General features: G+C 39.8%; 6 protein-coding genes across 8 annotated transcripts; 4 read left to right on the forward strand and 2 right to left on the reverse strand.

The window, feature by feature from the left end:
• Positions 1-5,962: 5,962 nt before the first annotated feature.
• Positions 5,963-17,403, forward strand: LOC125881696 (delta-type opioid receptor-like). Its single transcript, XM_049564978.1, has 4 exons — positions 5,963-6,123; positions 6,432-6,678; positions 13,216-13,568; positions 13,898-17,403. Exons 2-4 carry the CDS (start codon positions 6,434-6,436, stop codon positions 14,425-14,427), a joined length of 1,128 nt encoding a protein of 375 aa, XP_049420935.1. The 5' UTR covers positions 5,963-6,123; positions 6,432-6,433; the 3' UTR covers positions 14,428-17,403.
• A 1,724-nt stretch (positions 17,404-19,127) lies between these two features.
• chmp5b (charged multivesicular body protein 5b) lies at positions 19,128-24,457 on the forward strand. The gene is made up of 8 exons (XM_049564981.1): positions 19,128-19,287; positions 19,930-20,034; positions 21,957-22,003; positions 22,158-22,251; positions 22,330-22,401; positions 23,602-23,710; positions 23,908-24,023; positions 24,117-24,457. The coding sequence occupies exons 1-8, from the start codon at positions 19,219-19,221 to the stop codon at positions 24,165-24,167; spliced, it is 663 nt and encodes a 220-aa protein (XP_049420938.1). The 5' UTR covers positions 19,128-19,218; the 3' UTR covers positions 24,168-24,457.
• A 14-nt stretch (positions 24,458-24,471) lies between these two features.
• fastkd3 (FAST kinase domains 3) lies at positions 24,472-28,969 on the reverse strand. Its single transcript, XM_049564982.1, has 7 exons — positions 28,845-28,969; positions 27,034-28,527; positions 26,747-26,832; positions 25,554-25,728; positions 25,397-25,466; positions 25,132-25,246; positions 24,472-24,713 (listed from the first exon to the last, which is right to left on the reverse strand). Exons 2-7 carry the CDS (start codon positions 28,496-28,498, stop codon positions 24,615-24,617), a joined length of 2,010 nt encoding a protein of 669 aa, XP_049420939.1. The 5' UTR covers positions 28,499-28,527; positions 28,845-28,969; the 3' UTR covers positions 24,472-24,614.
• Positions 28,970-35,047: 6,078 nt separating this feature from the next.
• Positions 35,048-39,056, reverse strand: myl12.1 (myosin, light chain 12, genome duplicate 1). Its single transcript, XM_049565022.1, has 4 exons — positions 38,955-39,056; positions 37,302-37,503; positions 36,903-37,064; positions 35,048-35,606 (listed from the first exon to the last, which is right to left on the reverse strand). The coding sequence occupies exons 2-4, from the start codon at positions 37,483-37,485 to the stop codon at positions 35,434-35,436; spliced, it is 519 nt and encodes a 172-aa protein (XP_049420979.1). The 5' UTR covers positions 37,486-37,503; positions 38,955-39,056; the 3' UTR covers positions 35,048-35,433.
• Positions 39,057-46,682: 7,626 nt separating this feature from the next.
• myom1b (myomesin 1b) lies at positions 46,683-88,822 on the forward strand. 3 transcript variants are annotated; one of them, XM_049564837.1, is made up of 37 exons: positions 47,398-47,564; positions 52,743-52,877; positions 53,002-53,176; positions 55,786-55,943; positions 56,134-56,226; positions 57,966-58,054; positions 58,344-58,385; positions 60,380-60,541; positions 61,289-61,450; positions 63,879-64,020; positions 64,305-64,504; positions 64,821-64,874; positions 65,600-65,724; positions 65,815-65,998; positions 66,090-66,264; positions 66,360-66,481; positions 72,776-72,972; positions 73,082-73,208; positions 75,177-75,361; positions 75,448-75,562; positions 75,642-75,798; positions 79,018-79,124; positions 79,216-79,260; positions 79,352-79,488; positions 79,585-79,729; positions 80,923-80,982; positions 81,941-82,008; positions 82,105-82,218; positions 83,881-83,937; positions 84,148-84,235; positions 84,326-84,364; positions 84,461-84,566; positions 84,869-85,032; positions 85,267-85,303; positions 85,504-85,526; positions 86,029-86,084; positions 86,771-88,822. In XM_049564837.1, exons 1-37 carry the CDS (start codon positions 47,413-47,415, stop codon positions 87,029-87,031), a joined length of 4,458 nt encoding a protein of 1,485 aa, XP_049420794.1. In that variant the 5' UTR covers positions 47,398-47,412; the 3' UTR covers positions 87,032-88,822. The 3 variants fall into 3 exon arrangements, with proteins under 3 accessions (XP_049420796.1, XP_049420794.1, XP_049420795.1); XM_049564838.1 differs by lacking the exon at positions 83,881-83,937; XM_049564839.1 differs by lacking the exons at positions 47,398-47,564; positions 52,743-52,877; positions 53,002-53,176 and adding an exon at positions 46,683-46,840.
• A 6,971-nt stretch (positions 88,823-95,793) lies between these two features.
• Positions 95,794-118,152, forward strand: LOC125882044 (phosphatidate phosphatase LPIN2-like). The gene is made up of 20 exons (XM_049565658.1): positions 95,794-95,885; positions 104,949-105,149; positions 106,246-106,341; positions 107,012-107,307; positions 107,384-107,500; positions 107,668-107,794; positions 107,973-108,441; positions 109,487-109,586; positions 109,833-110,020; positions 111,377-111,470; positions 112,144-112,213; positions 112,315-112,398; positions 112,570-112,643; positions 113,146-113,302; positions 113,588-113,736; positions 114,816-114,902; positions 115,013-115,165; positions 116,200-116,314; positions 116,492-116,595; positions 116,695-118,152. Exons 2-20 carry the CDS (start codon positions 104,958-104,960, stop codon positions 116,837-116,839), a joined length of 2,817 nt encoding a protein of 938 aa, XP_049421615.1. The 5' UTR covers positions 95,794-95,885; positions 104,949-104,957; the 3' UTR covers positions 116,840-118,152.
• The last annotated feature ends 1,389 nt before the right edge of the window (positions 118,153-119,541 follow it).

The following is a 119,541-nucleotide window of genomic DNA, read 5'->3' on the forward strand; positions in this document are numbered from 1 at the left end:
CTGCTGACACAATACCCAATAGAGCCATACATTGTTTCCTGGGGTTTATAGATTTGCTTTTATCCCAACAGTTCAGGGAGACATGGGCTGGGTACCAGGAGTGGTGCAATGAAAATGTGAAATGATCCAAGTGTGAAAGTGTCTAATCAAAATGGCAGTGGGTGAAATAAATAAGAAGGTGTTTATGTTAAGTAAATCATTCAGTTCTCCATGGGAAAAAGAGTTTTTCTCAATCTTTGACGGGGTGGGCATGTTGTATATTTCCAGGAATAACTTGTGTTGTAATGTTTACTCTGTTAAAAATAAGCTGTTATTAAAATTTGAAGAAAAATGTTTCAACAACATTTTGCCAATGCCAAAACAGAATGTATGAGTTGGATGATGGGAAGTGGAAAGTGAGTCCCATTTTCTTACATACTGTACAGATTATGATGACTTAGGAGAGTTAATGTTCCATGAAATGGCTCGTTAAACCCCTGACATATTCTGCTGCTCAAATGACCAAAAGCTAGAACGGCTGTTTAATTTTAATGTGTTTAAGTTTGAGACTTTGGTTGCAAAAGCCTGGAAAAGAAGACAAAACAGATTTACTTATTACTTATTCTGATTTTTCACTGCAACACAGTCACTGTCTCCATGAGTGAGTCATGAGCACTGTTTTCCTCAATGATGATCTGATTATATAGGATGCACGCTGGGCTCTGGGTCTGGCATGTTCTAATTTTATGATGTCTTGTAAGCTCATATGGCCTGGGCATCTTTTTTGCATGACACAATAATAAAAAATAATTCATTCATTCTTAAAGGGATAATTCAAATTTTTGAAGTGGGGTTGTATGAGGTACATACCCATCAACAGTATATTATGTACAGCAGATGTCAGGCCACAAACCCCCAGTTTGGAGAAGCAGACTGGAGTCCAACATGGAAGCTAAGCAGTCTACTGCTGTGGAGGGGTCAGCAACAAAACATATTCTAACCATCTAAAAAAAAATCCCACCTAAAAAACATCAATATCAGTTTAAGTGTACGCTATATTTAGTGTAAGCTGTTTGATGTATTGTTAGACGGTATGACTTGCTGCAGTAGACAGAGCTATAGTATATTTCAGTGTAATGTTGGAGAGGTTGTTAAACATGTTAGGTTACTTTGTTCCAGTATATTTTGACCTTTGTGAATCTTTATATTGGTCCTTTGCAGCTACCGCATGTGACACAAGAACAGAAAGTGAAGGATTCACCAAAGTCACAAATTTACTGACTACTCAACTGATCCAAGCAGCAATAGACCAGCAACTCCCATTTATTTTCAGCGAACTAAAATTAATGTTTTTGTCAATGGAGTCTGGTGGCTTTGACGAGAGCATAGAACTGAAGATGTTTTCGGCTTCCATGTTGTAATAGGCTGTCCGACGGAAAGGTCAAGTGATGACAATACTCTCAGTATAGCATACACTAAGACTGACATTGAGGAGCTTCTGTGTTGCACTCCAGCCGGCTTCTCCAAACTGGGGGGGCGTGCCGACTGCTAACCACTGTATGTAGATATGTAAATGGATAAGTAACCCATACAACCCAACTGCGAAAAATCCAAACTATCTCCCTAAAAGACTATTTGGGGATTTAGGAGCTATAGCATGATGCACTGCCAACACCATTTACACTTATAAAGTCTGTAAAAAATTCATTATATTTAAGCATATTTTATAGCTGGAGTCTGTGAAAGAAGAAATATACGCTATGAGAACCTGTTAACAAGCAGTTCTCATAAAGTTACATGAAGAGTCATTGAGCTAGTGTAGAAGGACTCAAGACACAACATTATAAGACTGGCTGGAGACAGATGCAGCTCACACATTTGTGCTATCTGCCATTTAACACACTTCGCTGACTATCATAATACGTTCACTAACAGCCTGTGGTGCCAGTATTGCAGGATGGAGAACTGTTTACTGGCATTCACACTGCAGGAGGAGAAGAAGAGAGCTCAATACATCAGGCTGGGTGTGGGGTGAGGGTCTCCAGAGTTTAAAGCAACATTGTTTGATGGGTATATAGAAAGATTTTTCTATGCATGCTTTAATAAAAAATGTATGTGTCTCCTCAGATCTTGCTCAGTCTGTATTTTTTAACACTCGCTAAAGCAAAAAATAATAACTGTTTGCTCTGTAAAAGATCAAAAGTAGAAATACTTTAAGATCTAAGGCTGAAGTGTATCAACTCATGAAATTATGGGTCATCCTCTTTGCTGATTGGGTGGTTTGAACTCTGCCTGAGGTGGCCCTTGATCATATATCATCCCCCTCTGCTGTCCCTCCGGACTGTGCCCACTGAAGCAGAAGTGCCCTGAAATGTGCAGCGCTGTGTCCACAGAAAGTGGTTATGACCCCAGAGCTGCCAGATTCATCTCTCCTGCCTTTCTTCCCCTATGCCTCACCCTCACCTCCCCCCGAGTCTGCTTTAATGCTGAGAGAAACTGAGTAAATTGGCCAAATTCCTGTAGAGTTTGCAGCGGAAAAAAATCTTTATGCCTCCAGAGAAATGCTGACATGAATATAGATTTTGGACGTCATGTGAGGACAAATACATTACATCAGTGCTGTTTTACTGTGGTTAATCATTTTTTTTAAATGTCTCAATATGCAAATCAGAAATGTCTTGGTTAATGATGAATAGTTTTTACTCCACTGTGACATGAGATTGTAAGATGCTGGGTGCCTCCCTGCAAGTTATTGCTCTGTCATCTCATATTTGGGCGAAGGTTGGATGTTAAATGTGTGTGTGTGTGTGTGTGTGTGTGTGTGTGTGTGTGTGTGTGTGTGTGTGTGTGTGTGTGTGTGTGTGTGTGTGTGTGTGTGTGCGCACGCGCGTGTGTACTTGTACTTGCTACATAGTGAGGACCGAAACATGTTTTTAATCAACTGAGTGAGGACATTTGTGGAAAGTAAGGACATTTTGGTTGGTCCTCACTTCTTCAAATGCCTGTTTGAGGGTTAGAGGTCCACTTTGTAGGATTTAGGTTGAATAATTTTTAATATAACTAAATAAATCGTTGTCTAATGCCGATGCTTGGGCAGTGATTTCTGGCGTCAGACACCGATATACAGGAGAGGTGGAGGCTGGGTTCTAACAACTAACAACTACTGACGGTCACCTGGGAGGCCAGTGTTCGCTTCCTGTATGATTGTAAAGCCAAACCCTGATCTTTTTTCCTGAACTCAACCACGTGCATGTGTTGGCTAAACATAACCACATGTGTTTGTTGTTGAAGGAAAAAATGTCAAATAGCAGTCTTGTACCAACATAGTGCATTTATTTTGAAAGAGCCTGTACGCAAACTGTGCACTTCCTGTAAAAACAAAAGTGTATCTTGAAAACAGACAATGCATGCAACAGGCTGAATTGACATGATGTCCCAGAACATCAACAACCAATGGACCCAGAGTACATTGCACATAATATGTTGATGTGGAAAGTCCACGACCAAACATTGATATGTGAGAATGTGTTGAAATAAAAAAAACATTCATTTATTTAATTATCATTTATTTAAAAATGCAAATCCAACATATATTATACATATTATATGTTGATTGATTGATATCATCTCCCATTTCTTTCTCCTGCAACAAAAGGGGTGTTTGGAAACTGTCAGCATCACTGTCAACAAGGTCAGAGAGAAGAAAATGTGAGGAGACGAAGGTGGTGAAAATTAAGTCGAAGTCAGCCAAAGGGTAATATAAGGTCACCCTGCAGGCAGGGAGAGAAGGAGAGGAAGCAGCCAGGCTCTGTGCTGAGCTCTCTGTCCTTCAAGCAGGAAGCTTCTCTGGTTGGAAAATACAGTGTGGAGAGTCAGTGATCCATCAAGCTGGTCCATTTTTCTGCTTGAGACATGCATGGCTTGTGCCATTGCACAGATGGTGTGGTCCAGGCGTTAGCAGCTGATGAGGTTTTTGGGGGGGTGGGCTTGGTCAGGCTTGGGCTCAGTGTTTTATGTGGTGATATTGGATGGGTTGGGTTCAGACTTCAGTTCATGCGTTGGGTTGGTTTGGGTTGTAATATTTTCAGCCCATTGAGAACTCTAGCATCACCTGAAAATAAGAATTGTGTTTGTGGTTTGTAAGTCAAGCACAGCAGAGCCCCATGAGTCCAATTCACCACATCCTACAACCAAGGCTAAGATCCAGGGGTGAAAGCTACTAATAAATTGGCCATAATCCTATGAGAAAAATGAGTGGAAAACGGTCAATACAAACCTCAGTGAACTCCTGTGGGGAGTTTACTAAGCTGAGGGGAACTGCATTGAAGAAACTGGAAAGAATGGGAGAGTTGATCTACAGCGACTGAGCTGAGCACTTTACAGCTGTGAAGGAAAAAAAACCACCCATCCCAACAAATACCATAAGACATCAGGAAATAGAGTGCCTGGTCAAACAGAGAAGGCAGTTGAAGAAGGAGTGAAGGAAAGCCTCAGAGGAAGAGAAGCAGGGAATAAACTTACTGCGGGCAGAAATCAAGAACCTGCCAACATCTTTGAGGAGAGCAGAGAATTGGAGACAGAGGCATAGAAAGAAGGACCAGACAATGAAACTTCTTCAAAGATCTGTTCACAAAGGAGAGAAGTGGCAAACTCTAAAAATGAAGGTGGGATCTCAAGGCTTACCTTAAGGCAATCCATGCTGACAGCCGGCCTTTCATCTGATATGCCAACAATACACTTCCCAGAACAACAGCTAGATGTCTGCCCTCCCAAGTGGAGTCAAGTGGGAAGTATTGTGTGTCAGGCAAGGGCTGCATCCTCTCCTGGGCCTATCAGAGTCCCATACAGGCTTATAAAAATGTACCAGATGTACTTTGTTTTCTGTGGACACTGACACAGGTGGTGGAGTAGAAAAAAGCAATACCAAAAGCTTGGTGTTCTAATCCCAAAGGAAAAGGACTCTACTGACATCAGCTAATTTAGCCACACAAACCTCTTGAATGTTGAAGGCAAAATTTTCTTCAGCGTTGTGGCTCACAGGCTGAGTGTCTACCTAGCTAAGAACCACTACATTGGTACATCAGTTCGGAAGGCAGGGATCTCTTGCTCTTTCTGGGTGTCTGGAGCTTTATATGGCATCAAATCCACACAACCAAAAAGGATGGAAGAGATATCCGAGTTGAGCTCTTAGACCTTGCCAATACCTTTGGCTCAGTTCCTGACATTTCCGTTGTCATCTTCAATTTGGCATGTGTTTTTCATTTTTGCGGAGTGTTTAGCAGCGTATGTGTTGTGAAATTGATGAATGTGTTTTCTGAATTTGGGAGTGTTTTCTTAATGTGCGTGTGTTGTGTGGATTTGCGGGTGTTGTGGAGTTTGCGTGTGTTGTGACCTCTCTTGGCCACCATAATATTCAGTATTTTTACCGTTTTTAGCCACCTGGTTCATTTGTGTTGGTGAGGAAGAGCCCTCTGTGAATGATTTTGCTCCTGGTAAAAGCCCCTGAACAATGAACACTGACCGAATTCTTACAGGGAGAAGTTTTAGCTGGTTGCAGTCTGTGATTTTCACCACTAGATGCCACTAAATCCCCCTAAATCTTACACACTGCTCCTTTAAAAATGTGCTAAAATATTTATACCACACTAAAACACACTGTGGGTTAGGGTAGTGGTTAAAAATAATAAAGTGCTATAAGTTTAAATGAATAATCGTGAAATCACTGAAAACGCAATTTAAAAGGACACACTAGGTTAGTAAATTAAAATGAGGGAAGGAGCTTATTAAGTTTATGTTAAGGTTAGGGTAAGGGACTTGATAATGCACCATGTCAATAAGGGTTCTCAAAAGACTGAAGTACAACAACGTGTGTGTGTGTGTGTGTGTGTGTGTGTGTGTGTGTGTGTGTGTGTGTGTGTGTGTGTGTGTGTGTTGAGTCTAGCCTGATTGCGCGCGCCGCCTCTCCATCAGTGCGTGTGCACGAGTGTCCGCAAAGCCACTGCTGCTCCTCTCCAGGCGCGCAGTGCCATCCACAAACTTTGATGAGCTGTAACCTTCACCGAGGGAACAAAACAACCCGGGCTGAATAACATTTTAATAAAATATATTTTCACAGGCTGTGTCCGCTAATTCGGATCCATCAAGGTGAGTAAACTGCGAGCTTCAAATTACGGTCAAGTGTTGACGTTGTTTACTGAAAAGAGCGCCTGCGAGTTTATTTCTGACCGTTTTGCATGATCTACAAGTGGCTCAAAGTCAGTCCTGCAAGGCTGTAATTGTTTTGCAGAAACGTGATGATGTTTTTTAATATATATAATTTTAATCAGTGGGTGCGTTTTTCTGGCTCAGTCGCACCTTATGTGCCCACCTCATTACATCGCAGATTGTCATATGAGACCATGTATTCACTTTAAAGTCTTATTTTGAAGCTTTCTCTTAACAAACTGGTGTAGATATGGAAAGCACTCCGGTGGAAATATTCAAAGACGACAATAAGTGCCTCTCCACGCTGCTGGAGGACTGTCCGCTGAATTCTTCAGCCTGGATGTCCGGATACTCCGAGAGCCGCAATGTGACCCACGATGATAGCTGGGAGCCGGAGGGCATGTCTCCCATCATCCCCATCATCACTGCAGTCTACTCCGTGGTGTTTGTGGTCGGCTTGCTGGGCAACTGCCTCGTCATGTATGTGATCATCAGGTAAGGTCGTTTTAAGGATGTCAAGATAAAAAATCCATATTAAAATCATGGGGTCCCTGAAATATACGTTAAGTCTTTAAAGTAACACAGTATGAATGTTATTGATTTAAAGTTGCAGTTTTCTGCAAATTTTATTAAAGACAGTTAAAGTAATCTCTCTTTTTCCACATCCAAGGAAGCTTAATTATGTCATCTGTTTTTGGAAATACAGAAAACAGCAGAGGTGCAGCCAGAAGAATGTGCTCCTTCACAGTCACTGTAAATGTTATTACTTGTGGAGATGGCACTGGCAACAACCCTTGGGCTTTCACAGTGACCTCAAGGCCATCTGGTCTATATCATAAGTTTCCTTAGTGCTCTGTAATGGCAAGTCCATTGCTCTAAAGCTCACGTATACAGCTCATCCAAAGAGTTGGCATGTGATGTGCTGAATGGTTGGGTCAATAGGGGAGAACGGGGCTGGTTGTCACACTTCTTACTTCGATTTGAATCCCTCAAAAACTGTGTCCTTGATAGATTCCTTACTGTGTTTAATGGAAGCCTGAAGTGTCAGGAGAGGAGTGGCCTTACTCTGAATACACATATTCTGTTTGAAAGATATGAGCTGTGAAATATGACTTGTGCACTTGTGGCAGCCATCTCCAGTGTGGAGTTGGTGGTAACACACTGTGGGGTTGGTTGTTTCTGCGTTATTTTAATGGGGAAAAATTAAAAACAAATGGATACAACCTTAAAAATGAATTTCAATAGTTTCATTTTGTTGAAAATTTTCATTGAAATGGAACACCCTAACAAATCTGTTGTATTGAGAGAACATCAACAGGAAAAATCATTACTATAAGTGCATTTTATATCCTTATGGAACAATATAAAGAACAATCAAAACATCCTTCTCTAACCTCACATATTGACGTTTGTTCATGGACTTTCCAAGTCCACATAAGACATGCAAGGCACCCTGGGTGTGTTGGTTGTTGATGTTCTGGGACACCGTTTCAAAACACACCTCCGGTTTCACAGGAAATTTAACATTTACGTACAGTCTCTTTCAAAACACACTACGTCAGTACATCAATGCAAATTGATGTTTTCTTTCCTACAACAACTAACACACATGGCTGGGTTTAGGCAACAAAAGCATGTGGTTAGGTTTAGGAAAAAAGAACAGGGTTTGGCTTTATAATCTTAAGGGACATGAACACCGCTCACCGTTGTTGGACCGATCCACCACCATTCCCACCCGACTTGGACTTTTGCTGCCTTAACTTCCGTTCTTGTCCCACCCCTGATGCTGCCAAGCACCTTTAAACTACACCAGCGACTGGCTGTGTATCAAGCTGATGTTAAAGGCTGGCTTTTTTTGTCAGTGTCTGAAGCCGCAAGTCACTGACCAAGCGCCGGATTTTGACGACTTTGGAGTGAGACCGGGTTGGAACAATACATGTGACAGCTGACCCGTGAAAAAAATGTGACAAGCATCCCCAACAGGGATTTTGTGCAAGTGACTACACTAACAACCAAATGTTGTAGCCTGGCTAAACAAGGCTATCTAACCTATAGCCCACTTCACCATTTTTACTTTGTCATTGTTTTATTATAAACTCATTGTATAAAAGGCTAGAAAGTGTTCATCCGTGCAAACCCAGCCTCCATCATTCATTCCTCTAACCCCCTTCTTGAAAAGGTCGGTGTTGCGGTAGTTGTGCCTGTCCAAACACTTGTTGATATCCAAGTCTTTCATAATGTTTAAAAGTAGGTGTTGTTTCATCTTTCGATCAGATATGTTATTATTTTTTTTGGGCATGCATCTGCAGCCTTGTAAACTCTTGGTGCATTGGTTTGTGTACAATGATCCATGACAACGCACAGAGCCGACTGTAAACAGGCAGGAGGCCATTTGTCACAAAATGCGGTAAAAACCGCAGATGAGTCGCATATTCAGAATGTACTGGACACATGCCCAAATAATGCCATTAAAACCAGAATAATACCGACATATCTCACGTCATAATCAGAAAATGCTAGAAATGGAATGTGGCCTAATTTGGAAAATTCAAGTGGAATATGTGTTTACAAGACCTGCATCAAATTCAGAATACTGTCATATTCAGAATAATATGGGAATGTTAGTGTACATGTAAACATGCCCAGTCTCAAGTGTCTTACCCCTGAAATGACCCCAATTCTGAAAATTTCAGTAGCAACATTTCTTAACAGTGCTCTCTAGGAAGTGAGATCTAATGAATGTGACAACCAACCCTGTTCTTCCTATGAGTATTGCAGAGAGACTGAACTGAACTGAAGTTATTTTGACGAAGAAAGAGTTAAGATTAATGCTGTCATTTCTAATTCAACGTTAATGTGTAAAAAATGGCAACATTGATTCTCCCTCCTTCAAAAGTGGCCTGTTTTATGAATCTAATAACCCTGAGGCCGCCAAAATATAATAACAATATTGTGTAAATCTCTCCCAGTCTGTTGGACATGATATTAATCATAGTTGAGACCAGTGGTGCTTTATCAAAGCTGATAGCCTGCTTGCACCTCATTGGCCGTTATTTATGGTGTGTGAGAGCCAATAAATCCTCTTTGATGTAATGTGCGATGCAGCGAATGCTACGGCTCGCAGACAACAATTACCTCAAATCAGATTGACTGCGATGCCTGTCGGTAGAAGCCAATTTCATCACTGCAGTTACAGAAAAGACTGTACGTTGTACTGTTTAGTTGGATTCAGCTGCAGTAAAAAGCTGTTTTGTGTTGATTTAGTGCAAACAAACATCCAAAATTACCCTCATCCAAACCCTCACTAAGTCAGCATAGGTAACATTTTAGATGTTGAGCTACAAGCTGTTAATGAAAGTATCTGACATGGCAGTGTGCCCTTTATGGCTGTAAATGGTTCATACTATTAAAGCTGCAGTAATCAATGCTTTTATATTAACAGTGGATCAAATGACTACATGTAATGTGAAAAGGGTCGCTCCTGGTATTGAACCCACAGATTATAATCACCTGGCTCTGCAGTTCTCCTCAGCTCTACAGTGCATTGTAACATCTTTCAGCTCACTGTTTCGATTTATGTTCTGATTTACTTTCATGGCTCTCATCACTGTTGTTTCCAGTCACAGCTGGCAGCTGTGGTCAGTGAAAAATCTCAAATAAAACCAATGTGTGCTACCTGGCCAACACCAAACAACAGACAACAAGTTAGAAAACAAGCTAGCAAGTAGTTGGTGAAAATAGTGGAGAATGTAGCAGCTAAAGTGCCAGATATTCCCCTCAGGAGGTGATTAAGACCAAAAAAAATGTGCCAAAGGAGAGTGAATACTGGACTGTCTTTAAGCAGGTAGACATAAACATACATGAATGCTTGAGTCTCCTGGATAAACAACTGTTTGCAAACATGTTATAATATGTCAGGGTTTTATTTACAGCTTGTTGTGCTGCCCCCAAGTGGCCAAAAAATCAATAAATGCATGTTTAAAGGAATAGTTCAACTTTGGGGTAGCAGTAGCCTCATATTTAACCTACAGACTCTCAGCAAGAAAGTGAATGAGTATACTTCCTCTGATGTAGAATCATCCCTTTAAAGGGACAGTTAACCCAAAACCAAATATTCGTATGTTTCCTCTTACCTGTACTTCTATTTAACACTCTAGATTGTTTCGTTTTGCCGTAGAGACGTCTGTCTTCTCTCCAGTATAATGGAACTAGATGGCACTCAGCTTGTGGTGCTCAAAATGCCCCAAAAAAATGTATTTGAAAAACCGAACAGCAATGTCTCTGAAGAAATAATGACCTGGTTACTCAAGATAATCCACAGACCATGCTGTGAACAGTTTAATGTAGGAATTATGTTCTTTCCACTGAAACACACCCGCCAGCCAAATCACTGCGCAGAAGGAAGCATGTTCACTAGCTCCTAGCTAACATTACAGCTCAGCCAAGGACACTGCCATTAATGTTTACATCTTGTGCTATCACAAGCACGAGCATTTCCTCTTTGTGGCACTGTAAACACCACAAGCAGAGTGCTATCTAGTTCCATTATATTGGAGAGAAGACAGACATCTCTATAGCTGATATCTCCAACACTCAACAGTCACTTAAACACTCTAGACTGATACATATCCCTGCGGGTAAAAGGAAAAATATGCATTTTTGATTAGAGGAAAACTGCCCCTTTAAGGCTTTCATGTAAAAGAATCTGTTACATCACCAGCCCTGCAGCATTGTCACGTACAGCTTTATCCAAGGAATTTAGGTTTGATTTTGAGTGAGTGCTCTGTGTGATAACTTAATATCATATGAGTCTGTTGTCATTTTAAAAAATGGATTACTTCCTGTGAGCCATGGCAGTGATGAAGGTCTAGTTACTTAAACATTGCAATATATACAGTACAGGCCAAAAGTTTGGACACACCTTCTCATTCAATGCGTTTTCTTTATTTTCATGACTATTTACATTGTAGATTCTGACTGAAGCCATCAAAACTATGAATGAACACATGTGGAGTTATGTACTTAACAAAAAAAGGTGAAATAACTGAAAACATGTTTTATATTCTAGTTTCTTCAAAATAGCCACCCTTTGCTCTGATTACTGCTTTGCACACTCTTGGCATTCTCTCCATGAGCTTCAAGAGGTAGTCACCTGAAATGGTTTTCCAACAGTCTTGAAGGAGTTCCCAGAGGTGTTTAGCACTTGTTGGCCCCTTTGCCTTCACTCTGCGGTCCAGCTCACCCCAAACCATCTCGATTGGGTTCAGGTCCGGTGACTGTGGAGGCCAGGTCATCTGCCGCAGCACTCCATCACTCTCCTTCTTGGTCAAATAGCCCTTACACAGCCTGGAGGTGTGTTTGGGGTCATTGTCCTGTTGAAAAATAAATGATCATCCAACTAAACGCAAACTGGATGGGATGGCATGTCGCTGCAGGATGCTGTGGTAGCCATGCTGGTTCAGTGTGCCTTCAATTTTGAATAAATCCCCAACAGTGTCACCAGCAAAACACCCCCACACCATCACACCTCCTCCTCCATGCTTCACAGTAGGAACCAGGCATGTGGAATCCATCCGTTCACCTTTTCTGCGTCTCACAAAGACACAGCGGTTGGAACCAAAGATCTCAAATTTGGACTCATCAGACCAAAGCACAGATTTCCACTGGTCTAATGTCCATTCCTTGTGTTTCTTGGCCCAAACAAATCTCTTCTGCTTGTTGCCTCTCCTTAGCAGTGGTTTCCTAGCAGCTATTTGACCATGAAGGCCTGATTCGCGCAGTCTCCTCTTAACAGTTGTTCTAGAGATGGGTCTGCTGCTAGAACTCTGTGTGGCATTCATCTGGTCTCTGATCTGAGCTGCTGTTAACTTGCGAATTCTGAGGCTGGTGACTCGGATGAACTTAACCTCAGAAGCAGAGGTGACTCTTGGTCTTCCTTTCCTGGGTCGGTCCTCATGTGTGCCAGTTTCCTTGTAGCGCTTGATGGTTTTTGCGACTCCACTTGGGGACACATTTAAAGTTTTTGCAATTTTCCGGACTGACTGACCTTCATTTCTTAAAGTAATGATGGCCACTCGTTTTTCTTTAGTTAGCTGATTGGTTCTTGCCATAATATGAATTTTAACAGTTGTCCAATAGGGCTGTCGGCTGTGTATTAACCTGACTTCTGTACAACACAACTGATGGTCCCAACCCCATTGATAAAGCAAGAAATTCCACTAATTAACCCTGATAAGGCACACCTGTGAAGTGGAAACCATTTCAGGTGACTACCTCTTGAAGCTCATGGAGAGAATGCCAAGAGTGTGCAAAGCAGTAATCAGAGCAAAGGGTGGCTATTTTGAAGAAACTAGAATATAAAACATGTTTTCAGTTATTTCACCTTTTTGTTAAGTACATAACTCCACATGTGTTCATTCATAGTTTTGATGCCTTCAGTGAGAATCTACAATGTAAATAGTCATGAAAATAAAGAAAACGCATTGAATGAGAAGGTGTGTCCAAACTTTTGGCCTGTACTGTATATATTTTTTTGCAAGTTAGACAGTGTGGGGGAGTTTGTCTGGAAAATGTGTCCTACTCGTCCCTCTCCTATGCACCTGTTGTGAAAGAGATGGATCCTTTTGTTCTTATATTGCCCAGTCACCATGAATCACATAGGCAGCTCTGAAGAATCTCATTTTAATACCAATGCTTCATTACAACTTGTAGGCACCGCTACTGGTAAATAATTAAAACTTTAAATTGAATTTTGCTTTGATGCTATTATAATTTAATGAAGGGAAAACAAGTTGACTACACATGGCCTGCAATCAGCACCATACTATACATAACAATGAAGTGTGAGTCAGAAAAATTACATTACAGATTCAAGGAAGCGTTGTGGACTAATAGTCAATGTTTAATTCATAATGAGCCAAGACGAAAGCTCTTCCAAAGAGCCAGCCAAGCAATATGAGCGGTTGATTAGCTTTGGTCATCTCTCTCCTCCTCGCTATTACAGGACAACCTTGTGTTCTACATGTTTAACAGGTACACAAAGATGAAGACAGCCACCAACATTTACATTTTCAACTTGGCGCTCGCCGATGCCCTCGTCACCACTACTATGCCCTTCCAGAGCACGGACTACCTGTTGAATACCTGGCCCTTTGGTGAGGTGGTCTGCAAGGTGTTCATCTCCATCGACTACTACAACATGTTCACCAGCATCTTCACTCTCACCATGATGAGTGTGGATCGCTACGTGGCGGTGTGCCACCCGGTAAAAGCCCTGGACTTCCGCACTCCGATCAAAGCCAAGATGATCAACGTGTGCATCTGGATTCTGTCGTCGGCCGCGGGGATACCTGCTTTTATCCTGGGTGGCACCCAGACAAAGAGTGGTGAGGAAATACTTTCACCATCCCTGAATGAAGTTGAAAAGTTTCAGATGATTCTTTAAGTACGGGAGACTCTTAAAGTGCATGCCGATAATATTTTAAGAGCAGAAATATAATCTATTATCTGTCAGTGCAGAGCTTTCCATTAGCCACACATCATGCATCATCCTCCCTGAATACAGATGATGTCAGTTCAGAGCAAAATGTTCCCTTTTGATTAGCTGATCCACAGCAGCTTGTTAAATTAATAGCAGAAGGGCACAGAGGGGAATTTTATTTATCATAAAGTGCACTTCATCACTTAATTCACATCTTCTTCCTCTCTCCTGCAGACATAACTGAGTGTGCCTTACAGTTCCCAGAGCCGTACGTGTACTGGGACACATTGATGAAGATATGCGTGTTTGTCTTTGCCTTTGTCGTGCCTGTGCTCATCATCACCGTGTGCTACTCCCTCATGGTCCTGAGGCTGAAGAGCGTCCGCATGTTGTCCGGGTCGCGGGAAAAAGACCGCAACTTGCGGCGGATCACGCGGCTGGTGGTGGTCGTGGTAGCTGTGTTTGTGGTCTGCTGGACACCCATTCACATTTTCATCCTTGTCAAGGCGCTCGTAAGCATACCGGAAACCACCGCCATCATGGCTGCCTACTTCTTCTGCGTGGCTCTGGGCTACACAAACAGTAGCCTGAACCCTGTCCTGTATGCCTTTCTGGATGAGAACTTCAAACGCTGCTTCAAAGACTTCTGCCTCACGGCCAGACTGAAGGGGGAGAAGGTGTCAGGGAGTAAGAAGAACGCCAGCAGTGTGAGGGAGGCTGCTGTTCCCCTGGAGAACCCAGATGGGACTAGAAAGCCGGCATGACTAGCAGTGGAACTGTCATCAATTTCCCACATTGGAAAAGAAGACTCCCATGATCTGGGCCTAACGCACGTCACATCCACAATGTAGTTTTGACTCTAGTACAGAATTTATTTTCATTCTAACTTGGGGTATAGCCAGTGCCAACATTGATATGATTTCATTTCAGAGATCAGATGAAAGTGTCACATTATAAACTGTATTCCTCTCTGATTCATATTTTTTCCTCATGGCAGATTGTGTAGAGCAAATGTAATTAAAGTTTGTCTTTAACAGTAACCGGACACTGTCCAGTTACAGAGTATATTACTAAGAATGAAAAACCTCATTGATAATATCACAGTAGGTGATTTCAGGGGGGATGAAGGGGGATGTCATTCCCGTTGTTAGCACAATGATTATTTTGGATCATGGATGTATAAAGAGAACTTGATGCAGCATTGGAGGCAGGCCCTGTTCGTTCCTGTGCAAGTTGCTCAGTGGCACATGCAGCCAAGTTAGCTCAACTTCCTGGGTGTAAAATCACCTGGATCTTTCACATGATCGGGCCCATAGAGCAAGCAGACCAGAGACTTAGGGCCAAGTCGTAGTTGCCACGCACACAGTTTGTACAGTACAGCTGATGGTCTGTGTCAGCCCCCAGCAGTAAACCAGACAGCTGAGAGGTGAGCTTATCTTTCTACTGCAAACACTGGGTGAAAGTGAAAGTAAGAAGATGCTGCTGGGAGTGAATGCCAAATATTTAACTTTAAACTGACTTTACAGTGGTGCAGCTACTGCAGCTGCCTTGACCGCCATGTTTTGGACTGGACTGGAGTTTGGAACAAGAGATTGGAGCATGCCCGGTCAGTGCGCTTGCTATGCATACAGTCCATGCAGTCACAAAAAATGGGCTGCATGCCTACCTCCGTGCAGGCTCCATTCAGATGCAGACATGGGTAGATGATGCACATGGACTAAAACAAACCCTTGCAGGATGCGGAACTATGAATTGGCCATTTTTGTGACCATGCAGACGTTAGGCATGACAAGGGCGTCGACTGCACGTGCTCCAATTTTCTTGCTCCACACTCCAGTTCAGTCCAAAACACTGCTATCAAGCCAGCCATGGCACGCTGTCTCACCACCGTGAAGTTAATTTCAAATTGGATATTCAATGGACATTTATTTTAGACATCTTCTCGCATCTTCTTAGTTTCACTTTCACCCGATGTCGACAGTAAGTGGACAGTTACCTCACCTCCCAGCCCTCCTGTTTCCTACTGAGGGCTGACGGAAACGTCAGTTGCACTATGAATAGAACCCTTTTGCTTGTCCGTGTTACTGCGGCTATCTTTTGGCATTCAATGCGGACAGTATGTGCAAGCCTTTCCAGCCTAGGCCAAGTGGCTAACCTCCAGCATAATTTGAAATGGGATAAAATGATTTGATCGTGCTGCTCTTCAAGACTTTAGGCTTGTTATCAGACCGAAAGGATCAAATCCCCACAGTGAAACGAGTCATTTCTCGGGTTGTGATGTTCAAAAAACCTTATCCACCGATTTATAGACATCTCTTTCCAAAAAATCTTTTGGGGCTCAATGGCATCACTTGATGAACCCAGATGTTGTAGTTACACAGTTTGGCCACAATGTGAAATTAGCTCAAAGTCTGGTGCACTTCCTGGGGGCCTGCCCTTTGCATGGGTCATGTGTGATGGGATTTCGTCTGTCTGTGCACATCCAACATTTTCTCACTAGACGTTTAGGGAGAAACCTGTATGCAGTATAAAAGATCCAAATGTTACTTTTTCATGATTCTGCATTGACTCATGTCCATGGCACCGTCAGTGCGGAAAGCATAACTGAGGCTTAAGTGTGCTGTGTTTCGATAAATCCATGGCGCTTAAGTAGCTGACGGATTTGTAATTTGAGTCCCGCCCTTCTGTCAGTCTCATCTTGAATCTATAATTTTCACTAAACTATATAGCTTACATCAGTGTTTTTATGTTTGTTAATGCTTTCTGCAATTTTGTTTATCCATGTCACTTCTTCCCTATAATTCTCTATAACCAAATGTGCCTTTAACAGTCCAGGATAACTCACGTTTGTAGCAGCAGAAAATGATTTCAGTAATGATTACAGAATGGGGTCAAACAGCACTTCATACATAATATTTCTTTTATACAGTCAACATGTCGTGGTAGCTGCATGAATCACTGACAGCAGATATGTGCCATACTCCTTTTCACCTCTGTGAAGAGTTTGAATCATGCTGATTGACCACAATGTGAAAGACCTGACTCATGCTGGACTTTGAAGTCACTGGGAGGTAAACAAACAAGTTTATCGATTAGAAAAGTAAAAAATCCTGGACTTGAATGTGCTTTTAAAATTTGACAGAGGGCTCTCTATCAGCTTTGACTCTGGAGTTGTGTCCAGTTTGATAAGTTGTTCAATTCATGGTAATCACATGTGCTTTGTGTGGCGTTTACCATGATACATGTCGTCTTATTGAAACACTCATGCTGTTACTGTAGAGAAATGTTCTATTAGTGCAATCTGAAAACATAAATACCTGTGGAAACAAATTGTGCACATGTTTAAATACAGTTTATTCTGTCAACTGTACAGTATTATAGTATGTATACAATATATTATTTAAAAATAACTTTGCACAGAAATCATTGAAATATACTGTATTTGTAGCATGTCGATCATTGCTATGATAGTATAATGCAACATAGGCAGCCTGTATGCTTGATGGACTGTGCTGTTATTTTGAATGTACTGCAAATAGGCTCTATATTATATAAACATATGACCATATATGATATTAACTTGTCTATCTCATCAGAGGTTTGCTAATATTTCAATAATTTAGTAATACATCCATTTTCATAATCATGCCGTTTCATGCTCATGGCCCTAAACCAGAGCTTTTTGGGTCTGGGAAACTTTTTATTTTTCAATAACAAATCTCTATGTATATAAATAAAGCACTGACATTCTGTTTCTTGATAAAACAATAAGAGACATGAATCTGAGAAACTACACTGTGACCAAGACATTGTTTTCTTCTCCGCCTCTTTGTTTACTGTTTGAATCTGCTGCTGCTGCTGTATATTGGCTTTGTCTGCTGTCAACGGAACAGCAGACGTATTGATCGAAACATCCTGTGTGTGAAGCGCTAACTATTAAAGCAAGTTCAACAAATCCACATCGATTCTCTTCTCTTGCAGTGACAAGCACAACTTGTTGCCAGTTTTTCATTTGTTAAATTCTCTGCAGTGTCAGATCATGACACTCTGCTGCCAGAAATGTCATTATTTCTGAGTATTTTATTTTGAAATAAAACACGGTCCCACACAGTGGCTTATTTTAAATCACAGTCTGATACATGAAGAGCAGTTTTAGTTTTTCAGGATGAGCGTTTTAGTGGGAGGACAGGAGTCCTCTGCAGGTGTAAATGCCAGCAGCTCCCTCCAGAGGACAGAATATGTAATTACTAAAATATATGTGATGTGGTTAGAAAAATAAACAATTATCAGTAGTTTCACACACATAACTTAATATTAGCAGGAGGTTCACTGCAGGCATCTACAATAGCACAGACGTTAGTTTGTGGCAGGTTGTCAGTCTGAGGAGAACATGGACTGATTAACCTGCCATTACATTAATGAACCATTTCCCCTCCTTTCTTTGCACTGTGTATTATTAGAATAACATTTAAGCACATTATCAGAAACAGTGAAGGTTTTAAATGAAGAGTGTAAGTGTAAGGCCTTTATCATGTCAGCGCTTTATCCCCATACCCCAAAGTACACACCTGGGCACCCCTGGGGGTCTGCAGGTTTGAGCTGCCTGCTTTGCCCAACTGATAAAATTTGGATATAAATTATATTTGATAAATATTACATTATTAAACGTTAGATGAAGAATAAAATAGAAAAAAACTTAGGGATTGTTTGACCTCTGTTAGGTATTTATTATCATTTGCAACATTTTGGACTTTAAAATCAGAACACTGATCTAGCCTATATAATGAGTAAGATAGCCACCCTAAAGCTATTTTTTAAATATTAAAACACACCAACCTAAGAGTTATTTTTATGATTTTGATTGACTTTTTTTTTTTTTTTACTTTACTTGTCATTTCATTTCTTTGTGTTATTTAACTTGTTTTACCTATATTTTGTGTTGTGGTTGTTCACTGTTTCCTGCTGTGACATACTACCTGCACTATGTCCAGCTCATACATGTATATATGTACAGTAAAAATCATCTCATTATTAGGCTATTGATGATAAGTTTAATGCAGTGTGTATCTTTGCCTGTATATGTAGTTAAGCTACTTATAAAGTACTTTATCTCAATCTATGTTTCCAGAAGTATAACATATTAATTAATTTAGGAAAACAGATTTGGACATTGAAAGCCCACGTCTAATATTGCGTTATTATAGTTACTATTTCTGATTAATCTTTAGATATATTTCAATATTATGTAGGCTACATGTCATGTTTTGTTGATTACTGTTTGCTAAGAAAAAAAAGGAAAATATTAAATATTTTTTTTAAAAAAAGTATTGTAAGGTAAGGGACATTAATGGGATTACAAAAACAGATTAAAAAAAGAGGATACAAACACTAAACCCAGCAGAGCTGTTTGTAGGGCGCGGCTGAGTGCTTAGCAATCACGTGACCCCTCTGGCGTCACCTCAGCCATTTCCGGGTGTTTTCTCTCAGCTGGACGGTGACAGCGAGCTAACGCAGCTTTCTCGAAGTGTTGAAGCCTTAACTTTATTTTTGCCGAAATGAACAGAATATTTGGAAGAGGAAAACCCAAAGGTCCACCGCCGAACCTTACCGACTGCATAGGAACCGTGAGTATAATCCCGAAATAACTTTTTGAACACTGTCTCGAACAAAATAAACAAAGATGGAGCCCTTCTCGGCTGGGGCAGCTAACTGCTAGCTAACTTTATGAGCAGAAACTAGGCCAGCGTTTGCCATATTTAACTGGCATGTTGTCGAAACTACTAGTTAAAAGTTGTTAAATTACTGAAAGCAGACAGATTAATATCACTAAACGTTTTACCTATCACAGTGTATGTATAGTATTGGTCGATAAACAAAGTTTATAAACTAAACAATGGGTGTATGTGTTGACGTAATGAATCAGCATTATGTAATTTTAAGTAGGAATTTGAACCATTTCACTGGCACACACCAGAAACCATGTCGCTCTCTTAGTGGAATGGCTGACATCAACCAGTTAAACAGGTTATGTGTCTGGGCAGAGCTATTGTTAGCTAACTGAGGTGGAGGAAGAAACAGATGACATGGTTAATGGTACATAATTAGTCTCAATTAAACTACTGTGTATCTGTGCCGAAGGAAAAGCCCTTTAAGCAATTCATCAGTTAGTTAAAAGTGGTTGTATTTATTCTAAAAGTCCTCTTTTAAGATTATCCCACTGTTAATGATCAAAAGCTGATGTCACTGTCTCTGTTTTTAATTTGAAGGTTGATTCTCGGGCAGACTCTGTTGAGAAGAAGATTGCCAAATTAGATGCTGAACTTATGAAGTACAAGGACCAGATGAAAAAGATGAGAGATGGGCCCTCAAAGGTGAGATTTACTGTCCAGCTCACAAACACAGCATGTTGGACACAGCATCAGCAGTCATGTCACTGTGGTAGATAATGAAATGTTATAGTTGTGAGTTTGGGATGGTGTGTGGGACCTTCATTAACATTTTGTACATCCTTCAGCACAATAAGTCTTTATTATGAAGCCAGTGGATGGAATACAAACATTGCAACTTTTTTTTAAAATTTCTTTTTAATATTCAGAGAGGTGGGCCCTCAAATATGGGGTTTATTGTACAGTTTTACTGGAAAACAAAGAAAGGAATGGGCTCTTTGCTTGAAACCCTTTTAGGATGCAACAAGCCAGGACCAAGTTCAACTCACATACAACCCTGATTCCATAAAAAGTTGAAACACTCAGGATTCCCACTGTCATGGAAAACCTGGAAAAATGATGGAATTTCACAGTCACATTTTTCAGGCCTTGAAAATTTATGGAATGAATAAAAATCACATAACATTTTAGAAGAGTCATGGAATTTTGGTGTGTTTAATGAAATTATTACAGGAATCTTATGTGTAACATAACCACAAATTTATTTTCTGTAGCTGTCGACATAAAGTTGCTCTGATATGTGGTGATGTGTGACATTTTGTGTACCATCACGTATGTTTTTTTAGTTTCTTCCCACGTTCCCTCTCTGTCTTCATGTTTGCCAGCAAGCTGAAATTATTTTTGATTAGAGTTTGAATCTGAAATGTTTGAAAAATGCCCAGCAAATGGGGCAAGAAAATGTTTTTTTTTTTATCATGGGTTCTTAAAAAGTTATGGAAAAGCTTTGAAGTTCTGTCAGTGAAAATGGGTGAGAATCCTGGACACACTACACTATACAGAAAACCAGAAAGCAAATCAAATTGCAAGCAAACTACACGGATAAAGAAAGTGTAACATTTCCGTACATAGAATTTATGTGCAATAACATGAAATGACACTGCAAAAAAGTACAGAACACACAAATTGATATTTAGTTTAATACTTGGAGAAGCCTTTGTTTATAATGCTAGCTTCAAGACACTTCCTGTGTGAAGAAACTAATGTCTCACAGTGTTCAGTTGGGATTTGGCCCATTCTTCCACGCAGTCTATAAATCTTGAAGATTTTGGGGGCCACTTGTGAATCTTGAGAAAGAATTTCATTCTTAAAACTTCGACAGTGAGTGTCTTCAGTTTCAAACACTTAATGAGTGATGTTAATAGAAAAGGTGATGTAACACAGTGATGAACTTTTTTTGAATGTGTTGCAGACATCCAGTTCAGAATGAGTGTGTAATTACAAAAAACAAAAAAAGTTAATTAGTTTGAACATTGCATTATATTTTTATTTCTGGTTTACACAGTGACCCACCATTTTTGGAATCAAAGTTGAACATAGTATAAAATGAGCATTCACAAAACTTTCTTCATACATTTGTCTTTTTATTATAACACACACATGCTGAAGAAGGTAGAGCCAGAAATGTTGGTGTCAGTGTACTGTCAGCTGTTCAGAAGAAAAATGTACAAAGCAAAATTGTGAGTTTTCATCTGATACTACTATGCTGTAGAATACAGAGGTTTGGCACAAGATTACTGAATACGTATCTTCTCATTATTCCAGCAATATGATATCCTTCAGGATCATGAGACATGATACCAAAATTACACAGTTTCAAATGCCTTACTGCAGGAAGTGTACACACATTTTCTACAGAACTCTTTTTTTATTCAATAAAAGAAGGCAGAGTTCTCACATGTTAAATGCAGCTGCACCAAAATATTGCCAGCACTTTGATTTAAATCAGAAACTATGTGATCAAAGAAGTAAAAGTACACTCATCATATACTTGTGTCCAGGTAATGCTTTGTATTGATCATCAGTTGATATAATTTGTTGAGTGTTGTCAATTTTTTTTCATTTACCAGAACATGGTCAAGCAAAAGGCTATGAGAGTTCTGAAGCAGAAGAGAATGTAAGTCCTTTTATTCCCCAAACTCAGAGTGTTAATTGTCTTTAAACATGTCATATTAACCTTAAAAGCTTTACATGTTTTCCTCATTAACCAGAGGTATTCTCTTTGTCAACTGCTATAAAGTCTCACTTCATTTTATCATTATATCTTGCAGGTACGAGAGCCAGAAAGATAACCTCATGCAGCAGTCTTTCAACATGGAACAAGCAAACTACACAATCCAGACCCTTAAAGACACTAAAACCACCGTAAGATGTGAAATAATCTACCAGAACAATGACGGAGGAAAACAGGGCTTTCTGCTAACATTTGCTTTTTCCTTTTAGGTTGATGCCATGAAAGTTGGCCTTAAAGACATGAAGAAAGCCTACAAGCATGTGAAGATTGATCAGATTGAGGTATTTGTTTTTTGACCTTGTATTTACTTCACTAGGAGGTTCGTAGTAGCCATCTGATGTCAGCTATACTAAGTTAATAGATGTCACCAGATTGGATAATGGCACAGTAAATCATTGTGTATATATATTTAAAGATATCACATCCTTAGTCCCCTCCTAATGTGGCTTTTACACAAAGTATTATCGTGCGCTCTTGTATACTGGGACAGAAGGTACCCAACACTGTTGGAAGCTCACAACCAGAACATTTTCTTAGCAATTAAGTTACTGTTGAAGATAATACAGTGGTTTAGTTATGAGCTTGGGACAGTGTGTGGGACGTTCATTAAAGGGACAGTTCACCCCCAAATCAAAACTACATATTTTCCCTCTTACCTGTAGTGCTGTTTATCAGTCTAGATTGTTTTGGTGTGCGTTGCAGAGTGTTGGAGATATCGACCGTAGAGATGTCTGCCTTCTCTTGAATATAATGGAACTAGATGGCACTCAGCTTGTGGTGCTCCTAAAACATACATTTGAATAGCTCAACATTTTCAGGAGTCACAACCTGGTTACTCAAGATAATCCACAGACCTTGTTGTGAGCAGTTTCATGTAGAAACTATTTTCTTTCTACTAAATAAAACTCACCAGCCGAATCACTGCACAGAAGTAAGCGTGTTTGCTAGCTCCTAGCTAACATTACAGCTCAGCCGAGGACACCACCATTAATGTTTACATCTTGTGCTGTCACAAGCATTAGTTTCTCATCCATGAGTAGATGCACACTTCCTTCTACTTGGTGATTCGGTTGTTGGGTGTAGTTCAGTATAAAGAGTATAAAGTTCCTACATTACTTTTCTCACAACAAGGTCTGTGGATTATCTGGAAGAACAAGGTCATGATTTCTAGAAAAGAGACATTACTGTTGAGTTTTTCAAATATATTTTCAGCGCTTTGAGCACCACAAGCTGAGTGCCATCTAGTTCCATTATATTCAAGAGTAGGCAGACATCTCTACGACCAATATCTCCAACACTCTACATCTCACAATCAACAATCAAGACTGACAAAAAGCACTACAAGTGAGAGGAAAAATGTTTTTTTGATTTTGGGGTGAACTGTCCCTTTAACCTCCTGTACAGCATTTAGCAAAATCCAAGTCTTTGTTTCAGAGCAGATTGATGAAATGCAAACATTTAAACTCCCTTTTAATATCCAGGATCTTCAAGATGACCTTGCAGACATGATGGAGGATGCCAATGACATCCAGGAGGCGCTGGGAAGAAGCTATGGCACGCCTGAAGTTGATGATGCTGACTTGGAAGCAGGTCAGTAACATACCTGTATGCCAGGATATTATTTTTTTGATATCATATTTAGTATAATGCTGAGACCACAGCTGCAGGGGCACAGGTAGCAATCACAGTGTACAGCTTACAAAGAGGTAATACTGTTTGTGACAACATGCACTTATGATTAATTGCTCTTTATCCATAAAAATCAAACAAATATGGTGTGTCCACAGAGCTAGATGCTTTGGGAGATGAGCTGCTCATGGATGACGACAGCTCCTACCTGGATGAAGCTTCATCTGCTCCTGCCATCCCAGAAGGCATGCCTGGCGACAAGTCCGTCAACAGGGTAGGACTCAGGGTTTTTTTTGCAGTTTCATACAAGTTTTGTCATTAGTTTAAAGAGCTTTTTCATTAATGGGTGTCTTTCTTTTTGTTTCAGGATGGCGTCCTTGTGGACGAGTTTGGCCTTCCTCAGATTCCTGCTACATAAAAGGAGCAATCGTAACACTCGAGCTAGTTTACATGTATCATAGCCTTTTTTTGTATTTATCCGACTGACACTCCCAGCCTTAGAGTGCAGCAGTTAAAACCAAAGCATCTTCTGTCCAATGAATGATAATGACAAATCAGGCATCTTTAATTCAAAGTTGTGATTATTATTCTATCATCATATGTATCTGAGGTGACTGTTGGAATTGGGACTCTTTTAACTTTGTACAGTTTCTGCAGCGTTTGTTGCCATGAACAAAATAAATTATATTTTTCAAACAACACATAAAAGTCAGTCGAAGTCATTATTTATATAAAAGTCACTTTATTTTCAAGTTAAATATGCAAACCTACATAATAACTTAAAAAATATATTTTTATTTACATTTAATCGGAAAAAAAATAAAGATTTATTTCTGACAAAGAAGGCTCAACATCCACAGCATCATCACCAGCTCAGCCTGTAGGTGAGAGGGAAGATTTTTTGGTGCAGATACTCCACCACGCTGGTCTTGTCTTGCAGTTTTTCAAATTCATAGTAGGGAATCTAGCGAAAAGAAAACAAATACATATTCCATCATGTCATTAAACCAAACAACTGAACAAGTTAACAGAAAAACTAAATGGGAAAAACAATCAGATGGTGCGGGGATAATGTACTTTATTTACCATTTAGCAGAAACCATTTGGCAGGAAATTCCCAAAGAACAGAAATTGCGGACTCTACAGCATTTAAGAGGAAGGGCCAGTATCGGTCAGCTGCGATATCATATTGCAACTGACAGGCATTTACTGTTTACTGTGATGTTACTAACTTACTAGTAATTTCCTGGCCTTCCTCACAATATGCATGGACACAAGCAGGTTGCAGTATTTTCTCCATCATGTTATAAACCCTCCAGATGAATATAAATGTTTTAAAAAATAACCATTGTTCCCCTTTAAAGTAAGGACGAAGGTCTTACCTGAACAACTTCATATCCCAGGAGCCTCAAGTGTCGCTGCTTGATGGCTTCTTTTCCAAGTAGCTGCCTCGTGTTTGTAGTGAACCTCCTTTGTCCGTCAATACAAAGAGCTATCCTGCAACACACATCAAACGACACCATGCTCTGCGTTTAAAGCTGTTGCTGAATCACATGATCGCTGAAAGATTCCCTTCAGAGAGATTTTACATTTAGTGAAGCAAAAATCTTAAGAGCAGAAACCTTGTTTACACAAACAACAATTTACCTTTTGTATACTTCATCAATATGACTGGCGGGCAGCACATACCCGTCTTCATCAAGTTTTATCTCCACATCTACAAGAACAAAAAGATTTTTAAGCCAATGTTGGGCAGATTACAGGAAGTATTTAGGAGATATATAGCTGTTTACGTGTGTATTACCGAGTGTGTAGCAGTACGGTGTCAGAACTTTGGATCCAAAGTATGAACGAGCCCCGAGCAAATCCACCAGTCCATTTTTAACAGAGTTGTACAGGTGTGCGTCCACTGGCGTCTCCAGGGAGGGTCCAGACATGAGGAAAGACTTGACACGGTACTTGGGGAGGAGCTTAGGACCCTGAGGAGACGACAGAAGGTGCAAAGGAGCACAAATACATTCATAATGTGCATCAAAGCTATTTTAGTTGGAATACATTGTTCTGATTTCTCACAAACTGACCAAAAACAAAGACATTTCCAGGAAAGCCACACTGGAACCTGATGTTCAAGATCCGTTTTGGTGTCAGCCTTCAGAATAAACGCACAGTTGCATCCCTACCAAACCACGTTGTAGATGTACTTAATCCAAAATGAGTGCTTCAAGACACAATGTCTTTTAATTTTTGCATCTGCAAATTATCCATTTACACACCTGAACCGCAGAACCCCACAGGGTTAATGTCTTTCTTAGAGCCTGTACAGGTTTTATCACAGATAACTGGAGCGCACTGACTGGACCTCACATACTGACGTCATGTGAAGTAACAGGGTGTGTATTCAGGTTTCTGACTGTGCATTATTCCTTTGTCACTCTGTTGGGCAGGCCTCATTGCCGACATATCTAACTGTTGACATACGGGGATCCCATGCAGTATCACAAAGAATGGAAAATTATTTTTGTTTCCAGACTACTGCCCCTACTGTTTTCTAAATTCTAAAACTCTAAAATAATTTGATCAGACAAGCATTTTTTCATGAATGCACACTCCTACACAGAAATGCCTGTACGCCCGAACGTCACAGCCTGTAACAGCTCTGCCCTGAGAGCCTTATACTGAACCAAATCCACACCTCTGTAACCAGATTCATTTGAAAGGAAATTTGGCATTATCTCCAAATTGCATGTATGCATAGCATCAGAAATAATCAAATATTAAGCCTGTCTGAACATTATGCAGTGATGTCATAAAGAATTTAAATATTTAACCTTTTGTCAACTCATTTTTGGTTCTTATTTATAAGTGAGACAAAAATATTGGGAGAACAATAATTTTATTTATCTGAAATAATATGAGTAGAGGTAGCCCCGGTAAGTTTACTTCCTCTCTGGGCTGAGATGTTTGACAGCAGTCTGGAAAATGGAATTATTATTTTACCTGATAGGACGGACACTCCAACTTCAAAGTCAAGTAGAGCTGGGTCAGCTGTGCCAGGACGATCCGGTCCGTCCCTGTGTCCTGCTCTGGAACACAGTCAATATGAGTTTATATTTTAGTCAACTGTATCTGTACAGCCTGATATCACAATCTCAAGAAAAGCAGCAGATAGACATGCATTATAAGTTGTGTGTACAGAAACACACAAAACAATACATGTGACAATATCAACATCAGACAGTGTTGAAAGGTCGTTCATGTTGCAGGTCTCTGACAGGATGTCTTACCTTGCAGTTGCTGGAGGAAGTAACTGCTGAAAACCTTGGAGACAAAATTTACAGGGAACCTCTCCACCAGCGTGCAGGAGTGGAGCAGATTAAGCAGTGTTCGGGGCTGGAAGTGTGAAAAGCGAGTGCGCAGGATGGTTTCAACTTTCCTGAATACCTCACCAGCGTTGGGAGGAAGGTAGCTGAGCTTTCCGAGCGCCATGATCTGCCTGGTCACCTGGCTGGTGCTGTAGTCGTCTGCTCGGTACACAAAGCTCTCTGCAACAGCATCAAAGACAGTTGGGGACAGAATGCTTCTCCGGGCAAAGAACTGTGCCACCTTGGTAACTGTCTCTGGGTGGGAGGTGAAGGCTATTGTGGGCACATACCTCTCCATCGCCTGCACAAAGTAATGATCACTGTGACCAAAGTGCATTAGGGCCCCGAGAACAACAGTGAGCTCCTCATCGGTGAAGTGAGGTACATGTCGTACAGCCTGCTTACACAGATTGATGACAAGAGGCATGGCGTGTGTCTGGTTTAGGGTCATGAGAGCACTGAGTACTCCACTAACAGCAGGAGGATCCATGCTGGAGGTGACTGTCACGGCATGTGTGTGCATGGCGTTCAGCAGGTCCTGATATTTTCCATCTTCACTAATGCCACCTTGCAGCAACCTATAAGCAGCAATGAGATCTGCGAGGCTCCACTGGGCAGGCTCCTGCTTCTGCATTTGCTCCATCACCTGCTCCAGCATCACACAGTCAGGACCCTCTATAGCCAGCATCGCCTGACCCAGAGTACACAGCTGCCCTATGCTCATCTGTCCTCTGTCTAACCTCTCCTGGCTCTCAGACACCAGCCGCACCATAAGCGTGCTCCAAGGATCCAAGAAGAGGCGAGTGCAAGCCAGGAGAGCTGATACTAGTCCGGCATCCGTCAGTCGCCCAGAGTCCTGCTCCAGCTGGAAGCACAGAGCTCTGATCGTGTCCTTCTCCAGCACTGCAGGATTCTTCAGAGAGTTCCCCTCCTGCTCCAGGTCGGCCACACGGTTAAGAGCTGCTGCAGCCATAGTGTCGGACAAGATCTCCACTGAGCGCAGCAGGGCGAAGACCTGCCGGGATGAGGAGCAGCTCCCAAGACGCTGCTGGAAAGCCTCCTCTTCTGCAGCTGTGGGTAGGTGCAGCTGGGTCAGACGGAACCGGGGGCCTGAGTCTCTGTGGAGTCCTACAGAGCTGCTAGCGACGTAGATCGGCTCCTTCACGATGGTGGTCAGGCTCCTTGTACCGCAGTCCGACTGGAGCTTCTGGCAGCCCTGCCTCCGGGTGCAGCCGCCTGCTGAGGTACAACGGCAGGCTACACATACGGATTGACCTTTACTGCAGGTGCTCAGGAGCCTGGTGGAGCAGACAGGTCCAACAAGAGGGTAACGTTGAATCCCGAACTGCCCCAGCAGCGGAAACTTTCGGATCATGTTCAGAGCCATGACCCTGCACCTGGACTCCTCAGACCCAGCTGAAACAAAGAAAAATAAAAACTTAACAAACAAGTAATTGCTACATTAGAATCTACATTAGAAAACAAAAGCAGAAGCAATGACAGTCCTCAGTCATCACATTCATAAGTCTTCTGTTTACTGACGTTAACGTTACCCAACCTTGGGGTTGCTGTTAGCTAGCGTTAGCTAACCCGTTACTTAAGGTTAGCTGCTAGCTTACCGGCTAGCATAGAAGAGTCGCACTGCTCTGGTAAACGTGTTTTAAGACGGACACTTTGGCTCATAGCGATAAATAAACAACAAACGAAAGGGTGAAACCAGCAAAAATTCATACCTGGACATTCCGATGGAGGCACGAGGTCACAGCGGAGCTGTTGTCCTGTGGTGACCTAACGTGGTTCCGTAAGGATTGTGAGACGTTCAGGGAAATTCGGTAGTTTCGAAAGTAATATGACCCATCCCAGTGGTACGAGCTATTTATGCTCGGAATTATATATATGTTAAATATATATGACAGAATATATGTGACAGAAATATATCAGAAAAACCAAGCAACGTAATGCGTCCACGCTTTTATGTCGTTTTATTAACCTCGTCAACTTTGATGGCTGTTATCGTAATGCGCTTCCCATGTAAAAGCTGTCTTTAACGACAACATCTGAAGGAAGCACCATGACGCTTGAAACTTGTATTCAGTCACGAGAGGACGTCATAAACCATTTACAGTTAAAACTGAGTAATCCAACTCTAGAAGTTTTCCTCAGGTCAAATGGCCGATAGACTTGTCATTGAAAAATTAAAAATAAAAATGTTATAGTGTAGCATGCCATCAAAAACTTTGATGAAAAATGTAATAAGATAAGTCATACCATAATATGCCCTTAAAATCTCACAAAAAAGCCATAGTACAATATATCAAAACATGTCATAAAGATATTAGTAGAAACTCATAGTATAATATGCCTTCAGATGTCACTTGTTATAATGTTTTGTTTTTATGGGATACTATATTATGACTTAGTATATCATCTTATGGCATACTGACTTTTTCTTTTTAATGTTATTTTTTTGTGGCATATCATTATATAACAATTTTTATGTCATATATTTTACGACATATTATATTCTGCAATGTTTTTATATGACATACTATTCTATGATTATTTTAATGGCATTTTTTATGATACAGTATGCCATAAAATATCAAATGTCAAATATAATATGCCATATCAGCTCATTGAAAAAGTCATGAACATATCATAGTAAAGTACGCACAAAAATGTCATAAAAAGGTCATAGTGTTGTGCCATGAAAATATAATTTAAAAATCATAGGAATATGCCATCAAAAAGTAATTAAACAGGTCATTGATAAGCGTGACCTAAAAAAGGTATTTTGAAAGTTCCAGAAATCTCATAAAAACATAGAAGATCACTTTTATTGCATAATGTATGTCACAGAAATGTAATGAAAAAAGGCCTTATTTATTATGCAATAAAACGCGATTAAAAAAGGTCATAGTATAGTATACAATAAAATAATGGTATTAAAACAATTATGATATGTCATAAAAAGTTCACAAGTAATTTTTGTTGCATACATTTGCAAAAAAATGTTTAAAAAAGGTTGTATTCTATGCAACAAAAAATGCCATAAAACCCTGATAGTATAGAATGTCATAAAAATGTAAAGACAAAAATATAATGGTGTACTGTGTCATAAAAATATGGGAAAAAAAGTCATAGTAGAGTATGTCATAAATTTGTTTTATAAATTTTGGTATTATATGCAAAAAAAAGTCATAAAAAACTCAGAGTATAGTATGTAATAGAAATGTCAAAAAACTTGTAGATAGTATAGTGTGTCATAAGCATGTAAAGAAAAAAAGCCATGGTATACTATTATAAAAATGCAATAAAAAATAAAGTCAGAGTATACTATGCCATAAAATTGTCATTTAAAAAGTCTTAGTATAGCGTACAGAAAATTGTAACAAAAACGTCGTGTGTTGTGTTGTTGCTGTGTGTAATTTTCCTGTCTTCAGTGTCCTGGTTTCTGGCTGATTGAAGATTGAAGAAGCTCGCCACTGTCTCCAGGTCATCTTTGGTAGCCTACTTCTCCATGGCACCACGTCAGATTATTTTTGAAGTTTGTTTGCATTTCTGTATGGTTCATTTTTGCATGATTCTGGTTAAACTGGCATGTTCTTTTCCTGCTAGCATCTCTTGTCAGTTTTGGTACTTGCTACATGTGTTACAGTTCATCCTTTGTTAAATTAAATTCCATTCTTTAAACTTCATGTGTGCTTCCATTATTTGTTATGGTTTCAGAGCTAGGCCAAAGCATAGAATGCATGCAATACCATAAATACGATATTAAAAAAGTCATTGTAATGTCATAACAATTTTTAAAGTCATAGTATAGTATCTTACTTTACTTTAAGTCACAATATAGTATGGTAGTATTTATTTGAAGTCATAGTATAGTATGTCATGTTTTTTGTCATAGTATAGTATGTCATATTTTTTGTCATAGTATAGTATATTCTTTTGTGATAGTATTGTATGCCATATTTTTTTTTAACATCATAGCATAATATGCCATATTTTCTTTAAGTCATAATATAGTATGTCATGTTTTTTGTCATTGTATAGTATGTCATATTTTTTTGTTTAGTATGTCATATTTTTTTGTCATAGTATAGTATGTCATATTTTTTTGTCATAGTATAGTATATTCTTTTGTGATAGTATTGTATGCCATATTTTTTTTTAACATCATAGCATAATATGCCATATTTTCTTTAAGTCATAGTATAGTATACCATATTTTTTTGTCATAGTATAGTATGTCATATTTTTTGTCATAGTGTAGTATGCCATAATTTTTTTAACATCATAACATAGTATGCCATATTTTCTTTAAATCATAGTATAGTATGTCATATTTTTTTGTCATAGTATAGTATGCCATAACTTCTTTTAACATCATAGTAAAGTATGTCATGTTTTTTGTCATAGTATAGTATGTCATATTTTTTGTCATAGTGTAGTATGCCATAACTTCTTTTAACATCATAGTATAGTATGTCATATTTTTTGTCATAGTGTAGTATGCCATAACTTCTTTTAACATCATAGTATAGTATGTCATGTTTTTGTCATAGTATAGTATGTCATTTTTTTGTCATAGTGTAGTATGCCATAACTTCTTTTAACATCATAGTATAGTATGTCATATTTTTTTGTCATAGTGTAGTATGCCATAACTTCTTTTAACATCATAGTATAGTATGTCATGTTTTTGTCATAGTATAGTATGTCATTTTTTTTGTCATAGTGTAGTATGCCATAACTTCTTTTAACATCATAGTATAGTATGTCATTTTTTTGTCATAGTGTAGTATGCCATAACTTCTTTTAACATCATAGTATAGTATGTCATATTTTTTGTCATAGTGTAGTATGCCATAACTTCTTTTAACATCATAGTATAGTATGTCATATTTTTTGTCATAGTGTAGTATGCCATAACTTCTTTTAACATCATAGTATAGTATGTCATATTTTTTGTCATAGTGTAGTATGCCATAACTTCTTTTAACATCATAGTATAGTATGTCATATTTTTTGTCATAGTGTAGTATGCCATAACTTCTTTTAACATCATAGTATAGTATGTCATATTTTTTTGTCATAGTATAGTATGCCATAACTTCTTTTAACATCATAGTATAGTATGTCATTTTTTTGTCATAGTGTAGTATGCCATAACTTCTTTTAACATCATAGTATAGTATGTCATATTTTTTGTCATACTGTAGTATGCCATAACTTCTTTTAACATCATAGTATAGTATGTCATATTTTTTGTCATAGTGTAGTATGCCATAACTTCTTTTAACATCATAGTATAGTATGTCATGTTTTTTGTCATAGTATAGTATGTCATATTTTTTTGTCATAGTGTAGTATGCCATAACTTCTTTTAACATCATAGTATAGTATGTCATATTTTTTGTCATAGTGTAGTATGCCATAACTTCTTTTAACATCATAGTATAGTATGTCATGTTTTTGTCATAGTATAGTATGTCATATTTTTTGTCATAGTGTAGTATGCCATAACTTCTTTTAACATCATAGTATAGTATGTCATGTTTTTGTCATAGTATAGTATGTCATTTTTTTTGTCATAGTGTAGTATGCCATAACTTCTTGTAACATCATAGTATAGTATGTCATATTTTTTGTCATAGTGTAGTATGCCATAACTTCTTGTAACATCATAGTATAGTATGTCATATTTTTTGTCATAGTGTAGTATGCCATAACTTCTTTTAACATCATAGTATAGTATGTCATATTTTTTGTCATGCCATGACTTCTTTTAACATCATAGTATAGTATGTCATATTTATATATATATATATATATTTTTTTTTTTGTCATAGTGTAGTATGCCATAACTTCTTTTAACATCATAGTATAGTATGTCATTTTTTTTGTCATAGTGTAGTATGCCATAACTTCTTGTAACATCATAGTATAGTATGTCATATTTTTTGTCATAGTGTAGTATGCCATAACTTCTTTTAACATCATAGTATAGTATGTCATATTTTTTGTCATGCCATGACTTCTTTTAACATCATAGTATAGTATGTCATATTTTTATATATATATATATATATATATATATTTTGTCATAGTGTAGTATGCCATAACTTCTTTTAACATCATAGTATAGTATGTCATATTTTTTGTCATAGTGTAGTATGCCATAACTTCTTTTGACATCATAGTATAGTATATCATATTTTTATATATATATATATTTTTTTGTCATAGTGTAGTATGCCATAACTTCTTTTAACATCATAGTATAGTATGTCATATTTTTTTGTCATATTTTTTGTCATGCCATAACTTCTTTTAACATCATAGTATAGTATGTCATATTTTTTGTCATAGTGTAGTATGTCATGTTTTTTGTCATAGTGTAGTATGCCATAACTTCTTTTAACATCATAGTATAGTATGTCATATTTTTTTTAATCATGGTATAGTATGTCATATTTTTTTGTCATAGTGTAGCATGCCATAACTTCTTTTAACATCATAGTATAGTATGTCATATTTTTTGTCATAGTGTAGTATGCCATAACTTCTTTTAACATCATAGTATAGTATGTCATATTTTTTGTCATAGCGTAGTATGCCATAACTTCTTTTAACATCATAGTATAGTATGTCATATTTTTTGTCATAGTGTAGTATGCCATAACTTCTTTTAACATAGTATAGTATGTCATATTTTTTTGTCATAGTATAGTATGTCATAATTGTTTTTAAGTCATAGTATAGTATGTCATAAAAATGTAAAAAAGAAAGTCATAGTATAGTATGTCATAACTTTTCAGTCATTGTATAGTTTATTGTATTTTTTAAGTCACTGTGTATTTCATAAAAAAAAGTTTAAAGTATGTCATACAAATGTTTTTGTCATAGTGTGCCATTTTTAATCATAGTATGTAAAAAAAATGTAAAAAAGATAAAGTCATAGGCCTAATATAGTGTCATCAAAATCATAGCAGAGCGTGTCAAAAAATGCTTTTAAAAGGTATTGTACAGTACTTTATAAAAATGAAATAGTCATACTGTAGCATAGTATGTCAAAAAATGTAAAATGAAAAAAAAAATACTACGTCATAAAAATATTTTTAAAAAGTCATGGTGTGGTATGTCATAAGAATGTTGTTTAAAAAGTCATCATATAGTATACATAAAAATATATAGTGTTAGCACAGTATGTCATACAACCCCAAAATGTGTAGAGCCCCTTGCCTAGTTGGTTTACATTTGACCAGTTTTTATGATCTATAAACCTAAATAATTCATACCAGTATACTTGTAACATAATCTTTTTCACTTTCCATTATAAGTAGAATTATTACAACTTAACCCAGTAGCCTTATTTAGCCTGTACTTTCATTGTGCAGTGTCTAATGACCGTCCACTATAGGGCACTGCCAATATCTTCACCAGACTCATCCTCTCTAACTTAGGATACACATTTTTTCATTCAACAGTCTAAGATGTGAGCTTTGTACTGCTGTTTAATCACCTGACTTGATACAATCATAGGATGGGATTACCTTTATCATGGTTGTCTATTACTGTAGCTCAGTCTTCACATCTTGTCAGTTTTTTTATCACTTAGAACCACACCCATTACAGCAGAAATATGTCACCTATTGTACACTGGTGATCATGTTATTTGGGCAGTGTCTGTTGATAGGGTTGAATTGAATTGAGCTAAAAAAAAAAAAAATGCACCCTAGTTTTTCAGTGTAAGCTGTGTTCATTTGACCTTAACAGAAAGAATTCAGCTGGAGCTAGTCGGCACACGTCAGATGAATTCAGTCAGGAGGGGGAGTCAACTTGTCAATACTTGACAAGCATCCTAGAACTGAAGATGGTGCATAAGCATTTTAGTTACGTCACAGGAAAAATAAAGACAAAGTAATGCAACACGTATTTCAGTTGTCATTTATGGAAGAGAAACAGTCAAAGTACAACTTGATAGAGGGCTTTATTTAAAAAGTTTATATTATAAAATGTAAAAATTCAGCTAAACCCGATCGCGTGAATTGCAAAGACTTATCCCTTAGAGCTTCCAAGGTATTGCCACTTCACATCTTTATATGACAGGAAAAACGTTTACAACATTAGAATTTTTTTCTTCTCATTAGAGATGAGTGCATTTGGCAATACTGGAAGGTCACAACCAACAAGAGTGGATTAGTTATTGCTTTGGTTTGTTTAAAATGGGGTTTATTCTGGAGAGTTGAGACATGCAGCTCGGTGATCTAGCTGACGGAAGAGGCCAAGAGGGTGGAGAGGGATATGCTGGTATGGCTCTTAATCGTCCTTGTCCTTGGCACCGTGCTTTAGGATGCGTGTGAACTCCACGTAGTTGAAGTTGCTTTTCTTGTCGATGGGGGCCTCTCTGAAGAGCTCGTCCACCTCCTCATCTGTAAACCGGTCACCCATTGTTGTGAGCAGCTCTCTGAGGTAATCTTCCTGGATGAAACCTGAGGGAGAAAACAGACAAATCAGATAAGAAGGCCAAGACAGGGCGTCGGTGCCTTAGTGGTAGAGCAGGCGCCCCATGTACAAGGTTGTTGCCGCAGTAGCCCGGGTTCGACTCCAGCCTGTGGCCTTTTGCTGCATGTCTCTCCCTCTTTCACACTTCACTATCCTATCAATTAAAGGCAGAAATATGCCCTAAAAATATCTTTAAAAAAAAAAAAAAAAAAAAGAAGGCTAAGACAGCCTGAAACAGCATCAAAATCATCTGGAAATTTTCCCTTTGCTTGCAATGACAGCATAACCCTTTATAGGGACCGTTTCTTGTTACAAAGCTAGACTAGCAAATGTATTTCTAAATAAAACTCCTTTTAAACAACGTGCTTTACTCAGAGTGCAGATTTCTACTAGGTGTGTCTGGGGGCATGTGGGTGGAGAACAAGAGGTGCAGGGGAGGCTGTGTGTCCAGCATGTGTGCATGACAGTAGGGGAGTGACTCTCAGTCAGCATACCTTCCTGCTCCCTTACAGTCAAGATGCCAGTGACGTTAAAAAAAAAAAACAACACCTGGGATTTATTCATGTCGCAACTTGCCCGATCAGCAGATGTTCTGGTTAAAAATGTGACCAAACAAAGGCCAAAATATGGCCTGCAACAGACTAGGTAGGGTTTTGGCATATAGTAACAAATGTGCATACAATATATTGGTCTGATCGGTCCAGCTAAGGAAAAACGGGAACAATGCATAATTTCATATTGTCAAGTGGACTAAGTGAAAACTAGACCTCTGCACCTCCTCTTGGCTCCATTTTCAGGCTTGTGATGAGAGTTTGCCAATTACAGATCATTTCAGAGAAAAGGAGTTCCTATTAGCTGTTGTACAATTGCACATGCACATTTATGTTCATTGATGAAAGCATGATTCAATGGATGAGAATCCTGCAGAGAAAGTTGCTATTCCATCAATACCAACAACTGCCTGCACTGCAAAACAATGCTCAAAAAGGAGGAGACTTCTCAAAAAGAGAGTCTGACAATAAACAAAACGTATTATTTCTGCAAGGCGTTACAGGAACAGTTTAGCCTTGTGCTAACAATAGCTATGTTTACAAACTCTGCCATTTATTATTCCCTTTTCCAGATTTCTGCTGCAGCTTTAAAACCACGTTCCCTTTTGAATGTGATGTCATCTTTGCATCAAAAAGCTTCACAGCTGAGAGGAATATTATCACCCATTTTACTAATGCAAACTAGGATTTATTGGAGTCTATCATAAGCAAAGCAATTACAGTCAGACTAACCTGTTCCCTCCTCATCAAAGCAAGCAAACGCATTTCTGATCACATCCTCAGGGTCTGTGCCATTGAGTTTCTCTCCAAACATGGTGAGGAACATGGTGAAGTTAATGGGTCCAGGAGCTTCCATCATCATGGCCTCCAGGTACTCATCTGTTGGATTTTTCCCTATATAAAGACAGACACATCACACTTAGTTTGAAGGGCTTCAACAACAGAAGTAGGAGTGACAATAACACCTGATTAGAGCTTAAATATGTTTGCTTGTTGAACTAGTTTTCAAACAGCAAACAGTGTAGGTGCACACCCACACGAGTTAAGTGCAGAACTACTCACAGCTTCTTATAAACAAGTTGGTTAAGTTCATCCTAAACTAAAAACTTACTCAGAGACTCCCCTACTCACCCAATGAGGCCAGCATGTCATGAAGATCCTCTTTGTCCACAAACCCATCACGGTTCTGGTCAATCATGTTGAAAGCCTCTTTGAACTCCTGGATCTGAGACTGGTCAAACATGGCGAAGACATTGGAAGTCGCGCGCTGAGGGCGCTTCTTCGTGGTCTTTCCCTTTGCTTTTTTGCTGGACATGTTGACTGTTTTTCTTACCTGTAGAAATAAAGAAATAAAAACATACACACACAGCTAGATTATAACTCTAGCGGCCAGGAGCTCAGTCCTTTAAACAAACAATCAAATGTCAGTGCAAACACGCCGCAACAGTGGGAACAGAGGAAAAAATCAAAGGTAGAGTGGATCATGCCGTTACTCAAAATAAGATGTCGTCATTTGTGCTCACCACTCGGTAGCTGGGTATTTAAATTCCCTGGCAGTGAATCCCCAGTGTGGTGTCCCTCACTGGGCTATAAATGGAAATGTTCCTCATCTTTCTAGGTTGATCAGCTCACTGCCTTCACCGAGGCCAGGAGAACTGCTGATGTGAGGACACATGCCCTAATCAGGCAATGTCTTCATCCTACATTCTTTGTGTTGACAGATAACTAATGTTTTTACTGCTGGATGTTGATGGAAAATGGTACCTGGGCTGTGTAAAGCTAGGTCTTGTATTGAAACATGTAAATATGGTGATGTAACTACATATTATCTATGAGACTGATAATTATAATAGCTCCATAAAGGTTCAGTCATACAAGTTTAAACGTTTTGAATAAGGGCTGCAACATCTATCAATTGAAATGTCTATTGTTTTTATTCTTAATCGTTTGGTGTATAGAGGGCCCGTCACAAATTCCCAATGTGACACATTCAAATTGCTTTTTTGTTCCACCAGTAACCAAAAGGAAAAAGCTAAATATACAATTTACAATGGAAAGAAAAGCCACAAATTCTCACACCTGAGATGCTAACAACAAATAATTGTTTTGCTTAAAAACAGACTTGATGTCACTCTTCTGAGTTATAAGTACTCAAAATGCAAATGTCTTCCAAAGCACCAATTATCAAGTATAAAACAAAAGTCAAAATATTGTCAGAAGACTTCAACAACATAAATAGCTCACGTTGTAGTGACGTTTGGTTTCTTTTGCGTTGCGCACTTTGCAAACTGAACGAACCAACAGTTGACTTCAAATAAAACCATCTTATCCTCATGTTAATTTGTTCTAGGACCTGATCTAATCACAACTCATAGCGCAATCATAAGTACGTAACGTTACTGAACCGTTTGCGGCCTAGCTTGAGCCACATACTCAGTGCATACAGCTGTGAACGTTAAAGTTAGCAGTCTACAAACACCGAGCCGGTGCGGGAGGTACCCAGGGTTTTCAATTTATAAAGCTAACAATTAACTTCGCACGTCTAAAATACCCATTTATTAGCAACAAATTTGGTTGTAGCTATCGAGGCATTAGCCGCGCAGCTAACATTTGGCTGTTTTCGATGCAGCCAGCGGAAGAAGCAAAACGGCACGATAGCATGTTATTTAAACATAGCGTACACCTTAAATTTTATCAAGAGTCGTGTGGTATCCTGTTAGCGAAGCATTTAAAAAAAGTAGCTAACGTGATATACAGACACATTACATCAAAACGCAGTCTTACCTGACAACAACCCGAGACTTGTCAGCTAGCCCGATGCTGCTCTTTTTCTCAACCACCGCCCTTCACTTCCTGATATGATGAGAACATTAGGAACAAACCAACTGAGGAAAATAGGGGGGATTATTAAGTACTGAAGTATTATTATCTAATGAAAAACAATTTATACGTTGTTTCGGTCTGAATAATACAATTAATTTATAACTCACTAAAATGTATTCGAAACAGTTCCTAATATTACATTATTCGAGGTAATAAAATATATTATGTACTTTCACACCCCCCCCGCGGAGTGAATGTAACTTCCACAAACACTCCCCTGTCTGCGTTGACATTCCTGGATATGCCCTTTTAAGGAGAGAAAGACTTCATCGTCCTTTGTGCATGGGAAGTTTAAATCATCCCTGTGGGAAAAACAGTGGGCGTTACTATCAATAAGGCTAACACATCAGGAAATTGATATATAGCATCATGCTATATTTTTTGTTATTTTATATAATACGCAGTCAGATAATGCAAATAATGGATCATTATTCCCCACTGAGTTAATACTGTTTGTAAGGGACAATACTAGTCAAGTTTATTGCTTTTACTCTATTCTGGTCATTTTGATGAGCCATATACCTTCATGTACATCTCAGCTAAGTGTTTTCTGTGCTCTTGTAGCATATGGCAATGTTCTTAGCCTGTTTATGGTGTTTGTGTTGTATTTATTGCTATAAAAATGTTCATATGTTGCCTACTCAGCCAGGTTTCCCTTAGTTAAAACTATTTTTACCGCAATGGGATTTAAACTGGATTACACAAGGTAAAAGAAAACAAAAATAAAAGGAAGTTCACACACAAAAGCCAAAACAACAAAGGAAAAAATGTTGATAGGGTATGGATAATAATAGATAGTGACTGCCCAGTGTGTGTCAGACAACAGTTGGTACCCCCTGGTCATTGCTGTAAAGGGAGGCTTAGAGCTGCACGGCTTCAAAAGCAAGATTCAGATCTGTTGAGTCACAGGTTAAAACAAGTCACCACTGTCTTTTTTGTACAGTTACCATATCACTTTCAAAGGTGATAACAAAATGGTTGACCATGTGCCATGAGTCAATCATGAGCTATATGTTGCAACCAAACAAGCCACCAGTCTAGAGCTGTATGTCCTACAGAAATCATGACTAGTGTTGATTACGGTAACCATGGTTGAATGATTGAAAAATCGTTTTAAAGGAACAGCGTGTGAGATTTAGGGGGATTTAGCGGCATCTAGTGGTGAGGACAGCAGATTGCAACCAGCTGAAACTACTCCTGGTTAAGGGTAGACTCACAAGTCAGTCTTTAGACGCTTTGTTTAACTAAAGACTGATGACTTTCTCCCTGATTTTGTGTTTAGATGGGCGGATACAATTTCAGAGTTTAAAAAAACTCCCTACGTTGCAGAACCAATAGTAAATCTGCAGGGTGGTCCTTCAGTGGCTCGCTGAACTCTTGTGCTCGTAAACATAATCCGACTAGAAACACGTGTAGCGGTACAAAATGGCTCAAGTCATTTCCACAATCCTGTGGACTGAGCACAAGTTTGATAAAACGGAGTTAAATCTCTCGGCATCCATTTTCAAGCTCTTTGTGTGTTTGTTTCCTTGCAGACGAGAAAAGGGGGAGCACACATTTCCAGGAGGGTGTGTCCCTTTCAAAAATGCAAGAGGCGTTGCTTTGTTGCCAGCCGTTTTCGCTGGTGTGTTAAACACACTTTAGAAAGGAGTATCCCCAGACAATCAGAAGCCGGAGATCTCTGACTGTCTGGTGGCGAGACTAGGTTAAGGGTCATTTATGCTCAACATCTGATATATAAAGACAGACGGAGCCTTCTGTCCATAATCGCTTAAGGTGCTCACAGACTCGGGCGTACTATAAGCGGAGCGGACTCGCGAGGAATGTCCACAGTCATTCGGGCTTCCATAGTCCAGTGCACTTCCGCGTTGTTGTTTCCTGTAAAAGTGTCAGTGAAACACTACATTACCCACAATTCTTGCGCATTGTTTACACTCTGTCATGGCATCCTTGCCAGTGTACAGGCGATCTCTTTCCAAGAGTTGTTGCTCTGTTGAAAGTCCTTGTATCCTCTCCGTGACGTGTCGTACAGGTGTGGGTACTTTCGCACCTTGTCTGCCAGTCTCTCCTCAAAGCTCGCTCCATCATCAGACGCTCTGCTCTGTTCCACCACGCGATGGCAGCAAATACGAAATGCAGATCGGTGTCACATTTATTGGAGGTCGATGTGAATATACATGATGAGCAGTCTTTTGTGTGACACTGGTGCACAGAGCGGAGTCCGCGCGGTCGTAAAATTTGAGCTTTGCGCGCACAGAGCTTGCGGACGTCCGCTTTTAGTCCGGGCGGACCTCCGCGGAGTCCGCTCCGTGTACGTTCCGCCGGAGTATGTTCGGGCCTTTATAGACGAAAGGGAGCCGTACCACTGGAGATTGTGGGGGCACTGTAGTGTATTTCAACCTAGGCACAACCATAGGAGACGACAAACTAATTTAAAAAATGGCAGAAAATAATGAAACAGTAGTATAGTGCATAGAATTCTCCCTCCACATGCCATGACGTATTTAATGGCCTCAGACATCTGCATCTGCCTCGCTGCCTCCTTTTAAAGGTAGGCTACAATATTATGACCTCCTCCACCATTACCTCATCTGTTGCTGTGTGAACCTTTTGACTCCACCCTCTGGCCATCTATTGGCTGTATTTATGCTATCATAAAGGATGCATGGAAGTGTGAGGACAGTGATGTTGACAATGTTTGAAACAGACATCTCCAGTTCCATAGGTAAAGGGTGTATAGGGTGTAGTCCCTTAGCCCTTCAGTGTTCATTGTTCAGGAGATTTTTACTGGGAGCCGAATTATCCGAAGAGGTCTCTTCCTCTCCAAAACAAATGGACCAGGTGATTAAAACCAGTAAAAACACCAAATGAAGCAGTTTCCCATTGAAAATAATCAGTGTTTTTCTGACACTTTTATCACACAGGGGCTGCTAACTACGGTGGTCAATGTGAAAATGTGAATGGCCCAATTTAGAGACAGTGCTGTCTGTTCTGGGCTACTGAAGAAACATGGACATGGACCAGGAACCAGTCCCTTGGAAGATATAAATGACTCATTCTAAGGTATTGAAAACACAACAGTTCTTATTTTTGGGTATTAATACATCAAGAAAACATCCATTATATTCCATTTCTGCCAATATATCACCCTACATCCTACACACTAAACTATTAAATAGCGGTAACAAGGTTTCAGATCTCACTGTAGGTTGTCTGGTCTTTCAAATGTGCAGGCACAAACTAAACACCCTGTACTACTATGTTGTATTAAGCTGATTTAAATCAAAGTTTCCCAAACAGCACACCAGGATTAGTAAAGGTCTATCAAATGGAACAGCTTGCATATTCAGGTCTATTCATATCTGGGGTCTCACTAATTTGATATCAAACTGGAAACCTATTCATGGAAGCTCTGCTGGGTTAAAGTTACACCAAATGAAGTTGACACAAATATTATGTTCTCACTCTAAACCACTAGAGGGTGCCAGCTTCATATAAAACCTTACCTTTGCTCAGTGATATTGATATCTCAGTTTCTTGAGGTCATTAATAGTTTGTTTCAGCATGTTACCCAATCCAGCGTGAGAGCTTATTTAATTTGTCCATGTCCAGAACTGTTATCTTAAACGTTCAAGTAGCTTCAGTGTGTGGGAGCCATACTAGGCAGAACACAAAAATACCCCTAAAAGATCCCATGAGACATACATAGAGTTGGAATTTCCTGGACAGCTGAATCCAGTGATATAGTGCTAACATGTGATTCATTACAGCAGGATCCACTTGGAGAATCAAACAAGTGGGGAATGCACAACATATTAGAAACACCTTTTAATGTAATGCTGTCAAATACAACTTCACCTCTATCTCTTCTATGACCTCAGAGTGACCAAATAGTTAAATCAGCACCTTTCTTAAGTGTCAACAAAACTGAATTGCATTCGATTACACAGATTTACTCACTGTAATAAACCATTTTAGATCTAAGGTGATAAAATTCACTGCTGACAACGCTCAAACACTATCGCTAAAACAGATTTATGTGACACATGATACTCTTTAAATGCCATAGGGTACAATGGGATGAAGTCATTAGGTGACTGTGTTATCATCTCGTTCCTGTGAAGATATACACTTGAGTTTTTCTATTAAACTGGAGAGTTTCAAGGAAAAGACTTTCCTACATGAGCTGTGAGTGACAGTTGTTTAGTAATGGGGTTTATAGTCAGATTAGGTTAAAGCCCATGGATGTGTGTGATATCTGCAGAGAGGCTATTCTTTGATGCTCAGTCATAGGCCATTCTCTAATCCTGGGGGGTGCTGCCTTCCTTTAGGTGTCCGACAAGATAGGCTACTAATACTTAGACTTTATGATATAAATATAGCCTATATAATTTACTGTCATGTGTAGGCTATATTATTGTTGCACAGTATACTGTAACACGCTCAGTGTCACTTTCACTTGCCTTGGAGGGGTATATTTCCACAGGCTAACTTCTCGGGAAGGAAAAATGGGTCTAGAAACCCTTTATTTACTCATGCTCAACCTCCAAAATGATAGTTTGTACTTTTATTACTCACCTTGGATTTGTGTAGAAACTCAAATAATGGAGAAAACTAGTGTGTATGGTCAAGTTTGTGTTTGAACTCTGCTCCAGGATTCCTTTGAAATCTCACCTCCCATCTCATTCATTGGCCAGAAAGTGACAGGCATGGCTTGCACTGGCTTGTTAATTGTGTGTGCACAAGACTGTTTCTGCTGAAGTGTTAAATAGTAAGGTTTAAGGTTTAAGTTACTTGGGAAGTACTGAGCATACGAGTGGATAAATGAGACTTGGATTATGCTGCACCGGTTGTGAGAGATTGTAAACTGATGTTTTGATGTAGTTTTGCTGTGGCTCCCTTTAACTCCAATTTATCCGGAATTTTCTGTTTTTTGGATTCTTCGTTCACCATGGAGATAGATATGTGAGAAAAAATATGTTTTCTTCACAGATTCATCATGACACAGGGTGAGTAACTGATATACAAATAGCCATTTTGTGTCTGATGTATTCCTTTAATGCTCAATTGACCCTTTGCCAAGTCCCGGGCCCAGACGCAGACTGGCCAATTATAACGTAGCATCGGGCTGGCTCAGACCAGGGTCCGACAACAACACAACTGTGCTCCATTGACTCTAATGCAATCGTTTCAGATTTCCTTCATTTTCAGGCTGGTTTTGTGGATTTGGAGCTAAATGCTGTGCCTGGGGCACGTCGTGTATTAATGATACTCGTTACCTGGAGAGGTTGGAAAAAGATATACATTGAGTGTAGGGTTAGCTAGCTACTGAAGATATAGCCTACTGAATGTATACACATGCTGCTTTTGCTTTTTAATGATTATAACAGTGAAAAAAAGACCAACCCTGCTGTACAGGAACCAGTGAAGGGAAGCAGGGAAACTTTGCTGATATTCAACCAGCTGTGTGTCATCATAGTGTGTGCAGAAGAACAGTGTTTGACTATCCCCTGAGCTCTCTCCCCGTCTGGCGGTGGGGGTTTGCATGCTTAAACCAAACACTGTTCATCTGCACACACTGCGATGCCACACAGCTGGTTCAATATCAGCAAAGTTTCCCTTTATATTCATTGTCTTGTGTGGCGATCAGCAGTGATGTGGTGGTTGACTTTTACACTGTGATCTGTAGCCTATAGTTGGGCTTCAGCTTCTAACTATCTTTGTCTTTTTAACCTGTTGTTGCTGCTGAGTCAGTTTGACATCCTGGATATATCCTTCAAACACAGACCGTAGACCCCTCTGTCTGCTTCTCTCTAGAATCATTGTTTCATTTCAAATATCAATTCCACTGTGATTTCTTTATGCTAAATATGAAGCTACAGTCAGCAATCTGTTAGCTTAGCTTAGCTTAGCCTAAAGACTAGAAACAGGGGAACAGCCAGCCTAACTCTGCCCAAAGGTGAACTGAATGAAAATGAATTATAAGATGTGAACTTAACATAAGTAGTGTTAGCAGGTAGATTTTGTCACTTTTAGACAGACAGGCTAGCTGTTTTCCCATGTTTCCATTCTTTATGCTACGCTAAGTTAACCAACTGCTAACTATAGATTCATATTCACCTTACAAACTTGAGAGTGGTATCAATCTTCTCATCAAACTTCTGTTAATAAAGTGAATAAGCATATTTGAGTAACAGAGTAAAAATACAGTTGAACTACACACTTAGTGCTGTTTTCACTTGTGATTTGCAAAAAACACATATATACATCACAAAATGCATCACAGTAATTTCAAAAAGGTGCAATGAAATCAGACATTTTGTGTTGCATTTTTATGTGCATTTTGTGTTGTGTTTTATGTATGAAAAGCACTATATAAATAAAGTTTTATTTGATGATTTGATTTGCAACAATCCCAAAAATCAGCCCACGAAATCCCGGTGGGACTGACTAAAGGCTTAAGAGTCAACTGGACACCCTTAGTTAATCATTGTGGTTCAAAGCAGTCATGTTGACAAATAATTTAGTAGCTTGTGACATATTACATTACACTTGTAGAACATATCCCATATTCATTAGACAGCATGCAGTGTTATGACCCTGCTCAATGTATTGTATTGTTCTCCTCAGTGTTGATCTCTTATAATAGGTTTACACTTCAGATTGCTGCCATAAAATTTGAGGTATGTTGTCCTGCTGACTGTTGTGTCATGTGGGACAGTGTGAGGGCCAAAAAGGACGAATGTTCAACACAAAAGCCACGGAGGTGTTCATTGATGTGTTATTTTTGCAATGGAAACTTATCAGGTGTTTGTGTTGGAGTCAATATCCAGAACAATGTCCAAACATCTGTGGCAGCCAAATTAAATCTGCCTGTCAAATAGTCTCAAGCAAACTTTATTAAAACAGGAAGGTCCTTTCTGTACAGGTTAACTTTGATAAATTCATGTACTGTCATTAGGAGTGTGTTTTATCAACAGCCTCTGAGTGTTAGGGATTTATTCAACTTTTTCTTTTAGTAGCTGTTTATGAGCAGAGATGACAAGAGGGGACATCTGTGTACTTTCACAGATGAAAGTGAGAGCTAAAGAGAGAGTAACTGGCATTTGTTGCATGACAAGCAAGTAACAATGGCAAAGCTAAAGTTAGTAACAGCTGAGACTGCTGTGGTAAAATAGTCAAGACAAAAGCTGCTGGAGATTAACCAGCGATGGCATACTGAGTGCTAAAAGCCAGCAAGAGCTTCAAGTCAATGATAATAATTTTTAAAAAGTAGTTAAATCTATGACTTAGTTCCATTAAAGCACACAAAAGTAAAAACAGAAAGACATACTGTACTTAAGAAATATGTCCATTTGCTATTTAGTACAGTGCATACCACACATACAGAGGCGTATATTTCATACATACAGTATAACAGATGGATACAAGAGGCAAAAGTTCTTATAAGAAATGAAAGAATATGGCAGTAAAATACAAAAGTTAGCCTATGTTTACCTGCATATCAGGCAGTAATGCTCATTGGGAGAGACCAGCACCCATAAATATGTTGCCCTGCGGGAGGTGACTGGCCCCCCACACCCTGTTCTCAGCTATATTTATCTCCACCCTCACCATAAAAGGCTGTGACTGCTGCTTGGACACTCTGGCAAGGGCCAATATTATTTTTGTTGTGTGGAAACTGCAGCCCTGTGCGCACCTACCTGTAGGTTGGCTGGGATATCGAGCTTTAAGTTGCCGTTGGATCTTTTCCTTTAAAGCTTGGAGTCTGAGGCTTTTTGTCCGGGGTAAGTGGCAACAGTTGTGTAGGGATAAGATGCGATAAGCCAGGTGGTGGTTGTTGCATTTGTCTGTCTATGCATGCAGAGAAAGTGCCTGAGAGTCTGTAATGTATATCGTGTCTTGCCAGCTGATGTTGCAGGTTTGAATTAGCAGGTTTCTTGATGATTTAAAGTCTTTTTTCTGTTGTTTTCTTATTTGAAAAAAAGAAAATGTAATGCAATTTTGGAATGTAACTACTGGAATATTACTTCTTTTAGCATCACAGGGACTACATAATTTACCAAAATATATAGTTTTAGTACAGTTGATTTTTTTCCACCTTGAGAGCTAGATTAACTGTCCATGTTCAGTAAAGAACATGTTGAAGTAAATAAAAGCATGGCCAGTGTGTTAATGCAGCGAAATACTGATTGCAACAAAAGTCTGTCATGTTTTAAATTCACTGAAAGTCATTATGTGCCTACAGTGTATTATAACAGTCAATCCACCTGCTCTTGAACACTAACTGACCACACAGACAAACAGATAGGCAGCAAGAACCTCAGAAACTCTGAGCTCGTACTGGGAGGCCTGCAGTATGTCTGGATCTATACCGTTCTACCAGAAGCACCATCGCCACTATGACCGTGGCTACAGAAGCAAGGAGACAGAGTCTAAACTCAGCCAGTACCAGGCCAGCAGCAGATATACTGCTAGCAGCAGCACTTCCGCCACCAGCGGGAGCAGGGGGTAAGGAGGAGGAAGAGGATCATACCTCCATCAAGCTGCTTCCTTGTCACAGGGAGCTCAGCTTAAAAACCAATGGTCAGAATAAATGCTGGCATTTTATGTTTATGCAAACCACAGATATTGTCAGATTTGTATGTTTTATATGTAGCAGATATGTTGAAACTTTACATTTCAATTTTCAATTGTATGTTGTAACAATGCTGTAATTTACATATGTTTAGGTTTAGGTCCAAAAGTACTTGGTTAAATTCCCTGGATTTGTCACCACAAACATGGCTGGAAATGTCCTGACATTTCATTAAAAATACCCACTTTTGTTGCCACAGACATGCCTGGGAGTGTCCTAACATCTCATTAAAAATACCTGGTATTGTTGCCACAAACACAGCTGGAAATGTCCAAACCTGTTGCTAAAAATACCTTGTTTTGTTACCACAAACTGGGCTAGAAATGTCTTGGCGTCTGGATAAGAAACACTTGGTTTCTTTGCCACAAACATGGCCGAAAATGTCCAAACCCGCCATTAAAAATACCCAATTTTGTCACCACAAATGTGACTGGAAATGTCCCACCCTGTTGTTAAAAATACCTAGTTTTGTCGCCACAGGGCTCAGAATGTCTTGGCGTCTTGTTGAAAAAACAACGGTTTTGTTGCCGCAAATGTGGCTGGCAGTGTCCCAATGTGTGGTATAAAATATCTGGTTTGGTCTGCACAAACAAGGCTGGAAATGTCCCAGCATGTCGTTAAAAATACCCAGTTTTGCCATCACACACAGGGCCGGAAATGTCCTGACATCTCGTTTAAAAAAAATACCAGGTTTTGTTGCCACAAACAAGGCTGGAAATGTCCCAACGTCTCATTAAAAATATCCGGTTTTATCACCACAAACGTGACTGGAAATGTCACAACATGTTAAAAATACTTTGTTTTGTCGCCACAAACTGGGCTGGAAATGTCTTGACGTCTCGTTAAAAAAAGACTGCTTTTGTTGCCGCAATCATGGCTGGCAGTGTCCCAGTGTGTGGTTTAAAATACTTGGATGGCCTGCGCAAACAAGGCTGGAAATGTCTCAACATTACGTTAAAAATACCCATTTTTGCTGCCACGCACAGGGCCGGAAATGTCCTGACATTTCGTTTAAATAATACCTGGTTTGGTAGCCACAAACATGGCTGAAAATGTCCCAACGTACCATAAAAATACATGGTTTTGTCACCACAAACACTGATGTCCTGACATGTTGTCAAAAAATACCCTGCCATAAACACGGCTGGAAATGTCCTCATTAAAAATACCCGGTTTTGTCACCACGAATGCAACTGGAATGTCCCAAAATACTTTGTTTTGTCACCACAAACTGGGCTGAAAATGTCTTGACGTCTCATTAAAAAATACCCAGTTTTGTCAGCTTGCCATAAACACAGCTGGAGGTGTCAGTGGTTGAAACAGTGATCTACTGCTTTACAGCCATCTAGCCTCGGTCTCACGTAATCCAACATCCCCTCCTCCTCCTGATGAGAAACTCATCTTATGTACATAAATGTAATCTGAACTACGTCACTTTAGAAACGTTGATATGATGTATGAAATGTACAAATGTAACATATCCCTGGTTTGCAGAAATGTACAATGCCAAAATTTTATTCTGGCTACTGGACTATCGCTTAACATCATCATCCAAACCAACTGATCAAGTTCATCTCCATCACCCATGTTGGATCATTTTCCTGTCACAGCTTGGGGATCATCTTTCCTGCTTTGCTGCCATATTGACACCAAAGTAACCATCCTTCCCTCCTCTGAGTTCACTTTGATCAACCCTCACACACACCTGAGGATCTTTGCTCCTATACTGGCTAAAAACAGCTTTGAATCCTGCATGAAGCTCTTTGCATGTAGTGCTTTTCTGCATGCTGATAAACTCCTACCTGTAATACACATATTCCTAAATAACTAAAATGATCATTGGAAATATGTTATTTGAGTTTTTATGTAGTTTGTGCTTTGTTCAGAGCGAAACCTTTTGTTAGATAAGCTGTAAGGAGAGGCACTGTTATGTAATGGCTGAGTTATGGTACATGGTATAGACTGAAATAGAATCTTGACCTGTGCATACCATGTTGGAGGGAAAGTAACAAGTGACGGGTTGTCAGTCTATCTTTAAAGCCTGACAGCACCTACAGTTCTCATTCTCAACAGTAGACTTGTTGTTCATTAGTTGTTGTTTCTTTTCCAGAGATTTATGTGGCTGCACTGGTCAGTGGTCCAGAGCTAATAATAGTAATAATAATGGGTCAAAGGAGTGTTAGAAAAAATGATTCAGTAATAAAGAAGCTCTGATTTCGTAAGATGTTGTAGATTCTTTGTTATTCAAAATGTGCTTTTCTTTCTTATCTTAGGAATAACAAAACACCCAGTTTATGGCAATCTTATAATTTACAGTGCCTGGCAGATCTTTAAATACACTGGCCTGGAGAGTGCGAACAGGTCAGAGGGCTTAGGTTTTACTAACAACATCTGATCTTTGCCTTTACGCTCGTGGTTAGGCAGCCAAATCGCCACCGAATCTGGGATGAGGAGATTATGATCTGATGATGATTTAACAGTCCGTGTGGTTGTCATAATGTAGTTATGGATAAGATACTGCATTTGTGCTGACATGAATATAAGATTTGTGATAAGAAATAACCTTGACAGGATTTCAGTGATGAAACCGAAGCATCATGTTATAATCTGTTTTAGTGGGAGTTGTCGTAGCCCTGATCCTGGAAAGTCAAGAGAGTGTAAATGGTCAGAGCTCAAGGGACAGTGACCCAGATAGGTACAGGAAAAATGAGGGCAGTTGCCCAGTCAGCCTTCTTGCCCCCGCCTCCTTATCAGGTTCTTGTTATCTCATACCCTGAGCTCCCACCCCCAGCTCTCAGAGTGCTGCACATACTGTCGCCATAGACAAACTGTCTGACCTAAAATCCAAAATAATTTTTCTTCCATTACTCCACTTGTCATCCTTTGCCTAAATTACTCTTGAAAAAGCACATACAGAGATAATTGTATGACTGTAGATTCTAACGATAAGATATAACGCATAAAGATACGCAAGTGCTAAATGAGTTGCTTGCACTACAGTGTCAGAACCCATCAGCTATCATCAGACGACAATAAGCTTTTGTAGCAATGACCAATATTTTTAGGGTGTAGCAACCCTTTCTCATACCTAATGTCACAATAGGTTGATTTCCACTGGCTTCCAAAACTACATATATCTGTTCCCAAAATGACATAACATAATGGTTATAGTTTTGAACACATCTAACACATTATAAAATGGTTGCTATTACGCTATAAAACTTTGTGGTAACGCTTGAACAAAACATCATGAATTGGTTTAGTACATTAAATGTAACATGATGTATGTGATGTAACAGACGTCACCAAAGTAACGTCTCTTACATTACTACTGTAGTATGCTAGACATACTTACATACTGCACTACATTGTCATTAGAAGAAGTCATTGTTGACTTTAGGGCACAAACACTGGTCTCCTGGGTGAAAGTCCTGTACTTGTTTGACCCAACCACTACCCATCACACCACACACATTATAGGAACTTCTTAGATCCTTATTACACATTACACTGACATTTTGGAGGCATGTATAGCTGCAGGCACATTCCATTTGTTGCGTACACAACACGCACTTACAAACTGCGCCCACCGCTGGTACAAGATAAACCCTCTAACGCATTGGTTATTTGATCCCTGCTACAATATGACATTGTCGTGGACAATGATAATAATTAATTTGTCATGAAGATGTTATTCACAATGTAAGTAACGAGATGTAACCTTTACCATTACCCTCAGCCTAACCTCAATCGCTTCCCTTTTAAGTCATCATAATTAGCTAAATGCTAACTTAGCATTTTCTTTAGTGTTTCCACTTCCAGGCTGAGGGATGAAGGGGGCTGATCATGGACTGATGTGTAGGTATGGTGGGCGAGTCATGTAGCTACTAGGTGGGTCACATAGCTTCTCCAGCCACAGTTACACATCCTCGACTTTTTGTCCCTTTTTATACTACATCATCTCACTTCCTCCTTTGCTTCCATAATTATTCCTATGGCCACTAGAAGGCACCATCTTCCAATAAACATAAATATGGATCGTAATAATGTCTGTTTTTTCAGTGAGAGCAGATTGGATGTAGCGTGTGTTATACTGGGGCTAAGACTTCCTTTTCTATGTACCGCTCATTGTTTACACTTCAATTAGCAACTTGAGACAGGTCCAGACAGCATTTTGGCTAATCTCTATAAACAGATAAATTAGAAAAACACGAAACATACATTTTCATCAGATGATAGCTGATGGTTTCCGAGATTGTATTTTAGCCAGTGAGTTCTGCATCTTCTGCTCTCCACACGTTACCACTGTTTACCTGCAGGCAGCTAAGGCCCACTTGAATGTGATTTGTCAGTTCTGCTAAAACTAGTAACGGGAACCAGAACGCTTTTGATACCAACAATTTGTACCATTGCCTACAGATTCTGTATACACGTGCAGATATCTTTTTTAGAAAGATTATTTGGGCTATCACTTGTAATCTATGAAGGTTTACAGAGAATTAGATACAGCATTGGAGGCAGGGCTCCGTTCATTCCTCCATTCATTGTGCAGCTCTTCAGACTTATGATTGCACCAAGTGGATCAAATGCTGATAGTGAAACAACTAATTTTGCAGGATTTCCACGTCTCTTTCATTGTAAGTTTATGGGAAACGGTCTGTTTGTCTGTTTGGCCACTACAAAAACTGGTTTCAAAACTCGGCTCACTTCCTGGGGGCCTGGTGTTTTTGTCAGATTTTTGGCTTTGGTATGTGTTACCATCATGTTAGATTGTATTGAAAATGTAGTTTGGGCCTTAATGATTGAACATTTACATCAGTGGTGCTCATATTGTCCTTTATATGAGATGCCCCTCGTTGACTGTGAAAATTGAATTGTTGTGGAGTTGAAAAATAATCAAAACTAAACCACCCAAACTACTTTCCCACTGAACTTTCATCTACAACTCATCTACCCTGATCTTGACTTTATCCCCACATGTTGATGTCATGTTATCAGTTGCACTGTCTGTCTGGCTGAATGCCAGGCTGATGGTCTTCTATATGTCCCAGACTTAAAGTGTCTTCACATTCTGGGCTGGAGGCGAGCAGACTGAGCCCTGTACCCAAGAGAGCCAAGCCAACTTACTTGGCTGTGGATAAAGAGAACCAAATCATCGGCTATGTAGTACCTATCTTCAGGGGCAGGTAATAAACTCTTCACTGTGTAAAACTGGAACTCCAACAATGATTTGCAACATAAGTTATTTTGGTTTTAATGGTATGCCTTACTCCCCACATCCATCCCTGGCTCTGCTCTGTGAACTACTAGTGAAGATTTTGCGACAGGACTTTCGAAAACAGAGCAACCAAGGGTGAGGGACACTGCTGCATACATGGCCCGCAGGGATTTGTTCACCAGCGGCCTGGAGATGGAGAGGTCAGAGCAGATCACCAGGAGGGAGGCCATGCGCGAATCTGCCAACCGCATCTCTATGAACAAAAGGGTCAGTGGGGGAATTCTACATGTAGCTGTTTTGAGGTCATACAAGAAGCCATAGACTTTTACAACATGAATAAATCTTTATAATTTTTACATAACAGAACACTAGTGGCATAATTGTGACACTCCTCCATGACATCGTTGATTGGCTTTTCATACCCATGAGATCACTGTGGACAGTTTTCCACCATGACATCTCAGATTAGCTTCTCCTTCTTGTGACATCATTTTAGATGACTCTGTTTCATATGCTGCCTTCAAATGGAACTCGTAAGATTGTGATTACAACGTGGGAAGTCATAATCACAAGAACATTGCTGCAAGGAAACAGCAACATGGATGTCTGTTGGTGTCTAGGGTGAAAGATTAACAATTTGGCGAGCTAGCGAGCAGTAATGTAATGCAGGAAAAGCAAAGGCATAATGCATTTATGTATAAATACAACAGGATACAGTGTTGGAGGTGGAAAGTTGCTCAGTGGTGCATGAAGCCACAAACGTCCAACTGCTGTGCAAAAAATTGCCTGGATGATCGGCACTGCTTCCACACCACTGGACCCGCAGGGCTCACTAAAAACTGACGCCACACGAGCAGGCTACTTGAGGTTTAGCACTCTGGTAACTTGAATGGGGATAAAATTATTTAATTGTGCTGCTCTTCCGGACTTTCCAAATGGATCAAATTCCGACAGTAAAATGAGTCAGTCGTGGGGGTTGTGACACTCAAAAAATGTATCCATTGATTTTCAGCCATCTCTTTCCCAATGTAAGTCTATGGAAAAAAGTCTCTTTGGCCCAAGGCATCATGTGATGGACCCACAAGTTGTAATTCCACTGTCCACTGACCACAACAAAAATTGGCCTCCGAGCCTGGCACACTTCCTCGGTGCCAGACATAATGACAGAGGAAAACATTTTTCTCAGACACCTTAAAAAATTATAAAGAAAAACTCTGTACAACTGAAATTACAATATATAAATTAACCATCCACCAAAAATGATCTTCCATGGCCTCTGCCATTTCTAAAAACGTAAATACATCACAACTCATGAGCTTCCAGAAAATTTCCACTTCCCAGGTAGTAAATACCACAACAGTGGCGCATGGACTCTTCTTGTTAACATATAAAAAAACGACCCATTTGAAGGCAGCGACAACATTGTAGATTGTCATTTGTTAAGGGTGACATCAGTTGACCACTTCATTTCATGACATCAGAAGTTGTTTTTTGTACTTGTGACATAAAAGCAGGCAATCTTGGCAGACTGTGTCTGCAATGAATCACTATTCCCTACTCTGGATTTCCGTACACAGATGAATCCGTTGAGGTTCCAAATTAGTGGTAACCCACTCATATAAATGTGAATTCGCACACTTACCACAGTAGTGGGCTTGAGCAATTTAAGTGTTTACTTTCCTCCAACCCACAATTGTCACAATGGCAATATGTGGCAGCTGACATTAGCCTACATTAGCTCAGCAAACACGATTATATTGGCTTCCAAACAACAATAAACAACAAACAATCCTGCAAAAGCCAGCTAAATCGCTAACTATTTAACATCCACGTGCCTACAAGATGATTCCTTAGTGAGCTGTATTTAATATTAATTAATCTTCTGCTTCAGCTTGGAGTTTTACCCCTGCGTACTCTGTGACCATCACTGCTACCTATTTGTTGGTTGCTGGGTGACAGATATTCACAATGCATTGGGGTATAGTTTTGATATTGAAGTGAGCATAAAGATTTACCTTATGTTACAGTGCATTGTGGGAAACAATAGTGCCCTCGAAAGTATTTAAATCACAATTCAGACACTGTGGGAAAAAAATGGCTGACCATGTATAGCACCCTACAACATAAATAGTGATTCATTCTGGACACAAGTTACACAATCACCTGTGACAGTAGACCAGTTTCATGACATCACAGACTGCCTTTTGTTATTTGTGACATCACACTGAAAAAAACCCCAACATAATTTCAAGTTAATATTAAGTGACACAACACGTGTTAATTACGGAGAATTAATTCCAGTACTGCTTAGGAACACCAAGTGCCTGTGGTTAAGTGGCTGTGACTACACCTCCTTACACAAGGAAGTTTTTAATGTCCTCTGGTGATTATGTGAAGTAGTACCCGGCCATTCACTGAGCATCATAAAAGCTACAGTGACCCCCTCACTGTTTTTATCTGTCTCCACTCTGCCAGAGAGCCTCGCTACTGGGTGACAAATTCCCCAGGAGATCGGGTTTCTTGAGACACAGGGAAGCAGTGTCCCAGTGGTGTTGTCATATAAGTGTTGAGTTACTGGATGCACAAGTAGACGGGGCCTCAACACTCCTAGCTATTCATAGGACATAATGAACAACATACATCACACTCATGACACTTTTTTAAAAAACGTGACACGTGTCACATTTAAAATAGTAAACATCTTGCATGTGTAAAAACAATATGTTGGGACCTTGCTCAATTTGTGAATGTAAAAGCTTTGATTGTGCTTCAGCTATGCATTTTGATTTTCTGGTGAAATTATGTTTTAAGTTGATTGTTGGCAAAGGTACAATTGTCCTGAGTGATTTAATGCTGCAGGACTGTTCTGTTTGTAGATCCATGAACACGGGGAACACTTTAAGCGCATGAACGAAGACAGCCTGATGCACTCCCCAGAGTTTGTGATTAAACCACGCTCCCACACCGTGTGGGAGAAGCAGTGTGTGCGCCTGCACTGCACTGTCAGCGGCTGGCCCGACCCTCGGGTCGTCTGGTAGGTCACGGGCATACATCACCTTAAACATAACCTCAAATCTGTCCTTTCTGTCCCCTCAACATTCATTCATGCGTTCATTTACACTCTTTCTAGTTTCAATGGCTTAATTATTCTGTTTCATCCTTTTCAAGTTCTTTCTGTTTCCTCTGGTCTGTCTTCTGTCGTGTTTTCTGCCTCCTACAACAAGGTACAAAAACAATGTGCCAATTGACCCACATGCCAATGCTGGCAAGTATAAACTTGAGAGCAGATACAACGTGCACTCACTGGAGATCAACAGGTAGGTGTAGCCTCTCCTATCCGCAGTTCTTAAAATAAATTCCTCTGAAACATCCACTGAACCAACGTTAGTATCCATAACATGCTGCATTTTATAAAATCCAGAAGAAACATTTGCAGAAGATCCTGGAATCTGCATACAACTTAGCCTGTATAGACTTCTTGTGTTGAAAATAAGACTTCCAAGTCATTTTATACCCATAAGTCAAAGTTTTTTTATGCAACTTTCATAGGAATAGATGGGGCCACGCCTCTAATGCTATATCCAGTTCTATTTATACATCTATGGCTGTCTGCCATCTTTAGCACCTAGTGTAGCTAGCCACCAAGGCCTTGTTCAGACTGCCGGTTCAGAGTGAAGGAAGTGCTGAGCAAAATCCGTACTGCTATTAGCAAAGTGCTGTGGAGGACAACATGTCGAACAACAGTCCATGCACAAACATGCAGGAGTTTTGCACCTTGACTTGAAGGAGCGATTGTTTGGAGGGTGAAATGATGGACCTTCATTTCTCATGCTTCTACGCTAGAAAGCTGCGTCACTAGCTTCATAGTTACCGACGCCTATGCCATTACCACAGCAAACCATGCAGATAGGCTTGTGACACACAAATCTAATCTGATCTCTTGAAAATAACAGTGGGGACAGTCTATATTAAACATCTGATTTGAGAAACAAATCGGATTTGCCTGCAGTCTGAACGCAGCCTTAAGGCCCAGACACACCAAACAGACATCAGTGAACTAGTGGCTTCAAAGGCCAACTGCTGCTTCACCTTGCTTTGCTTGTGTCTGAGACAAAAAGTTGTACCTGAACACACCGCAAAGATGTCAGCCAGTGGCCAACTAGCACATGAATTCTGCACTTGGTGTGTCGGGTCCTTAGTTATGATGGCCAGGGTCAGATAGGTAACATTTATGTTACTGACCCCGAGTTCAAACACAGGAATTGAAAACATTCTTTTGTTTACATGAAAAGAAAAGAAAAAGATTTTAATATAAAAATATAAAAATATTTTTATACATACACCTCAAGAACACAATTTGAAAATGTATTTTTCAATTAATTGTGTCTTTCAACTAATTTTCCAATTGAACAACGTCCACACTGGAATTAGTGAATTTAGTCATTAATTTGAAATGTTTCAAATATAACCAGTCAAAGATTTTTTTCTACTCATAATGCACCTTACTGTAGTATTCCAGTCATGATTGTGCACAGTGGAAAGAACCAAGGCGTCAGTCTTTATGTGTGGCATGGCTATGTTGATATATGCCTTTGTCCCTGCCTAACTTCCCCAAACAGGCTGACACTGTTGGACCGTGAGCCGGAGGAGAGCCACAGTATTTCCCAGGCTGATACAGATAACAAAGAGCATGTCTAAACATAGCTAAGACCATATAACCATTTCAACACGCAGCCAAAACTCACAAGAAGGAACATTTGAGATATCTGCATCACATTTTAGTAGAATATGTTGGCTGTATTCAACAGATACTTTCCTGCACAGAGACCCACACCACCTGGTGCTCATGACATCACCACTGGTGTCTATTTATTGCCAGAGTATTCCTGGCCAGGAGTTATGGAACGCTTTACAGTCAGGCCCCACATAGTTAGTATTATTTACATGGTTGAGAGGGCTGAGGTTGAGGTGGGGGAAGGGCACTGTACACATGAATCCTTAAGAGAGAGAATGTGCGTATCATGGACGTTGATCATCTGATGCTCTCCTCTTTCAGATGTGATTTTGATGACACGGCGCAGTATCGCGCCTCTGCCATGAACTCCCAGGGAGAGCTGTCTGCATTTGCCTCCGTCGTTGTTAAGAGTAGGTTTCACCAAGTCTTAAAACCATCACAGCCCATGAAGCTCCCTACAAAAACAAGCTCTCAAAACTGTTTCTCAAGTTCAGATTATTATTCTGAATCACTGAACATCAGTGTGCAGTTTCAAATGTAGCTTTAAAGGTTTTCTTGCTACCTAAATGTAATTTAAGTTCTAAATACCACTGTCTTATGTACATGTAAACATGGCACATGTAAAGTTGTACGTGATTTCTCTCATGATTTTGACATTTTGTAAGTATAACACTGTGTATGTGCTACTGTTCTCCAAAGGGTTCAAAGGGGAAGTTGATGAGTTCTTGCCAAGACCCAGACGTAAGTGTGAATGTGCATTTGTTTTTATGTTTTTATTTCTTACTGTTTGCTGAATTGTGGAATTAAAGCTGCATTCATTTATTTATGGCCACCAGGGGGCAGAAGAACAAGCTGAAAGACACAGCCATGACACATTTTACAGCTAATTAAGTTGTTTTGTGTTTGCAAACAGCTGCTTATTTACATATCCAGCAGATGCTAAGCAACATTAGCATTCATTTGAAGTTATGTAGGTCAATATAGCCACCTGATGAATCTAAGGCCCTGTCTACATGTATACAGATAATTGTTATTTTTTCCCCTCGTTTCTGGCGGACTTTTTTAACAACTGGCTGCAGTAGATGCCTCTATTTGTTTGGGAAGTGGTGCAGCAATACTAAGTTTAAGTGTAAAGCAGTCATTAGTCCAAGCAGTGCTGACAAAATGTTAGCTGGTAGCCTGCCATTGCTATTACTGTATCTGGAGCATGTGCATTTCACAAAGCTATAATGGGAACCCGTGAATTTAGGAGATGATGTTATAGTTTCCTTACAACCCTCCGTTTTACATGTCCACATGGATACAAAGTAAAAATTTGAAAAATCTGCATCTTAGAGAGGGTTTTTAAAAATCTGTTTTACTAAAACCTCATTTGCGTGTTGACAAGAGGCCAAAACATAGAGGAAAACATCTTTTTAGAAAATAAGTGTATATCTGTAGACAGAGCCTAAGTTATGAATTTGCTTTCCTCACAGTTCTGTTTTGTTCTCCACCAACTCTTTAGAAAAATATCTGGGTCTCTGGCTGCAAAATGTTTAATTTTCTCCACCAGCTAGTTGCTACCTTTGCCTGTCTGCTGTTTGGCGCTGTGCATGCACTATTAAGCTGCTTTATTAGAGACTATTTGCTAAAAACATCTGCCCTCTGCTGCTGCAAGCCAAAACAATGGGCTAAAAGAGGCTAAAAAGTTAAACATTTGTGTAACAATGAAAATAACAGTAATAGTGAACAACTGACAGATTTCACAAGTCATGTTGTCACTTGATTCGGTGTTAAAGTAATGCAGCTTTAACATTATCATTACGCATTCATTGACCATTCTGTATAAATAATTACACATCATTAACATTACTCATGCTGGGTAATGGCTAACTGCTCATACCTGACTGACCTGCAGTGATGGGTGGGCTGTGGTGGGTTGGGGGCTGTGTGGACGGGTGGGTGCTACTGCACTAACAGCTTTTCTGTTTCCTTGATGCTGCGGCGGCAATGCAGGGGCCAGTACTGAAGGTAACAGGGTCACAGGGATCTGGTTTGGTGAACTTGATGTTTCCACTGACTACGTGTCCATGCATGACCACTAGTGTCTGTGTAGATCTTTAGAGTTCACAGATTTCTCCTGAAGTAGTTAATCTGGAAAAATCTACAGATTTTTCAGCATTTACGGGTTGAGATTACAATGTCGCAAGTACACAACGTTGTCATCGTATGTTCTCATTAAGTAGAAGGAATGTGCTGCTGTGAGAAGATTCATTTTCATTGAATAAGTGTACATTTTATTGCTATAATTGATAGAGCCTTGGAAGTAGAATATGTTGGTTAATGTATAAACGATCACAGTGAAGATCTTAATTGTATTTTCAACTAATTTAGCAACTGAAATCACTGGATTGTATGTGTTTGTCACATTCTGTTGTGCTTCACTGTTTCATGCATGATAACAGGTTGCCATATTTTCCTTCAATTCTTTGTGTGAGCACCGTACTGTGGTTTCAGAGTCACTCTTTGGTCTGTATTTGTTTGTTGTCCTTTCTTCTCACACATATGTCTGTTGCCCCAGTCTTCACCTTCTTCTGTCTGTCTGTCCGTCTGATCTGGCCTATTGTTTGTGTTTCTGCAGATATGTTTATTAATGTGATGCTCTGTCTCTTTCACAGTGCAATGTTCTGTTCTTCCACTTGATTTGAATACAGTAGTCTGAGCTCTGACTCAGCTGTCTTATGCTTTGTCTGTAGATGGCCCAGTCTGTGAGTATGGCATCACCTTCGAGACTCACATTGTTGATAAGTTTGGTGTGTCATTTGGAAGAGAGGGTGAGACCATGAGTCTGGGATGTACAGTCATCATTTACCCGGCCCTGCATCGCTACCAGCCAGAGATCCAGTGGTACAGAGATGGTAAGCAGATGAATCGGCATAAGGGCCCATTTCAGGTTCATATGTTGTGTGTTGTGAATTGTGTGTTATTGGATCATAAACACTGATGCACTGATGTGTACATCAATTTAATGTTGCAGCTGGTGATCGCCAGAGGACTCAAAATACAATATTTTCGCGATACTTAGGTCCCGTATATTATCGCAATATGCTGAGTAATGCAATACAATATAGTGCGATATATTACCTTCTTTCTCAACTGCAAATTATTTCCCCAAAGGAAAACTTTATTTGATATTGATTTTTTTTAGTTGGGACTTGTTTTATGAGGCTAAAATACGTTTTGCTGCTGCCACCATCAACAGCACAACTGCAGAACTATCCCTTTAACCCATAATACTCATAATTTATTTGTTGATTATATTCTGTATAATTAATCAGAATCTGCAAAGTAATTAAAGGTATTAAATCCATGTGCTGGAGTGAAAACTACAAAGTTTATCTCTGAATTGTAGTGAAGTAGAAGTATGAGGTATCAGAAAATGGAAATATTTAAATAAAGTACCTCAAAATAGTACTTTTATTTTGATCTGAATACATCACATGCAAGACTTTGGATGGGATAAATCTGAAAAGTATGACATGAGTATAGTTATTGTGTGTAAACTAAGATTTTTCTGTGCATGTCTCTGCGTGACATATTGTTTTATAAATAAGGAACATGTCAGTAAGACATAATACTGAGCCACTGTCCATCTTTCTCTCTAGACGTCCTGCTCACTCCTTCTAAATGGAACCACGTCCACTGGAGTGGAGATCGAGCCACACTGACGCTCACACACCTCAACAAAGAGGACGAGGGGCTCTACACCCTACGTGTCACCACCAAGTCTGGATATGAAACCTACTCGGCCTATGTCTTTGTCAGAGGTGGGTTCACCTTTCATAACTAGATAGATGACTAGGTAGATGACTCCCAGCTGCTCACTAGATGAGGGATCATAATCTGTAAAGATGGCTGCTCCTGTGTGTAAACTGTTTCACTGGGACATAACAGACCCAAATCAGCCATTCTTTGCCTGAATAACATCTTGATCTTGCTCTAATGTGTCCTCCAAGCCTGAGACTCCTTCAGAGGACTCAAAACAACAGTGGCAACCAAGATTACATGTTTCCCAGATGTTAGCATGTGGCTACATATAGTAGTGTAGGCTATGTAATGTAAACATTTGCAGCAGCTGCCTGGAGCAGATGACCATATAAAGAGATCCATCACCACCAGATGTCAGCTTGTCTCGAAAGCAGAAGAAAAATATTGGAAATATGAACACCCGGCATTGTAACATGATATATATAAGACAGGAAATGAGGAAAAGCATAATAGGTCCAAATCAAAGACTTTTAATTCTATAAAATGTTACCTATCTAAGATGTTTCCCTGAAGATATTTTCCCTGCCATTCTAGTCAGCACAAGATAAATGCAACCTGATTACCCATGGCTATGTTTTTCTCGAGTTCGTCATTAGATCAAGGTTGAAGTCATAAAAGCACGTCCTCTGGCACCTGATGAAAACTCCTCATCTAATAGTCAAAGTGCTTGAGTGAGTGACTGGTTTTAAATAGGATATCTCTAATAGAGACATCACCCAGTGCCAGCCCCGGGGCATCTGACTGTTTGAATACAGTGGAAACAAATGGTCAGTGAAGCTTGCTGCCTTCAGAGACAATCTGACCTTTGAGGCTTTGGCCTCTACACACATTGAGCATGAACATGCTGGAAAATAGACCCTGTTGTTGACTCTGTTACAGCTCAGGGTCGCCCACTAAAGAGGAGGCCAGGTAAACCACCATAACAAAACGCTATATGAGCCTGGATGTGGTCAGGCTATTTTCAGAGAGCTCAGCTGAGGAATGAGGTTGGCTGTGATACAGTAGATACTGAAAATATCTGCTTCAAGGAGAAACAATAGGCTGCCCAGTTTCCTTAATGCTCTTTGTGGTTCTCTATATGAGCGAACACATTCTCTGGTTATGACTACCTCCTCTTTCTGTGTCTCTCAGTATACTGTTATAGCAGGCTGATATTGAAGGAATAATTCAACCCCGAAATTACCATTTGTATACCAAGTTCTCATCCTTACATTATCCCTCTGTTGAACGAAGAATCCAAAAACAGTGAAAATTCTTGATGAATTGAAGTCATAGGAGTCCATGTTTAACAACTCTAAAACGATACCAAATTATGTGTTCACAAACTATCACACAACTCGTGCAGTATATTTTAAGTCTCATTTTATCAGTCATATGTTCTGTACTTCCCAAGCAGACAGCCCTTTCCAATAGGAAACTGATATAAAGGTGAAACTTACCTATGCTATCTTTAAAGCCAGACCCCGTTGACAAAAACAGTATTTTAACTCCCGGAGTGCCGGACCTGCTGGTCGACAACTGCCTCAATCAGTTAGTTTGTTTGTGTTACTGTGTGACTTTGTTGTTATAAAAGGGTCAATGTGGATTCACCAAAGTCATACAATAACACAAAAAAACCACAGATGGAAGGCAGTAGTAGTGATGGTTAAGTTTCACTTTCCCTTCAGTTCCCTGTTGGAAAGGGTTGTACAACTGGATAAATGAGACTTGAGTTATACTGCACAAGTTGTGTGAGTTCGTAAATGGATGTTATGATATGGTTTTAGTGTTGTTTAACATGGCCCCCAATGACTTCAATTTATCAAGAATTTTCGTTGTTTTTGGATTCTTCTTTTACAGTGAAGGCAAGTGAGAGAAATACATTTTCCCTCACAAATTCAATATAACATGGAGTGAGTAACTGATATACAAATGGTCATTTAGACGGTTGAAGTATTCCTTTAAAAGAATTCTTCTTTAGTAATTTTTTTTCACCTGCTATATTTCAAAAAGTGTCATTTTGTTAATGGGTTATTATTGTATAATACAGGCTGCATATGTACACATGCACAGTTAACACTTGCTCTCACATAATGATGCAACTCTTAGGTGGCCTGGCTTTACCCCTAATGTTTCTTTAAGAGTCACCTCTCTTATCACCTTTCACTTCGGGCCAGTCATCTGCTAATTCTGTCCTCCTCCTGCTGATTGCTATCAGCTTGTGTTTGACTCTGAGGACCAGGAACATTCCTGGCATCAAGCCCTGCAGCTACACATTTCACCACAGGGGACAGCTCACTTTGAAACCACCAGCTACTTTAGAGTCAATTCATTATCACATCTTAGGTCAAAGGTAAATGAATATGAAACAGGCTTGTTAAAAGAGTGTGTAAGACAAAAAGAGAATTTGCTTACTGACAGTCCTCATGCTGTTAATGTTTGTGTTAGATGCTGATGCTGAGGTGGAAGGAGCCCCCGGGGCCCCTCTGGATGTCCGCTGCCTGGATGCCAACAAGGATTATATTATTGTCACCTGGAAGCAGCCAGCCATTGACAGGGGCAGCTCCATCCTGGGCTACTTTGTGGACAGGTCAGTCAAAATGTTGCTGTTCAAAATGTCCGCCAGACGTCTCACAGCAGTGGTCATCTGGATAAAAGAGTCAGGGGACATTCTTCTAAAACATCAGAGGAAAACAAGACAATGCAGAATTGACCGAAGAGCTCTTTAAATAAAAATAAAAGCAAGAGCATCACTGAGTGATATTTGAAATCATACAGCTTTACTGAACATATTTTCATCCCACAATGGTCATTACTTTGAAACAGCTGGATAAAAAGCCAAGTTTAATGATAAATATTGTAATATGTGTACAGATGTGAGGTTGGAACCAACCACTGGATCCAGTGCAACGACACTCCAGTTAAGTTTGCCCGTTTCCCTGTCACCGGCCTGGTGGAGGGCCGCTCTTATATGTTCCGTGTGCGTGCCGTCAACAAGAGTGGCATGAGCCGCCCATCTAGAGTCTCTGAGCCGGTGGCTGCCATGGACCCAGCTGACCGTGCCCGCATGAGAGGTACTGTAGCCTTTGTTGCATGTCCAGTCAAACATAGCCTACCAGTGTCCTGTACATGTTTAAATAGCTTTATTAACTCAGAAATGTAACAGAGTAGAAAAAGAGATGGGGCAATGTATTTGTTGGCTCATACATTGATATTGGCTGAGAACATCTCCATAAAACAGTAATGTTTTAAGGGATTTTCCTCTACTCAGAAATGTAGTTTATGATTTGAAAATTGACCAATTAAAAACATGAATATTGTAGCAAAATATAGAAATGTTAAAATCTGAAATCACATCATACCTTTTCATGATCCTCTACTTGCTGTCAGGTACCTCTGCTCCCTGGACCGGCCAGATCATTGTCACTGAGGAGGAGCCTGCAGGTAGGAAATCAGATTTATAATACCATCTGTTACACCAGTCACACCAGTGTACGACTCCCACTGACATGAAGGTCATTTTCCTGCTGCACAGCTGATGTGTTCAGGAACCAGTGTTGTGCACGGTCACACTTAACAAGAGCTAGCTCAGAGTTCAGTTCACACAGATTACAATTAACTAGCTCATGTTCATAGTTCACAATTTGAATTTTGAACCAAGTTCACAATCACAAAACATGCACTGGTTTAAGTTTATGTCTTCCTTCCTTCTTTTTTTTTTTAATAAAATAAAATCTTGTGACCATCATTCAGTCACGGATATTTCCCGTGACTGGTTGGATGCTTCAGCTCAGTATGTTGTTTCAGATTCATTGCTGATATGGCAACGGGCACAATTTGCATAACAAGGCTTGATTTTTTCCGTTTTAATCTGCCGGCTACTGATTTGTTCATAAAAGTCCCTCAAATATCCATATAAACTGGCTTCAGCAGCTGTCTGAAGTGTTGCTAGCCAACAGGACGGAAACATAATTCGAGGTGTAAATCCTCGGGTCCCTGAAACCGAGCATTGTTCACTGTCCTGAGAGCAAATGACACTCACGTTCAAGTTCATAAATTGGAAACTGATGAATTCAGTTCCCCAAAAATATGTAAGCATGTTCAGTGAAGCACTCTTTTTGCATGCACAACATGGTCAGGGACCTAATTTTTTATTTCTTGACCATCAGAGGGCATTGTTCCTGGCAGGCCTCTTGAGCTGCTGGTGACAGAGGCAACCAAGAACTATGTGGTGCTGAGCTGGAAGCCACCGGCAGGAAAAGGCCTTGAGGGTGTCATGTACTATGTGGAAAAGGTAAATAAGTTAATGTTTTCTGACAAGCTACCTACTGAGTAGTAAGTAAGTAACAATCTGTACTTAACACGTTGTATCTGTGTCGGTCAGTGTGTCTCGGGCACGGACAGCTGGCAGAGGGTGAACACAGAGATCCCAGTCAAATCTCCTCGCTTTGCACTGTTTGATCTCGCCGAGGGGAAATCCTACAGCTTCCGCGTCCGCTGCTGCAATGCTGCCGGTGTCGGCGAGCCATCTGATCCAACTGAGGCCACCACTGTTGGGGACAAGCTCGGTCAGAAAACACACATACACATCATAACAACAGCAATAGTGTCACAATCTCAGTTAATGGCACAAAAAATGTCAAACTTTCTGTCCCACAGATATCCCATCTGCCCCCAGCAAAGTTGTCCCTACCAGAAACACAGACACATCAGTGGTTGTGTCTTGGGAAGCGTCCAAGGAGGCCAAAGAGCTGGTGGGATACTACATCGAGGGGAGCGTCGTGGGCAGCAATGTGTGGGAACCATGCAACAACAAGCCTGTGAATGCCACCAGGTAAAATAACTCCTCTGCGTTTTTAAGGTTTATATAATCCAGTTGTTTCATAATCATCCATCGTCACAATCACATTTAATCAAACACATTTGCAGGTTCATCTGCCACGGTCTGATGACAGGAGAGAAGTACATATTCAGGGTGAGGGCGGTGAACGCAGCAGGGCTCAGCCAGTTCTCCCCAGAGTCTGAGCCTGTAGAGGTGAAGGCTGCTATTGGTGAGTAAACCTGAGGGTTCACATCTCTACTGCAGGAGTCAGAGGATACTGAAAGTTAGAGATTATACTGTTTGTATATATTCAGATGTGTGGCTGAAAGGAAAAATCCACTATAAAAAAGTCCCTTTAATAATGTTAAAAAATAATTAGATGTTGATGACTGAATATATTTTGTAACTTCCATCAATGAATTTATGCACAAAATTAAGTTAGTAAATTTTGATGATACTTAATTTCATTAGAAATATTACGTTATCTGAGTACAGGTCATATTACTGAAAAATATGAAGGGCTTCTTTCTTAAAGAATGCTAATTCAATCAATATTAAGTGAATAAACACGCTAATGAAATAAATATGCCTATGAATTAAATCCTGGATTAAATAAATTAGTTAATGAATATATAAATAAATTTAAATATAAATATGTAAATGTGCCAATATAATTTTCTAAATAAATAATGAGGTTTTCAAAGGACCAAATTTATTTATTTATTTATTTAATTATTCCACTTTTTGAGTTTAGTTTATTTATTTTTTAATTTCATTTATTTAAAGTAATAGTAAGATATTTTTTATTTTATTTTTTGTTATTTTATTTTATAGTGCCAAATCTATTTCATGGTGCCAGATGCAGCAGATACTACTCATTATTGCATTTTCACACGATTATACAGAATGCAAAGCAGCCAACACTACTATTTTTTCTTTAATAATTTTTTGTTGTTGTTTTTTAAAACAGCTTTAGGCTAAATTTAATAAATACCATCTCTTAATTTTAGCATTTATAAAAAGGTATTCTGGGAAATGTAGGAACCTGAAACCAGAAGTGGAGGTTGAAAAAAAAAAAAAGATTAAAAACCCAAAAAATGATGATTGGTTTAAAGGGTCCTTAAAGATGGAATTTTCCTTATATGTCCACATTTTTGGGGAAAAAAAAGAGATGTGCAATAATTTAGTTTTTTAACATTTTGACATGATGTTGTCTTTTGAGACGTCTTCAGTTTTTTATATCATCAGCATCTATGTACACTCCCACACTTTCTCCACCATGGTTCCACCCTGTCACCCTGTCACGTTATTCTGCACTGTTATGTGCTCCACCCACCCACCACCCTGTGCAGCCACATCCTCCTCCCCCTCCCCCTCCCTGCACAGCCTGAGTCGGGGTCAGGACTTGTAGACTTCCTCTAATTTGGGTCAGTGCGATCCAATTCAGTGGTCGTTACAAACCAGCCCACTGTCACACACCACCACTTCCCATTTCCCTCACCTTTCCTGGGCACAAGACGTGCCGGCAACCCCACACGGTGCTGAAGGTACCAACACACACCCCTCTCCCAGCCCAGCGGTACCCTTAAACTGAGTCTCTCTGTCCTAACCTCTCTCCCAGCAGCTAACCTGGCAGTGGCATTGTTCTGTTTGATACAGTCATAAGTTTATGAAATTCCCCCCCCCCCAGGGATTAATAAAGTACCTACCTACTTACCTTCTGACATTGGTATTTGGTTTCAGTCAGATCTGGCAACAATGTGCACAAACTAGGGCTGCATGATATGACTGAAACCACTTGGTATTTCAATCTTCTTTTCCTTAACATCAGAATATCTCTTTATACATATAAAACATGATGTCTAATGACTTATTTTATTAGTTTATGATCACATTTTTTGTAAGGTTTACTTAGAATTAGAACTAATATGGCAACATTATTCTGTAAAGCAGAAACTCAGTATCTTCACATTATAAATACACCAAAAGTAAATAAACTACAATATTGAATTGGAGCACATACTGCATCAAACAGACCAATCCTGCTGCCTTGATAACTGTCAGATGCTCTCTCTGATCTCCTTCATGTGTTCCCTAACTTGTCTCTGCATTACTACCAACATAACTTTCAGCCTTTGGATGTCTGTCATTCAATGGCCAGCTTTGTTCTGAGCAGCATGCTCTGTTTGCCCTTATGAAACACACTCGCTCAGTACACAGTTAGTAAAAATGCCAATGTGTTTCTCTGCAGGCAGACATACTGGTAAGGTTCCCAGGGAGCATTTTCTGCCTTGCTAAATTGGGGCCCCAATAGTAGGCTTCAATACATTTCATACAAGAAAGGTTACAGCTACACACTCTGAAATGGGACCTATTATGCTTTCCCTATTTTCTGTCATAAATGTTACAGTCTCAATTGTTCATATTAAACGTGACTGAAGTTTTATATAATGAGGAAAACATATGTAAAAGTAATCCCTGTGAGCAAAAACCTCCGGCTTCAGACCTCTCTGAGTACTCTGTTTCCAACGTTTTCCTTTTCTACCCTTGAGACAAGCTGACGTCAGATAGTGATGCTTGTCTTTATATGGCTATCTGCTCCAGGCATGCTACTGCAAGTGTTTACATTATGTCAGTGGTTCCCAACTGGTCCAGATTTCTCCTTAGTCATCAGTTCAAAGTCCACACAGTTTAATATATTCAGCATCATACTTGCTTTCGGCCATGTCGAGTCTGTCACTCACGCTACAGCAGGAAACGGTACTTCAAAATAAAAGCTCTGTGCCTTAAATTCCCTGCACTATGTTTATGAGTCACTTCCAGTCCATTCAGAATGGAGTTGTGACCCACTTTTGGACCATGACCCACCAATTGGGAGCCACTGAATTACGTAATCTACATTGCTACATGTAGCTACATGCTAACTTCAGAAACATGCAATCCTCGTTGCTAACGTTGTCAATTTCTCGCTGATTTCCGATCATATTCCTGCTGGAACATGTCCAGTTGTACGGATTTTGATTGAGAAGCTTTCACTGGTGATTTTTTGAGGTAGAAAGTGTCGCTATTCTCCATTACAGTCATTCCACAGCCTGCAAAGATGGTGCAGAGATGCCAAAATAAGGCAGATCCAGAAATGCTGACAAATCAGTGTGTGTGGTGTTCCAGCACAGACAGTATGAGGAAAATAAAGTGTTTTTTGACCAATAAAGCATATAAACATGTTCTAGTAGAAACCTTAAATACAACTATGAAAATGAGCATAATAGGTTCTCTTTAATACTGAGGGAAAAATAGTAAACATAGAGGAAATATAAACAGTTACACAACTTTATATGAATGGGATCATTCAGTTTCAACACACCAATTATTTCGTGTTTTGAGTGGACATTGGCATTGTTACTAGTGTACAGTGTTTTTTCATAGAGGGTTGGTGCAAAGCCTGCACACCCACAGTCATTGAATGCATGCTCTCATAATCCCAAATGTAGCCTACTCACCTCTTCACCTGGATGTCACCTGTTGGTCATCTTGTCTTCATTTTTCACTCCTGGTCAGATGAAGACATTTTACTCAATTAGTTAGGCTGATGAACTGTTTCTGTTTCTTTGCTCTCTGGATGTCGTGTGACTGATGAACGGATCTTTTGCCTGTTTTTCTTTTTAAAAGCCTCTTCTGCTTTTCTCTGCTAACTCCTGTAGGGGGCGGTATCCCTCATGGTGTGTTGCCGGAGATGGGGCCGGGGGGTAACGTGGGCCAACTAACCGAGCACAGGCCACGCTGGACGGGCACGCATGACACTGTCCAGTCCCCCCCTGACACTATGCAAAAATGCAATAAAGCTCAGGCTGACACTGAAGCCAGGCAGGGGGCCGGGGCTGCTGGTTCAGCCCTGGCACGGCCCAACCCCGTGGAGAGTAAATGCAAGGGGGCCAAGAGAGGCAGCGTGTCCTGGGCCCCTGACCTGGCAAAAGAGCTGGTCTCAGAGCCTGTGTCAGACTCAGTTTCTGACTCACTAACTGACATAGCCACAGCTGCACACTTAGACCCAGTCACTGCTGAGGTTCAGGATGAGGCTGTAAAGACAGTCAATGAGCCTGCAGCCCAACAGGCACGTAAGTCCTCTGTAGATGTTTCTGCTAATCGGGAGACAGCGAAGCCCAGGAGAGATTCGTCAGGTGAGGAACGGTCAGAGATGGAAATCTTTTAGTCAGCTCCAAAACAAACCACAAAATAAGTTTCCCCCACTCAGCATCCATGAAAATATTCTACCCTGAATTTCTGTGTAATAAAAGAAGGATTTCCCTCGTTGAATCAGTTCTGCAAGACTCTACTTTTACATATAATAATAATCAATAAACAGTTGGTGAAGTGCTCTGCTGGTATTCTTCTCTTTAAGGTAAGTCACTGTAAAACACCACCAAACTTTAACTCAACACAACCTGCTTATGAGCTGGTTTTCTACCCACCACTTTCCCGCAACCTCCTCGAAATCAGTCCCCTGACACCTCAGGACCTGCCATCACAAAGTACCCAGAGCACTTTAACACACACAAACACACACACATACACACAAGTATGCCATGGCAGGAGCCGGCTAATCACACCCTGTACTTGGAAAGTGGGTCGTCCAACCAACACAAGAGCAGGACACTTGTGACCTAAGACCTTTTTGGTAGCGCACTGTGTACTTCTTCAGATGTCCACCTCTTGGATACGTTGACCAATTTCTCACCCCTAAATAGGGGAGGGTATCAAGTTGTGTATGACAAGCCAATTTATTATCACCATGTTACATGATCCTGCTCTGGAGAGATCTTTAGCTCATGATTACTCCATCTAAATCCATTTGTCCTTTGTTGTGTCATTTGGTACCACAACTTTAACATAACTATTTTCTAATTAATAGTTATACAGGAATAGTTTGACACTTAGGGAATTATGCTTATGTATTATCTTACTAATTATTAGATATGAAGATTGATACTACTGTCATGCTTGTCGTTTGACTATGAAGCCACAGCCAGCAGACACTTAGCTTAGCATAGCATAACGACTGGGAACAGGGGGAACCAGCTAGCCTGGCTCTGCACCTCTAAAGCTCACTAATTAAAAAGTTAAATCTTGTTCTTTAAAATGGTTTGAAAACCAAGACAAAATGTCAAGTTGAGTTGGGTTGGGTTATGTGCCAGACATGTTATTAGCCAGCTCACTGATTTCCTGGTCTGCCTGGATTTTACACTTTGTTTTTTTGTATGGATTAAAGGAGCTGTATACAGCATTCAGAGCATAGCTATCTATGATTCAAAGATTGTCCACACACAGCTTTCAACATGGAGGTAGCTGAGGCGGCGACTAGCAGCTAACAGTGCTAACAGCTCAAACAGGTCTCACAAACACAACAGTGCTGACAGAGCTAATGATGTTAATGTAGGAAGGGGAACCAGAGGGTAGACGTTGTGCTGCTGCAATGATGCTGATAACACCCCCGTGCACTGGGATGGCACTATCAACGGTAACTGCAGCAGCGATTAGCTAGCCATAGTGCTATATCATGCATGATGTATCCATGTATCCAAAAACCTGGATACAGCGGTGGAAGTAGGACCTCATTCATTCCTGTGAAAGTTGTTCAGTGGCACATGAAGCCAAAAACATTTAACTACTGCATATAAAATTACCCTGCTAATCGATGCTGCTTTGGCATCATTGGGCTCATATAGCAAGCATACTAGAAACTACCACCAGCAAAGGCAACTGCCTGTGGTTTAGCACTCTGCTATCTTGTATGGGGATAAAATGATTGAACTGTTCGGCTCTTCCAGACTTTCCAAATGTTATGATCAAATTCTGTTTTGCAGGGTGGTAACGCTAAAAAAAAAAAAGTATCCACTGATTTTCAAATGTCCCTTTCCCGAAGTAAGTCTATTGGAAAAAGTATTTTTGGGCTGAATGCGTCACATGATGGACCCACGAGTTGTAATTTCAAAACTACAAAAATTCAAAGCTAAGTTAATCGTCTCCTGACTGTAGCTTCATATTTTGCTCGCAGACATGGGTAGTATCAATCTTGTCACTGACGTAGTGTGTTTCCCAAAATCTCAAACTGTTTCTATGAGTAAATCATAATACAAAAGCCTGACAAAAAAGGTCAAAGGTGCAACTGTGTTGTGTGTTTGACGATATTCAGTTACAGCAGGTATTAGCCTACTATTGTTTTCAAAGTTTTGCACATCATTGACTTCAGTAATGGAAGAAAGTGAGTTGCCAATAGGCTACTCGCAGTTTTCAGTAATGGGACACTGAAGCTCCAAAGCATCAACAAAGCTACAATAAACTCATGACATGCATTTTTACAAGTACTTAAAAAAACAAGGATATTAAATACATGACAGCAGTTGGCCAGAGGTGCGAAAAAAAAGTTTGGAAATTAAAAGTATCACCTCATTGTAGTGCTTCAGTTTCCCATTACATCACCCTGTTCCCCTACTGAGGCATTAATTTGTGTTTTCTGTCATCTCAGCTTCCCCTGCTCCACCCTATGGCATCACTGTCCTGGAGTGTGTGCGCGACTCCATGGTACTGGCCTGGAAACAGCCAACCTTCATCGGTGGCGCTGACATCACTGGATACTTTGTGGATTACCGTGAGGTTGTTGATGGCGTCCCGGGGAAGTGGCATGAGGGCAACATCAGGGCTATCAGTGAGAGGGCCTACAGGGTGAGTTATTTCTCAACCCAAACACAGGCTCCAGTTGATTTTACAGATTACAGATTTTAAAGGACAGTTCAGTAAGTAAGGTTATGTCTTCATGTCGCTTTGTCTCCAGGTGTCTGACCTGAAGGAGAACAAGAAGTACCAGTTCCAGGTGCGGGCAGCCAACATGGCAGGTGTCGGCATCCCGTCACTGCCTAGTGACATCTTCCTGTGTGAGGAGTGGACCATCGCTGTGCCAGGTTGGTTAGACCCCTTATTTAATTTACTGAGAGGATGCTTTCATGAACCACACACTCTCTTAGAACATTTACAGAACAAAAAAAGGAAAAATGCCCCAAAAAACCTGATATTTTTATGTCCTTGCTATTACATACAACATAAGATGACATGATGGAATGAAATATATATTTTGGACTCTGCACTGCAACATAAAAAAGATAAACGTCCCAGGTCAAGCTCTAAAGTCCTGAACTTTGTGTTTCAAGTCTTGAACGTAACTTTTCCTCCCGCTAATTCTGTGATTGGCTGCTGTTGGATTGATTGAAAGGGTCAGTAAAACAAAAAGTGGATTTGCGGCACATGTTTATACATTGTTTCTTATCTTTGGGTGGGTGGGTGTCTAGTCGTTCCAAGTCAAAAGGCCAAAGTCCAGTTGCAAGTCTTTTTTCTCGTTTTACTTTTACTTTACTGTTTTTAAACTTTTTGTTTTTACTTTTGCACTTGCAAGTTGTTTTTTTAAAACTTTTTTAAGTTTACTTTTAAAAAGTTTTTTACTTTTTCCTTTTACCTTTTTAAAACTTACTCATTTACTGTTTTACTTTACGTTTACTAAGGTTATCAGATTCTGGGTTTAAACTAATAATCTCTAAGATTTTCATTTAAATAAATGTCTTTGAAGTCACTATGAGGCAATAAGATAATGAGGTAACACAATGGTGGTTGAGCCTATGGTCCACTGATGACAGCCCTTGCATTTCAGTATTATGTAGTGAGTGTGTGGGGCGACATTTCCAGAAAACTCAAAAGCGTCGCACAGTAGTTGCGCATTTTCACACATCACCCAGCAGGGATCGGTCCAGCAGAGGAAGTAAGTGGTGATAACACGAGACTCGCTTTTTTACTCAACTTAGCTGTCTGACGTCACACAGCAACTCTAGCCCCTTTTTATTCAACCTGTTCAACGCCTCATCATGCTTTATACAGGGGGCAGAAATTTTCTGCTGTTAAGCAAAGGAAGTAGCAGAGCCGAATTGATGTCTGTGTAAAATGGACTGCTGGCATGGCAGGACTACTTACATACGCACACTAGACACTATTTTGTTAAACGGCACACTTCTTTTTCTTCCTCAACATCTATCTAAAATCACACATTGGGCAACAATATGCTGGTGTTTGGTTCAGTATCTTCTTTATGGCAGTTGTGTGAAATCTGTGTACAAGGGGGCTACTGTTCAGACCTCTGGCAAGTGAGATCCATAAACACACCTGCAATTACCACCCATCGCCATAGGTGCCACTATTGTAGAGATTTTTGTAATAAAGTGAATTCTACAAAGGCACCTGTTTGAATGCGCACAGGGCCTTCATAAGATAAACGACCACAGAAATGAAGTTTCACTTAAACCTTCATGGAAAAATGTGTTTCTCATTCTCCTCTGAGCAGTGACAAAAAGTTAAAGCTGGTTTAATAAAGATCCTTTCTGTTTGAACAATACAAGTGTTCATACGGAGGTACTCCAGGGACAGAGTCTCCGAATTTATCTGTGTGAGAGTGAAAAAAAATAAAACCCTCTCACAGGAAGGGAGGGGATGCTTTCATTTAAGGCCTCTGCACACTGAAGAGCAAACTAACCTGGGAGTAAACCTGCACACACAGAGGAGATGAGACACAGGCCATGAATTCAACATTGTGTAAAGGTAATACATAAATAAGAAGAGAATAAGATAAGCAACAAATAAGAATATAACTTTCCTTAAGAGCTGCCAGAGAGAACAAAATGGAGATCTTCAAGATTGGAACTTAAAGTCTGATTTGAATCCAATAATAGGGATTGTGTTTGAAGACTTATTGCATTATCCTGGTTTCTTTCACAGTGCTTCATTACTAATTTTCAATGTATGCACCTGCATTTCCTTTCTCTGTGTGCATACTTGTTCATGGACTCCTTTAACATCAGTAAAATATAACCAAACCTACTGATCTGCAGGGCCTCCTCATGACCTGCAGATAAGAGAGGTGCGAAGCGACTCTCTGGCGTTGCTATGGAAACCACCTGTGTACCAGGGCCGTGATCCAGTCAATGGTTTCTACATCGACATCAAGGAAGCAGAGGCACCAGAGGAGGCATGGAGAGGGGTCAACACTAAGGCCACAGAGAAGACGTACATCAAGGTCGCCATGTTTGCCTGCGTACTTCTTCATGTACACACCTGGCAGCAGCTGGAGAGTAACCAGCTTATTATTCTTTCATTTTGCAGATTAAGAATCTGAAGGAAGGAGAGTCGTATGTGTTCCGTGTGCGTGCTCGGAATAAAGCCGGCGTTGGACAAACCTCAGACGTGACCGAGGCAGTCTCAGCTATCACCAAACCAGGTAGGATGAATGTTTCATTTTTGGCAAGCTGCTGGTGACGAGCTGATTAGATCAAGCTGTAACACATCTTTCTCTTCAGGCACCAAGGAGATCGTTGTGGATGTTGATGATGATGGTATCATCTCCCTGAACTTTGAATGCTGTGACCTGACCCCTGACTCCAAATTTGTGTGGTCCAAGAATTACGAAGACATCACAGAATCATCCCGCCTGAACATAGAGACCAAGGGAAACAAGTGAGATGACTTTTGAAAGGAATACTTCATCCCTCAAATAATCAGTTACTCACCCCATGTTACATTAAATTCATAAAGAAAACTTTATCCCAATGCATTAGCTGCTGACACATGGTCAGCGGCTCTCGGTAACAGATACCAACGCATAGAGGCACCCTTTAGTGGCAGTATGAGACTCACCAGGTGGCGGCATTGTTTGACGCTATAAGAAATGTCGTATTATAAAGAGCAAGAAAATCCACAGAGTGGGCAGGAGGGGAGGTGGACAGGTCAAATAAAAAAAGCAGGAGCCCTCTGTTAGTTTCCAGTGTGAAACCAAAAGTCAGTCAATTTTCTTTAATAACAACATTGTTTGCTAGTATGTGTAGCATGCTACAGTACTGACGTATCTCACATGACATTACCTTACAGACTTATTTTAAACCAAACCATGATGTTTTTTTTCTAACTGTAGCCATATGCTTTTGTTGCCTAAACTTTACCATGTATTTTTGTTGCCTAATGTGAGGAAGTAAACCTAGAAACAAAGTTTTTTACCTATGTTTTATGTTTATTTTGAAAAGAGACCATATGCATTTAACAAGTTGAAACTACATTTCCTGTGAAACAGAAGTTTGCAAAGGCACAATGCATTTAATGAGTGTAAATTGGCTGCCGTCCCTGACCATCCAAAGCTCTGATGGGTTTCCTTAAGTGTCATAGTTTGAGGTGTAGGGCCTCTGACCAGGTATCAGTATTTGATAAGTTGGGAGTAAGAATGTGTTTTACAGTGAACGAAGAATCCAAAAACAGAGAAAAATCCTTGATGGATCAAAGCCTAAGTGGCCACATTTAACAACAGCAAAACTGTATCAAAACACTAACTCTCACGCAACTTGCACAGTATAATTGAATTTCCCCTCGGGGATTAATAAAGTATATAAAAAAATAAAAATAACAACAAAATCCAAGTTTGGTTTATCCACTTGTATGCGCAGTACTTCACAAACAGACAGTCCTTTCCAACAGGGAACTGAGCTACAAGTGAAACTTACCTATGCTCTCTTCAAAGCCAGACTCCATTGACAAAAACAGTAATTTTACTATCCTGAATTGTGTGACTTTTGTGATTTAGGGGTCTAGTTTGGATTCACTAAAGTCACACAATAACAAAAAATATAACCATCTAATTGGGGAAGTGGTAGACCAGCAGCTCCTGTTGTTCACCGAGGTAAAATTACTGACTTTCTCAACTGAGTCTGGCTTTGAAGAGAGTATAGGTAAGTTTCACTTTCAGCCCTGTTCCACGTCACAAAGGACTGTCTGTTTGGGAAGTACTGATCATACCACTGGATAACTGAGACTTAGATTATACTGCACGAGTTGTGTGAGAGTTTTTAACAGATACAGTACAGGCCAAAAGTTTGGACACACCTTCTCATTCAATGCGTTTTCTTTATTTTCATGACTATTTACATTGTAGATTCTCACTGAAGGCATCAAAACTATGAATGAACACATGTGGAGTTATGTACTTAACAAAAAAAGGTGAAATAACTGAAAACATGTTTTATTTTCTAGTTTCTTCAAAATAGCCACCCTTTGCTCTGATTACTGCTTTGCACACTCTTGGCATTCTCTCGATGAGCTTCAAGAGGTCGTCACCTGAAATGGTTTTCCAACAGTCTTGAAGGAGTTCCCAGAGGTGTTTAGCACTTGTTGGCCCCTTTGCCTTCACTCTGCGGTCCAGCTCACCCCAAACCATCTCGATTGGGTTCAGGTCCGGTGACTGTGGAGGCCAGGTCACCTGCCGCAGCACTCCATCACTCTCCTTCTTGGTCAAATAGCCCTTACACAGCCTGGAGGTGTGTTTGGGGTCATTGTCCTGTTGAAAAATAAATGATCGTCCAACTAAACGCAAACTGGATGGGATGGCATGTCGCTGCAGGATGCTGTGGTAGCCATGCTGGTTCAGTGTGCCTTCAATTTTGAATAAATCCCCAACAGTGTCACCAGCAAAACACCCCCACACCATCACACCTCCTCCTCCATGCTTCACAGTGGGAACCAGGCATGTGGAATCCATCCGTTCACCTTTTCTGCGTCTCACAAAGACACGGCAGTTGGAACCAAAGATCTCAAATTTGGACTCATCAGACCAAAGCACAGATTTCCACTGGTCTAATGTCCATTCCTTGTGTTTCTTGGCCCAAACAAATCTCTTCTGCTTGTTGCCTCTCCTTAGCAGTGGTTTCCTAGCAGCTATTTGACCATGAAGGCCTGATTCGCGCAGTCTGCTCTTAACAATTGTTCTAGAGATGGGTCTGCTGCTAGAACTCTGTGTGGCATTCATCTGGTCTCTGATCTGAGCTGCTGTTAACTTGCGATTTCTGAGGCTGGTGACTCGGATGAACTTATCCTCAGAAGCAGAGGTGACTCTTGGTCTTCCTTTCCTGGGTTGGTCCTCATGTGTGCCAGTTTCGTTGTAGCGTTTGATGGTTTTTGCGACTCCACTTGGGGACACATTTAAAGTTTTTGCAATTTTCCGGACTGACTGACCTTCATTTCTTACAGTAATGATGGCCACTCGTTTTTCTTTAGTTAGCTGATTGGTTCTTGCCATAATATGAATTTTAACAGTTGTCCAATAGGGCTGTTGGCTGTGTATTAACCTGACTTCTGCACAACACAACTGATGGTCCCAACCCCATTGATAAAGCAAGAAATTCCACTAATTAACCCTGATAAGGCACGCCTGTGAAGTGGAAACCATTTCAGGTGACTACCTCTTGAAGCTCATGGAGAGAATGCCAAGAGTGTGCAAAGCAGTAATCAGAGCAAAGGGTGGCTATTTTGAAGAAACTAGAATATAAAACATGTTTTCAGTTATTTCACCTTTTTTTGTTAAGTACATAACTCCACATGTGTTCATTCATAGTTTTGATGCCTTCAGTGAGAATCTACAATGTAAATAGTCATGAAAATAAAGAAAACGCATTGAATGAGAAGGTGTGTCCAAACTTTTGGCCTGTACTGTATTTTGATACAGTTTTTCTATTGTCAAACATGGACCCCTATGACTTCAGTTCATCAAGAGCTTCCTCCATTTTTGGATTCTTCGTTCAACGTCTTCTCAAATGCAAAAATAACAGATGGTGAGTGAGTGACACAGAGTCTTTGATCGATTCACCATCATTCAGTATTTTTACTTATTACTTCAATGCTGTGTTTTCCCTGCAGATCCAAAACTGTTTTCAACAACCTTGGGGAGGAGGACATTGGCATCTACTCATGTCTTGTTACCCACACTGATGGTGCTTCATCCAGCTACGCTCTCTCCGAGGAAGGTGGTTACAAAGTCACACGTTTTAGAAAGTGAAAGTAATAAAATGACTTCATTTCTCTCATTTATGAAACTATTTCTCATATCTTTGTCAGAGTTGAAGAGGCTGCTGGTGGTCAGCCATGACCACAAATTCCCCAGTGAGTGTATCAGCATGTAATCACAGCTGTTATTCAAATTATGTCATGGACTGGACTGTTTTTCTGAGCTGGCTCACACTCTTTCTTATAGTTATTCCCCTGAAGTCAGAGTTGGCTGTGGAGCTGCTGGAGAAGGGCAGAGTTCGCTTTTGGCTGCAGGCGGAAAAAATTTCAGCTAACGGCAAAGTGGATTACATCTTCAATGACAACTCTCTCTCTCATGGGGATGTCAGTAAACAAATTGTATTCATAATACACCTAGGAATTTTATTTTTCTGTGTCTTTTTATATGTTGATGAGGAATTTTTTGTCTTTGTTTTATAGAAATACAAGATGAACTTTGACAAGAACACCGGTGTGATTGAGATGATCATGGAGTGTCTGACTCCGGCAGATGAGGGTACCTTCACCTTCCAGTTGCAGGATGGGAAAGCCACCAACCAGTCCAGCTTGGTGCTGATAGGAGATGGTATGTTCAGTCCAACAATAAAATCCTAAAGATCATCTTAATAAAAAAATTCTATTAAGCTTGACCTCAGGGAGAGTTTAGATACCATTTTAGAGTCTAAAACCCCATGGGGAATCACTGGATACTTAACTTTTTGGCATAGGAATATAAATGATTTAAAATGGTGCAGTTTTTGGCATCCTCAGTGCAAACATATTATGTCAATAGTATGATTGACGGGACACTGAGTTCAGTAGGCTCAGCTCAACAAGCAATAACTGCTAAACGTTAATGTCATCTCAATTCATTACCACCAGCTCAAACTTTTTTCTTATTCCAATCATTATTCTGTCTAAGTGAAAACTTTTGTCTAATGTACCATGATGTAAAAGACCTTTTATATCATTTTATGGCTTCTAAATTTTCTTATTATTCTAACCATGGTTTTTGAGTTTGCCTAATTATAATGATACACAGTGGTGTCATGGTAGTTGATAAGGTGGGTGCACTACTAGGTCAGGGTTAGGCAGCCTGCAACTCTGGAGCCACATACAGCTCTGAAGCTGCTCTCCAGTGGCTCCCTGTGGCTTTGACAGAAAATGGTAGGTAAATAAATAATAGTTATTTCAGTCAGGACCACTTAAGTCCAAGAAAATGTTATTTCCATTTGCAATATTATGTTTGGCAGTATGGCTCTGTTCTGGGGTCTCTCTGCCTTTTCTCGGGTCTACACACAAAGCTTCTTCCACGGACCTATGTGGTAAGCCTTAAAGCACAGAGAGCACACCTCTCTGCCCTTCCATGCGCCTACATGGAAAGCCTAAGGCAGAGGAAAGTAGAGAATTTAATAGTGTGTGGACAGATTGTCTTGCTTTCAGCACCAACACTGCAAAGTTAAAGTACCAAATAATCATAAATAGCCCACGGCAGAGTCGCTACTTCGTGGTAAAACAGTAATAAATGCTCATTTAGACCTATTAGTAATGTTGATAGGCTAATTTAATTACTGTTCCTACAGACAATCGGGCGGGATCTAGACCCTGATCAGACAACTTTTTCTCCAACACGGTTCAACACTGAACCCAAACTACATTCACGCTATCGTATAATCGAACAGCAACCAAACACATATCGCATGGTTAGATTTCATGGGTTAGATTAAGTGTTGTTTTGCACTGTAAAATGTTAACATTGCAAACTCTTTTTATTTGCAGTGTTCGAGGAGCTGCAGAAGGAATCACAGTTCCAGATGAAAGAATGGGTCAGAAAGCAAGGTATGAGACACTTATTACTGACGAGGATAGTGCCCTAAATACTCATGTAATTATTGTTGCATGCATACTCATCTTTTAGTCATGTACTTAACAACTAACAGTTATTTTCATTATTGATAAAACTGATGATTTTTGTCTTGAATAAACAGTTGGTCAGGTTGTCTATAAAGCCCAGTTCAGACCAAAGATTCACGACGAGATGAGTTGAAAACTACTTGCGATGTGCTGTTCTGCAACATTCTGAAAACCTGCCAGTTACACCAATGCAACTAGATGAGACGGTGTATCATCTCTGTGCAACAACTCTCTGTACTTCTGTTCTGATTTCCAGCTTTTCAGGCTTATTTTGTAACTGAATATAAATTGTAGCTTCTTAAAGTATGAATGAGGATAGTGATAGTGAGATACTGGCTATAGCTGCATTTGTAGTAGTGATGAAAGGGTGAAATACAGGAACAAAACGAGCATCAGATGGACTGTATTCATGATAAATACGCCACAATAATATAAATAATCAGCTCCAATTAATCAGTCAGTGAGAATGTGTGTGAGGGAGGGGGCATAAGCACATACAGCGAGCAGCAGCAGCAACCAACTGTCTGACTGTCTCAGACAGCCAGTTCACACCGCTGCAACTTTTCTCTGCAACGTTCCAAAACGGTTTCATCAATCTTTAGTCTGAGCTGGGCTTTACACGTCAGAAAATGACACAAAACACTTGTCACAGTTTCGCAGTGCCTGAGGTGACATCTTTAAATGTCTTGTTTCAGGAAAGAGAAAAGCAAAAAATACTCACACTGGAGAGTCTAGAAGCAGACATGTTTTGTATTTTAAAAATGGACTTAAATGATTAAATAATTCTCCAGTTGATCAACTAATTGAATAAATCCCTCAAGATTTCACTGTTGGTCTACGTTTGCATTATATGATTTTCATATTTTAAACTACCATGTTTCAGGTCCTCACTTTATCGAGTATTTGGATTATGAGGTGACACCAGAGTGCTGCGTTATACTGAAATGCAAGGTGAGACAGAACTTTAAAGGGTTTTTTTTTTCATGCTGCACTCTTTTAGAAATACCATGAGTGTCTTCATGTGTTCTGTGTCGTGGTGCATTTCAGGTGGGCAACATAAAGAAGGACACCTCTGCCGTCTGGTACAAAGACGGACGCGAGATCAAAGCAGACGAGAGTCTCGGCTTCACTGAGGGAGTGTTGAAACTGGAAATTGCTCAGGTACGAAAATAAGAAAAGGAAAACTGTTTGAAGTGTGAATTTATGTATATATATGTATATTTCTGTGCTGTATAACTGTCTCTGAATTCATTTGCATATATGAATGTTAACGGTGGAATCCTTGCACAGCTCTGTTCACGTGTTTACTCCAAAAAGAAATGTAAAAAAATGTATCCTTCATATTTTATGGGCATTTTTCACCTTTAATGGTGGTCCTCAAGAACCTGTGAGTAAGGTCTATGAGTAAGTTGGAATTAAAAAAGTTGTTAAAATATTTTTTTTATTTTTTACTAATTACACTAAGAAACTTATGACAGGGAATCAGGGCTGTTGTAGATTAAAACATGAAACTTACAAAGTTACAAGAAAAAAGTGAATATTCTCTGATATTATATAATGTCATAAAATTTATAAGAAAAAAATATGAAATTCTTTGAGGCAGAAGTCACAAATTTTCTAGAAAAATGTTTTCAGGGTGTCCTGCCTGAAAGTTAGGTGATGAGTATAAAGAGTGATAAGTCCACACAGGGAGGACGTCACGGCTGATAAATGGGTCAGACACAGGACTTTCACCCAGGAGACGAGGGTTTGTGTCCTGCGTGAGTCGTGAGTTTATTATTTTTAGATGTAGGCTAGTTAACTTATGATTTTCAGTTTTTAGGATGTATGAAGTTCCTGAATACACACTGTGCACATAAACTGTAGCAGAATAGCTGAGTAGGCCAGTTCTTGTTAACATCATATTTCAACATTGCTAGGAAGCCCAGAAAGGATGTCGAGGATGCCATGTGACGTCCTTTGAAGTGACTTTAATCTACAAAAATATTTGGGTTTTTTTCCTCGCAAATTTTTGAGTATGTTTTTCTCATAAAGTTACCACTTAAATCTAAATAAATATTAAATATTCAAGTTTTTTTCGAGTAAATTTGTTTAATCTCTGAATTTCTGAGGGATTTTTTTTCAGCAAGTTTATGACTTTGTAATCTCAGAGAATATTTGAGTTTTTTCCTCGTAAATTGAAGACTTTAATTTTAAAGGATATTAAGGTTTTTTTCAGAAATGTTTGATTTATAATCTCAGAGAATATTTGAGTTTTTTCCTTTTAAATTTATGACTTAAATTTTAGAGCATATCAAGGGTTTTTTTTCTCGTAAATTTGTGACTTTCTAATCTCAGAGAATATTTAAGTTTTTCTCATAAATTTACCACTTTAATATCAGATAATATGCAAGGGGTTTTTTTTTAAATTTTTTGTCAGAATATTAAACCCTTCCCCAACTAGATATTTTTTTACAACAGCCCTAATGCTTCATCATAGACACCCCTAAATTTTTTTTTTTCAAAATTACTAGCAATACCTGTCTTTAAAATTAATTTAACTTATCATTTTTAATTCACTCACTTTTAATTTTTTTAACAATTCCATTGAACTAATTCAGATTGACAATTTAGCCACCGTTTTCATTTTCTCTCTCTAACTGTTTTGTCCTCTTCCTCTCTGTTTTCATTCTCTCAAACTTCATTTAACCTTCTTTTCCATCTCACAACTCATCCCCATCCCACTGTATCGTCTCTAAACGTCTGTCCCAGTGCCGTCAGTGACATGCCATCCTTCCTGCTTGTCTAACATATAAACATGATGTCACATGTGTCCCATTTCAGTGCGACTCCCCTGCAGACAAAGCAGCTGCCGATGACGTAATCTGGAGGAAACTAAAAGTTGGGAACAGTTATCTGTTGTCGTCACAGGCCAATGGCCACTTCTGGTTTTGCCGTTCTGCCTGAGAATGCTTTATTTATTCATGTTTGTTTGTTTGACGGCTTTTTTGCCTTTGTGTCATATATGTGTTTCTGCAGCAGATAAATATAAATCATATTGCTTGTTCTCATGTTGTTTCATGACTGAATTTGACTTTTCTGCTCTGTCAGATTTCCAAGAAGGACTCTGGTGTGTATGAGGTGGTTCTGAAGGATGACAGAGGGAAGGACACTTCCAAACTGAATTTGACAGATCAAGGTAACCTTTGACAGTCACACACTGAGACAACCAATCATGACTGTGGTGAATATATGTCACTGAGGATGATCACCTGCTGCTCTCTTTAAGGTTTCAAAGACTTGATGAATAAAGTTTTCAGTTATATCGGTAAGAATATAAACATTTAATTAATGCATTAAACATTTTGGTGTCTGATTTGCATTTTGATCCAAAATAAATAATTGCATCATGTTTTAATTGCAGCCAATTCCTCCACTCCGCTGAAGATCACAAGCACAGATCAGGGCATCCGACTCTACACCTTCGTCAGCTACTACAACGATTTACTCCAAGTGACATGGCACTACAAGTACGTCCTGTGTCTGCATCGCTATCCATACAAGCATGTGTACATTTGTTATTAAAATGTGTTAGTTATAGCCACTCAGAGTTTTTCCCTTTCGAAAATCTGTGCGCTTTGAAATACACCTTTTACTCGATGACATAATATTGTATGTGAGAGTAAACTGGTCAGTTCTAGTATTTGTGAGACAGATTTTATGGTACAGTAGTAACATACTTCAGTCACTTGTCCATCTGTAGTCTCCCCTGAGCTATGTCTGTATGTTTGAACATGTTTCCGAGTTTCCACGTCTGTATTGTCTCTGACAGGGATTCAGCCATCGCCTTCTCTGACCGTATAAAGAGCGGTGTGGTGGGAGAGCAGCTGTGGCTGCAGATCTCAGAGCCCACAGAGAAAGACATGGGCAAATATGCCATTGAGTTCAACGATGGAAAAGGAGGCCTGAGGAGGACTGTTGAGCTGTCTGGTCAAGGTGAGACCATCTGCATATCTGACACTTCTCTGTTTGACTCAATGATTGTGAACTGTATTTGTGCTGTAGTTTAATGTTGCTTGTTTTGCTGTTATAGAGAACAGTGTTTTATTAGTGCTTTTTAGACATATCACGACTTCTAATAGACTTCTCATACTTTTTAAAATTTTCTTTGCATTTACTGTATCCTACACAAGCATTAATGTTCCCACAAACTTTTTTTCTGTTTTGCAGCATTTGATGATGCTTTTGCAGAATTCCAGAGACTCAAGTAAGTTGCTTACTCTCCTCCTCGATAACTAACATATCTTTAGGTTTATGTAGCCGCAGTCACAGCATGCATGAAAACACATTTTGTATATCTGAGGAAACACATGAAGAAGTATACATGCAGATTAAGCCTCAAACTTCACTTCTGATTTTCAGCACCTCTGATCTAATTTGTTCTGTCTTTCTTTTTAACCTCATCAGAGCTGCTGCGATTGCAGAGAGAAGTAAGTGGATTGTATTTAACGTAGCTTTGTGTTTGTCACCTTTTGTCTTTATGATCCATAGTGTTAACCTGATTTTAGCATTTGGTGTATTGTATTTTTTGGGGGAATTGCACCTTCTAGTTATTGTTATCTTGGACTTTATATTTACACTATTCCCACTTTGTATTGCAACTACTGCACAGCAGTTTCCCTCATCAAGAAGACCTGTCCTTCAGATATTGTTTCGATGCTGAATAATGGAGTTTGCAATGCTGCAGCTTGGATTATGTAACTAAAATACAGATCCTATGACTCTTATCTTTTCCCTTAATACTTTAAGAGTCCTGTAAAATAAATGTTTAGATTCCACTGATTATGTTTAAAGCAATAAATGACCCAGACTGTATATTAATATAAATATTCACATATATTTAATGTAAAGCAGTAAAGTTGTTTACTTAAGATTATTATATGAATAAAACATATTTATTGTAATTATTGAAGTCAACATTGTTTCTTTCAGGTCGTGCTCGAGTGGCAGGAGGCCTGCCTGATGTGGTCACTATACAGGAGGGCAAGGTAAACTGCTGTAGCTGATATTATGAGGCCAGTAAGGGAGCCTGTTTTCACAAGTGTGACAAAAAGAAGTGCCATTATAATGAGAAACCTTCTCAAAATAATGACTTAGCATCTGGAAATTATGATTTAATATCTCAAAATAACTACTTAAGATCTCCCCTTAATGTCTTAGAATCTTAAAATAATGATTAACTTTTGCAAAATAATGTAGCATCTCAAAAAAATGACTTGCTATCTCAAAATAGTGACTTTGTATCTCAACATAACAATATAATAACCCAAAATAGTGACTTAAGATCTCACCATAATGACTGAGTATCTCAAAATAATAAGAAACTTTATTAAAATAATGACATAAGGGGTGCCCAGTAGCTCAGTAGTTGGGGCAAGCATCCCATTTAAAAAGGCACTGTCCTTGCTGCAGTGGCTGGAGATTTGATTTCAGTCTGCGGCCATTGCTGCATGAGAGTAAGTCATTAGTTTAAGATACTCACTCTTAGTTTTGAGAAAGTTTCTTGATGACTTACAGGTTTTTTTTTCCCATCACACTGGTGGAAATGTGCTTCCAGAGGCCAGTGTCTTGCAGCACAATGAGAGTGATAGAGAGAATGACTCTATGTTTCTGAACACAATTGTTATGACTGTATAATATTGTGTGTGTGTGTTGCGCGTTATCCTCTCACCAGACCCTCAATCTCACCTGCAACATTTCGGGCGACCCTGTGCCAGAGGTCACCTGGCTGAAGAATGACAGGGAGATCACATCTGATGACCACTGCATCCTCAAGTTTGCGTCAGGCAAGTTTGCCAGTTTCACCATCATCGGCGTGAACACGTCGGACTCTGGCAAGTACAGCATCCTGGTGAAGAACAAGTACGGCACAGAGAGCGGGGACTTCACCGTAAGTGTCTTCATCCCTGATGAGGCGGGCAGCAAGCATAAATAAAAGCGGTCCAAATCTTGTCGTAAATATGTACAAATGAAAAACACTGGAAACAGATGAAGGAAAGAAACAGGCTTGAGGATGTGTTCGATGTTTTTGTGTAGAATATTAAAATTAACTCTAGAGGTGCTGAATCTGAAATGTCAACAACAAGTTCACAGAGAAATCCAGAGTGAAGAGTTGTGACTTCAAATCCTAAAAAACATGTATTATTTGGTCCAATAACAACAAACCTAACATCATGTCCACTCAGAAAATGTCATTGGTGCAGTTTTAGTTTTTGTTTGTGTAAAGCTGTGGCATGCAGAGAGGCAGATGTGTTTGATTTAGAAGAGAAATGAAACATTACTTGAGAAAAGAAGGCTAAAGATAATACATAAGACATACTGTGTTGATAGGATGCAGAGAGTCATAGAAAGGAAATCAAGTTAGTGTGCAAAGTCTATTAAAAAGCCAAATGTTTTTACATGTTTTATCCCATTTGTTACAAATTATGCATGGAGCAATTTATTTTTAGTTCATGTTAACATAATATAGAAAGCATTTTGCAAGGACATGAAACATGCTTAAAATACAGAGAGTCATGATTTAAAGTTTTTGCAAAGTCATTGTTGCATAGAGGAAGTCTTCATGTTGGTGCATTCAAGTGCTAGTGGGAATCTAGAACATCACAGTTTTAGGATTTCAAGCTTTCTGTTTTCAGTAATGGTGGCAGATTTACTGGCGAAATTGTGAGTCACTTTTAAATACCGGATCCTATATGTCAGACACAGGTGGACAAAAGCAGGATCCTCATTTCTACATTTTAATAGCTGTAGCAAGTTAGCTAACTGAGCTAGCATTAGCTTGAGGATGTACCCAGCTGGCCAGTGGCCACCAACGCTGTAAGACGCTGATATTTGGTTGGATTTAGGATGTGATGCCAAAATTCAATGTCAGGACAACGAGTGATTCCAATGTTAATTTGATGTAGAGTATACTGACGACAGATGATGTGATATTTTGTTGGTTTTAAGTTATAAAAGTAAACAAAATCCAGCATCTTCCAGTCATCTCTTGCTGATGTCATCTTGACGTACAATAACGACATTTAGTTGTAAGGTATGGAGAACAAAACCCAACATCTGCTAAACATTCTAATGTTAATGTCCACACAACAGGAAATTGTAACGTTGACAGATATTTCAATTATGCTCAACACGATTTTGATTCCAATCAAAATTTAACATCGTCTTCCTGATGTTGAATTGATGTCCGGTGCCAGCTGGGATATTTACACTCTCTCTTCCCCAAATCCAACAATGAGTTGGACAGAGCTGCTGATGTTAATGAAATAGTTTATGAAATAGTACGTAGTGGATTTGCTAGGCATGAGCAGGAGACCCCAAAATCTGGTGATAATGCTCCTTCGGTTTGAGAGTAGAAATAAAAGTATGCTAAATTTGTTACAAATGGGTTGAAACATGCACTGTGTCATTTCATTAGATTTTACATTTAGTCTTGTTTTATTATTATTCACAGTCATTTGAATGTTGTTACCGTGACATCACTTCCATTGTCTCCCTGTCTGTAGTGAACACACGTTTGCCCACTGTCAGTGTTAGTCATGTGATCCACTGTTGTTACGAGATCCCCGTCACTGTCCATCATTCATGATTATGGTGCCTCCTGTATTGCGATGTTACCAACGCCACTGTTATGAAAACTGTCAGATCACTGTTTACGTATAGTGGTTATTGCATCACTTCCCCTGTTTCTTGATGAGACTAATAAAAACAAGCATGTACTTCCCCACTTCCTCTTCCTCCTCTTCCTCTTTGAGTTGCCTCACGTTGGTTTGAACCCTGCACCCTTCACTCTTCACTCTCTGGTTTCAGTCGACTCTTCCCTTTTCCACTCCCAGCCACTGTAGACTCGGACTGCTCCGAAGATCCACCACAAGCATGGAGACCACCCCTCTCTCTCCTGTAAACATCGTGGGCTTGATTTATGATGATGCTCTAGGGAAAATATACACAACAAAATAACCTTTAGATGAGCACAGACTGAGCACAGAAAATCAAGCTCACCCGAATGTTATCGAGAGAAAACTAATGTTTCCCCTTGTTGTCTGGTCACCATCCAATGGTGCTATCACACATAGCATTATATCCAAGGTTATAAATGGTCATCTACATCAGTTTTATCACATGAGTTTGAAAGTCACTTTGCACAACCAGCAAATAGTCCAGTTTTTGTACAGATTAAACAAACAAGATAATGTATTGATTAGTGAGCTTTAGAGGTGCTGGTAAGAAGATTTCTATATCATTAGACAGAGCCAGGTGAGCTGTTTCCCCCTGTTTACAGTCTTTATGCTAAGCTAAGCTTCTCCTGCCATCTCTTGACTGAAATTTCATATTGAAGATACATGAAAGCTATCAATCTTCTTATCTAACGCTCAACAACAAAGCTTAAAATATCTAATCATTTTTCGAACAGGGCAGAACAACTGCGTATCTGTCAAATCCTAATGGCTGTCTTTATGGCCAGAATAGAATGAACAGAATAGATGAAAAAATATTGACAAAGGTCATTGTTCCAAAGCAAGCTAAAGTCACCTAATGATAGCCTACAAATATATATATATATATATATATATATATATATATATATATATATACATATGAACAGTATGCTCAGGTGTGCAGCCAGACATTGTAAACATTTGGAGCTCCCCTGGGAGAGATTTTTTTTCCCACTTATAGCAGCTATATGCACTATTTTTCAAGCCATTTGTCAATGCATAAAAATGTGAACATCATTTGAGAAAAAAAATGCTGTTGCCAAGGAAAAAAAATCATCCCGTAGAGCCTACATCCTATTTTGCAGATCTATCTTGTCCAACTGTCTGAAACCAGTCCAGTGTGTAGGATTTAGGGGACATATTGGCAGAAATGGATATAATATCCTCCTGAGACCCTGTGTCCTCATATGAGGACATCACATTTTGGATTTACTTGACCATATACTTCATTCTACTTAACTTAGACCTGTTGTCCTCATTCGTGGACACTTTTTTGTGCCATCTAGTGGCAGCAAGAGCACAATACACTAATCCATGTAAAAACAAGATGGCAGCCATCTCTGCCAAGTCAGTCTGCAGCTGATACGGACACAAAAGTGGACAAAGTACAAAACCTGATCACATTTTATGGTTGAAACCTGTTTATTTATGATTGATAATGTTTGTAGTTTGATATGGCAACAAATTTGACCATTTTTAGCAACAGTAACAAGCTGAGAAACTGTTAATTAGGAAGTGCTCGTTTGAGGACATCTGGACTTTATAATCGTTGACAAATCTTAGTTTTTTATACTTATCAAGTCCCGCCAATCACTGGGAGCTGGGAGAAATTAAAAATGTATACCAAAAAAAAGTTGTGGTCTTAGGAGGATATATAAGTATGTTTTCTTTAGCGTATAATCGCCTGAAAATAATCATTGAGTTTTTGTAAACTTAGAATGAGCCATTTATGTCTACATAGGTAGCAGGTCCCCATCTACAGAAATCAACACGTTGCATCACCATGTCTCTACAGTAGCCCAGAACGGACAAATTCATGTTTTCACTGTCAGCCACTGTAGTTTGCAGCCCCTCTGTGATGAGACCGTCAGAAAAACACTGATTGTTTTTATAACATGAAACTGCTTTATGCAGTGTTTCTACCCGTTTAGGGTGTGTGTTTGTTTTGGAGAGAAAAAGACCTCTACAGATAATTCGGCTCACGGTAAAAATCCCCTGAACAGCCGCCCAGTAGCTCACCAGGTAGAGCAGGCATACCATGTACAAAGGCTATGTCCTTGCCGCAGTGGCCACACATTTGATTTTGGCCTGTGCTGCATGCCGTCCCCTGTCTCTCTCTCCCCCTTCATGCTTAAACTGTCCTATCTAATGAAGGCAAAAGCATAAAATCTTAAATAAAATTTTAAAAAACTCCTGAATGTCTGCATCAGAAATGAGGTGAGCACACATTACATTATCAGAGATAAAAATTAGCACACATTAGCAGGTGCTGGGCTAACGGCATGAACACTACTGAGAGAAGTTTCAGCAGGTTGCAGTCTCAAATCCTCACCACTAGATGCCACTAAATCCCCTTAAATATCACACACTGCTCCTTTAAAAGCCGTTGAATAATCTGATTAAAAGACATTTATACTTAATATGGAGCAATATCCCTCAGTTTCAGATAGAAATCATTTGAAAAATATTGCATATGATGCAATGCAAAAAAAAGGGGTTTTAAAATGTGTAATATCAGGTGAATACAGATTTGGATAGAGTGATTATATTATGAAAATCATCAGTGATATTTCTGACCTCACTGAACGTCCCAGGTAAGTAGAGGACACCATTCTTTGGCTGCTGATGGTTAATTCTGGTTAGAGTAGGTCTTTTTATACATGGCCATGTCTGACCTCAGTTTTTCTCCTCCCAGCTGGAGATCGTAGAGGGAACACCTGACCTGGGGGTGACTTCATACTGGACTGATGCAGAGGGAAACGTGGTGTTTGGCCCAAACACCCCAGAGGAAAAGATGAAAACCCCCGTCACTGGGACTGGGAACAAATCACAGTGCCGAAAGAGTGAGAGGGCTGAAATCACATCTGTGATATCTGAAACATTACAGACTGTGTAATTGTGTGTACTAATGATCATTCTCTTACAGAATCCGTATCTAAGACTCTTCCCATGGAGAAGGTTGAAGATGAGGAGAAGGCTGCAGTCAAACCCAAAGCTTCACATTCAGAACAAACAAAAGAAGCAAAAGAAGAAGTTGTTGACCAGACTTTGACTGCTGACCAATCAGATGCCCCCGAGTGGCCTGCGGACACAGTGGAGGAGCCTGGACCAGGAGCTGAAACAGCCACAAACACTGAGTTAATGTAGTGGAGATTCATATTGATTATACTCACATATACGTACATTAGCTACAAGTTTGATGTGGGCTTTTGAGCCTTATATGATTGATGTGTTTCCAGATATTGTAACTTGGACGTTGCATTTGTTCCTACTAAATATTAATGATAATAATAGCTCATCTACTCATATATTTCAATTTAAAGACCACAGTTTTCACAGTTTGCCTGCATTTGATTTGATATTTTGTTGTATTTTTCATCATATTTGCTTGAATAAAAGATCTGTTGACATTTTGGTTTAAATGGTTGCACTTCTTTGTTTATAGTGCCACGAGATTTCTGGATATTCAGAGTGACACAGACTCTCGAGGCTTACAGAGACACTCGATAGTTGGAGGGAAGAACAAAGCAAACATGAGACATTCTTGGGGTGAAACAGGGCAGAATTAATTTAAATCAACATGTGTAAAGGTTGACGAGGTCCAGTGAAGACAATAATGCGGCGAGGGGAACTGGCCACAGCTCCTTACATAAAACATTTTAATATTTGTCCAACAGTTTCATCATTTTTGAAATTTATCTTAATCTCTCACTGACTGAGTTATTGTTGAGTTTACAAAAAAGCTAAGAACAGTAATACTGCTAACTGGCACATTTTAGGGACACAGCAGGCAAAAGCATCCACAATAGCATACGGATTTAAAAGGCCTAACTTTACTGACAGATCAACTAAATGCAAAGCAGTTTTTTTTGCAGTATATTTCGAAAATATAAAAAAATATGCAGTAAACTCTTATGTAACAATCTAGGAAATCCCTGTGTAAACATCCCGTCATAGTCTGACTCAGCAGGTGTTTAATGGGGAACTGAAACCTTCTGCTTCCTCTCCAGAATTAATGGCTGGTTCACTTCATTAGTTTCTCTTTACTTTCATTAATAAGACAGCTGGCGGCACACTGCCCTTCATCGGCTGAGGATTCAGGTCCAGTCTAACCTGTGTAGCCAAATATCTGCCCTGCTGACCCGTCCTGGAGCAAATCTCTGAAAATCCCAAACCACCTGCAGGGAAGCTGCTCTGAAGCTGATTGTGACCTTTGACCTCCAAATGGAGAGTGTGGAAATGTAATGTCCTTACTCTGCAGCCCAGACGCCAGAGGAAAATGTTGGCATTGCCGTCTCTGCAAACACATTTCATACATATCACATTGTTTCTAAAGTGACGTAGGTCTGACGGCATCTATATAAGATGAGTTTCTCACCAGAGGAAGAGGAGAAAGATGCTGGATGGTGTGACCACTAGGCAAAATGTGCCTTTTCTGCACCAGTTTGATGTAAATGTCTTGTCATGTTCATGTGCACTGCATCTCCCCCAACACCTCTGCAAATGTTACATCTCTGTGGTTTGCAGAAACGTACATTATGCCAACATTTATTCTGGGAACCAGACTGCACACTGTGATCAATAAAGTAAATCACACTGATTTGCTGTAACTCACTTCAGCATAGAATCAATGGGTAAAATTGAACTGCACCACATTTAATCAGATCTTATCAGTTATGAAAGCTATTTAAAATGTTTATTGTCATGTGCTCAGCATTTACAGAGATTGCAGTCATTGGCAGTGACAATCTTAGATGTCAGGCCCGCTCCAACAATGCTCATTATAAATTATATCATTAAATATGTATAACAAGAATATTAAAAAAAAAGAGAATCTAAGACATAAAATAGTGCAGAATTGAGTACATAGGGATAAAATATGACATACATAATTCTAATATAAAAAAAATATTTAGGGTAGGAATGTTACTGTAAATAAATAATTTTAGTACGACATATATTCTTGCATAATCATGGTAGAATAAAAACAAATGTTTTACACTGAACAATCTGGTTGTGCTTTTAAGGAGACTTTAAGGAGAGATGTTTTTGTTCTGGTGAACCAAGTCATTTTGTTGAGTCACCATTTAAATGCAGTGACTGTCCCCCAGTAGATGATCTGATTAGATTTGGGAGCTTCTTAATCAGTGACGTAAGGTGGGTTACGACAGGCCCTAGTGCATGCTGTCATGCAAATACTGTCTCGTCACATGATCAGAGACCAACAATCATCATTGCATATCTATATTGGACAATGCCAAAGAAAATGAAAAATTATCAATTTAACAATTTTAATAGTTGATTTACAGTTGTAGAATAAGCATATAATTTTGTTGTAGATGCTAATGACTAAAAATAAACATAACAGAGATGGATTTGCCCTCTTTAAAGGGCATATATAGCTAATGGTATTATTTTTAATTTAATAAGAGTTCTTCTTTGAACACAGGCATATTTTCAAATTAGCAGTCACATAAGGGCCCATTCTCTACCCAGCACATTGTTGGAGGGTCCACTCTCTCTCTGGGCCCCCCCACCTCATGGGCCCCAGTGCAACCGCACTGCCTGCACTGTCTATATTTACGCCCCAGGTCTTGAAACATAAATACTTATTAATTCAACAATTTTTTCTTAAAAGTACTTTCACTAATAATCTGTTACAACATGGAGATCATGTTTTTACCCAGTGCTTTGTGGAGTCAGATGTGCCCATTAATTAAAATAGTTTCATCAGTAGATTAATGGTGATAGCCTACATTTGTCAGAGTTAGATTTGGAGAGCAGATTTCATGTCACAGCTTCACAGCCATACAGCCAGGTCAGTGTGCTTCTAATAAAGGCTGAAGACCACAGCTGGCCTTTGAGGTTTTTACTGGAAGCAATTGTGAAACTTTGGACAATAAATTTGAAGTGAAAACAAATCAGGAATAAACACAGGATACCATAAACACAATTTAGATCAAAGGAATTGTAAGAATGAAACAGAAAGAAGGAAACTGACTGAAACTGACATGAGTACATTGCCTTACAAGTGGCACCCCCAGAAAATCTTCATAGATGTGGCCAGATGGGGTCATTGAAAATCTTGGGCTGGCGCACTAAAACTAAAAGCTACGTAACTGAATTTCGGAAAAATGTATATAGGCAAGTTAAAAACTATGTCAACATGGAGACTTAGGGAATCACAAACTGATTTTTTGCAGTTAATATTACTAATTATCCGATGTGCATGGACCAACACTGGTACAGTTAACATTCTGAGTTCCACAACAATCCTGTTTTAATGTGATGTGTATCTGATGGGCAATTTGTTGTTCTTCAAATAGGCTGGTTGTTCTTCTCCTCAGAAATACAAATATACAGCTTTAATTTAAAGGACTACATTGATTTTAGGGAACAAACATTTACTGGGAACAAACCCTTTCAAGTTTAGGAGAGACGCATGGGTACCCATAGGACCCATTGACATGTACACTGACACAGTTGGTACCAATGGATGCCTTAGGTTGTCTAGTTTCACAGTATACTACTACTTTTGTGCTAGCATAAAAAATGAGTGCACTATAGCCTCTCAAAAACAGTAATGTCAATCTCCAATAATTTTCGTTGGAGGGGCCAGCAATTGTATTAGGGTGGCCATGGCCCCCCTTGGCCCCCTCTTGGTTGTGCCACTGTGCCTCACAGATACAGAGAGCTGCGACTACTGAAGCGATGTTAAAATATGTTTTTTAATGATCGTTTTTAATGTTTTCAAGTTTGTTTTGAGAGACAATTTTTATTTTTAGAAATGTAAATTTCTCATTAAAAAAATGTTCTGAGGGACTTCCACATTTCAAAGGTTGACAGTGCAGGAGAACAAACATACAACTTCCCTCACATACCCCTAATGAGCCCCAATAATGAACCTGATCCTACGTCCTCATGCTGTAATCACGTGCACACTGAGCGCTGCAGGGTCACGTGGTTGTGTCGGCTTCATCACAGCAGCAGCAGAAGCTCACACACACAGACCGGTGGAGGAAGAGCTGACTGAAGGTGTGACTGCCTGCGGCTGAGCCTCTACTCCAGCAGGTAGGATGATATAATCAGCCCTCCTCCTCATTTAACAGCTCTGAATGAATAAAAACAGACAGGAAGTGTATTAATGCTGGTTAATGTGTCAGCGCAGTCTTTACAGGAGTCATTAGCGGCTGGTGTGTAACTCGTGAGTCCTGTTTAATACTGAGTGTCGCGTGTGAAGTGTTGTGACAGCGGATATCAGCGATAAAACACGGACTAGCAGACACTCTGTGTCTTCTCATGAAGACAAACCGGACATTTACTACTGTACGACATATTATTGCTATTTATAAAATTCCGGTCTGTCTCAGAAATGTCTGTCTTGTCAAATTCAATCCTCCAGCTGAGTCCCTGAACGCCTCATAGGTTTTATAATAGCCTACTTTGCTTCACCTGAAGATTTAACATCATCTACAGGTGTTGCATAACATAAATAGTAATGGTGCTATTATACAGACTTGACTACATCTTTATTATCATAATGAGCATTATAGTTTTCACACTCAGTGGCTGATAGTATACAGGATTTATCATCTGATTGTGTTAAACAGCAAACTGTCAAACAGAGATAAGGACCCTGATTTGTGATCAGTGTTCTGTATCATATCACAGCTGTGATACAATAGTCAGTATTTACAGTATTTACTTAAGGCTGTTGTAATAACCGGATACCTAAGTCACCATACAATATTATTACAATTTTAAACGCTTTATGATATGCTATTGCGATAACATCTGTTGTGATATACTGTGATTTATAACTTTTTCCAATTGTATATTATGTCCCCAAACTTTGTTAACATATATTTTATCTAATTACATAAAAGTTTTCAGTCTGTTCATCTCACGTCAGTGATCTGCAATGTACCTGGACTGTAAAAGCAACTGATTTTAAAATTCTAGTCGGCTACCAGAAGTCAAATTTGTATTTGCAATATCCTCCTGAGACCAGAACTTTTATTTGGTATATATTTTCATTTCTCTTAGCTATTTGTGATCAGTAGGACCCAATAAGTATAAAATACTAAACATTGTCAATGATAATAAAGTCCCAATGTCCTCAAACGAGCACTTCCTAATTAACAGTGTCTCAGCTTGTTACTGTTGCTAAAATCGGTCAAATTTTTTTCCATATCAAACTATAAACATTATTAATCATAAATGAACAAGTTTCAACCATAAAATGTGATCAGGTTTTGGACCTTGTTCACTTTTGTGTCGGGATCGGCTGCAGACTGACTTGGCAGAGATGGCTGCCAACTTGTTTTTACATGGATTAGTGTATGGTGCTCTTACTGCCACTAGATGGCATAAAAAAGTGTCCATGAACGGGGACAACAGGTCTAAGTTAAGTAGCCGATAAGAATTTGGTGATATGATACAATAACAATAAAGGAGTTCAATATATTGCAAATTAGTGCGATACTGTGTGCAAGGTGATATTTTGCCTTTTTTTAAAGATCTAAATTTAGGAAAACTGTCATAGTAAAAGTAAAGAACACACACCTATATGCATAAAAAAGTTTACTTTTTATGTGTTCTTTTTGTCCAGTCGGACCAAAGGAACCAACAGTTGCCTTTAGTATTAAAAAATAAAATAAAAATGACAGCAGGGTGGATACAGCGTTTGAGAGATACTTAAGTGTGTCAATTCCTACAACCCTAATAAAGTAAAAAAGTCAATTTGTGGCGTCCATGTAAAGACACAATACTGCCACGCAAAATATCACAATACTCCCCAACCCCCTCAAACGCACCTCAAATTATTTTATTTAAATTTTAGCAGTTTACTGTAAGCAGTGGAAAGGCAGAACTAAGCACACTTTAATATCTGTTTATTTATCGCAAGTAATAGCTTTATGGCAATGTTCAATGTCGTTATCATATATTTCCTTCATGTTGTGCAGCCCTAGTCAAAACTGAAATATCACAACATCTTTTGGGTGGATTGTCATTTTGCTCATATATTCATGATCCCCAGAGGATTTATCCTAACCTTGGTGATCCCCTGACTTTTCCTCTGTGCCGTTTGCAGTTTTAAGTTGTTGAGTGTTGTGGAATCTGGGTGACTTTTTGAGTATCAAGTCAATTTGTGGCGTCCGTGTAAAGACACAATACTGCCACGCAAAATATCACAATACTCCCCAACCCCCTCAAACGCACCTCAAATTGTAACTGCTGTCTTTTCCTTCTTACAGTCACCAATACAGCTGATAAACCAGTGAATGTGGAGATATCCAAATTAATATTTTTCTCAGAGACCATATCACCCATACATAATAGGCTGCATTTAATGCTGAAATGATTAGTTTGCCATACATGCTCTGGTTGCTGCTCTTACATGTGATGATTTATTGCATTTCTCTGTTTTATAAAATTATATATTCAATATTGTGATGTTTGGGACTGTTAGGCTGACACTTTATGGACTAAATTATTAACTGAATAAAGTAAATACCTGCAAGGTGCAGCCCTAGGTTCATTATCAGCGTACTGTTAGCTGAATAAAAACCCTTGTGATGTTAGATTTGTCAGGTGGCTGAAGTAAAAAGCTGCAGTGACCCAACGTTGGTCAGAGCAACAGTGAGCGACGCAGAATCACGTTGGACACTGGACGTAAAGTAAGCAGGACGAACGTGCCGAGACAGGGAAAGCTAGATTTGTCCTAATCTTGTAAACAGGATTAACACCTCTTAAGGCCCCCTCAGAGTGTCGTGAGATCTTGTTGTGCTGGATGTGTAATCATTAAGTACTGGGCATTTAGTAATGTAGCACAGAGATGGACCTAAGAGACAAGCTACAGAGTTTAAAATTATGAAGTTATTACAGTTTGCTTCCTGTGAATGAGGAAATACAACACCTTCAGCTCCAAAGGTCTTTCTTTCTTTCTTTCTTTCTCTCTCTCTCTCTGCGTCTGTGTGCTGTAGCAGAGGGGTCTATATGAAGTGCTGTGGGAGTCGAGGCTTTTACTAAATTTGGCGTGTTGTGTAGATCAAATAGACAGAGTGCAGTCAGCTCACTGGAGAGCTGTGGTTGTGCAGCGTTGTTATCACGACTGATGACTCTCATCTAGACTCTTCTGCTTTGTCCATTACATGAACATCGCACTTTCACTCTACAATGTGCTGTGGTTCACTGGAGGGGAAAGTCACTGCACATTACAGGAACACAGTGTGAACCTATTATCAACCGGTGGCAGAACACAGTGAATGCCTGCAGTAGCTTTTGTTGTATTACTTATAACTGAGTTACAGTTGCGACTTTATCATCACTAAACAGTCATTTTTAGACATGCTAGCAGCGTGGCTGTAGGGATGGAAATGTTGTTCAGTTGGTCTACTACTTTGGCTGCTAAGGCAATAAGCACATCTCGAAAGAGTGCACTCAAGGATTTTTTTAGTTAGTTTAAAGACAGTATTAACAGAAAACTGGACTTAAAAATGTAACTAGCCTTATTTTTCTATTGGTGCCTTTTGTCTTAAGTTCAGTGTTCAGTTTGTTTGATAAAGGAATGTTAGAATAATGTCCTTCATTGTTTTAAAGGTCTAGTGTGTAGGATTTAGTGGCATCTAGTGGTGAGGCTGCAACATTGCAACCAACTGAAACTTCTTCAGTGTGCCAAGCATGTAAGAGAACTACGGCAGCTGACACAAAAAGGCAAAATGTGAATGGTCCTATCCAGAGCCAGTGTTTGGTTTGTCCATTCTGAGCTACTGTAGAAACATGGCAGTACAACATAATGGACTCAAACTAGGACCTGCTCCCTATGTAGATATAAACGGCTCATTCGAAGGTAATGGAAACACAGCGATTCTTACTTTCCGGTGATTAAAGAAAACAAAGTTATGATTATTATGTTCTCTGGCTGCCAAAAGATGCCCCTAAATTATATACGCTGGACCTTTAACTCAACAAGCACTTTTTGGATTTGTATTTTATTTAAATTTTAGCAATTTACTGAAAGCAAAGGAAAGGCAGAATTAAGCACACTTTAATATCTGTTTATTTATCGCAAGTAATATCTTTATGGCAATATTCAATGTCGTTATCATATATTTCCTTCATGTCGTGCAGCCCTAGTCAAGACTGAAATATCACAACATCTTTTGGGTGGATTGTCATTTTGCTCATATATTCATGATCCCAGATGTTTTATCCTAACCTTGGTGATCCCCTGACTTTTCCTCTGTGCCATTTGCAGTTTTAAGTGAAGTGTTGTGGAATCTGGGTGACTTTTTGAGTATTAACTGGTCAAATTTAGTTCATGACCTCTAACAGCTGCATCTCTATCAGCTTTAGCTTCACTTCAGCTGAGAAACTAATGCAAAACAACTATAGCATGCTTAAATACGCTCAGTATGGTCGGCTTTACATCACACGCTAAATGCAGCTTTCAATGGGCCTTTGTCATTGTTTTTGCAGTATAGAGTAAATGACTTATGAATTATTTAAAGAAGCAGATTAAAATGTTCCTTCAGGCTGTTTCTAGGACTCTGTAGAGACTTTTCAGACTCAAGTTGGCGGTGACAGGGCCGTTACAAAGAGGTTATGTAAGTGTTTTAGGGCTAAAGGCTGGGGGAAATTTCCCTTTAGAGTTTGTGCTCAGTCACAGGGGTACAATAGGTCCTAGGATTTGTGCTGCATGGCACAGAGCAGGAGCAGGTTGGCTGAGGTGGACAGGGGAGGAGAGGAGGCTCCTGTTGGGGTGACATGGAGCTCTCAGAGAGGTCACCTGTAGAGCAGCAGGACCGATGGCTGCACCTGAAGTCCCCTTGGACTCTGGTGAGTTGGGGTGCTGGTGAGGTCTCCATTTGAATATGCAGAGTGAGTTATGCTTAACTGAGGCCTGTTGTAGCCAAGACAGCATTTAATTGACCTGATTTCGAATCCAAATCAAACACCTGTTGATGACCTTTCTATTGGAGGTGACCAATAATGTATAAATGGATGGATAAATCACAGTAAAAATAATTTTATTTTGTGACATTATCTAACACTTTAAATTTTCTCAAAAATTGATAAAATGACCAGATGGGAAATCTGTTTTCTATTGTAATCCAGTGTATCACATGCCTTACAAATCAAGATACTTTGATTACACTGATGCAACAATCCCGTTAATCAAATATTAACATAAAGCTATCCTGCTCATTGATTTGTAACATTCACCAACCAGACATATTAAACCTTAAAGGGTTACTCTGTAATTTCAAACCTGGATCCTACATTCCCATGTGTTTGTGTCTAAGTAACTAATGGGAACAACATTTTTTGAAAGTGGTCCAGTATTGAATAAGAGGGCTGCAGCCGACAGGTGTGATACAAGCTGCAATTTAAGCACGAAAAGTGTTTTTGCCTCTGACAGGCTCAGAGTGTTATTCTTACTGTCCGGCAAATTATAGAAAGGATCCCTACAGAGATAGACCTTTTTGTAAAAGAGTAAGATCCTTTTTGGTAACTAGAAACAGCCCTGAAAAAAGCAGCAACCTCCAGCACTGAAAAAATGAAGCAGCAATTACCAGTTGCTGTAGCAGTGACTGTGTTTACATGGAGAAATTATTTAGTTTTTGCCCATATCTGAAAAGGACAATGTTCCTACTGAGCTGTTTGCATGTCTTGATCAACTGTGCGAACACAGCATCCCTCTTTTATTTCTTCGACCGAGCGTCAACCTCCAGGACAGAAAAATGAATTCAGTGCGGAAGTGCAAAAAACTGCATTTCCTCTAATGGCCACTTGAGGCTGGCTCCACAAGTGAGTCCATTCCCACAGACCTCCATGTTAAAACAGCCAACTTTACAGCAGAAATTAACATGTTTACAGCCTGGAACAAAAAATGGTTTTCGTCTCCAAAGCTAATTTCAACATTCATGACAACTGTACAGGGGGTGAAGTCTCATGTAACTCACCTGTTTACATTTTATTAAGACTTGCAATTATGCATAATTAAGAACTTGGTCGCCTTGAGTGACAAGCTGCCTATGGACAGTGTCCTTGGGCTTGCAGTCCGATCCACCCCTCACTACTTCATAGCTCCACCCTCTCATCCTTATGTGGTCATTTCTGGCTCCAATAAACAAGATGACAGCCAAAATGCCAAACTTGAGGTTTTAAAACAGAAGTCCACGAAACAATGGGTGATGTCACAGAGGTTATGGCCATTATTTTATACAGTCTGTGCCCTGAAATCACTATCGCCAAACTCATCCATTTTAACCTCATAAAACACACTTTATTCAAAGTCCACAGAAACAAAATAAAACTCACAAAAACCATCTTGGTTTGTCTTTCCACTGCTCCAACGACATACACATAAGTGTACACATAAGTGTTTAAACTTTAGTGTATCTGCAGACAAATCTCCATCATCTCCCAGTATTTATCTCCATTTATCTTCTTTATATTATGATATTGTTATCACATGAAAGTCAGCAGCATTTAGGTGACACACTGTCGTCACCTGATGGTGAGTTAATTATCATGGCTATACTAGACTGAGCCTGAATGGTTTCAAAGTCCATCCAGCTGGTATGCAGCTCTGATTTAGTCAGTGTGAACCATTGTCCTAAATACTGAAACACACTGCTGTGGTGTCATTGTTCAGGCTGCATATACACACACACACGGACGCACACATGAAAAGTCCTTGTCTATAGGTCAGTTATTCAAACATTTATCTGAAAAATATTTGAGCTCACATTGAAAATGGTGTTTTGCCCTCCACAGTAATTACAGATGCTGAGCCCAGCTGAGAGCACATAATGACACTCATGACAAACACTGACGTACAGGGAGGATCAAGAGAATCCAGGTGCATTAAAAAACTGGTGGAACACTCAGCAGTGAAGTGATGTGCTAAAATAGTGAAAATAGTGACATGTGAGTTTAAAAAGAGTTAAAGTGGCTGATTATATTGGCCCAAATTGTGATTTTTGGGGTGGGTTTATGTGTAGACAGAAACACACAGTGTCCGCTCTGCGCTGGTCTGCAGCAGCCTTGTAGGTGCAGTCGAGGGCCAGATTAAGTCTTCGTCAGCTCAAGACTCTTTTGAGGAAAATGGGACAGAGCCGCTGTGTTTAGGGACCGGCATGCATTTCCTTTGCAGACTATTCTGATCAACAGGAGCCTTACTGCCGGGACACTGACCTAGTAAGACGCAGAAAGAAAGTAGTGTGTGGTTTCACTCTGCTAGAGATTCAGGTGTGTTTTAACTTGTTATAGGAGCTAATAAATGCAGAATACTGTCTTTAAATACAGGCTCACTGGGTCATTTATGTTATGCAGCTTAATTCTGGCCTCATAACTTCATGATAAAAAAGATGTAGGCTATTTCTCAAGTTTTTTTTTTATTATAAAAAACATAGTGATACGTTTAACTGTTAGGAAAACATAGTGGCTAATCTCAGCCACTCAGAGTATAGTACCTAAGGGTAGGCTGGTTTGTATTGGTCCATAAACCTAACAGAGAACACAATTCAGAATTTAACCTGACAGGGTGAAACTTTAAGAGTGTGACAATCATGAAACATGAGAAAAAAGATGAGTGAAGGTTTATGCTCACCCAACTTGACCCCTTTAAGTTCCCCCAGAAACTGATGTCACTTCCTGAAAACAGTCTCCGTAGGATTGTAGTCTTTTTTTCTTTTCGGTAGGCGAGAAACTACAAACTAACTGGGTGGAATGGGATTTCAGGTACACACAGTAAATGATGAAAATATTAAAGAAAAAACAACTGTTATTCCTCCTAACAAACACTCATATTATTTTTAGTATTTTATAATTTTATGGCTTGAAATTCTTGCGGATGTTGATTACGTCCCACTTTTTATAAAGAAGACCTTAATTTATATTTAAAGGGACAGTTAGGATTTTTTTTTGTTGCGGGCTTGTATAAGGTGCTTTGTAAGTTAGTGTATTATCTACAGGAAATGGTGGTAGGCGTGCCAACAGTTTGGAGAAGCAGACAGAAGTACCGCCATGGAAGCTTAGCAATGCACTGCTGTGGACAGGGGTAACAACAAAACATATTTTAGCAACTTAAAAAAAGGCCCACCTTATAAAGATCAGTATTGGTTGAAGTGTATGCTATATTGAGAACACTATCACCGTTGTACCTTTCTGTCAGACAGCACAAAAGCCGCCAGACTCCATTGAGAAAAACATTAATTTAAACTCGCTGAACACGGGAGCTGCTGGTCTACAGCTTCCTCGATCAGTTAAATAGTTTGTGTTACGATTGACTTTGGTGAATCAGAACTAACTCTTTAAAACACTAAAGCCAAACAATAACACAAACAAAACAATGAATCCAGGCAGCAGAAGACGAGCAGCTCCAGTGTTCAGCGAGTTTACATTACTGTTTTTCTCAACAGTCTGGCTTTCAAGAGAGTGATATAAAAAGTTTCATTTCCCGTCAGAAATTGCTGTCTGACATTGAGGTAAAGCAGTGAAAATATTTTGAATAAATAATACTAGTGTTGTCACGATACAAAAATCTTTGTTTCGGTACCAATACCAATATGAATTTCGATACTTTTCGTTACTCTTCGGTACTTTTCCTAAGGAAAAGTCCTTTTGGATACAAACCTTTAGAACAATAAATAGTAGGGGCGTAACGGTACCAAAAAATCATGGTTCAGTAAGTATCTCGGTACAGACGTCACGGTTTGGCAACTCAAATGTCCCACCAAGTTTGTGTTGTCTCGTGTTGTCTCCCTTTGCAAGGCAGACTTTCTCGTCTTTTTTCATGTGCGCCAGCTGCGAGTGTTGATACAGGTGTTGTCATACACACCACTTGTGCAATCTGTGCTCCAATAGGAACAAGAAAGGTGTTTGTGTGCATAAATGAGTAAAATAAATTAACTAAATTAATGAACTGAATCAATTTCAAAGTACCGGTATTTTCCAAATGCAGTATAATACCGTTTGGGTATATAATACACTGACTATGGATAAGTGCCTCATACAACCCCACTTCAAGAAATCCAAACTATCCCTTTATGCCATTTGTCATAAATGTTTGATGTATTTTAAAATTTGAATGCCCCATTTAATAAAGTGTGTTTTTATTGACAGGTGGACACCATGAACTACGTGGGGCAGCTGGCGGGCCAGGTGCTGGTGACAGTAAAGGAGCTGTATAAGGGGCTCAATCAGGCCACTCTGTCGGGCTGCATTGACGTGATCGTGGTCCGACAGCCTGATGGGACGTTCCAGTGCTCCCCTTTCCACGTCCGCTTTGGAAAACTGGGGGTGCTTCGCTCCAGGGAGAAAGTAGTGAGTGCCCAAAAAAATGATCATAATGACTGAATTTTGGATGCTTAGTTTTGAGTCTACTAGCTAAAAGTTCTGAGGCAATGATTTACACACACATTGTTAATTCTATTTATTAAAGAACATGAAAAGTAATGCCTGATTAATTGTGCAACTAAAGTGATTTTCCACCTCAAAACCTTAAAAAAATCCCCCCTACCTTTATTGCAGTGGCAGCGCATTGTCATATTTCACTCACCCTGCAATCAAAACTCTGCAGTAACATGCAGTAAATTGTGAGATAGCTGCACAATACTTTTTCCAGCTCTGTAGTGGCCCTTAGCACCTCTCCTTCCCTCTGAAGCTCTCTGAACATTTCCATCCAATCCACTCTCTGCTTCTCACAAGAGCAGACTGCCCTTTCTCTCTATTTATAGACACTGTGTAGTTGTCAGCTGAGGACTAAGGTGGGATAGACAGACTTAAGCTCAATTTAGCCTCTTATTCTCAACCTCTTATTCTCAACCCATTCAAAAAAAGCTCTCAGGAGAGTCAGACATTGCAGGAAGTCATCTGTTTGTGGCAGAGGAGACATCAAATGTTTGTCATTGTTAAGAAACCAAGCAGGAAAAAACAGACTAATCTCGAGCGCTTGTAAAATGTCAGCATCTTGCAGACACCTTCAGTATATTTAGGTAATTTCCTTAACCTTTCTGATTATTTAAAGATAAAAAAGCATTGCTGTGCATACAGCCTACATACTGTGTTTACTTGTATCATATTGACCTTTTTATAAAAACCTAATTCCATCCAGGCAACCCAGGTCTGAGTCAAACCTTGTCTGTTTAACACATGCACAGAAACTGGTGGCATTTGCTGAAAATAGCAAGCTTTTGTACAAGCTGTTCCCTGTTTTTTTTCTGTGGCTTAGCTCTAAATCTTAAGGTAAATCTGTGGCACAGTTTTTTTTTTGTCCATAAGCTTTGTTGTGCATGCATATGGGGCTTTACTGCTGTAAGCAGACCTCATTAACGTCTGCTAAAACCTGAAGCCAACTGAGGAGAAGGTGGTGAAGTACACAGCAAAGCTTTGTACAGAGTTGTGTTGTTTGACTCTGCAGATTGACATAGAAATCAATGGGGAGCCTGTGGAGCTGCACATGAAGCTTGGAGACAATGGAGAGGCCTTTTTTGTGCAGGAGACGGAGAAGCACAATGTGAGTTTTCAACAGTTTATGATGATAAATGAAAGAATTTTATATTGAATTTCAGCTAAAGTGATGTTTACTAGTAGAAATAAATCACTTGGATGACAACATGAAACACTTCTTTATGCTAACATGATAAGCTAAGATGGTGAACATGGTAAACAAATACCTGTGCAACATCAGAATGTTAGCATGCTGATGTTAGCATTTGGCTGAAAGCATCACTGTGACTAGCAACACCCTCACAGCAGCATGCAGCAGCTGTAGACCCTTAAAGCGGGATTTATACTTGTGCAGCAGAAACCATATATTGAGCCTGTTCACACCTGGTATTAATATGCGTTTTGGTGATCCGAGCACAAGTGGACAGCTGAGACACATTCCCGTTCACATCTGTGTCTATCATGCATATCCAGTTCGGATTTTGTTACTGCTTATGTAACTTACGCTAGAAGTTCAAAAGGGCCCAATGCACAATTGTTAAATCAAAATGCATCTTTGTGGTCGTTTACATTTGCATTTAGCACTGTCCACTTGTGATCAGTTCACCCAAGATACATGTTAATACCAGGTGCAGACAAGCTCACTGGTGTGCAAATTAATCGTGTGAAAAACCCCCCATAAAACACCCCTGGTGTCTAAAGGCCAGTGTATAAAGGTTTTTCTTACCTCAACACAGGAGATTGTCCCAGCCCACCTGGTGACCTCGCCCATCCCCACAGAAGAGGCCCTGCTCTGGAGCAGGGACCCCAGATGTGGTGGATCAGCAGCAGAGAACACTCAGCCTCTGAGTCCAGAAGACTCTGCTTCTGGAAACCTCCCACCCTGCTTCAGCACAGCCGGGAAAAAGAAGAGGAGACGCAGGAGGAAGCACAAGGCCGAGCCACGCAAGGAGGAGCAAAGCACACCTGCAGGCGGGGAGCTGGAGCTGTGTGAGCTCAGTTCAGATGAGGAGCACAACACGCACAATGGACGGTAAGTAGAAAAAGCTGTTTTTTTATCTCTTATTCATCATAAGCCTTTTATTAATTTCATTGTTTCCTGTCTTCAGGGGATCTACACTCTCCGTGATGAAGGACAATATGGACCACAGGCAACATTCCCCCCTTACTGCCCTTGAGTGGGACAGCTACCCTTTCTCTGATGGAGACTGGTCCCCCTGCACTGCGTACGCCACCCACTCATTCTGTCCTGTCATATATTTACATTGTTCATACAAGCACAGGGACACAATGAGACAGTTCACTTTATCAAAACAGGCAGGGCTGAGTAAAACAAATCGCTCCCGTGACTTCATGACCGCTGACTCAGTAGAAATGTGGTGTTTGCTTACAGCAGGGAGATGTCAGAGCCCATGTCGCCCAAGAGTGACTCTGAACTGATGGTGAAGCCGGGAGAGAGCATGCTCAGGGCTGAGTCCCACATTCAGTGGACCTGGGGAGAGTTTCCTGAATCCACCAGGGTAAGGCTCAGGCCTAGACTTGTAGGGTCTGGCCTAAACTTTGAGATGAGAGGAGATTGGTAGGGTTGAATTGCAAGTTCATATCCTCATTTATGCAATATGTAGAGGCTTGCTGAGATTTTTTGGAAATGCATGCACGTGTGTTTAAGCTTTCCCTGCTTGCCTTTCTTGCATTCAGGTCAACAAAAAGGACAAATCAGAGCCAAAGACGCTGACCATCACTCCCTCTGAGAACACACATTTCAGGGTTATCTTGAGCACAGAAGCCATGGAGGAGAGGGATGAAGAGAGAGCCACTGATCCCATTTGTAGTATTGTAAAGCCAGAGCCCCGGACCATCAAAGCTGATGAGCGCAGCTGCAAACCACAGCCCCCCGAAGCTTCATCGTGCAATACAAACATTACCAAGCACAAGCAGGACATTTCAGATTTAATGTCAAGCAGTTTTACCTCTGAGGCCATTTCCACGAACTCTGACCTCAGCCTAAAAAACACACGTAAGACCAGGTGGACGTCTTCGCCACCCAGCCGCAGGAGCAGCGGCTCTGCTGCCAGTGGAGGGAGTAACATGGCTGGAGACTCGGCAGCAGCTTGTCCTGAATCAGGCGCCTCCTCTAAAGCCACCGACTCCCCTGCCAAGAGGAGAGGTAACACAACGTCCTTTATAACTAGGTTTCTGAAAATACAGAAGTTGTTGGTTCTGTTTCTCTATAAAAACAGGATCGTCTTAGGGGCTGTATGAAAATTATTGGAATGGAAATTATGCTCTTAGGGCAGGGTGTTTTGGTGGCATCTTGGCATGTTCAACTATTAACTCCGTCAAATACACCATGCTCAACATCACCCCACCGCAGACTGTATGGGTAGTAGCTGCTGCAGGTGCGTGAGCTCTACGGTTATTTATGAGTTCATCGACAGAGTTGAGTTGTGTCAGTGTCTGTGTGAGATTCTTGGGACCATTAAAGGTCTGGGTGTTACATGCTAGCGTGTGCTAACAGGGATGTTGAACTGATTGGCTCTGGAGACGGCAGCAACAGAAAGTTCCCGTGGGGGTTTGGGACGGTCGGGGATCTGACAGCTCATTGCGATAGCTATTAAATGCAGGTATTGTTTGACTGGAAATCTTTTGATACTGCTTGGTACTGGGTGATTTTGGTCGATATCTTAAAGGTATCAAGTACCAACACCCATTCCTAATTGTCCTCTCCCTAATATCTCAAGATAATATAATTATGGCAAGAATAGGAAGATTGTAGGCTACCAAAAAATAAAGAATGCAGCTGCTTCCTGTTTTTGAGAAAAAAGCAATTATCAGTCACTGAGTACAATGAATGGGGGGAATCAAACAAATAAATGTATTTAAAATAGGCTATAAACCTTGAATTCTATCAGCCTTTGACATGTTTACAGTTTATATAGAGGCTTATTATAATTCTAATGGTTCAGTAATTCTTACGTAGCATCTGAAATGACGTGGGAAAGTCTTCAGTAAAACATCAGATTTTGTGAGTGTACTCTACATACACTCTGTGAATGTTGTAAATGAATGTCAACAGGAAGGATGTGGTTTCTGAGTCTATATTCTGTGTCTGGGGCTGCGCTGCATTCACATGCAAAGAAAAGGAAGTGGAAAGGAAAAAAACGAAGTCAGCGATTTCTGAGAAGGCGTCTGTTTTCTTGCTTTAATAAAAGGTGTGAGGAAGAGGAGCCAACATCAGGGGCCTGAAGATATTTACCTGGATGACCTGAATGCACTTGAACCTGACGTTGTTGCCCGGTACTTCCCAAAAAGGTACAAACCTGGGAATCCAGGTATTTAATTATGTACAGTATGAATATAATATGTATGACAAAACATTAATTTCCAACTTCTGGTACTGAACAGTTTTCAGTACTTGTTCTGTGCACCCACAGTTGGGTTTGTGCTAAAAAATGTTGATGTATGATACTGAGCCATACTTGTATGGTTGCAACTGTTAATGCAACTCAGTGGTTGCTGCTGAGTGAAATTAGACCGTGTGTGTGTGTGTGTTTTCAGTGAGTCTGAGCAGGTTCCTAAACACTGGGTTGAGATGGGGAGGCGCTCTGGATCCCAGTCCCCCCAGTCTGTAGGCAGTGCAGCAGCAGACAGCGGCACCGAGTGTCTGTCTGACTCTGCTGGTGACCTGTCTGACGTCACCCTGTCACTGTGTGGAGGCGTTGCTGAGAACTCAGAGATCCCTAAAGGTAATATTAGCAGCAATTACCAACTGCAGTAACAGTGACTATGTTACATGCACAAGATATTCAGTTTTTGCCCTTAACTGAAAAAGACAATATTCCTACTAAGCTCTTCACATGTCTCGTTCAACCGTGCAAACACAGCCCCCCTCCTTTATTCCTTAAACCAAGCAGCACCCTCCAGGGCTGAAAAATGAAGTCAACGTGGAATTGCCAAAAACTGCAGTTCTTTGAACGGCCACTTGAGGCTGGCTCGATCCTCATAGACCCCCATGTTAAAGTGCCCAACTTAACAGCAGAAATTTACATATTTACAGCCTAGTACAAACAGAAAGGTACAAACTAATTTCAACATTCATGACAACTGTATAAGGAGTGAATATTTATATGACTTAAAGTTAAGCACAATTAAAAGCGTGGCCAGGCAGTGTCCTCTGTCAGTTAGATCCACCCCTTGCTCCTCCACAGCTCTAATCTCTCGTCCAAATATGACCAGTTTTAGCTCAAAAAAACCAAGATGGCGACGACTGGAATGCCAAATCAGAGGTTTCAAAATGGGAGTTCACAAACCAGTGGGTGACGTCATGGTAGCTATGTCCATAATTTTTACAGTCAACCTGTTGATATCCAAGTCTTTCATAATGTTTAACAGTGGGTGTGGGCCTTTCTTTTGGACGTTTATATTTGCTGCAGTCTTGCAAACTTTTGCCTCGTTGGTGTGTGCGAGGTGACTATTATAAGGCAAGAGGCCCCGGGTCACAAACTGCAGTAAAAACCCCAGCTGAGACGCACATTTCGAATGCTGTACACATGTCCAAAGAATGCTCCTAAATTGCCCGTGATATCTGCATATGCAACATGTCTCAAACAGAAGATGCTACATTTGGAAAATGTAGTTTTTAGTTCTTTTTAAAAAACAGAATACAGGTTGGAAAGTAGATTTTGAAAGCAGCAGCTGACTACACTATACTGCAGGATTCTAATAGTTATCTTGCAAATGGAAAAAGAGATTTATTGTCTGTTTGCCTGATAAATCATTGCGTAGTTGCACTTGTGTCATAAACACATTTTACTATTTGACCTATATTATAAATTTCTTTCTTGAATAGCATACATGATATTTCTTTTCTCCAATCATTATTTTTAATAGTTTTTAGCACATTAGAGCACCACATTGCATTTCACCAGTCAAGTTATGTGACAAATAAACCTTTGAATGACTGTTAATAAGGATTAAATAAGCAGGATGCATAACATGTTTTGACTGTCCTGCTTCTCAGCTGCTGCATCCTGATGATGTTATTAATATTATGAGCAATTTTCATAGTCTACAATCAGGCTTTTATATTGCATTTATTCCAGAAAAGTTCATGGAGCACATCATCACCTACAATGAATTTGCTGAGAATCCAGCAATCATCGACAATCCCAATTTGGTGGTGAAAATTGCAAACAGGTGAGTCTTCTTCCTCCCTAATTCACAGTCACTGGACTCACAGTTTAATTAATATGAATCATTAAAGATATACTATGCAGGATTGTTGGTAACTGTGAACACACTCTCCAGCTAAAACCAAAGTTAAAGCCAGCCCCAGATTTACTGTTGATTGGCTTTTGCCTCACTATATTCAGCCCATTCTCGCTCTGAACTTGTCACATACAGCCGCTTTGTCAGTGAGTTTAGCATCAAAGACTGACACAAAGAGGCACTTTTCACGATGGTATGATTAGCTCCGGTTACGTCAATTTTAGAGGCAGTGGGTGACACCCAAGTTGTCAAATACCGCCCCTTTGTCAGTGGACTTTGGCGTAAGACACGAATGAAGAGAGACACCTGTTACGGTGGTATAATATGCCCCGGTCAGCAGAACTTTGAAATGCCTCCAGCAACTATCATAACATAAAGAGTGACAAAGTCCATATAGGCAGGTGGGACAGAAGGTGGATGGGTCCAACAAACTTTGGACTTTCACCTGGGAGCCTGCTGTTCGGTTCCTGTGTGAATTTTAAGCAAAACCATGAACCGTGAACCATGTTTTTTTTGTTTTTGTAGGAAAATCCTGCACAGTATATCTTTATTAAAAATGACATAATGTGCACATTACAGCTAAATAAGCCTGTTTTTCCAGGTATTATAACTGGACACTGGCCGCACCATTGATACTAAGTATGCAGGCTTTTCAGAAGAACTTGCCAAAGGTATCCTCTCAATCTAATGTGTTTATAGTGTACTCTTGGATCTTATATAGTATGTGCTCATACATATCTATTTAAACATGAATAATTTATCTGGATGGCAGGCTACAGAGGAGGCCTGGGTGAAGGAGAAAATGCCAAAAAAGTCTGGACGCTGGTGGTTCTGGAGAAAGAGCAGCGTGAAGCAGGTACTGATTACGTGACTCAGCCATCTGTGTGTTTACAGTAACATGGATGTCAGTCTGACTTTGCATTGTAAATGATTCTAGTCAAATGCGGAACAGGCTGTCAGTAACCATAACATCCCTGTTTTGCATTTCTATGACAACGTGGCTGATGGTGTCTCCTCCTTTCTTCAGTTATCATCAGAGACCAAGTTGGAGAGACAGGAGTCCAGAGAGAGCCCTGCCCTTCACCAGGCCCCAGAAACACAGTGAGTCAGCAGCAAAAGCTGTGGCTTCCTCACAACACTACAGTCACACACCAACACAAGCAGTGTTGGGTAAACATGTCCCACACAGGCTGGATTAGCATGTTAGTCAGAGAGCAGTGCTGTCATTTTATGACTCATAAACTCATCACTGAGAATTCAACTTTAAATATTGCCTGAGCCAGGGAGCTGGGAGTTTGTAGTTTGGTCTAGACATTACTAAAGATACATGTAGGTTTTACGTAGAATAAGAAGTCAAAAAGATTCTGCACATTTAATTTTTAACAAAGCAGAGTAACATGATGATAAGATGATGAGGTCTGCTGCCCTCTAGTGTCTGTAAATGATTCTGCAGGGTTGTCTTGTTGACCCTGAATCACACACTTGTAAATATGGCTTTATGTCAGTGTGTTGTCTTGTTAGTGTGCTTATTTTGATGTACATTTGTCTGAATTCACTTGCAATTGTTTGCTGGTCTCTCTTCAGACTGTATTCTCTCCTGCAGGCAAAAAACAGCAGAGTGGTCGAGCGACGATGAGACTAAAGAGCTGAACGCTGTGGCACCTGCTCTGCCGCCTACTGAGCATGTGCAGACACAGGGCCCAGCACCAGCGCCCTGTCCCTCCTACAAGAAGTCCCTCCGTCTGTCGTCTGAGCAGATAGTAAGACAAGTGATCACTGAAAAAATTAGTCAGAGACAGTTTGCTGTTTATTTGAAAATGTCAAATGAAGCCCAGTGGAAAAAGTTGAACTAAGAGGGAAGAGCAGAGCTTTCATTTATTTTGTTTATTTTTTGTGTATGTAACAGTAAGATACCATTATTGACTCCCTGCTGCCTTAAAAAGTGACTGTATTTCTTCTTCCAATTGTTGTACAGTCTTACCAGGATGATAAAGTGCTTAATCTGCGTACTCTTTTAAACTCCATTCATCTTCTGTCTCTTACAGGCCAGCCTGAAGCTGAGGGAGGGGCCTAATGATGTCACTTTCAGCATAACCACTCAGTATCAGGGGACATGTCGCTGCGAGGGCACCATCTACCTGTGGAACTGGGACGACAAGGTCATAATCTCTGACATTGATGGCACCATCACCAAGTAAGAAAAAGTCTAAATATGCACCTCTTCATAATTATATTACGTTTATTCTTAGGTAGCGATAATAAATAACTGTTCTGAGGCAGGTCAGGCAGATTTAAAGGAATACTTCACCTCCAAAATGACCATTTGTGTATCAGTTACTCATTCTGTGTTATTTTAAATAAAGGAAGAAAACCTAGTTTTTCTCTAATGCCTCCTCGGAGACCAAAGATTCCAAAAACTCAGAAAATGCTTGGTGAATTGAGGTCAGAGGGGGCCACGTTTAACAACAGCAAAACTATATCAAAACATCTGTTTACAAGCTTTCATGCACCTTGTACAGTTTAATCCAAGTCTCATTTATCCAGTCATATGCTCAGTACTTCCCAAACACACAGCCCTTTACGACAGAGAACTGATCTGAAAGTGAGACATATCTAGGCTTTCTTCAGAGCCAGACCCCATTGACAGAAACAGTCATTTTACCTCACTGAACACAGGAGCTGCTGGTCTAACACCGTTAAAATCAGTTCCTTAGTTTGTGTTATTGTGTGACTTTGGTGTTTTAAAGGGTTAGTTCAGATTCAACAAAGTCACTTAATAACACAGATGTACTAACTGATCAAGGCAGTGGTAAATCAGCAGCTACTGTGCTCAGTGAGGTAAAAATGACTGTTTTTATAAATGGAGTCTGGCTTTGTAAAGAGTATAGATAAGTATCACTTTCAGTTCATTTTCCTGTCACAAAGGGCTGTCTGTTTGGGAAGTACTGAGCATATGACTGTAAATATGGGACTTGGATTATACTGCACAAGTTGTGTGAGAGTTTGTAAACAGATGTTTTGATAGAGTTTTTCTGTGGTTAGACGTGGACGTGGAAATGACTTAAATTCATCAAGAACTTTTTGGATTCGTCGTTCACCAGAGCCATGTGATAAAAACAAAGTTTTCTTCATGAATTAAATAGAAGACAGGGTGAGTAATTGATATACAAATGGTCACTTGTGAGGTAAAGTATTCATTTAAAATCCTTCAATCTAATTTAGAAAAAATGTGAAATTATTTTTTTATTGAGTACCCTAATTATCCCCTCACAGATCAGATGTGTTTGGTCAGATTCTGCCTCAGCTCGGGAAAGACTGGACTCATCAAGGCATCGCCAAGCTTTACCACTCAGTGCATGAGTAAGATAGAGATTGGTTACTATTCTCTCAGTGTTAAAGATGACCAACAGTGAAGTTGCTCTGGTTAAAGTAAAATTTTTAATCCATCGATTAACGTCTGACCACTACAGGAATGGTTACAAGTTCCTGTACTGTTCGGCCCGAGCAATCGGCATGGCTGACATGACCCGAGGATATCTGCACTGGGTGAACGACAGAGGGACTCTCCTCCCTCAAGGACCCCTCATGCTCTCTCCCAGCAGCCTCTTCTCTGCCTTCCACAGGTAACAAATCCTTTACCTGAACATTTACTCTAAGTTATTTTTTCAGTCAGTAGCATTATTTGGAAAAGGCAAGGCACAAGTTAAATTCACTGCAGGATTTAAGTGCTAAATGTTTATCAGCCTCTTTTGATTGACCAAGGATGATGCAGCATTAACAGATCTCTGACATTGGTGGTGATGGTTTTAGAGTTTATTTAGCGCCAAGAGAAACTAATCTCAGAGTTATGGCTGAAGTGTCTCTATTTTGGAAATTTGTCTATAACGTGAAGAAGTATCAACATAGACAGAGCTGAGAGGCAGGGACTAAGGCACGACTATTCACACGTTCTTGCTGCGAAGTGAAAGACGGAGGTTTGGTTGGTGACAAAAGCTACCACCATACACATAACCTGCCACCAGAAGGTCCAACAGCAAAATTCAACTGCATTAGCATGTTTCAAACAGTAGAGGGCAGTAGCTTTACATATTTTGGATGCAGGATGTAGATTTCATATACTCACATACATACAACTACCTTCTTGAAGAGGTGGTCTTGGTCCAGTTGTTTTGGTGCGCCCCCAAGTATGATTGCTGAGTTCATACCTGCCCAAACGAACTGCTCTTAGGGGGCAAACGAACTTGAGTTAGATTGAACCAAACCAAACAGAGCAGGTGTGAAAGCACCCTAGTACAATATTTGCCTCTGAGACTTGGTGTTCAAGTATAAAGGTCGTAAAATTGAGATATTAATTCATCCCAATACAATAACAGCAAATCTGCTTTGTCTTCTGTTTGCTGGACTGTAAATGTTTCAGTGTGGGTCACACTAGTTATCACATCATCCTGCACTGTTCAGCATCTAAAGACAGACTTGAACAGTATTGGAAAACCAGAATCTCCACTAACCTGTTTCTCTCTGTGCATTTTGGATATTATTTGACTCTAAATGGTCATATGTGATTAGAAATGGTCTAAATTTAAACTAGGCAGCTGCAGCAGCAGTGAAAGGTCAAAGGTTAAAGTCTGCAATCCTTTCTTTGTGTTTCTCTTGTTAGAGAGATCATCGAAAAAAAGCCCGAGAAGTTCAAGATCGAATGCCTCACAGACATCAAGAACTTGTTTTTCCCAAACACACATCCCTTCTACGCAGCCTTTGGGAACAGAGAAAACGTAAGTGTTAACTTGTTGTTACTGTATCATTTTAAGTTTGGATCTTTTCCTCACGATCACACACTTTTCTTCATCACAGCAGATTATGTTTTAATGAAAAAGAGGTGTAATGTTTTGTTCGGGTAGATTCCATTTCTCTGACAACGATGCTTATACTCTTTCCCTCCTGTGTTTAAGGACGTGTTTGCCTACAAGCAAGTGGGCGTGCCCGTGTGTCGAATATTCACAGTGAACCCCAAAGGGGAGTTGATCCTGGAGCAGGCCAAAGGCAATAAAACATCGTAAGTATGGAAGCATCGCTGAAGTCATTGTTTGCTCTGGTCAGCTGTTTCTCTCACACAGATGTTTATTGTTCCCATTGCTGCTTTTTCGCTTCACAGATACAGCCGGCTCAGTGAGCTGGTGGAGCACGTTTTCCCTTTACGAAGTTCACAACACAATGCCACCTTCAGCTGCCCAGAGTTCAGCTCCTTCTGTTACTGGAGGCAGCCGATCGCTGAGGTGTGTTTTGAGGAGCTGCTGTAACTTAAACTGATGTGAATGTTTCAGTAAAATACTTGAAATCAGGTTAACTGAACAGTTACGTCTGTACGCACTGGCTTATATTATTGATAGTTTTGTAATTGTCAGTTTTTAGGCTACTGGAATAGTTCGATATTGTCTTAGACACATTCCACTTTAGGGAAAAAAGTTTGGGATATTTATGTATTCCTTATCTTTTAATGCACATCATCTTCTCACTCTGAGCTTACTCCCTTCATGGTCTTGTGCTCTTGTGCTCGAGCTACAGTCAGGAGGTGTATTTGAAGACTCTGTCAGCTTCTGGCACGCACCACAGCCAAAGTATGACTTATCAGTTATTGTTCTTACCATTTGCATAGTTTTCCTGTTACAAAGCTTTATGAGAATATATTCCCTCAGCACTTACTCAGGCGGCGGAGGTGCTTAAACTGGCCACTGTTCGCTGTGAAACAAAAATACTGACTGTACTGCTCTCGCTCTCTGACTCGTGAGCTGTCATAAAAGTACAAGGTAATATATATAGCAGCTGTTTTCATCCATTTAAGGCCTTATTCACTCTTTAATAGTCTTCGTAGCTTAGTGATTTTGCACTATTGTGCTATAAAGAAAAGAATGTGAAATATTTGGCTCATAGGTAATAATTGCATCACTGCAATTATAAAAAAAAGTCCTTTATGTACTTTAGACACTGCTGCTGTTTGGTATTAAGTATTTTTCCAGATGAAGATTTAGTTAAGTTAGACTGATAGTAGACAACTATTTTTGATGAACTGATCTTTGCGGGATGTTTTTGTCAGACTTTGCCATTGTACAGTATATTAATGTTATGCCTCGTTTTTTGTTATGATCATTTTCACACCCAGCAGCTGCTGTAAGTAAAGAAAATTGTGAATTCTTTCTATGAAAGTGATTAACTTTTGTTATTTCCTGGTTTTGTGGAGTCATATTTCACTTTTCAGTGAAGATACTTTGCTGCTGCTTCATGAGTTTTCAGTAGATTGTTGTGATTACCTCCTTATAATCCAGGTTACATGATGATGTAACAATATAAGCACAAAGTATGTTTTGGATGACTGTTTTATGAATGCATTCAACTGTTTGATCTGCTTTCTATTTGTTAGATAGTGTGGGGTGAGAAAACGTGAATTATTTAAAGTCATTTTATAGTTTAAGTATAAACTCTGTACATATTATATTTACTGTGTTATTGTATTAATGAACTGTTAAATCAAATGTTGGATGATGCTTTTGTAAAAGCACAAACTGTATTTGAAAGAACAATTAAAGCTTATTTTGCACATTATTGAGGATTTTTTCATCGATAAGAAATGTGTGTGTGTGTGTGTGTGTGTGTGTGTGTGCGTGATTACATCACCATCAACGATAACACTGATGTCAGATATCTGCAATAATGACAACTAGAATGAACTGTAGGATGCTGTTTCTAAGAGAAAACAAAACAAACACTGTAACTGATATCCTAAAGGGACAGTTCATCCCTAAATCAAAAAGACATGTTTTTGCTCTTACCTTAGTGCGGTTTATCAGTCTAGACTGTTTTGGTGTGAGTTGCCAAGTGTTGGAGATATCAGCTGTAGAGATGTCTGCTTTCTCTTGAATCTAATGGAACTAGGTGGCCCTCAGCTTGTGGTGCTCAAAGCGCCAAGAAATACATCTGAAAAACTCAACTGCAATGTCTTTCCAGAAATCATGACCTGGTTACTCAAGATAATCCACAGACCTTGTTGTGAGCAGTTTCATGTAGGAACTATTTTTTCTCTACCGACTACACCTGCCACACAGAAGGAAGCGTGCATCTACTGCTTGATCTACTGAAGGCATGACCGACCCTACTCTCCCTCTGACTGGCTAGTACTTGTTGCCTTTGTTGGTTTGGTTTATGCACCAGACATGCCAAACCAACATCAAAGAACTAGCAGCGACAAAGGCCGACTGTTGTGTTGCCTCGCATCACCTGTGTCTTGGCCAAAAAGTCGCACCTTAACAGTCGCCAATCAGCACGTACATTCTGTGCCTCTGTGAGAGGAACTAACTCCATAACCACAGGCGGCAGTAGTCTGCATTTGTTATTCAAAAAGGGAAACTGAAAGACTGACAGGACGGATTGAAGATGCTTGTTAGCCAGTTAGCACATTAACAACACAACCTGATGCTGATAGAACTAAGGATATTTACCGTGAGAGAAGAAAAACACAGTTATGAATTGTTTCTTCTACACAGCTCAATGGCTAAAACAAATAATATTACCTCATATAGAATGCTTTCGATCTCGAACCCTCTTGAATTTGGTCATTTGTTTACTTTCCTCACTTCTCATGGGCTGCCAGAGTGATTTCATTCACCAAGTGAGTGATCTGATGCTGTTTCAACATGCTCAATTGGCCCAGAAACAGGCAACAAGACCACTAATGCCAGCTGTGTGGACACAGTGGAAAAAACTAGGGAGACATATGCTCACTGACTGCCCAGCATTGACTGACGACCGACTGTTGGCTTGGTGTGTCAGGGCCCTGAGGCAAGAGGAGTAAGACTGGTCAGGGTCAGGCTAAAAATGTTAGGATAAGTCAATCAGAGGCAGAACAGAGCAGGTCATGCCTTCACTATCCTGGGAAATGCAAATTTACAAAGAGGATGCCATTAATGTTTACATCTCATGCTGTCGTGAGCACGAGCCTCTGAAACAT

Source organism: Epinephelus fuscoguttatus, linkage group LG21, assembly GCF_011397635.1.
Source record: "Epinephelus fuscoguttatus linkage group LG21, E.fuscoguttatus.final_Chr_v1".
Taxonomy (NCBI): Eukaryota; Metazoa; Chordata; class Actinopteri; order Perciformes; family Serranidae; genus Epinephelus; species Epinephelus fuscoguttatus.

What these genes read in the sequence shown, in the direction of transcription:
- myom1b (XM_049564837.1), top strand. Translation starts at nt 47,413, where the DNA reads ATGTCTGGATCTATACCGTTCTACCAGAAGCACCATCGCCACTATGAC. An exon ending in GTTCTTGCCAAGACCCAGAC is followed by an intron (nt 58,386 to 60,379) that starts GTAAGTGTGAAT and finishes CTTTGTCTGTAG; the next exon opens with ATGGCCCAGTCTGTGAGTAT. An exon ending in CCATGACCACAAATTCCCCA is followed by an intron (nt 79,261 to 79,351) that starts GTGAGTGTATCA and finishes TCTTTCTTATAG; the next exon opens with TTATTCCCCTGAAGTCAGAG.
- myl12.1 (XM_049565022.1), bottom strand. Translation starts at nt 37,485, where the DNA reads ATGTCCAGCAAAAAAGCAAAGGGAAAGACCACGAAGAAGCGCCCTCAG. An exon ending in TGACATGCTGGCCTCATTGG is followed by an intron (nt 37,065 to 37,301) that starts GTGAGTAGGGGA and finishes GTCTTTATATAG; the next exon opens with GGAAAAATCCAACAGATGAG. An exon ending in CTTTGATGAGGAGGGAACAG is followed by an intron (nt 35,607 to 36,902) that starts GTTAGTCTGACT and finishes TTTCTCCCTCAG; the next exon opens with GTTTCATCCAGGAAGATTAC.
- fastkd3 (XM_049564982.1), bottom strand. Translation starts at nt 28,498, where the DNA reads ATGGCTCTGAACATGATCCGAAAGTTTCCGCTGCTGGGGCAGTTCGGG. An exon ending in TGGAGTGTCCGTCCTATCAG is followed by an intron (nt 25,729 to 26,746) that starts GTAAAATAATAA and finishes TCGTCTCCTCAG; the next exon opens with GGTCCTAAGCTCCTCCCCAA. An exon ending in ATTGATGAAGTATACAAAAG is followed by an intron (nt 25,247 to 25,396) that starts GTAAATTGTTGT and finishes TGTGTGTTGCAG; the next exon opens with GATAGCTCTTTGTATTGACG.
- chmp5b (XM_049564981.1), top strand. Translation starts at nt 19,219, where the DNA reads ATGAACAGAATATTTGGAAGAGGAAAACCCAAAGGTCCACCGCCGAAC. An exon ending in TGAGAGATGGGCCCTCAAAG is followed by an intron (nt 20,035 to 21,956) that starts GTGAGATTTACT and finishes TTCATTTACCAG; the next exon opens with AACATGGTCAAGCAAAAGGC. An exon ending in TTAAAGACACTAAAACCACC is followed by an intron (nt 22,252 to 22,329) that starts GTAAGATGTGAA and finishes TTTTCCTTTTAG; the next exon opens with GTTGATGCCATGAAAGTTGG.
- LOC125882044 (XM_049565658.1), top strand. Translation starts at nt 104,958, where the DNA reads ATGAACTACGTGGGGCAGCTGGCGGGCCAGGTGCTGGTGACAGTAAAG. An exon ending in AGGAGACGGAGAAGCACAAT is followed by an intron (nt 106,342 to 107,011) that starts GTGAGTTTTCAA and finishes ACCTCAACACAG; the next exon opens with GAGATTGTCCCAGCCCACCT. An exon ending in CTCTTCTCTGCCTTCCACAG is followed by an intron (nt 115,166 to 116,199) that starts GTAACAAATCCT and finishes TTCTCTTGTTAG; the next exon opens with AGAGATCATCGAAAAAAAGC.
- LOC125881696 (XM_049564978.1), top strand. Translation starts at nt 6,434, where the DNA reads ATGGAAAGCACTCCGGTGGAAATATTCAAAGACGACAATAAGTGCCTC. An exon ending in GTCATGTATGTGATCATCAG is followed by an intron (nt 6,679 to 13,215) that starts GTAAGGTCGTTT and finishes CATGTTTAACAG; the next exon opens with GTACACAAAGATGAAGACAG. An exon ending in TGGCACCCAGACAAAGAGTG is followed by an intron (nt 13,569 to 13,897) that starts GTGAGGAAATAC and finishes TCTCTCCTGCAG; the next exon opens with ACATAACTGAGTGTGCCTTA.